Raw genomic sequence first — 115,010 nt, 5'->3', positions numbered from 1 at the left:
CTGGGGGGTGAGTGCTGCAGGTGGGGTTTAATCAAAGGAGTTTAACACATTTTCTGTTTTTCCAAAATTATATCAATTGGATTCCTATGTGTCCCCAATTATCTTATTTTGTTACAAAGAAAGAAAAAAGATGGCAAGACTTTGAAATATGCTTACAACTTAATAAAAGAGGATAACTTGAGCTATAAAGTCTATTTCCCCAGGAGAAGCGTAAAGAAGTAGAGCCAGCTTTCAGGAGCCCCCAGGGTCCAATGCTGACTCCTAGCTGTCCTCACCAAACTTTTCCCCAAGCTAAGGAATTCTACACTTAAAAAAGGCTAGTAATTTTTAAAGTGTGATGAGTTAAGGCAAAATGAACACAAATTTAGGGTGTGGTATTAGCATATAAAAAGAAAATATTTCATCACAACCATACATTGACAATGATCAGATGTTATTGTAAGATCTTGGCTACAGAACTGAAACTATGTGTCTATTGAGCAAGCCTGCCATGACTCACATAGGATGAGTCTCTCCTAGGAGAAAGTTGGTCATTCAATTAAGCACTTATAATAGTTTTTTGTAAAGAGAAGTCAGATGTTCCTATTCTCACAAGGCCAAAGAGAAATCGTTAAATCAATAAATGAAAATTTAAATATGTTGTTGTTGAAATGGTTACATATTTAGTTGTGAAACATAAATTTTTCTCCATAGAGTTAAAATGTTTATACTAATCATTTTGTTTAAGAAAACATCCCAGGGACATTGTCAATACAAAAAAAAGGACCATTACTCAGGCTCTTTGCTTTAAGGAAACAAAACAGAATTTTTCTTTAACTGTCCTAATAAAACAGCTACATGAAGTCTTTTAAGTCTCTGATGAATTCCTTATGTTCTTGCATATTTATTAGAAAGTGTTGTGCAAGATTTTAGTGGTCAAATAACTAGAACCCAAGACAGACTCTGCCCTCTAACAGCATGTTCCATTTTTCATATGTAATTTCAGAATGGGTTCTGTGACTGGCTGGTTACTGCACCAAATCAGGACTCGAAAGTACTCTGGGTTTACTTTACCACGGCCTAGCACATATAGTAGAGTTGCATCATACAATAGGAGAACAAATAAACTCTGGTACCATTTGGTACCATTCTCATAGCATTACCATAATCTCTATTCAGCAAAACTACAGTTTTTAAAAATTGACCCAATGTACCTATCATAACTATGCATAAGTTGCTTAAATGAAAGAGTTGTTATGATAAAGAATTCTGTTTGTCATTCACCACCTGGTTTTGGCAGATTAATATGGTAACTAACAGAACTGAGAGTTCCTAAAAGAAGCAGGTCTTTTGAATAATAAAAGAATCTGGAACTAAAAAGGTAAAGAGGTTTCAAGCATATTTGATTTTGAATATTTTTATACTATGTAGTAAAATTTCATCAATTTGTATTAATAAAATCAGCTATTACCTAGTTTGGGCTAAAGATTCATGTTCAAATATTTACGAGGCAAGGAAATCAATAATAAAAATTTAAAAGTTCTTTCCAGTTAGGATGTGTAAAATGAAGACAAACAAGCACAAGGAAATATTTTTAATTTGTGGGGCAATTCTGAGGTTCAGTTTGCTTTCCAGGGAAATACAAGCTTCCAAATAAATATTTTAGCAAAGAAGTATGTCTTTACATTTTCCTTCTCTTAAATATTCTAATAGAAGAATACATAAATAATTTCTTAGTATCTATAAACCATATATTTCCAAAGTAAATGTTGCCCATGTTTGGTCAATACCCAAATTTACAGTTAGTTTGCATAGCGTTCACTCACGTGATTGCGTTGCTGTATCATGTGTGCAGGCCTAGCTGCACACTCTAGTTATTGCCAGAGAGAAAGCAAAGTGTAAGAACCTTGGGGAAAGCACCCAAGCAGGTGTTTTTGCCTGTCTCAGGCCTGAGGGTCCATGCAGAGCTTTAAGGAGGCTTGCAAATATGCAGAGACTGCATGAAACCATTTTTGTGTGTTTATAGAAAAGTGTTTAGAAAGTCCATGGTTTTCATGACTCAAAGGGGCTTATCCCCCTGAAAGAATAATAGTTATTGATTCAAGGAGTCCTTGTTTGTGGACGATTCAGCATGCCAACAAACTGCAATACACTTTTGAATCAGAATCTAAAACGTTGCTCTCTCCCGGTTGACCACAGATCAAGTTTTTAGATTAGCGTCACAACCCTTTCTGTGGAAAACCTTTCAAATACCTAGCTGCCTTTCAAAGAAAAACTGTGCCAGAGACATGGAAATAAAGAACAAACTGACAGTGACCAGAGTCGGGGAGGGCAGGAGAGGGGGAAGGAAGGGGAAGGGTCAAGTCAAGGAGCATGCACAAAGGACCCACGGACAAGGGTTGGGGGGGGGGAGGGTTGGACGGGGCAGGGGAGAGCAGTGAGGTGGGGGGGGATGGGGACAACTGTAACTGAATGCCAATAAAAAGGAAGAAAAACTGTTTCAAATGTAATTTTATACATTTGGGTGACATTAAACATTCCTCTTGTTAGTCTCTTGTATCCTTTGTTCAGCTAACAATATTTTTGCAACCCTACTATGTGCAGTAGGTGTTGTGGATAAAATGATGAACAAAAACAGATTGTCCCCTATGTTTTCTCATTCTCTATATCCATGGGAGAAAAAATTATAAAACATAATCCAGTTCTCGTTTCAACCAGAAAGTGCTCACATTGAACTCAATGCATGTGGTGAAGTGACATCTAGTGTTGGTTCCGTGGCATTGACACGCGCATCAGGACACGGGGTGGCTTCAACTCTGGAAAAAACAGTTTGGCTTGACCAACTCTTAAAAGCATAGTTCTGCTTCGTTATTTAAAATATTTTAGAGTCATTTTGAAATAATCTGAATTTAAATGTTAATAGCATTGCTTTTACTTTCTTTAAAAAATGAAACACTCAAAACATAGAGAGAAGTACAGAGAGCAAGGTAACACTCAGGTACCTATTGCCCAGTTTTGGCAAATCTGGACACTTTGCTACATTTGCTTCAGGTTGTTTAAGAGTAACACTTTATAGGCACATTTGCTGCTGGGTCGGCTCTTCCCTGATTTCATTTCCATTTTCTCCTCAGAAATAACCACTATCTGGTTTTTTTATCTCCGTGACTGTTTTTATATTTTAATTACCTATTTGTGTGTCTATAAAATTCAAAACATTGTATTTTTTATTCTTGATGTAAATTTTGTACTGTAAATATCCCTTTGCAATTGCTTTTTCTAGTTCAATATTATGCTTTTCAGACGTATTCATAGAGGTCACTAGCCCTGTTATTTATTTTAACTGCTGTGGGGCAGTAATCCATTGACTGAATTATATACCACAGTTCATCTACAGCTGACGGACATTTGGGGTTTTCCATCTCATGCTCTTGTAAACCATAGAACAGTGAACTCACGTGACCCCTGTGCACACATTCGAGAATTTCTCTAGACCCATACACCTAGAGAGTAGTGCTCAGGTACATAGTTTTATTTTTATTGTTTAAGCCTGTGTTGTTTCATTTATTTATTTCTATTTTTCTTAAATTACATTCTAGTGGTTATGCTATTACAGTTGTCCCAATTTTTCCCCCTTTGCCCCCTCCACCCAGCACCCCCCACTCCCCCAGGCAACCCCCACACCACTGTTCATGTCCATGGGTCATGTGTATAAATTCTTTGTCTGCTCCATTTCCTATGCTGTACCGCACATCCCCATGGCTACTCTGTAACTGCCTGTTTGTATTCATTAATCCCCTCACCTCTTCATGTATTCTCCCCCTCCCTCTCTCATCTGACAGTCATTAAAACACCCTCCGTGTCCATGATTCTGTCTCTGTTCTTCTCGTTTGTTTAGTTCATTTTTAAAACATTTATAATATTGAGAATTTGCTCTCCAAAGTGATCGTACCAATTTACACCCTTGCTAGCAGTGTAAGAGCATCTCTGTTATTTCACATTCTCACCAACGTCTGGTGTTGCCAAGCTTTTGAATTTCCGACAGTCTGCTTGGTGTAAATATTCTCTCATTCCATTCAATTCACGTTTCTTTGATTAGCGGTGAAACTGAGCTTCTTAAAAAATGGTTTTTACCACTCAAATTTCTTCTGCAAATTGCCTGTTCTTCTCAAATGCCTGTTGGATTGCTGGCATTTCCCTTAGTGAACTGTTGAATTTTTTAAATATATTTTTAAAAATATTTTATTTATTTATTTTCAGAGAGAGGGGAAGGGAAGGAGAGAGGGGGAGAAATATCAATGTGTGGTTGCCTCTCATGTGTCCCCCACTGGGAACTGGCCTGCAACCCAGGCTTGTGCCCTGACTGGGAATTCTTTACTTCACAGGCCCGTGCTCAATCCACTGAGCCACACCAGCCAGGGTGAACTGCTGAATTTTTTAAAACGTATTCTTGACACAAGTGTTTTATCAGTTTGAGGCATCGCATTTATTGTTCCCCAGGTAATGGCTTGGCTCTTCACTGTGTTCCTGGGGTCTTGTCATTCTCACATGGTTGATTTTATCAACCTTCCCCTTTTTATAGCTTATTTAAGAAATGCTTCATTAAGCTTTTCTCCTTTACTTTCTTCTAAAATGTTTAAAGTTTTGATATCCATGTTTAGGCTTCTATGTTGCTAACTTTTGTGTGTTGTGTGAGGTAGGGACTGTTTTATCTTTTCCTACAGTAAATAATTGCCCTAGCATTATTCTTGAAGAGAGACTATCCCTTCCTTGTTGTTTACTTCAGTCTTATCATCATGGTTAGTCAAGAAATTAGTTGTAAAATTTCTCTTGCATTGCACCTTGAGATTACTTTGAGATTCCCTCAGTTGAGTGTGTTTATTGACCTCCATTTGTGGGCTTATCCCAACCCATATCCTGAGACTGGTTTGCCGTCTGCCTGAGAAATATCGATCTGTTTGTGTGTTCCCGGCCTCTGTGTCTGTGTTCTGACCACTAGCTTTTTCTTGGGATATCCTGGGTTCTGAGTTAGGGTGACCAACCATCCCAGTTTGTGCAGGATTGAGGAGTTTCCCTAATGTCGTAGGACTTTACCTGCTAAAATTGAGACAGTCCCTGGCAAATTGGGATGAGCTGGTTGGTCTCTTTAGTCCTTATTTCCAGTTTCAGCTTCCTCCCATGCTGACCCCATGACTCTTTACTCTGTGCTCAGCAATCACCTTTACGTTGAATTTCTGTTTGTCGAGCACCTACTATATGTCAGAGGCCGAGTGAAGCTTTTTCACACACAGTAGCTCTCTCTTCCTTTTACATATAAGAATTATATTTAATTGGCAAGAATCACAGAATTAATGACCTGAAATAATGACACAAAAGCCTCTTGACCAAAAATATTTATTTCTACTTAATGTGCTGCTTCCTAGCCTGAGGAAAACACGGCTGTAAATCACATAACAGTGGCCTACAGCTGCACTCACTGGCCTTCGGGGTGGAACACCATTATGCCTGGCCTCCTGGTATCTATACATTTTTGGTCTGATATGATTCCTGACACATTTGACAGTACATGAAATCAGCTTCATGTTAACAAGTACAGGTCACAATTCCATTTGTCATGCAACAGCACAAACATCTCAAATGTTTAATTAGGATAAAAAGTAAGAAGAAAGATAATGAATATTCTCGCAGGGCACATCACATTGCCACAGCCAATTATAAATCTCCAGTCAAAATGTCACTGCACAGACATGGGATCTTTTTGTTTTAATGCATCTACTTTATCAATGTTTCCCTTTTTTTAGCCTCCTTAAGAAATTTTTCATTAAAATTTTCTTCTTCCTCTCCTCCAAATCCAGAAATTATTTATATATTATTAATATAAAATGTTATTTGTATAATATTAGTCTCCCAAATACTATTAGCAGGATTTAGGTGGGAGAAAAAATGGTATAATTAGTTTGGAAACCAAATTTCTTTACTATAAAATTCCTTAGTCTTTATTTTGCTAATTTGCATTTGTGACTTCCTTACACAGAGAAAATGTAGCATTTTCCAAGTAATTTGACCATGAAACCTTTTTGTTTCATAACTTCTCGCGTGCTTTGGAATATACACAGACAAGGCTGTTTTCATCTGTGATAACACAGCGCCCTCCAGAGGGCAGCAGACCCCCTGACACGGAGCCAAACACGCGTTCATTGACCAGACTGACAAGGGCCTTGGAACACATTCTGTTATTATTCTGGTCTCGGATGTAAAATTTCTAGTTACTGCAGCGAAGACAGGCATTGGGATTTATTTAAGGTTGATAATAACATAGTTGTGTGGCATTGAGACTCAAAACTAAATCAGCTCAGTGTCTGGTCACAATTACATCATTAAATTGTAAACTTCAGATTACAGATCATGTCTTTTCCTTCTTATCTTCCTTTTTACCTTCTATCGAACAACAAATACAATGAAATGTTATATAAGGAATAAAGTGAATTATTGGAGTCCGTTTCCTTCCCAAGGAGGTTACTGAGAGATCGGGAAGACACTTAGATGAGGCGGCACATTAATTACCCCTGTGACTTTCACACCTGATTGCAAGTTAGAATCGCATGAGACCATTTTAAACAATAACAGTGCCCAGGTCCCAACTCAAAACAATGAAATTTGAATCTCTGTATTTGGTTTCAAGCATGGTATTTTAAAAAAATGTTCTCTGGATTGAGCGCAGGCCTGCGACCCAGACAATCGCGGTTCGATTCCCAGTCAGGGCACATGCCTGGGTTGCAGGCTGGTTCCCTGCAGGCCAGTTCCCAGCAGGGGATGCATGAAAGGCAACCATACATTGATGTTTCTCTCCCTCTCTCCTTCCCTTCACCTCTAAAGATAAATAAATAAAATCTTTAAAAAATGTTTTCTAAGGAGCAGCTGGGGTTGAGAACCACTGTGCTAACACGATAAAGTCATATTTTAGGCAAATTGTTTCTGACATTTTCAAAGAGGAGAAATTTGGGCTTCTTTTCCCAGGGGAAAATGTTTTAAATGTGGAAGAATACAGAAAGAAAATAATCATTCTTATACCTTCTGTCCAAAATTAGCATTTGTTAACATTTTAATTCTTCCTTAGCCATCAGGATTGAATACAACATAATCAAAATTCCCACATCTTAACCATTCATGAACTTAACTTCAAAACTCATTTCACAATCTTAGAGCAAAAAATTCCTCTTTTTTTATTTCTTCCAAAAATTCACCATAGCTCACCTGAGTTGACAAATAGCCTAGTACATTCCAAATAGATCCACTGGGCCCTTGGACCTCATTGGACAAAAATGAATTCTGTTCATTTGCTACCCGAATATAACTAGCAGGCTTATTTCTGCAAAGACTAACTGGTGAGGCAGAAGAGGAAAGAGTGAGAGATCAAGAAAATATTGATGAATGTATATATCTTCCAGTTGCAAAGAGGTATGGAAAAAACACTCGTCTTGATGGTTGGAATGAGAAGGAAAGGCTACAGTTACTAATTAGAGATTTTCTTTCTGTGAAGTTACCTGACGGTGGGAAGTCAATGCATGGGAAGGGGCCTCATTGAGATCACATTCTTCTTGCGAGCTTCTAGTGTCAATAACCTGATAGGACAGCTGTTTTTTAGGACTGGAGACCTCCTGAGATAAAAGTCTTTGAACTAAAAGATAGTCTTTGAAAATAAAATGCAGGTTCAGTACCTCTGAAAGCTGATAGACATTTTACACAAAGAATCAGATATATCTGGTAAAAGGCTTTTGAAATCAAACTAAAAATGCCTAGCTAGATGTACTGAAATGTATTTTGAGTGATCCAGGGGGAAATGTTATTATTATTCGCATTTTATAGATAAAGTATTGGCAATCAGAGAAATTAAGTAATTTTCCCAGGGCTACAAGCAAATAAAAGCAGACTGGGATTTGAAACCAGGCAGACCAACATTGAAGTCTGCATGTTTAACTACTACAACTGTATTGTCTCAGAACTTGTAGGGAAAAAAAACATCACAGTGAAATACAGAAAACACATGTATGGACACGGTATATATGAGGTCTGTCCAGAAAGTATCCAGCCATATATTGCTACAAGATACAAGAAACATTGTACCTAGGATAATGATGCCTCAGCCCCCTTCCAAACAGGTACCTTGGGACCTCACACAATTCTCCAATTGCCACCAGCTGCCCCATTGTATTTTCCTGAGTCTCATCGACAGTCTGAGATTTTTAAGGCAGCCCTTAAGTTCCTTTATTATCCCCAGGGAGCTCAGTGGATGAAGTGGAATTACTTGAATGAGCAGCCCTAAGAAACCAGAAAAACAACCTCCTGTCCGGGATGGGAGTAAGACTCTGAAAGAGGAGGTGGCCGGGCTGTGCCTGAAGGAGGGTAGGCGGGGTTAACACATTCTGTATTGGATCTCACATCCTTGATGGAAGCGAGTTGTTATTCAGAGCAGCTAACAGATTTTGAACAGAATTTCACTGATAACTAAATGACTCATAAATGAGAAGCAAATCCCAGTAAGATGGACCATACACCACATGCACACACACACAGGAGGCCTCCCAGTCAACTCAAAGGACCTCCCCCTAAATTGGTTCCTCTGCTGCTTTTTTGCATATGTAGGGAACACTTTTTTCTATCTTGTGGCTTGTTTATACAAAGCAAGTTTGAAGCAGCGCATGAAACTGCTTTTCTAAATGTAATCTAAGGAGTTTCCCTGGGAAGCACGTTGGATTTATGCACAGCTCACAGCTCCCCCCTCCTTTCATGATACATCACTAACTTCTTGAGAGCACTACTCTCTCAGTCTCTTCACCGCTGCAGGCAGCCAGGGTAATGTCTGTGACATAACTCACTTCCTGCTAAACACAAAGTTAACAGGATCCCTTATAAAACACAGTTAAACATATTATAAAGCACCATTAAACACATTATAAAAAAGTTAAACATAGCCCTTAAAAAGTTACATGACTAGTAAGCAAAAAAGAGCAAGACACAAAATTGTATACAGCTTCATTACAACTCAGGTGGCCACAGTCACTGCTGGCCTGCTCTGGCCCTGGGTAGTGTGGCACACCTGCCCCTCAGTGGTGGAGACCAGGCCAGGGTCTTCGTGGACCAGCTGCTGCTCCTCCAGCAGCCTTGGGAGATGGGCAGACAACAACAAGACATCCTGCGATGCAAATGTCTCTAGCCAAGTGAGCTTCATAGGGGCAGTATCAGGATGTTGATGATCAGTGAAGTGAGGTCCACTGATTATCAGGAAGTGAAGTCATTGCTTGTCTGAGGACATGCTTGGGGTAAGGCCCCCAACAGTGGCCTCACTTTTCGACAATAGAGACCAACGGAACTTGGAACCCTGATAAACAGTCAGGCACTTTCTAAAGCTGCCCCTACCCTGGTCACGTGGTTAGAGACGTTTCAACAGTAAGGATGTTCTGCTGCTATGTGGGGACATCCTGAGGCCATGGCCTTAAAAGAGGCAGTGAGGAGAAGAAAGGATGCCATTGGTCCAAGGCTCATCCCAGAGGCCTATGGTCCTTTTCACGGTGCAATAGAAAGGTAACTGAGGGAGGCCCAGGGTAGTTTTGTTTGGACCAGGCCACCACTCCGATCACACCTGAGCAGCCCTAAGACACCTACTTGTGTGAGTGTGTGTTTTAGGGGGTTCAGGTGGGTAGGCCTGCTCCAAGCAGGAGCCGATGAGAACACACCAGATCAAGCCCATGTGCTCACACCAGTGCTCATGCCCACACACCAGATCAAGCCAGGCAGGGGTGGATTTGGAGTATGGATGGGGTCCTCTGCATGAGGTTTATTCCAAGTCCTGGTGGAGAATCTCACTTTCCTGGTAGAGGTCTGCGCAAATACAGGGCCGGGCCTGAGCTGGAGCAGCAAGTACGGTGGGAAGAAGCACCAGTGACTAGGTCCAAGCAGGGCTTGAGGCCTCCAAACCAGCAACCTGACACTGTCCTTGCAGACTTCAACCGTGGTTATAGAGGACCAACAGGTGGTCGAGAAGAACCAGGGCACGTCTCTGCCAGTGAGGGCAAGGAGCTACCCAACAACAAGACCCACAGCAACCCTGAAATCCCTGTCGCCACCCAGGACTTTGCAGAACCAGGACCCTTTCATGGACAGAAGCTGCCCAGACTCCACAGAAAGAGGATTTCCAAAACCGACATGGAACAAGTTGTCAACATTAAACAAACAGGGCCAGATGACCTGGAAGCCAAAAAGATGGAGTCCAAGGGTGAGAAGGCATGGGAGTAGGGGGCAGGTTGGCCAAGCCACTGAGAACAGGAAGAAGTCTACAAATTAACAGTGTGGTTGGTGTCTGGGGAAGCAGGTCCCTTGCCTGCCCCCAAATGACACCACCCTCAAAGCCTCCAAGGCACCATAGGAAGAGGAAGATTGCTGTGGCTAAGTTAGAGCACAGTGCTGACCTTAATGGAACTGGACCTGATGACATACAGACCAAGGAGTCAGAGCCAAAGTGTTGGGAGCCAACCAATAGCCATCTCTTGACACAGTTTGGATGGATTAGATGCATCTGCACAGCAGAGGCAACTGTGGCTGGATTTCCTGTCTATCTCTCCTTGCATGTTTGTCTTTGAGATTAATAGGTGGTGGGATTTTTAGACACCTCCATTTCAGGTCCAATGATCCACAAAATTCCAATGAAGTTGAACAAAATAATTTCTTGGCCATAGAACAAAAGTCCCCCCTGATGGGTTAGCCCCTGAAGGTCTAAAAGTTGATGGAGTAACAGCCCCACCTCTACCTTGGATAGGAATATATATATTAATTAGAATTAGACAGGTAAAGAAGCAGGAGAAGCTAGTTAACTATTAAAAACTGAGCATGTAGAAATGATTACTGAGGAATTAGAGTCCAAAGTACATAAAGTAAGATTCTAGACAAGAAGATAGTTAAGTTAGACACCACAAAGGCCTTGTAATAAATTTCCTATAACCACTGTTCAGTCTAGCATATCCTTTTGACCCATGCCAAATTCTTTTTAATAAACAATAAGACATTTAAAACTCTGTACATACAGCTATTTGTCTGATTATACATACAGCTATTTGTTTAATTGTCTGATTAATGGCTCTACTGGTCCAAATAACCTTTGTTTAACATAACTTAATCTAGGGAATTTCCTGTACTTTTCCTAGTTACCTCTGTATTGATTTTTTCTGCTTAACTGATCATGCCATGCACTGTTCCTTTAATACTATGTAACAATTTCTATAAAAATAAAGCTTAAATCAAACTCTGTGAGTTCAGTCAGACCCACAGAGGCTGGCTGTCCTCTGGTATCCAATCGGATGTCTGACTCTTCATTCATCGCCTGCGCTGTCCATCTTTTGGGGACCCTGAGACCTGCCGAGCCTGGACCCCGGCACTGAAGGGTTAGAAGTTTGAGAAGGTGGTGGTGGAATGGTGGAGGACTGGCAGTGAAGCTGAAAGAAAGCTTGTGGCGAGGGGTCATGCCAAACACAGGGAGCAGCCACAGTGGCTGGTCAGGAGCACATGGAAAAGCAGGCATGAGGCATGTAAGAGATCTTTTCTCCTCTCACAACTCAAGCATAAGCCCAGGAGGAACAGTTGGTTGACAAAGAACCTTGCCCTATCTCCAGCAGCAATGTGAAGATGCTCCACACTGCCAAGGACCAGAACAGGCTTGAAGCAATTTTGGCCAACCAGGGGTCTAGGGAACAAGATCCACAGAAAAAATGGAGAAGACCACTTACCCAAAGATGCTCAAGCCCAACACAAACCCAGCGATTTTTGTCTCCAATCTGGAACATGGTGGCCATGTTAAGCAAACCAGGCCAGATGACCTAAAGTCTGAGGCAGACATGGAGGATGAAAAGGTGGGAGAGCGGGGGTGGGATGGGAGTGAACAGGAGGGGAGTTGTGGTGAAGTTGGTGTCAGACATACACTGAACACCAAGAAAGGCTACCAAAAAGCAAGACCTGCCTCAAACCAGCCATCTGCTAGACTCTCCACGGAAAGGAAATTCCTGGGGTGGGACATTAGCTGCAGCGTCCCTGGAAGGCTCTGGCTGTGTTCTGTCTGTGCTGGGCCATTGGAAATAGATGCATGCAGGTGATATTTTCTCCTCTCCCAACTCCAGCACCTGGCTGGATGGAACAGCTGATCAGTCAAGATCCCAACCTATCACCAGCAGTGAGGTGTAGGTCAGCCGAGCCGCTGAGAATAGGAAGAAGTCTACAAATTAGAGATGAGGTGTCAGGGGAAGCAGGTCCCTTGCCTGTCCCCCAAATGACACCACCCTCAAAGCCTCCAAGGCGCCATAGGAAGAGGAAGAGTCCTGTGGCTAAGGTAGAGCAGAGTGCCAACCTTAATGGAACTGGACCCGACAACATACAGACCAAAAAGTCAGGGCCAAAGGGTTAGAAGTCGGGGGAGGTTGTGTTGGGATGATGGAGGACTTGCTGGCGAACTTATCAGGAAAAGTAGGTGCCAGATACACAGGGAGCACCCACAGAAGCTGGGAAGAAGTGAAGACAGGCCTCAGACCACCAAATTTGCTGGACTCTCCATGGAAAGGGCATCCTGGGGTGGGACATTAGCTGCCGCGTCCCTGGAAGGCTCTGGCTGTGTTCTGTCTGTGCCAGGCCATTGGAGATACAGGCACACAGGTGGTATTTTCTCCTCTCCCAACTCCAGCACCTGGCTGGCTGGAACAGCTGGTCAGTGAAGATCCCAGCCCTGTCACCAGTGTTGTGGGGCGGGGGGGGGGGGGCAGGATGGCCAAGCCATCAGGAGCAACCACAAGCCAGCATCATTGTTGGCAGTGTGGTGTCTAGGGAAGCAGGTCCCTTGCCTTCCCAGAAAATGACACCACTCTCGAAGCCTCCAAGCACTATAGAAGAGGAAGATTCCTGTGGCTAAGGTAGAGCACAATGCTAACCTTAATGGAACTGGATCCAATGACATACAGACCAAGAAGTCAAGGCCAAAGGGTTAGAAGTTGTGGGAGATCATGGTGGGATGGGGTAGGAGTGGCACGTGATCTTATTGGGATGACTCCATGTCAGATACACGGGGAGAACCCTCAGATGATGGCCAGAAGCATAGACAGACCTCGTAGACAGATGGGTGATAACCCATCTGCTTGACTGTCCATCAGGAGGCCACCCTGAGTTGTGTCCTGAGCTGAGGCTTCTCTGGAAAAGGCTGGCTCTGTTTTGTCTGTTGGGGAACCACCGGAAATGCAGGCACTTGGTTTATAATTTTTCACTTCATAGCTTTAGCAGGAGTTCAGGAGGCTGCCAGCTCCTGCTTCAATGAATGTATGTTGCACATCTCAGCTGGATGCTCTTGCAGACCAGGAGGCCATTCCAATCCAGATGCCCACTTTCAGTGGTAATGCCACTTCTACCAGCCATTCCTGTCTCAGCTCAGGAGTAGGGTTCGGCTACATGGTAATGAAAAAAATACAGTAAAAAAATTTTTTTGAACAGTAACTAAAAAATAAATTTTGAATTAAATATATACAAGGTCTGTCCAGAAAGTATCCAGCCATGATACTCTGAAAAGTAGAGACATTTACTGAAGAAGATACAAAAAACATTGTACAAATGACAGCAATGCCTCAGTACCCTTCAAAGTAGGCACAGTTCTCTCAGCATCTCTTCCCTGTTCAAAACACTCTGCAAAATCCTTTGTTGGAATCTCCATCAGCTGCCTTGTTGTGTTTTCCTGAATCTCACTGATGGTCTGAAATCTCTTCCCTTTGATGGTGATGTTAGTTTGGGGAAAAGCCAGAAGTCTTAGGGCACCAAGTCTGGGCTGTAGGGGTACTGAGTTACCTGGGTGATTTGATGGTTTGCCAAAAAATTCTGATTAAGATGTGATGCATGAGTAGGCGCATTGTTGTGATAAAGCTGCCAATCACCAGTTGCCCGGAGCTGTAACTATGGGCAATTTTCATTGTATTGCATCTCTCAGCTGACAAAGAACATTGAAGTAGTATTCCTTATTAATTTTTTGGCCTGGAGGGGCATCCTCATGATGGACAACACCTTCCCAATCAAAAAACACAGTTAACACAGTCTTCATCTTGCTGCAATTTTGCCACTCCTTCTTTGGGCGTGGAGAACCAGGTGACTTCCATCGAAATGACTGGGCCTTCGTTTCAGGATCACAGCCATAGACCCACGATTCATCTCTGGTTATGAACTTCTTGAAGAAAGTGGTTTGAATTAAATCATTAGCATCTGCAAAACAATGTTCCTTCTGCTCTGGTAGCAGAAGCCACAGAATGAATTTTGCTATGACACGTTTCATGCCAAGATCCTGAGTCAAAATCTCGGACACAGGAGCTTTTGGAATCCCCAGATGAGCTTCTAGTTCTCATACTGTCAGTTGCCGATCTTTGTTGATTGCAGTCCATACACGGTCAACATTCTCAGGTGCTCTGCTTGTTGCAGGCCTTGCAGAAAACGGGTCACTTTCAATGGATTCTCGACCATCTTTGAAGTGTTTGTGCCACACTTTTATTTGCGCTGCATTCATCACATTGTCCCTGAAAGCCTTCTGAATCATCCGAATTGTTCCCACAGAGGAACATTCAAGCTTAACGCAAAATTTGGTGCAGATTCATTGCTTTACTTACTCAGTCATTTTGAATGTGAATGCCTCACAGTACACATGCTCACTCAATGGCGTCTACTGCCCCCACTGAGTAGTACAGTGAAGTCATCGTTGTTCACACATACACATTCCAGTCCACTCTGCTTGGCTGCCAGGTTAAACAGATGTCACACAAACCATTCTCATTATATTAACAATGGCTAGACTTTTTCTGGACAGACCTTGTATATTACCTATTCTAAATTTTAATCTCTCTAAAACTAGAAGAATCAATGGGGTCTACAATTATAATTGACATATAAAGTGATACATAAATGATATCTGTAATTATAATTGAAACGTAATTGGTACAAAAATCCCTCTTTGAAACATAGTAAAATAAATATTATAGGAACTTGTAAATATTCCTTCTTACAGGAAGGTGTTTATAAAATCATAAATCTTTTTCTTTTTTAAGAAAAGTGATGAAATAAATACTAATTTCTGCAATGAAACTCCAGTCATTTATTTAACCACCAAACATTTATTGAGTTTGGTGATCAACATAGTGAAGAGATCCACCTCTAGAACCAGATGGACTTAGGTCAAATTATGGCCAAAGCATGTTTAAGCTATGTGGCCTCGAATAAGATATACAATCTCTCCAAGCCTCAGCAAAATGGAGATATTAATAGTGTCTCACAGAGCTATTGTGAGGATCAGTGGAATGATTTAAGGGATAGCACAATGTTTGGCACATTGATAAATGTCATCTACTAGTATTGCTATTAATTTAAAAGTCTGTTAAACTCCTCTGCTGAGTCACAGTGTTCTGAGGTTTGGTAATGACAATCTTAGAACAATTAAATGGGGAAAATGTTTTGCTTTCATAAAGTGTATAACCTAGTAGAAAAGGACACGATTGTTCTTGCATTTACTAGGTGGTCAGCACCAAACAAGTCCTTAAGAGTTTAAAGATGAATTAAGATGCCTTGCCTGTCCTCGAGTGATTTATTGGGTAGTAAAGTAGTTATCTAATAGTTAAAATCTAATTATAGAAAGTCTATTTGAAGGTAGTGTATGTCCTTAACAAGATAATTTGCCCTGGCTGGTGGCAGTTTGGGGGGAAAGGAGATTTCTTTTCCCTCTAAAGATATATTAATATTAAAGCATCCCTAATCATGGTCTAGTAAAAGATTCCAAGTAAGTAATCCAAAAATGTTTGTTGAATCAAACTGGATTGCATGTCTTTCCTTTCTAACTTGTTGTGAGTTGGAAAACCACAAAGAACCTTAAAAAAAGTAGTTTCCTTTAAAAATCATACTATAGGATCATAAGAAATTTTAAAACATCAAATAGATAGTATCTACTTTCCAATTACATGTTCAAATGTTTCACTCATTGCCAAATATATTATCCTCACATGTTAACTAAGTTGTCCATCATCATTTTGCTATACAGTATCTTTCATCACCAACTGCTGAGTTACTAAAAAAATTCAATTTACCACACAAGGTGAGTTAGGCCCCAAAGATGAATTCTTAGTGATCTTTTACCCAGCTCTAACAATCTTCACCTTTATATGAGAGCAAGAGGAATTGAGAAGGCCTGGTGGCTAAGTTTCTTATTATCAGATGAGAACTAGAGAAATCATGGTGGTTTTCATGGTTCTTACCTTATTGCAAAAAGCAGCAGAGCCAGTACAGGGTTCCTGGTTCCAGTCTAAGGCCACGATCTACCTATGGAATGTTCCTGGCCTCAGTTTCCTTACTGGGAAATAAAGACATCTTTCTTTTAAGTATTTTTGTGAACATGTAAGTAATATATGCATTGATTTCTGCACATCTGGAATAAAACAAAAATTTTAAAGTAACCTACAATCATATCACCCAGAGAGAGCCACTATTAACATCATGAGGAAGAAGAGGGTATAAGCAGACTAAATGGTGATGGAAAAAATATAATCAAGATTATATTAAATTTTTTTAACGCATTTCTCCCTAGAAATGGGAAAAGAGAAAGACAGGAGAGTGTACATATATATATGCACACACACAAATTAGGGATGTGATATAACAGGATGTATAAAAAAATAAACAAATAGAATATTTATTGCTTTATGAAATTAAAACTAGATATGAATGATTCTTAGGAAAATATAAATTACATTAATTGACTCAAAAGTAAACAGCAGAAAACTTGAATAGATCTAGAATCATGAAAAAAAACTGAGAACATTTGCAGAAACTCATTTTCATGATATAGATATCATTACAACCCCATGTTACAGAATGGGGAAACTGGAAAGGCTGCGTGTGAAAGAATGAGCAGAGATGGCACTTCTCAATAGTTGCCATGATTTCAGTAACCATATGCATAGTAGGTCTGGACCACAACAAGAAAATTCTCATACTATGGCAGGGAAGTCATTTAATCATCAGTAACCAGCACCTACTCTGTGCTAGGTGCTGTTCTGGGTGCGGGGGATGCAAAGATGAATAAACACGCTATGGTCCCTGTGTTCAAGAATGTTCTAGTTGAGTCAAGATAGACACATAATTATATAGGCTATACTGCAACATGTTAATTGCTATGTCAGAGGCAGGAAAAAAGTATTGCTAGAGCCCAGAGGAAGGAATGATACCATGGGAGTCTGGGAAGGACTTATACTGAATGCATTGTTTGGGCTGGCTCTGGAAAGACAGGCAGAGAAGGAAGAGAAAGGCATTTCCATGCAAAGGGAACAGCACGTGCAAAGGCAAAATGCTATGCATAATCTCTATGTTGACTTCATTAAATCCTCTCTAAAAACAATGCAAATGGACAGTATGCTGCTTTTGGTAGAAGGCAATAGTCCTGAGTATCATCCTTTCCTTCTTCCATCCTGACAAAAACTTAAAAATGGTAGAGTATTTGGCAGAAATCTACCTTAATCGGTTGTCAGAGATTCTGCCATGCTATGAAGGCTGTCAGTAAAATGTAAAGATGAGGATAAACAATATGTTCGCCTGCCAGCAGGTGGCTGATAATCTGTTCATTCAGTATCAGCGGGGAGCCATGGAAATATGCCATTTATGCAAGCCTATGAGGCTACTGCTCAAAAGAGGAAGCAGGTTTGTAAGAAGCTAAAAAAGTCTTCCTCTAATTTAAACTCTCGAGAGCTATCTGTGTGGCCTCTGCTTATAGACAGAGAATGAAATAAAGCATGGCAGACATTCTGATATGAGTGATCTTAATTTTGACCACTCACCAAAACCTGATTCAGACAGAGACAGGCAGATGAATCTGATACTATACAGAAGGTCACGTGTATGGTAGTTAAGTTGACAGTTTCATATCTCAAAATAGTTGACACTCTGCAGTGTAGGAATTTCACCATCTCACTGAGGCTATGAACTATGTATGGAATTAAGAATTAAGATGCTTTGTTTGTTTTCCCTGAGGTTCTTTCAGTTTGGATTAGAAGAGCTAAAGGAGCAGTTTGGAGGAAGACAACCTGGCTTGAAGGCTTATTTCTTATGGGACTTTGAACAAGTTACTTAGCAACTCTAGCTAATAATACCTACTTCACAAAACTGCTGTAAGGATTAAATGAGATACTTTATGTAAAGTACTGCCACATAAGTGCTCAGTAAATGACAGCCATAATGCTGCTGCTGCTGGCCTTCTACTACTTCTTCTTATTACTATTATTGAGATCCAAGATCTGGACTTTTTCCCAAATAGAATATGAACCTGTAGGGAAAAGAAAAATTTTATTAAGTCTAAATAATTATAAATGGATGAATTATACTATGAATAAAAATATTTTCTGCCCTGGCTGGTATAGCTCAGTGGACTGAGTGCGGGCCTGCAAACCTAAGTATTGCGGTTCGATTCCCAGTCAGGGCACATGCCTGGGTTGCAGGCCAGTTCCTGGCAGGGGACGCATGAGAGGCAACCATACATTGATATTTCTCTCCCTCTCTCCTTCCCTTCCCCTCTAAAGATAAATAACTTAAATCTTTAAAAAATATTTTCTGCTGATAAATTTTATATTTTTCACTGTTATCAATAATCAGACAGAAGCGGATCCTGTTTTAGTTTCCCTTCTTAGTTTATTACATTTATAATGGCTCTATTGTACTCTGAGAATCAAGATACAAGTGTTAACATCTCTGCAAAAGTCTCATTTTACAGCATGCAGTTTTGAAATAATTATATTTTACTGCCTAGTATTCTCAACATACATGGAAAACTGAATGGTTTAAAATCGAGCATCGCTGTATTTTCCAAAGAACCCCACCTTCTCAGAATATGCCCAAAGTAGGACAGCTTTAGTTTTGTCATTTTTTCTTCCAGTGATTTTCAAGATTTAATTTACTTTAGGATCCACATAAAATTAATATTTGTCATGAGGAGAAAAACCAATTTTAAATGTAATCATCTTTATATAGATTACAGAAATATTTTGTTTCCCTTCACTGAGATAATAGCTAAAAATAAATCTTCTAAAGTATATATGAAACGTCTTCTACAAACATCATATGATTTCATTTATATGTAGAATCTAATGAACAAAACAAATGAACACAATGGAAAGAGACTCATAGAGACAGAGAACAGACTGACAGCTGTCAGGGGTGGGGGGTTGGCGCGGGTGAAAAAGGTGAAGGGATTAAGAATAAAAAAGGACGAGGAAGAGGAGAAAACAACCTCATAGATACAACAATATGGTGATTACCAGAGGGAAAGAGGGGTGGAGAGAGGTAGACTAGGGTGGAGGAGGAATGAATGGTGATGGAAGGAGAATTGGCTTTGGGTGTTGAACACACAGTACAACATACAGATGATTATAGAAATGTACACTTGAAAACTATATAATTTTATTAACCAATGCCACCCCAACAAATTCAATAAAGAAGAGTTCTAAAGTATACACTGAGCTTTTGAAAGTTAGTTTTATGAACTAGAAAAAGCAAAGAGTTTTCAGGTTGTAACCCATTTGTGTGGCCCTGCACGTTACCTGCTAAACCTGTTTCTCGTCTCAGAAATGGGGCCATAACTACTAAACCCGTCTGTGTGGTAAGATTTCCACTACAACAACTGTGAAGGAGCCTGGCACACAGTAGGAACGGTCGCAGTCTGCAGAAAAGCTAAATATCCATTAAAATTCCTGGAACCAAGGGAAAAAACCCACTGAATTTTGTGATAAATAATTCCAACTGTTTGGCATAAACTATACTAAAAATTACAGCATTTTATCGGCGTTCTCCACATTAATTATTTAATCCTCACAAGGCTGTGGAATACTTTTTAAAAGCCACCTACGGCTGAGGAAACAAAGGTCTCAGGAGGTTAAGAAACTTCCCAACACCATCCCACACGATGGACAGAAGTTCTGAATTCAGGCTGCCTCTAAAGTCTTACCCACTTCTCCATACCGCCATAATACACGAAATGTCAAACTAAATTCCAAACTCATCTCTTTAGGGCTGCAGTAACAAAACCGAAAACTGCACTACTCGGAGTGAGTATTCTCAAAGAGCTACGTTTAGCATTTCAGACCTAAGCGAGCTGAAAGCCTGTACTGGGGGAAAACAAGTGCAATTCTGACCAATATATTACTCTATCGAGGATTAGTCCGGGATAGTGTCAACGTCCCCCACCTCCTTAATTATAAATTAAGTCCCCCACGTAAGAAGACTGTACTGGGTCTCTGCTGGCAATGCAAAAGAAACAGATGGACAGGGGAGCCCCCCACACCACATTCTAGACTCAATTTAACCTGCTATGAAATGCATTCTGCACTTGACTTTATTTGGTGCGTTTCTCTTCCTGTAGTCTAGTCTTGCTTCTCCCGCATCCTTTAAAGTGCATCGAAATGAACATTACAGAAAACAACAGTCAGGCAGAAGGGGATGGTGGCAGAGGACCCCTAAATCTCAGAATCTGTGGGAAAGTCAAGAAGAAATTCCTGAGTCCTGAACTCGTTCTCCAGGTGTAAAAGAACAAAGGAAAACCCCATTAGCCTAGTTCGCGAGAAATCACGTACGCTCTACAGTGTCCTGGGTACACTCTCATCCGAAACCTCGAGGCAGGCGGCTGAGCACACCAGAAACCCGGCCGGCCTCATTATTTTAGCAGCCTCCCAAGGACCCTACCGACTCCAGCGGCAGAAGGCAGCAGTTAGCCCTTGGAGTCTCCGAAAAGAAACGGACAACCACAGCGTCTCTGGTTGCTAGGAGACCATGCACACCTCCTCCAATCAGCGCACATCTCTTTGCGTCCAATCACAGAAGCGCAAGAGCTGTAGTCGGAGGTGAAGGGTCACGCTGCTTTTAGGCGGCCATTTGTCTTAGAGCTCCGCGATTTGGGCTCGTCTAGGAGTACTCTAGACACGAGAGGCGGGCGAGAGCTGGGTCGCTGGCGAGTAATCTGTAGCCTTTGCTCGTTGTCACGATGGTAAGGAACCTCCGGGGAGCAAGGAAGATCGCTTGAACGGCGCTGCGGGGCCTGCGAGCTGGTTCGCGCGTTTCCCATTCATCAGCGCGAGGCGAAGCGCCGCGCAGGCGGTCCCAGCCCTTTCCTCCCTGCCCAGGGGTTTTGAGATTCCGCTCCTTCCGTTGCCCTGGGCTCCCCGGGAGTGTCCCTGCAGCTTTCCCCTTCTGCTTTGGTTTGAATCTGAGCCCGAGGTGTTCTTGCTGGCTGGGGCCATGGGGTAAAGACAAAGAGGTTTTTCACGTCCCACTTTGAAATGAAAGTGTGCTTTCCTTCCTCGATATTGTGACTGTAGCGCCCAGGCTTTGGAGCATTGGTTTGTTCGTTTAGCAAATATTTATTGAGCGCATGCTACCTGCCAGATACTCTGCTAGGTGGTAGGAATATGAGGTGAAAAGAATGGATGCGGACCCTGGCCTAGGTTAATTCCATCAGGCGTGGGAGACAGACATTAATCAAATAATAACAAATATATAATTGCAGATAATATTAAGTGCTAAGAAGGAAGCAAACAGGATGCTGTGAGGGGGCGAGAGGGTACATTAGAACAGCGATCAGGGGTGGCATCCTTGGAAGGGGAGGGGTGTAACCTGACCTAAATGCAAGGAAATATCGCCCCTTAAAGAACAGAAAGAAGAGAACGTGGGCATTGGCTCTAAGGCTGGAAATAAGGCTCGACCATTGGGAGGAATTAACGGAAAGCCACAGCCTTTTGCAAGAACTGTGGTTATGAGATAGGGTCCGGCAAGACCTCTCAGGCCACATTAGGAGGTCAGGATTCAACTCCACTTGCAGTTTGAAGCCACTGAAGCATTTTAAGCAGGGATGTGACATGATAAAAGTAACAGTAGCCATGTGGGCAATAAGTTGGAGAAATGCAAGAGTGAAAACTGGACACTTCATTAGGAGGTTATTGCCGTAATTTTCGTGCCCTTTGAGATGACTCTGAATAAGTTTATCTTAAAAGGGTTTATTAGCTAAGGTTCTTTGGGCTGATGGGTGAGCAGATGAAAAAAGGGAAAAATGTGAATTTACAGGTGATACTTCTGCTTTGCTGAATAAGTGATTAAGTGATTAGTAATTAAATGATAAGCTCATCTGTAAGGGCACTGCTAAGTCAAGTAAGTCCCAGTTCTAGCTCCTAGAATTCAAGCAAGACTGTCAAGTGTGATCTGCCCCCTCTTCACACAAGCCTGTGTGGGACTTGGACAGCCCTGAATTTGTATGTCCCTGAGATCACCGTGTTGCTCCCTTCTTCCCTCCTGTTACATGTGTAGTCTCTGCCTAGAAGAGCTGTTTTCCCTCCTAGAAATCTCTCTTCCTTAAAATGGAACCATTACTTCAGACAGCTTTTCCTTTTCTCTTAATGCTGGATTGGTTTGGTACCCTTACACCAAAAGAGGGCCATTCTTCGCGTTGCAATAGAATTGTCTATTCGTGTGTGTTCTGCACTTCCTCCTCCCACTGTGAGCTTCTTGAGGACTGGGACTGTCACCTGCATTTTTTTTCACTGCCCTTTCATCGTTTTCTTTATAACCTGGAACAGTGGGTGATGTTTAATAGCTATTTGGTGTTTCTTAAGGGAATAATGAATACTTTTTAAAGTTTTTGTGGTTTGAAGATGAAATTGGCTGACTGGGTATTTAAATTTCTCTGATGCTCTTCAATAAATAAAAGTGAAAATTATGTGAGAGCGAGTCAAGAGTTTGCTTCTTTTGGATACCATAAAATATTGGTGATTTGGTAGCAGAGAGTAGGTGGTGGGTGTGGAACTCTAGAAGTTACTTGAAATTTTTTTGTTTGTTTTTTTGTACAGAGTTTGCCCCTCAACCCCAAACCTTTCCTCAATGGATTAACAGGAAAGCCAGTAATGGTGAAACTTAAGTGGGGAATGGAGTACAAAGGCTATCTGGTATCTGTGGATGGCTATATGAACATGCAGGTAAGCTAAAGGCTTATAAAAATTATTAAATCGTGTTTACTTTTCTTCACCTTAGTCCTCTAAGGTTTAGTGTGACTTATGAGGGTGAAATTATTTAAATTGACAGTTAAAGCAAAAGTTAAGAAAAAATGTCAAGGTCAGGGAGGCAGGTATAGCCATAACAAACTACAAATGAGCTATGGTGTTAAACTAAAACACAGCCACAGATTTGACTCCCAGTCGCTACCAGTAAGAAGAGCTCAGACCTTTGGTTTATAATGCTAGAAGGGAAACATACTCGTTTGCTGAAAAAGAAAAACCTTTCAAGTAGCACATAGCTCTGAAAGAAATTTTTCGAGTGAAATTCTTGTCTTTTAATGAATGCTAAAGGCATGTCATCAGGGTAATTGCATAAAAGCATTTCTTGAGGGAAAAGACATATCAGCATAGTGGATTGATCAAATGACTACATGTTTGTTTTACTTCTGTGTACTTCTGTAGATGTTTCAGCCAAGTTTTTTTAATTGTGATACAGTTTCAAATAACATAAAATTGACCACTTTAACCACTTTCAAGTGTACGACTCCGTGGCATTAAGTACTTTCACACTGTTGTGCAGCCACACCCCTTATCAGTTTCTCGAGTTTTTATCATTCTCAACTGAAACTCTACCCCCTAAAAAGTAACTTCCCCCACTTGCAGCTACTGGAAAATACTAACCTCTCTATCTCTCTATTTTAGGTACCTTATCTAAATGGAATCCTACAGTTTATCCTTTTGGCTTATTTAAATTAACTTAATTTTCAAAGCTCATACCTGATGTAGCATGTATCAGAATTTAATTTCTTTTTAGGGTTGAAGTAATATCCTACTGTATGTTATTTTGATCCATTCTTCTGTTGGTAGACAGTTGAATTGTTTCCATCATTCGACTACTATGAATAATGCAGCAGACATGGCCGCACAAACACCTGCTAGGATCTCAGCTTCCAGCTGTTTTGGGTACATACCCAAAAATGGAATTGCTGGGTCACACAGTCATTGTTTATTACTTGAGGAACTGCCATACTGTTTTCCACCTGAACAGATGATGCGCAGGTCCCCCAAATTTTTGTAGACTGTGGTTTGCACCTGGAAAATTCCCCAAGTAGGAATCATTTGCCATGTCCATAGAAAAGTTGGAAAGAACACATCCCACATACTGAAAGTGTTCCAGATAGTGGTGATGGTTATACAATTTTTAAAGCACTGACTTGTATACTTTTATACACTTAAAAGTGAATTTTATGTTACAGAAATTGTATTAGTGGAAGAACTGAATAAAGACTGCTACTGAATATTTGGTTTTAAAAGTAATGTAACTTCCTAGTGAGCTTGCCAGGTTTGAAACGTACCCCAGGGACCACACAGATGATGCCTTTGAGTTTGTTCACTCATTGTGTGCCTGGCCCTGTCAATACCCACTGATCAAAACAAAGTCCCTGCCCTCAAGCAGTTGGCTGTAATGGTGGGAGATGGTAACAGAGTGTGATGTGGTATCAGGTAAAGATAGGTGCCCTGGAGAAAAAGAAGGGGAACAGAGCGACAGAGTGTGCAGTCTTAGCTAGATTAGCCCAGGAGAGCCTCTCTGAGGGAGTGAGTTGAGACAGAGACCAGAACAGCCAACAGCTGCACAGTTGCTGAAAAGTGAGAGCAGCTGGAGGGAGAACGTTCCACTTTGAGGGCAATAGCCAGAGCAAAGGATTTGTGGAAGGAACTTGGTTGGTATGTTCAAGGCACAGCAAGAAGGCCAAAGCAGAATGAATTAGGGAAATGATGGTAGAAAGGTTGCAGGTGTAGTCAAAGAAGGCCTTTTCAGTGATAGTGAGGACCGTTTGCCAAAAATTGCTTTTAAAGAAATCAGTTGATAGTAATACATTATTTCCGAGAGTTGTTACATACAAAACTAATTGTCTCAACAAACGTATTCAGATAAAACCTGTCCGGTATAGGAGGTTATTTTTGTTCTCTGTACGAGAGGGAATAATAACGAGTAGCAGTATCAATTCATTAACACTTTTTACATGCCTTACCGCACAGCCTCTATATGCCCTGTTTTTCCTCCACGTTGCCACTTGCCCAGCTAACAAAGGAAAACTTCCCTCACCTTTCTTTCCTGCTCATGTCTTTTGTGAGTCTCAGCACAGATTATGATCTTTAACAAATTAAAATTAGAGTTTGTTACCTGTATGTAGAAGGAAGGCTAAACATTTTTATGAAAATTAGAAGTAATATAGTTCCCTAACTGTAAATGTTACTTTTTAAAAACTTTTAAATGTCTCACACTTAGTTGAAACATGAAGGCTTTCATCAAACTTTAAGTCTCTAAAAGATCCCCTTTATAAACAAACGTTTATCACATAATAGTGTGTAACCCACCAACCACAATTCAGTAAGGAAAATGTTGAGTTTAAATATTTATGAATGAATTTCAAATCCCAATTCCTAAGGTGTTTTGGGTCAAAAATTTTTAATGAGTTCTGCTTTTAAAGTATAATTTGACACAGTTATTTGGTTTTAGGTGTACAGCATAGCGATGTTGTCTATGTATATTTTACAGGGTGAAATCACAGTGAGTTCAGGAAACAGCTGTCACTGTGCAGTTACTATGATATTGACTGTATTCTTTGTCCTATATATATTATATCGCTGTGATTTATTTATTTAGTAACTGAAGTGTGTAGGGTTACTCTTCATTGTTTAACCTTCTTTTAAGAACTTTATTTTCCTGTTTGTTAGCAGATAGATTTTTTAAAATTTTTCAAAGATTTTATTTATGTATTTATTTTTAGAGAGAGGTTAAGGGAGGGAGTAAGAAGCAGAGAAACATCGATCAGTTGCTTCTTAGACACCCCCAGCCAGGGACCTGGCCTGCAATCCAGGCATGTGCCCTGACTGAGAATCGAACCAGCCACCTCTCAGTTTGTGGGGCAATGCCTGACCCACTGAGCCACACCAGTCAGGGCTAAAAATTTCTTACTCAGTTCTTTGGTTTGGTTGGTGACTAATATAAAAGTATTTTAGTTATAACTTTGTGCACCCATTGGGTTCCTCAGTATGATACTACAATATAAAGTTATTCTAAGGAAAGTTCTGCTTCTAAAAAACTGAATTTTTGGAAAACTTCTTAATCAGCTTATTCATAAATTGGGAGGCTGCCTTCCTTGACACATTGTTTTAATGTCTATTAGAAAGAAATATTACACAAGTGAGATTATTAAAATTACGTTGAAACAAACTTTATTATATAGTAGCTCTACATCCATCAATGTTAACTTTACAAAATACTTATATGAAACCAAAAGTACTACAACAGTAATAGAAAACTAATCTTACATTAATTACAGAAAAATATGAATTATTGGTATAGAATAGTCTCAGTTAAGTTCTCTCACCAGTATTTAGTGTGTTTTACTGTTTTTCTTTTGTATTATTAATATATTTTCTTTTTATTTAAAGCTTGCAAACACAGAAGAATACATAGATGGAGCATTGTCTGGACACCTGGGTGAAGTTTTAATAAGGTAAAAAAACGGAGTTACTGGTTAGCATTAGAAAGACCCATATAAGTGAACAAGTTTAGTGCCTCACTGTTCACAATTACTTTAAAATCGCTATTAATTTAACTTAACATTCTAAAACTGTACTTCAGGAATCTTTGAAATTGCTAAATTTGTTACAGATTTAAATATTTTGGAGCTGTTCATCCTTAAGATTTTTTTTTTGTATTAGTATTAAACTTTTTAGATCTTAGCTTTAACTTTTTTTAGTGGTTTTAATTGTAGGAGCTTGGTTTTGAATTTTAGTTGGATCTGGCTGCTGTTAGGGACTTTGGTGAATGCTCATTTCCCAGAACTATATACCTCCAAATTTTAGCCATCATTTCCTTTGAAAGGTTATAGAGATACCATTTATAACTACCACATGGTGAAAAAAAATAATGCCGTGTACTTTTTAACAAATCAATGGTAAAAACATTTTTTTAAATAAGAGAAGAAAAAAATGCTATAATGAAAGTTTAGTATTTTATATTTTTGTAATGAATATAATCTAGTAATTGTGAATCATATATGGTATCCTGTTGGAACAACAAAATGGACTGTTTTTCTCTTTACAGATGTAATAATGTCCTTTATATCAGGGGTGTTGAAGAAGAGGAAGAAGATGGGGAGATGAGAGAATAGCATCTTTTGGGGGAATTTTTTTATATTTGTTTCTAGATAATAAAATATATGCTTGTTTTTCAACTTGACTTGTGAACTATTTGTATTCAGATATTTACATGCAAAACTCAAATGTTGAAACATTTGAAAGATTATCTACGAAAGTAATACCCTAAAAGCCACCCAGCTTTGCTCGAATTGGTTTTCTTTAGTAAACTCAATACTCTTATTTTTATCTATAAAGGAAAGTTATTTATATGCCTTATAAATGTTTACAAAGGTGAATCTCAGCCCTTTTCTTGTAATTATATATTAACAGACCTTTTAAAAGCAACTGTTTTTTTTTAGTTATTTTGAGCCATTTTTGACATGTATAAAGTTAAATGTTTTCCTAGACTTAACATATAATAATGTATTATTTTAGTAGACAAATTACATGTAAGCTTAATAGTATACACATATTATAGCTAAAACGAAACATCACCTGAAAGTTGCTTACAGATATAGAGCACAACAAATTGTGAACTGATATGTAGGCTGAAGACATGGTTGGTTCACTTAAGAGAATGAAGTTTCTGAATAGTATTGCTTAATGTGAATTACAAATCATTCCCATAGTTATGTTCTGAGAATATAACCTAGTGGTTTTCATTTGCATTTTAAACTCCTCAGAAACCCTTCACATGTTTTAGAGTTGTACATTATTAAAATGTATACTCCACATACTCCACAGTGATGAAATGTATACTATGAACTTTCCTGTAGATTGGTTGGGAAAAATAGATCATTTAAAGTCTCATGTTGTCAGAGAATGCCACTATTGCAATTTAGTGGCCATTCAGTGTATAGTTACATCAGTAAAGTAACTTTGGATGTGTATTCCCAACTGGGACAGCTCAAAGTATAGCTCTAAAATGTTTAGAATAATATCTAGGCCATGGGTAATAAAAGCCTTCAACAAAAGGAAATAACTTCCATTTCCAATCCTGTAACCTTCAGAACAACAGCATGTCTTTCTCAAATTGGTTAGGCCAGCACATGGCACAGAGTAGTGCCATTACTGTGAACCCAAATCTGTACAATGTGCTTAAACATTGTGCTGCTGTCTTACTGCTCCTATTCAAGTGAAAAAATACTCCTCCTCTATTGATCTTGTTGTTGTAGCCTGGACTAAAAGTAGTTCTTGTTTGTTACCAGATGGAGGTTTTGAACGATAGACAAGTCGTCTTCCCAGCTGAAACAAAAGAAAAAATACTTAGTATTCTTTAGCATAGTCTTTTTCTATTGAAGTATAAGGAAAATACTAATTAACTTCATTTTTTCCTGGGAATAATATGGTTTGAAATAGTAAATAGTCGGTTACAAGGGGATTGATCATTTGATGGATGTCCAACGTGGTGGACAAAACTAACAAGTGGAGGGCCGTAGTGTGCAGAAGTCAAAGCAGTTGGGTTTTACGGGAAGTGGGGGAGGTTTAAGGTAAAGTTGTTGTCTTAGACATGGTCAGAAAGAACCATGTTTGAAGCCACAATTCACTTCTCTGTGTCATAGATAGTTTTTCTTCCATTGGTTAGAAGAGATCCCTTTCTTCTGAGTACCAGTTGACCAGCATTTAAAAATCCTGTTCATTTTTGAATAAAAACTTGAGAAAACCATGTACTATCTTAAACACTAGTAATTCTGTGTGTTGCCACCAGAACAGGCTTAGGGAAATCCTTGGTTTCACACCTATTCATTCTCTCTGGAGCATATACTCAAGTATATCTTATCAATTATATTTGTCTTTTAGTCTTTTCCCTATAATCTTTTTTGTTTAGCTTTTACATCTGAGTTTGTGTCAATTAAATAGATGGAAAAAATCTATTGTTACATATTATACTGGAGGTGAGATTTGATGGGACATGTCCATTGTGTCCCAACAGGGGCATTATCTCGTTGTGAGACTGTCCCTTGCATTGCAGAATGTTTGACATTCCTAACCTCAGTGAACTGAATAACAGTGCCTATTCCCCCTGATTATACCAACAGAATGTCCTTGGGGGGGACCGTGACCCCTGAATTTCTTGTCTAAAATCAGAGTTTATTTTCACTGTCACTGATGTCCTTTGATAACTTTCATTATTACTGTCTGAAGTGTTGATGGGAGGAGACTACTTGGGGTGTTGAACACACAATTCAATATACAGGTAATGTATTGTGGAACTGTGCACCTGAAACCTATATAATTTTATTAACCAGTGTCACTCCAATAAATTCAATAAAAAGGAAAAAAAACTAAGAAATTTACAGTGAAGAAGTGTTCCAGCTGGGTAAGAACTATCACAGGTTTTCATATATTGTCAACTTATTGGATCACTGTTTTACTTTGAATTTTAGTTTTCATTGTCTTTTTCAGTCTATTCAATAAACATTTGTTGAGTGTCCACTGTGTGCCAGGCATTGGAGATGCAAAGGTCATAAAACTCATTCATGGTCTAGGAGAGAGATATTTAAGAATAACCACTTCAACGTTGTGGGTTTAGTGAAGAGTATATGCATGTGAGCACCGATGAGTGGTTAATTCTCCCTCGGGAAGAAGAGGGAAGTCACATGTTCATAGGAGGAGTCGAACTAGAGAAGTGTGGGCACTCTTTCAGATGAAATGCTTATTTAAACAAGAGAATGTAAAGTAATCATTGCTTTTTGACATACATATTTATAATTACCATATTTCGGAACTTTTTTCAAGTGCCTCAACAGGCTGGCAGTGAGGTGCACAAATAAGCATTCACTGTGGGTTAGCTTCTGGTCCTGACTCATCTTCCGAATCTGAAGTGACGCTGAGTTATGTATCATTGCAACTTAAGCTATAATCTCACTGTTTTTCTCTGGGTTCACTAGCTCCAATTGTCAAGTGAAAGGAGCAAGGTTCATAGCTATCACTTGTAAGATGAACATACACACATGCATAGGCTGTTTCTAGGACTGGGGTGAAACCGTTAGCAGTTGTGGCCTCCAGGGAGGGGAGCGGAGGAGAACTAAATTTTCACTGAATACTCTCTCATATCGTTTCAACTTTGAAACATATGCTTGTACTACCTATTCAAAAAATTAGTCTTTAAAATTCTCTGATTTCGTGAACCTGGAGTGAAAGAAAAAGGAGGGGACAAGTTTCTTTTACTAAAAAGAAGGCCTCATGGAGAACGGTTACCCAATAATTTGAATTATTCTAAAAATAACAAGGAACCAGAGAGAGACCAGTTGAAGCTGTGAGCCAGAAAGATTTCACTGACCTTTAGCCTGGATAAATTAGATGAATTAGACCACTTGTTTTAATACCATAGATGCACACACATGTGGCCGGACCTACTGATAACAAATCACAAACCTTTTTCTTTGGTTGTGCTACTGCTCTTTCCAGGGCAGCTCTCAGCCTTTCTTCTTGGTGTCTTTGTTTTTCTTTCATTTTCTCTTCACGCAACCTATGCAGAGGGAAAAGGTTCTAACTATAAATCACAAAAAAGACCTAAACAGTATTAATATTTGATAATGAACTATCAAAAATATTACAAGGTCTCCCTTAAGGTTCAGTGACATTACTAATTCATCTTCACACGTAGCTCTGGCTTGTGACTATTGGGGCCAAAGCCCGACAGCACATCCCAATTGTGTTGAAATGGGAAGAAGTTGCGTGTCACTGTTTTGGAAGAAGTAAAAATCCCTGTCTTGGTTTAAAGCAGCACCTCAGCCAAGCCTTCTCACCACTCACGTTTCAACACTTCACAGCTCCTCTGTGCCTCAGCCCCTTGAATTAGTTTCCAGTTATCCTCACCCCCCGTAAACCTTCATTACTGAAATATACAGAAGGGATCACGCATATAGTTCAACAAATTACCACAAATGTGTATTTCCCCATTAATCTTTTCAGATGGGACTCTCAACTTAAGACTGACCAATGCAGTTTGTCTTGTTTCCTTTAGGGCTGTTGTGAGGGTAAAATTAGATGAGATGGACCTAGGCAGTCTGTGTTCCAGGACCTGGTGGGGAATACGCATTCACTAGGTGATAGCTATTTTATGGGCCTTTAATTTTAAGTGTACATTTATCAGATATTTTTAATGCAGGATTAGTATTATGTTAGATGCTTCCGAACCATGGGAAAAATCAACTAAAATTCTCTTGATAAGAAAAATTAACAATTGGAATTAGATTCATGTGTCACTAACTGAAAATAAGTTGTTATTACCCTTGGATGACAATTTATTTTCTACTGTAAAAACATGTGTGTCATTATGTAATTAGTCACAGGTCATGTTATGGAAGGAGTCATCTTTCATGTATAATTTTTTAAAATTTGCTTTATGTTTGATATAATTCCATCAGGGTCACCTTAATATATTCTGGACTTCATTTTTATGTGGGGGAATCAATATCCCCCCTATACCAGTAATACAGTAAGCAATAACAAAATATCTAATATTAGTGGCTAATATTTGAGTACTTACAGTGTGCCAAATATGCTTTATTGCTTTTACATAGATCATTTAATTTAATCCTCACAACAGCACTACAAGTCATGATTGCCATTATTACTGCCATTTGAAAGATAAACTGAAATGTAAGAGATTATTTGGCTTGCCTAACGTCACAAAAGTTGTCAAGGTGGAGCCTGGATTGAACTCAGGTAGTTTAGCTCTCATGCACATACTCCTGGCCATAGTACTAGTCTGCCTCCCAACATTGCTATAATATGAACATTATTCCACTTACTAGTTAGCATTCTCTACATGCCACGTTATACTAGGGATATCATATATAATATTCATTGCCTCAAAGGTAGTGTATAACTTGGTATGGGAATTATTTGTAGATTGGTGCATTCTGAAAGTTCCCAAGCTAGGCAAGGATGTGGGTTTTGGGGGCGGGGCAAATTCCAGGGCTGTAATCCTCACGAGATTGTCTTGAGGATTGGAGGAATTGGTGTGTAAATGTGGTGCGTGGAAGTGCTGGGAGTTAGGCACAGAGGAAAACTTTCATTGCGTGGCTCTTCAAACAGTTCTTTCATAGATTGAGTCTCCCTGCAGTTTTCCAACGAAGGGCTTCTGATCTATATGCCTTGGGATTTTTCATCACAAGTACCATTCTTCCACATGATAGCTCCTCAAAAATGTTCATATAAATAGTGAATGTTCACCCTGAAAACTCACTTTTCCAGGCTAAAAGGACCCCTTAATCATCCCAAACTAGGTTAGTTGGTAAACTTTCTGGTCACCCAGTTCCCTTCCTTCACAGTGCTCACATTGGTAGTGGCACGTTCTTTATTTTATAAGAACGGGTGATGAGTGTCTCTGCACTAAATCATGGCTCTCCGGGGAGGGCAGGGCTGGCTTTGGTTCCCCCCACTGTGTCTGTGTGGTCATCCTTGCCATGTAAGAGAGAGCTTGCTAAATGTGGAATTCAGGAAAAAAAACAGCTACTCATAAAGTCATTCACTGCACTTATATAAGATATTGTACTTTTGCCGTCGTTCTTTCTGTTTTATCCTCTCAATTGCCTCCACATTCTCTTTGGGAATGGTTTCAATGAGATCACTCAGTTCCACCAGGCGAGACTCTATCTTTACTAGCTTTTGGACTGCGTTGAGGCTGCCAACCTCACCATCTCCGATGCAGACTTTGTACACTTGATTAATTTTTTTACTAAGAGAGTCTATCAGTTTTTCCTGAGGCGAGAAGAAAAGGAGAACAGGAAACAACCTCTCGTCACTATTTGCTTGGTCAATAAATGTCAAGTTCTGTTTTATTGTATTATAGTGAAAAGGGCTTTTTATATATGCTACCAAAAGTTTTTTTGTTTAAAAGAACTTCGATGCTACATAGAACAGTGAGAAAAATGCAGCAATGATATTTATAACAGTTTATAGTCAGATCGTTGCTATAGTAACAACTTGGCTTATTTTCTTTAAAGCCTGTTCAATCTAGGCCTAAAAAGTAATTATAATTGTAATCTTTTTGCTTGAATGTGTCTGTGCATCTGATTCCCTAAGCATTTAAGTAGAGGCAACATACACATTTTACATCCTATTTTGTTACTCCAGTACATCCTTGCAACACAGCTGTGAGCTCCTTTTTATTTTTATTTTTCGCACTTACTAGTCTAATAGCTAAAACTGTATAATCATCCTGTATGATAGTTTTTGCACGCATGCCTAATCTTCCTTTCTAGACTGTCAGCGCCTGAGGGGCAGGAGCTATTTCTTAGGTTGACATTTATATCTAAAAACCGCACCTTGCTCATAACTGTACACTTAATAAATGTTTGCTGAATAAATGAATGCATTCTGTTAGAATTAAAGAAAAGTTACAAGCAAACAGATTCCCAGGCTGACCTATAAAAGCCTGCAGAGAAGTTTAAGTTTCACTCGCTCCATTGGGAACCCACTGCAGTGTTCTAGTCTGTTAAAAACAGAGGCCTAGGCCAAACCTGCCGATCCCTGTACCTGGCTACTGCTCCATTTTAACTGGTGGTAGAACTGCTGGAGCTTGAAGATAACGTGTTTCGGGACCAAAATAAAACTGGCATCATTTTTCTTCAGTCTGTACTCGGCATTCGTAGTTAAGAGGATCTCAATAAAGTCCTGGGCCAATTTAATCGCTTTCCAGGGAGATTTCAGCCCCATTGCCTTCTGCTCGAGAAGATGAGAATCACCATGAAGCCAAGGACAAGTAACACTCAAGACAGATGTGACTCCTGGAGTCATGGGACTCCTTCCGGAGCCACCAGTAGTTACAAGATGTTACCCAGAGTTTACTTCCAGCAGCTCGTCTCCCACCTCCTACTTTCACCACCTTTTCCATGGGCCTGTTCACCATAAAGGGGCCTGTTCACCCTTTTTCTCTCTACAGTAATACTTACTGTATTTTCTGATTATATTAAAAGTAAGCTTTTTAAGAAAACTTGAAGTGTGAAATAATATAAAAGTAAAAAAAAAAAAAGCAAGTCCTACTTGCCGAAAAGCTCCTTTTTCCCTCACCATGTCTAAATAACATTTATTATATTTCCCATTTATATTAACCACACATTCCTTTAGAAATCTTTAGAAATACAGAAAAATATACAAGAAAAAAGTAACCCATCAAGGGGCTGAAATGTACTTAGGACATGAAAAACAATATTGCTGCAATGTGAGTCATTTTTTAAAACTGCAAGGAAGTCTGGTTCTGAGAAAAAGCAACTTTAATATGGGAATGGTTAGTTGATGGAAATTTCTGAAGGAGACCTGGAACACTTCAACATTTTGGAGATGGATGTGCAGTATCTTAAGTTCCTCCTGTCAAGCAAGAGAGGAAAAGACAAAGAGAAGAGTTTTCTTAAGGTACGAACAGCATGAGAAATAGGATTAGGGAATGAGGTGAAAGAAAATACCAAGAAAAAGAGATTGAGGGCCTGGATCAACCTAGAAGGGCAAAAAAAGATACAATACAGGCCTACTGATGACGGAAGCCAAGCGTCAGTCCAATCCCTAGGTCTGCCACCAGATGGCAGGCGGGGCCCAGAGCACCTCCAAGGAGTGGCTAGGAGGGGCGGGATTTAGTGCCTATTTCTGTCGTACAGTGGGGCAGGGTTTGGGAAGACTAAATAAATACCCAGATAAGAACTTCAGATACCTTCCAACAGAATGGTAAGTGATCTGACCAGAGCAATGTTTACAAGGAATAACTTATCAAAATTGGATAGGAATGAGGAGATGTCTGGATGTCATTTCAAGTTGCAACTCAAGGATTCTGTATTCTAATCCATGTCACATTCTATACTTTGTGTTTAATATAAACAACTCCCCCAACTGAACTGGATTGGCTCCCGGGAGGAAGGAAAATTAAACCAAAGAGGAATACATTCTGCAAACTGAGCAATAGAATAGCTTACATTCCATTTCATGTCCAATGAAAATGAAAAAACAGCTGCTACACAAGCATGGATGAATCTCAAACAGCGTTGAGACAAAGGAGCCAGGTGGGCCAGACATATTACACGATTCCATTTATATGAAGTTCAAAAGCATAAAATCCGACTGATGGTGGGAAAGGTGAGGGTAGTGGTCACCTTCAGGGGAGGATGCTAGTAATGGTCTCCTCCCTGAGGAAATTCTGTGAGAGATATATTTATGATTTGTGCACTTTTCAGTATTCCATTATACCTGAATTTAAAATTTTGTTATAAAAGTAATATTAAATCAATGAAAAATGTTTTAGAGGATCAGGTACAATTAGGAGTGTGGAAGTTTTGAAAGAATCAAATTTATAGTTATCATAGCTCCAAATAACTGATAATTTTGTGAATATCAAAATTAGGTACAACTATGTTTATTTACTCATAAAGGATTATGTTTTGCACATGTTGAGACCTAAAAGTATGGGAGTAGGCAAGCAAGAACGTTCTAAGAAAAGAATGCTTTTCTCCTGCCAATTTTTCTGCTCTCCTTCCCTTTCCACCCCGAATTGTACGTTAGAGTGTGATACTTGGAGGCCAAAACTACCTGCAACCAAAATCTCATGGATAGTCTTTTAGAAGTAAATTTCAGATAAACTGTACCTTCTTTGTTCAGGTTACCTTGAAGTTTCAGAGTATTGAAAATGCTGCTTGAAAAAAAAAAAGAAAATGCTGCTTTTTAAAATAGCTACCCTAACCTTGGACGAAAGGGGCTTGGTGTGAGGGAGGGGGGAAATATCACACTATCTTAATCTTTAATGTCAAGCGGCTTCAGAATTAAACAGAACTGAAGGATGGGAGCAACCCAGGGCTCCATCAACAGATGAATGGATAAATGTGGTAAATAGAGTATTTTTCAGCTATAAAAGGAATTCTGGCACATGTTACAACATGGATGAACCTTGAAAACATGCTAAGTGAAATAAGCCAGACACAAAAGCACAACTATTGTATGATGTAACTTATATACGGTACCTAAAATAGGCAAGTTTAGAGAGAAAGAAAGCAGAGATTTATCAGAGGCTGGAAAGAAAGAGGGATGGGGAAATACGGTTTTGTGGGTACAGAGTTTCTATTTGGGAATGATGAAAAATTCTGTCAATAGATAGTGGTGATAGTTACACAACATTGTGAATATACTTAATGCCACTGAATTGGACGCTTAAAATGGTTAAGTGGTAAATTTTATGTTATGCATATTTTACCACCATGAAAACAATGGTTAAAAAAAAACAGCATCGAAGAATCAAAAGATAGCTGTCATCACACTTCCTGCTCTAGCAGGGCACAGCTCTGTCCCCTCCTGACTGGGGGGGGGGGGGCTGTACCGCCCCAGGAAGTGTGTGTGTGGAAAGGGGAGCTTTTTGTGACCCTGCTCGCCTATGGATAGGGAAGCGCCGTCATCCGATAATACAGTTCCCCCAAATCTCCTGCTTGAAGATCAAGTTCATAACCATAAATGTGATGTTAACCTCACATATTAGCATGAATTTTCATTTTATTTGGGATTTTTACAAGAAAACCAATGTTTGCTGGAGTTGTGGGTCTAGAAACCTAATCATTCATTCAACAAACATTTATTGAGCACCTAGTTTAGGGACACTAAACTTAGCTAAGAAGGGTAAGAAGTCCCTGCCCTCAAGGGGTTTGCATCCAGCTGAGAGAAACTGATGTGCAAATCAATGAATACATTAGTGTGTGTTACAGGGGCTCCGATTATGAACCATCCATGCAGGACCAAGGAGGCCAAGACCTCTTATAAGCTCATTGTTGGTCAAATATTCCATTCAGTGTTGATTCAGAGTCTCTTAATTATTTGCTCCTTAATTACTATCCAAATGATCAGAGGCAGTGAGCTACTTCAATATGTATACACTCTCACTAGAAGAAAATGTATTTATAGAGGGAAAAATTCAACATCATACTTTGTAATAATTAGAGCAACATTTTAAGAGAACCTCGATGCCAATTTGAATGCTTTCTATCTACCATGTAAACTGACTTATGTACAGACAAGATCATTCCAAGCTGGTTTTCTGCCTTTGTCATCAGCTTGGGACTTGTGATTTCCTTTCATCCTCCTGCCCCAACACTTGGTATGCAGGGAGTGCACATCGTCATCGCGAGCCAAATAAAATTACCATGGGCAAAAAAGGCTTACCTGGGCTTCTGAATTAAATTCTCCAAAATTAAACAGCCTGGACCTTAATTCCAGTTCCGCTGCTTTTTCCTCTTCTCTCAGACAGTTGGCCTTAAGCATTTCCTTGTGCTCTAAAAGAAACTCTATGTTGCTATTTCTATGGCAAAAGAAGAAAGAAACGCTTCTCTGTAATGTGTGGTGTGGTGAGATAAACCATCAGTCAGGAGCTTCAACACTCCTTCCGGATCGTGCGTTAGCATCCTGTAACTAGCAAGCCAAATCTGAGGCTAAGACATAGCCAAAGTACATGCAACTTTTCAGGTTCAAGTGAGAAGGAAGCAGTCTGTTTATAACTGCCATGAGGAAGCAGTCTTCCTCTCTACTATTGTCATTTTGAGGTCCTCCATCCCTGCTGCCCCCCATGGAGGGGAACAAAGCTGAGGTGTTGAGAGCTCAGGGTGTGAGATCCGATTTGTTCGTGTTCTCAAACATCTGGGGAGCCAGGGCTACAAACAGACTCCTGGATCTATCTGAATCTATAAGATTCTATCTGAATCTCTAGGGGAGACTCCCTCCCCTAGAGATTCAGATAGAGATCTGGAGGTAGAATCTGACGCAGACCCCCTTTTCCTGCCCAGCCATTCCCAGCCCCAAATCATATCAATCATATCGTCAGGGGTAAGGGGCCAATAGCTGTGAGGACTGGGAAGGGGAGACATGGACTAAAGGGATACATTAGTGGTAACAGGGCTGTGAGATGGTTTTTAGGATCCTAACTTCTAAACAAGTTAGTTTGTTCCAAAGTGTAATGTAGTTTGACATACTATTTAAAAAGATTGCTGTCTTCTGGCCCAGCAACTGTTTGGAAAAAGGTTCTATACGTTTTTATGGTGGGTATATATAAAGATCTGTTCTCTGTGACTTGAAGCTGTTTTCCAAAACAGTAATAATACACAGTTTTACAACAGGACTTTTGTGAGTCATCAAAGCCAGCGTCCTTCCCCTGACAGAAATCCCTTCCCATCGAGGCGCTAACATATTGGCGTGTGTATTACAGAATGACAACACGGGTAAGCCGTTTTGCTGAGGACAGTCACAGCTGAGGAAGATGCACTTGCGAGCATTATCTTTGGAAATGTGATTTGATTGGCCAGATGATTGGGTACAACTTGTAGGGAACAAAAATTAAGGCGGTAGGGGACACATCGGTTCTTTTTAATCTTTTGTTATAGTTAGCTAGGAAAATATTTTGACAAATGAAGGGAAGTAGGGACTAAAACTAAAGCCAGTCTATTCTGTGTAAATATTCAACTCTGTACACTCCACAGTGGAAACTATGAATACAATTTTCACCCTAAATAGAGACCACGAGAAAGGACTGCACATGAATACGTAGGATTTTTGTCTCTGGTTAGAAATTGCTTAATAGAATAAACCTTGTTTTTAATGACTTACATTTTATCCTGTATGAGTTTCTCTCTTTTATTCACATCTTCAAGATTCTCATCTACATCCTGAGAATATTGGACCAAAGTAAGATTCTGCTCTTCCAACTCTTGGAGGACTTGAAGCAGCTCTTCTGGTTCTTTGAAATAAAGCTCTGGCTCCTAATCAATCAATAATGAAAAATATAGTTTAGAAATATGCTGTCTATATACATGGGAATTCTCTAGAAAAATATGTTCTGGAATATGATTCTGTTTACAAAGGAGAGATGGGTAGAGAATGGCAAAGGAGTCGATTTCCACATGAGAGCTGGCCCTCAGGGAGAGGATATTGAGGTGTTGCGGGGAGATGAAAGGTGTTGGGTGAAGAGAAGAGGGTGAGGAAAAGAGAAAAGCAAGAATGGCCAGAAGAGGCAAGGGAGAAGAAATAGTAGGAAGATAAAGATGGGGTGAAGTGAAAGTCATCTTTTTCCCACATTTAGTCATTTTATATTTCCAAAATTTTGGGAATAAGTATGTTTTATTTTAAGTAAATTTAATTTTTGAAAAGATAGATATTTATACACCCATATTAATCATATTTTCTATAGCCAAGGGGTGGAAACATGTCAATGTCTCTCCATGAATGAATGAATAAAGAAAATTGATGGGGGCGGTGGGAAGAAGGGGAAGGACCAAGAACACGTATAAAGAACTCATGGACAAAGACAACTGCGGGGGGGGGGGGGCAGGAGAGGATTGAATGTGGGAGGTGGGGGGAGGGGAGGGCAGGGGAGAGTAATGGGGGGAAAATGAGGACAACTGTAACCAAGCAACAATAAAAAAAAAAAGAAATGTGGTATATTCATACAATGGACTATTAACCTTAAAAAGAAGGAAATCTTACAACATGGATGAACCTGGAAGACATGCTAAGTGAACCCAGTCACAAAAAGTCTAATAGTGCACGATTCTACTTTTATGAGGTCTGTAAAGTAATCAAACAGAACAGCGGTTGCCAGGGTCTGGGGGGATCGGGGAGCTGCCCAGTGAGGGGGAGTCTCAGCCGCACAAGATGAGAAGGCACAGAGGCCTGTCGCCCCGCAGTCAGCGCCACTGGGCCGTACAATGAGAAACGGTTAAGGCGGTAAATCTTATGTTATGGTTTTTTACTATAATTTAAAGGGATGGGTAAGGTATATTTTATATACATATTTTATATAATAATGGATGGTGTTTTTAAGGGTTTTGGGGGTTTTTTTAGATCTTTTGAGTTTCTACAGTTGTATTTAGGGCAGGGTTAGCTCAAAGGCAGTCCTGTAGCTGTGAAGGGCTGTTTGCTCCAAGGTCAATCTACCTGACAGTTCAGCTGCTCAGTATGTCTGAAGCCTCGATAAAATGATGGGCAGTCAGGTCGGGAAGTGGCTGCTTCTTACAGGACGACTGTCATATACATCCCCTAAATTATCACCTATTTATAGACACTTTTCATAAAATATCTGATGACAAAGTTGAACTGCATGTATAATTGGGGAATAGTATCAAAATTGTATTTTCTCCTGGAAAGTTGTGGAATATTTGGAGTAGGGAATTTTAACTTCAAAAGAAAAAAATGCGTCAAGAAACATAACATGTTTACCAGATCGTAGTCCAACTCCTCATCTAAACTGTCTTCCGAACTTACACTTGCAGATCTGCTGTGAAAGAAAAGGAAAATACCTGATTTCTGAGCCATTTTCTGTCCACAGACTTGCTTTCACTCCTAAATCTTCCTTGGAAACCAACTATAACATAGTTTGTTTTCAATAGCCCGTTTAGCCTTTTAAGGACCTTATTTCAGGAATCCATGGATTCCATGACTTTGTTAAGGGGAAGCAGACTCACCCAGACAAGGCTGATGTACAAACCAGGAGACCATGACAAAGGGCTGCACCTCACAATGCCTGGGATTTGAGGTGCATCAACAGAGTAAGGTCATTTGTCTTAAAAAACACATGACAACCCACATTGCCACATCCATTCTATACATTTTCAATCTTCTTGAAAAACTGTATGTGCCCTAGTGCTCAAAACAAAGCTTGTACCCTGAGTAATAAAACATTTGTGGTTTTTTTAAAGAACATATTTTCATTAAAAATATCTTCCAAAGAGGAAATGTTGGCCAGGGTATGGGTGATAAGATGCATGCTTGAACAATTACATGGCTTGCAAAGGGGCTCTGCAAAAATTCTTTAAGAAGGATATATTGAAAATGATGGGAACGTAGAGAAGCTGGAACTTGGTATTTCTCAATCAGGTCGCATTCATAGATAACATGGGTCAAGAATTTAACATATCTTTTTAGCAGACATAATTCAACCTCTAACAAGATTTAACATAATTCCTATCATAATACCAGCAAGATTTTTTTGTTGATATAGATGAGACTATTCTAAAATTTATATGGAAAGACAAAGGAACTAGAGTAGTTAACGTAATTTTGAAAAGGGGGAATAATGTAAGAAGAATCGGTCTACCTAATGCCGAGAACACAGCTGTAGTAGTCGGGGCCGTGTGGTGCCAGCAGAGGCCAATGGACAGAACAGAAAACCCAGAAAGAGGCCCGAGTTAATGTGCCCAGCTGGGTTTTGACACAGGTGCCAAAGCGATTCGCGTGGAAAAGCCATTTCAATAAAGGCGATGAGACAAGTGACATCCACAGGCAACTAGAACCCCAACTCAATGTACACCTCATCCCTGTTGTACCAAGAACAACACAAATGGATTACAGACTTAAGGTCGATAAAAAACTTTTAGAAAGGAAACTTGAAAAACATCTTTGGGACCCAGGGCTAGGCAAAGAGTTTTAGGCTTGACATATAAAGCATGATTTATAAAAGAAAAACTGATACATTGGACTTCTTCCAAATAAAAGACCCTCTTAAGAGGATGAAAGGACAGTCTACAGACTGAGAGAAGATATTTGCAAATCACAAAGTCGCAAAGTACTGGTACCTAAATATATAAAGAATTCTCAAATGCCAACAGTTAACCCAGCCACTTAGGAAATAAGCAAAAGACAGGAACAGACATGTCACCTAAGAGGATCTAAGGGTGTGAGCAAGCACGTGACAGATGCGCAGCACCACTGGCTGCGATGGAAATGCAAATTAAGGCCCAATAAGATACACGCAGCTGTCAAAATAGCTGAAATGGGAAAGTCGTGAAGTACCAGGTACTGGCGAAGAAGGAAACAAACAATCCCTCGTCCATCGCTGGTGGGAGTGTAACGTGGCATTGCCACTCAGGGAAACAATTTGGCAGTTTCTTTCAAGACTGAATTTGCATCTACCACCCACTCAGCAGTTGCATTCTAGGTATTTAATCCCAGAGAAATGAAAACCATGCTATACAAAAAGTTGTATAAATTCAGTTACAGGAATTTAATTCACTATAGCCCCAAACGGGAAGCAATCCAGATGTGTTTCAGTGAGTGAACAGCTGAGCTGTCGTGTGTCTATGCCGTAGAACACTGCTCGGTGGTAAAAAGGAACCAACTGTGGATCGACCCAACATCTTGGACTGATGCTCAGAGAATTGTGTGCGGTAAAACGCCCAGTTCTAAAAGGTTACACACTGTGTAATTCCATTTATGTTACATTCTTGAAATGACAAAAATCAGAAATAGAAAACAGTTCAGTGGTTGCCAGTGGAGGGAGGGACGGCGATGTGACTACAGAGGGGTGACGTGAAGAATCCTGGGGGCACACTCTGTATCAGACTGTCTCCTGACTATGAACGCCAGTGTCCTGGCTGTGGTATTATAGGACCGTCTTGTAAGATGTTACCTTTGGGGGAATCTGGGTAAATGGTGCATGGGATCTCTCTGTATTATTTTTTACAAGTATATGTGACTCTACAATTACCTCAAAACAAACATTGAATTAAAAACAAAACCAAACCAGTGACTGCTAACTGCCACGGTGCCCCTGGAATTCAGAGCAGCATCTGTGTTGACATTTGTCATGTATGATATGACTGCTGTGGATTCCGTGGTGCTGGCCCAGAGCCTTCCCTCGGGACAGGTGTGCCCAACCTGGACATCAGTATATTTTCTTAAAGCTTCCTGGGTCAGGTAGGGTGGAAAGAAACAAAAATGCTTTATAGTCCTACGGGGCAGCAATTTTGAGTGATGTGAACTGCAAACACTCAGAGCAGCACAGTAACTTAACAAACAAATAAGTGAGCAGTAGATTCTGAGAGGCAAAGACCCAAGATGCAGGGGCAGGAAGTTTCTGCAGACACCAGCTGCAGACACTGCTCAGAGAATGCAGGGAGGCCTGTAAGAGCTCAGTCCGCTCAGGAGCACACAGAAATGGCAACCATTACCCCCAGCATCCCGCAGTGGGTGTGGCTGCCTGGTCTGCATGTTGAAGAAAGGCTAAAAGAGGTATTTGCTGAAAGACATTCAGCAAATGGGTTTATCAAGTATGCACTTTACTTTGATATGGACGTCTTGCTTTTCTCCACGGCGCGAGCGGACTCCTTGCGTGGTTTTCCTGTTTGCAAGTCCGTGTCGTTGGCAATGGTGGAGGTGAAAAGAAATAACATATAATTAGAAATTAATCTTTGTTATTTGGTGCAAGATATTCATTGTTCTGCGTAGATATGCCCATTACTTTAAAAAGGACCAGAATTATATTCATAGAAAATAGAGCTCTTTTAGTCTACTGAAACTGGATTACAAGTGTAAGAATAAAATTAAAGGCACACTGGTGTTGGGAGGGGCGTTTGTCAAAAACAATACGAGTCACAAAGTCAGGGACATAAATTGTGAAATAAAAGTCATGGTTCTATTTCTACCTAATCATATATATTCCTAATCACAGAATTTTTTTAATTGGGAGGAAAAAAGCGGTGAACACTTCAATCAGTACATCTTGTGGGGAGCCCTACCTTCGCCACACACAAGGCGGCCACGCTCTCGCTCGCCCCGCATCTCCACGCGCTTGGTCTCCACACATCAGTGTCTACGCCTCAATCTGATCTGACTCTGAGCAGCGGGCAGAAATGGTCTCGGGCCGTTTCACCCCCAGGCGCCCCGGGTCCTCTTCCTCACACCTGCACTGTCACGACTGCAGCCTGGCTTTCTGCTCCTCTGTGTCGGCAGCGCAGCAGGCCTCGCTCACCCCACCCGCTTTCCCCTGTCAGCTCACAGGTCCTGGATCTCCGCTCTGAGAAGAGCACCTGCTCTGGTTTTACTTTTGTGAGTGAAGTTCCGAATCTCTTGTGTTACCTTGGTTGCCTGTTCCCAAGGAGTAGTCATCCAAAGTCGATGTCTTTCTGACGTCCTCAGCACTGCCCTCTCCCATCCTTGCATTTAATTCTGGAAATAGAAGAGAAAGGGAGGGGAGAAACGTTCCTGAGGATAGCTTCGTCTGAGGGAAGACAGAGTTATTGTGAAAGCTTCCAGGGGCAGAAATGTAAGATGGGGACATCATGACCAGCCAATGAATGAGGTAGACGGCAAGGGCTAGTCTCTGGAGCGGGCAGAATGGATGGGACTGCCCTGCAGAATGGATGGAAAATAGGAAGTCTCTATTTCCCATGTCAGTCTGCCGCAACCTCCAAAATCCCAGTGCAGGCCATCCCTGCCCTGGACTGAGCAGCCCATGGCTTTCTGAGCGTCCTCCAGTCAGAAGGCCAGGCTGGGAGCACTGAATCGTAAGCTGTTGGGTGCAAATACTTCCCACTTTTCCTTTCCACTTGTCTTTTCTTTTGCCAGATGTCATCATTGTGCTCCCTCAGTATTTCATACGCATTGATCCAGTTTAATCCCACCCAGCAGTGAAAGCGCAGGGGGACTGGGCAGGGCAGCCATCGGTGGTGTGCAAGTAAACGTTTAATAACCTCTCTCTGGGAGAAAATTCTCCCCGATTTGTCATTGACTGATTCCTCTGATGTGAATGTTCTTACTCCAGAGTCTCAGGATCAGCTCTGAGCTGAGGAATTTGCAGGGCTCCAGAGCGCTCTGCATAGCTCTCCCCTCTCCAGGACTCTGCTCTTGAGCACGCCAGCCACTGTGCCCGCCCTGGGTCCGCTCTGTCGTTTCAATGCGTGGGCACTGCTGCACCCACCTGGGCGCCCCCTTCCTCAGCTGCACCCGGGGAACTCCCCAGGCAGTACCCTGAGGCCGTGGGAGGGCTCATCGCGCTTGTTCCCTCTCCCTCCCCCTCCGGGATTTACTGTGCAGCACTCCTGATGTCCGGTGTCTGGAACTGCTGCTTCACACGTTTTTCAGACTTTTCAGGCAGGGGGGTGTCTGGTTCTCGTTACCCCAAAGTTACTAGAAGTGGAAGTCTTCCCTGATGACCCCACTTTGATTGTTTATTAAATTCTTATATAGAATAGGATCTATTTCCCTTCATTGAGCTGACTTCCAAACACCACTACCATACTGTTTTAATTTCTGAGACTCTGTGATATGTTATATATTTGAAGGATTGTAGCAGGGAATCAATATGCTATACTTCTGTAAAGCCATCCAAGTGAATCTTAGTCGATGTTAAACCCAACTTGTTACTCTAACCTGATTGTTCTCTCAAAACTGGACCTTGCATGTTAAAAGCGGGGTTTTTTTAGGGTACTTTGCGGCTCAGCAGCTTCAGTTCCTGTGTGAACCAGAGGAGCAGCCTCCGGCCAACACCAACGGCTCAGACGCAGGGATGCAGCTGGGAAAACCCTGACGGCCAGCTCAGGGGCACTGAACACCCGTGAAAACCCCACGTTCAGACCAGAAAGGGCACTGCCTGCACATCCAGAGCTCCTGGCCCCCCCGGGGTCTCTTTATTCCACTTCCCAGGTGACTGGCACTGGAACACGCCTCTTTCCTTCTCCCCAGCACCTGTATCTCGAGTTTGGCTTTTGTTGTGCCAGGTAGCCGAACCTCGGTTCGGTTACTGGGTTGGTAACAGCTCCCCTCTCCATCACCTCCTTCCTTCAAAAGGACTTAGCTTCTAGATGGGCCTCAGAATCACTGGATAAAGTTCTCCCCAGCCCAACACCCAAGTCCCTGACAAATTTTTGGTCACATTTTTATTATAATTCCATAAAACTTACACATCAATTTCAGAAAAATAGGTAGCTTTACAATTCAATCTTTCTATCTAAAAACATGACATATTTCTCTGTTTGTCAAATCTCCAGGTCACACAATTAAGTTTATTGTTGCTTTCCTGGATTTGATTTCCTAGTATGTCTCTTAATTAATAAAGTTAGTTTGTTTAGGTTAATATGGTAGGCTAATAAATATAATTGACTTGGTGTTCATTTACTCAAATTGTTTTTCAGGTTTTTATGTGTGGGAGGTTCTAAGTATGCTACTGGATCATCTGTGAATAATATATTTTCTATGCCTCCATGTATATATTTGTATTGCTTTATATCTGTCATTAACCTGAGTTTCCAAATTAATAATATATAATATCAGAGACAGTAAGAATTCTTGTTCAGGTAGTGCTTGAAACATTAACTACTTAATAAATAGCAAACAAACATTGAAGTGGGACATTTAGAATGAGGGATACTTCCTGAAATTAAGGATGTGACTCACTTGTTGATATTTTGGGGAGACCACCATCCATATTTTCTTTACTCTTTGACACCTGTACCCTTTTCAGTGCTTGCTGGATCTGCCATTGCTTTGGAGACAATTTCAGCAGAAAAAGTCCGTATTTCATGTACTCTTTCAAAAGGAATTCTGCTTTTGATATTTCACTGCTCAAAGGAAATGAAGATATGATTAGACACATGTGTGTGAAAGCATATCCTTTTTTTACAAAAAAGTTTTACAAAATTTATTCTTTTGATTAGGTACTGACTTAACAAAAATTCTAAGTGTAGCCATAAAGATATAGGCAGCAGTAAGATATGAGATGAAAAGAAATAACCTCTAGGAAATCCATTGGAATAAACATGCCCCCGGATATGCACAGTTAAGACTGGTGCATAGTTTGACTTGACTTCTTTCTGAAGGAAATGTTGTATTAAGTGTGAGACACAGGAGAGATTTGAAGGCACTTGATACTTGTATGATAAGAAATTTGACATTCAATAGCACCCACTACATACTGGGAAATATGCAGGACACACTCTAGACACAAGTTCATCTTCAGTACAGCACTTTAAAATATGCATGACTGCCCTGGCTGGTGTGGCCCAGTGGGCTGAGTGCCGGCCTGAGAACTGAAAGGTCGCTAGTTTGGTTCCCAGTCAGGGCACATTTCCCGAGTTACAGACCAGGTCCCCAATTGACCTGAAAGAGGCAACAAATTGACATTTCTCTTCCTATCTTTTTCCCTCCCTTTCCCCCTCTCTATAAATGAATAAATAAAATCTTTTGCCTGGCTGCGCTCAGTGGATTGAGCACAGGCCTATGGACCAAACAACTGCAGTTCACTTCCCAGTCAGGGCACATGCCTGGGTTGCAGGCCAGTTCCCAGCAGGGACCGTGCGAGCGGCAACCATACATTGATATTTCTCTCCCTCTCTTCTTCCCTTCCCCTCTAAAGCTAAATAAATCAAATCTTTAAAAAATATGTTACATTTAAAAATTAAAAGTTAAAATAGGCATTATCACCCTATCTTTTGGAGGAAGACATGGATGACTGGCAAAGCCACCTGTCCGACAGACGGCGGAGGCAGCACTGCCCTGAAGCCTGGACTGAAAGCCTTTCCCCAGCCTCACCTGGCTCTCCCACAATCGTGTTCCGAAGTGGACCCAAAGGGATTGTTTACAGCAGCAGCGAAGGCCCTCAGGAGAGCAAGCCCCACCCTCCTCCTTCAGAGGCTTCTTTAAACACTCACTCTTCGGGGACTTCGGCCAAGATGGAGACATAGGTGGAGACGCCGTGCCTTCTCCCACAACCAAGTTTAGAGACAACTAAATATTAGCAACAGAAAACACAGCCAGAACACAGAAAATTGAACTTTTTGGAAGTCTGATAACAACAAATTCTTCAGCCTGACTGGTAAGGGGCGAAACCAGCAGCTGGCAGAGTGGGGTTGCACAGGAAAACTCGGTCAGACGGACTCAGGCGCAGGGTTGGACCTGGTGGGCAACTCAGCGAGCGGCCGTGGGGAAACAGCGAGGGAGCAGGCCTGCGGGTTGACTGTGGTGGCGCATTTGTGTGCGGATAGACAAGAGAGGGAGTGGGCGATTGGACTGGGACCCAGCGGGTCCCCGCGGCTAGTGGCAGCGGAGGGCTCCGCCGCCATTTCCCAGCTCTGACCCCACCTCCACATACAGCGTCATAACCCAGCGACTCTGAGTGGCCCGGCCCAGGTGAACCACCTAAGGTTCTGCTCCTCACCCAGCGACACAGAATAGCAGAGGGGGCCGCCATTTCCCTGCTCTGACCACGCCCCCACATACAGCGTCACAACCCAGCGACCTGGGAGTCGAACGCTCCGCTCCGCACACTTAAAGGGTGCGAACAGACCAAAAATGGCTCAAGAAGATCTCAAAGCCCCAGAGCCTATAAATCTAAGCAATGAAGAAATAGCAAAACTCTCAGACGCACAGTTTAAAACACTGGTCATCAGGATCCTCAGAGAACTGGTTGATTATAGCCACAAATTAGACAAACATATGAAGGCAAAACTAATTGAAATGAATGGAATTGTACAGGAAACCAATAGCGATGAAAAGGAAACTGGGACTCAAATCAATGGAGTGGACCAGAAGAAAGCAAATAATGGTCAAACAGAAAAGAGTGAAGAAGCAAGAATTCAAAAAAATGAGGAGAGTCTTAGGAACCTCCAGGACATCTTTAAACACTCCAACATCCGAACTATAGGGGTACCAGAAGGGGGAAAGGAACAGCCATCAGTGGAAAATTTATTTGAACAAATAATAAAGGAGAATTTCCCCAATCTGGCAAAGGAAATAGACTTCTAGGAAATTGAGGAAGCTCAGAGAGTCCCAAAGAAGTTGGACCCAAGAAGAAACACACCAAGGCACATCATCATTACATTAGCCAAGATTAAAATGAAGGAGAGAATCCTAGAAGCAGCAAGAGATAAGGAGACAGTCACCTACAAAGGAGTTCCCATCAGACTATCAGCAGATTTCTCAAAAGAGACCTTACAGGCAAGAAGGGGCTGGAAAGAGGTATTCCAAGTCATGAAATCTAAAGACCTACAACCAAGATTGCTCTATCCAGCAAAACTTTTATTTAGAATGGAAGGACAGATAAAGCGCTTCTCAGATAAGATCAAATTCAAGGAGTTCATCATCACCAAGCCCTTATTATATGAAATGTTAAAGGGACTTACCCAAGAAAAAGAAGTTAAAAAAACATGAACAGTGAAAGGACAGCAAACTCAGTTATTAACAACCATACCTAAAACAAAAGCAAACTAAAAGGACAGCTAGATCAGGAATGGAAACATAGAAATGAAGATCTCAAGGAGGGTTAGCAACAGGGGAGTGGGAGGAGGAGAAGGGGGGAGAAGGTACAGAAAATAAGTAGCATAGACAGTAGATAGAAAATAGATGGGGGGCAAGAATAGTATGGGAAATATAGAATCTAGAGAACTTGAGACACATGGTCATAAACTAAAGGGGGGGTAATGGTGGGGATGGGGAGGTAGGGTGGAGGGGAATGAAGGGGGGAATAGAACAACTGTAATGGCATAATCAATAAAAAATAATTTAAAAAAAACACTCACTCTTCGATACCCTTATCAATATTACTCCTATATCAGTGTCTTCACGTCAGTACTGCTTTCGGTCAGAGCCTTCCTGAAGCCCTGGTGTGTGAGTGATGTTTGAGAGTCAAACCTGGGTGTTTTAAGTATCTCAAGAATCTCACAGATCACCAATCGCAAATATGGATATATTTGCGGCTCCCAAGCAGGGGCTTTGGAACGAGCCCCCTCCCCCTTCGCGCACGGATTTCCAGGCCTCCCCGCGGTGGAGGACCAGGGTGGGCCCTAACGAGAACGGAGGGACACGGAGAGCGGGCGCCTGCCTGCCTTGCTCTGTTACCGGCTGGTTTTTTATTACCTTCTTCACCTTGCTGAGAATGTGAGATGCAAAAACAATCAGCAAGTTCTCTTCAGAAAGGCTGGGTGGAGTGTTTAACTGGGTGGCCGTTGTGCATGAATGCGGCACTTTGTTCAAACGTAAGGCTGCTACTCCAGTTCTGTAAGCAGACAGGATCTTCTTGTGACATTGTGGTGTGAAGGAGGGAAGGGAATTCTCCAGCTCGGAGTGCCTTCCACTGGGCTCCTGACATGGGCGAGGCTGCTGGAGCCAGAACGTGTTTGAAATATACATTTTGTTCATAACAATTGGTTTCAAAGGAACTGCCCTCCAGTTCATTTGCTGCATTTTAGACAACCTCCTCTCCTCCTCCCCAGAAAAGTCAAGATGTTAAAAAAAAAAATAAGTCTAAGTCTAGGACTTGGCTTTAGAGCAAAACTAAACATCAAGTCCTCAAAAAGAGAAAACAGCATTTAGCATGCTTCGAAACCAAGACTAGAGTCCCCTGCACCATAAAACTGCTGTCCAAGGATGATGACAAAAGAAGCTTCTTTAGATAATTAAAATGAGATCAAGTGAGGTACATCTGACTGTAGAAGAAAACGTCCAGGTTTGGGGAGTGGGGGAAGTGCCAGACGGTACAAAAATTTTATCTCCAACTCCTGCTCCTTTGTTTTCATCATTATAGATCCATTTTTAATATCAATGCTAATTCATCTAAGTATAAGGATAAATAAAAAAATACTGCCAGCTATAATGACAAGATAATTTTTTTAAATTAAAATTCCTAAAATTCCTTTTAGGAATCTCCACTGCAGAGATATTAAAATGTGGGAAGAAATATGCCATAGAATGAAAGAAAAAGGACACTTAGAAGATAATTTGTTTGTTCCTGACATTGGTTTTCTTCTTTGCAACTGAATTTCCTGGTTTCTATATTGACAAGTTGGAGAAACTCTTCAGCCAGAGATCACTGTGCCGTCCTAACACCCACTCAGAGACAGTCCTTGGTCAGTGGGGCGCTCACTTTAAAAATGTGGTCGTACCCTGGCTGGTGTGGCTCAGTGGACTGAGCGCCAGCCTGGGCACCGGGCCTCACCTTTTCACTGCCTGCACCTCCAGGCTCGCTTTTTTCAGCTCAGCCGTCATGTGGAGTTTGTTCACAGTCTCTTGGGCTGCCCTGGAAAGTAACAGAGATTTGTTAGTTTGTGCTGTGTTGTGCTGGGTTCTGAGGAACTGAAAAGAAGGCAGGGGGAGGTAGAAAGCGACTTGGTGAGAGGAAAAGAACGCACACTTTCAGGGCGTCCACAGATCGCCGGTCGTTTTCTCGCAGGAACTCTTCGAAGGCGAGCGCGTCGTCCTGGAGCTTCGTCTCTGCTTTCAGGATCTGCTGCTCCTCCGTTTCCATGCACTTCTCGAACTTGGTGATGGTGCTCCTTTTGGTGGACAGCGTGTACTAGGAATATTGGGAACCGAAGGCATCGAGCCCGTTACTCCAAGCGGCCTGCACATCTCAACAGTCCCTCAATAAAGGGGAAGATGGCCTGCCCTGGGAGTGGTCATTCGGATCAGAAAACTAGTATGCCCAAATCCTGGGGCCATGGCCTTTATTTCATGGAGGAATTTTATTTGGGAGATAATTAGAAGGGAGGCTAATTCCTCTCTCACTTTCATGAAGAGGTTCGATATTGTTCCAGAGTGGCTGGGCCCCACAAAAGTAGCTCCCTATTGCTCCAAGAGCAGGCCCACCTGTATTGCCCTCAGCGCCCCTCCAGTGTTTTCTGTGCATGGGAGAGCTGGGCTGCGGGCGGCTTCTCAGGCCCCTGCCCCGGGAAGCACTGAGGGAGAGGCAGGCTCCGGAGCCGCCAGGCCAGTGGTGGGTTCCTCCGGGCCGGCCCGGGGACGGGGCACTCGGCCTCAGAGAGCCCAAGTCCAACTGTGACGTCAGCTTCTACTTTTTAGTACAGGACACAAGAATCCACTAGGGTTTTTAATCCCATGCATGGAAAACAGACTACAAATAAACATTAACTATAGACTATAATGTAAACATTATAATATGCATTAACTAAAACTATGTAAATGAGATCATTAAAAAAACACAGCCAATAACTAGATACTCCAAGTTTATAACAAAAATCCTATTTCATTTATCACTTTATTCACCAAGAATTTGTTGAGTGATTACCGAGTGCCAGGGCTGTTTCAAGTGGTGTTACTGAAGCAATGAAAAAAATAAGCAAAATTGCTTTTATGGGGTACATTTGCTAATAGATGGAGAGTCTAATAAAGGAGGATGGGGAGTCCAGTGGGTAAGGGCCAGGATCGCCATTGTGTTCGGGGGAGGAAAGCCTCCGTGGGGTGCTGACAGTGAAACACACTGGCTGGAAGGAAGCGGGGAGCAAATAGGAGGCAGCAACGTTCCTCCGAGAAGGGAGGGCCTCTGTGCACAGGCTCCGGGGCAACAACCCGGTCGATGTGTCCCAGGAACAGCAGGGAGGCCAGTGAGTCCGGAGCAGGTGGAGCAAAGTGAAGAGTGGTAGGAACATCAGACAGAGAGAGAGACAGAGAGAGAGAGAAAGTGCTGGGCACCAGGTAGGTCACTAATGAATGGTCTTCAGCAGAAGAGGGGCGTGGGTGGGAACAGACTCCTGGTGCTGAGTGGAGAATTCATGCAGGAGATACTGGTGAATGGACTTAGAGTGGCAGCAGTGGCAGTCATGAAGAGTAGTGTGATTATGGATATATTTGCACAAAATATTTGAAAGTGTATTTGGATATGGGTTGTAACAAGGTGCATTGGAGGATAACTCTGATATTTTTGGCCTAAAGAACTGGAAAAATGGGCTTGCTGTTCACTGAGCTAGGGAGTACTACATGAGATGCAGGTTTTCAGGGGTCCAGAAGAGTACAGCAGGGGTCAAGTCTTAGAAATACCTTCTGAGCATCTGAGAGGAGATATGAAGAACTACAGTCGCATTGGTGAGTCTGGAGTTCAAGGAAGAGGGTCAGGCTACAGAAGGAAATCTGGAAGTTGTTAATAAGGAAGCAGAATTGAAAGCCATGGCCTGGAGGGGCGTAGTGGACCACAGGTGAGGAGCAAGCCCTGGGATGTTCCAACATCTAGAGAGCGAGGAGAAAAGGAACAGGAAGGGAAAACTGTGAAGGAGTGAGCAGCCCGTGATGTCGAAGAACCAAGAGAGAGTGGGTCCCGGAAACCAGCTGAAGAAAGTGTTTCTAGAAAGAGGAAGTGATCCAACAATGGATACACCGCTGCTAAAAGACCAGTGAGAGGAAGCCTGTGAAGTGACCATTCTAACTCGGCAAAAGCGGTTTTGGTGGAATGATGAGCGCCAAAGCCCGGCTGAAGTGCGTTTAGAAGAAGAGGATGGGGAAGGCGGCAGGTCTGGGCACGTAATGGAAAACCAGAGGGTCGCGGTGCAGACTGGGCAGTGCTACGCAAGAAGCACTATGTTTGGCTAATGGAAGAAAAATCACTTTTACTACCTCGAGCAGAAACCTGTTTCTCTGGTCGCTAATGAATTCATGGATATTCCTTTTTGTGTCTGCACCTTTAAAGCAAATTGAAATTGACTTAGGTTTAGTTCATTATCCCTCCAAGATGCATAAAATAAAAGCTATGTAATTACATGATTGCATTCAGTATGTACCTGGACTTGAAAACTAGTCCAGTCAATTTAACTAGAGTTACTACTATTTATCTGTGTCCCTAATATTCCAGGAATTTTATTAGACACTTTAAAACACCATTTTATTTAATCCTAATGGTAACCCCAAGGAGGTACTTGTTACTATTCCCGTCCTGTGTGTGAGGTCTTGAGGCTCAGAGATGTCAAGATGTTTGTCCAGGATTGCAGAGCTAATAGGTAGGAGGGGCATGGGACCCTGAAGACTGTCCTAAATATGACTCAGCTGTTTTAAATCTTAACCTTTTGGCCATTCTGGACATAAAAGTGGAGTGATTGGGTAAAGTGTGTTTGGTGATTACAAACCACTTTAAAGCAGGAAAGAAGATGACAACCAGCTTACCGCTCAGCAACAGAAAATACCAAAGTTTCCTGGCAAGGTTTCTTTGTTCTGGAAAAATTACACAATACGTAGGCTATGTTTCAATAATGTTTGCCTCGTGAACAACCAGCAGAATGTGTGATATTAAGTAAAATCTTTTACTAAAAATGTGCTTAGAATTAGAGAGAACATAGTGTTTCCCAAACAACCGGTGAGCCTGGGCTGCGGAGGAAGCCCGCCGTCTCCCCGGGATTGTGATCCGCCTCCACCTCTTACTCTCTGTGGGATGGTGAGTCAACGACTCTCCCTCTTCAAGCCTCAGCAGAATAGGATGCTAATTGTGATATCATGGCTCAAAAGTATTTGCTGCCCCTCTCTGTGCGATGGTCTCCATCACCCCACCCTGCCCCTACTCCATGGATGCCTGGCTTGCCCGTTAGCTTGACGTGGCCCATGGGCTGGGAGTGCACGTGACCCGTGTCGCTCCGAAGAAGACGTGTCTCCCTCTTGCCCTAACTACAGCCACATCCAGGCAGGGGCTGCTTCTTCAGTACAGGCCTCAGTGAAAAGCACCGAAGTTGAAGAGTGAGTGAGAAATAAAGCCCTGTTGTAAGCTGCCGGGATTTGCAACTGGTTTATTGCCACTGCACAATTTGTCGAGTGGATATGCTATCGTTACTGTCTACCTTATAGTGGTTGTGCGGAAATGAAGTGAGGCAACGTATTACAGAAACACGTAGTAATTCCTTAGTGATAGTTAGCTGTTGCTATTTCAAAAATGCAATTGGAATAATCACTTAATTTTTCAATAATAGTGATTATCATAATCATTGATGGATGGTTCCAAGGGTGGGTGACAAACAGGTGACCTGGGGGTCACATGGGCACTGGTTTACATTCTTCATCCACTGACGACTTTGGGTAAGACACTCAACTTTACTGAGCCATTTCCCTCAGATAAAGAGAGGAGGAGGCAAAATCAACTGACAGCATTTTGTGGAGGATTAAATAAAATAACATACATGGAAGTAACAAACACCGAGTTAGCACAGTTTCTTTTTAAACACTTTAAAAAGACTTTTTGTCATAAAAGTCATCAACACTAGTAAAAGCAGTCCTCCAATGAGCCACCACACAGGTAATCACCAACCTCCAAGTCATCAACATTTTACCAGTCTTGCTTCACCGGTTGCCAGCTTTCACTCTTCTCCGCATTGTAATATTTGAAAGCAAATCCAAGATATTATTTCATTCATAAATACTTCATTATGTAACTCTAACATGCAACAAAAAATATACATAACCATAGTACCACAATCATCCCAAACAAAATGAACAATTTCTTAGTATTGTATGCCAAGTCTGGGTTTAAATTTTCCCCGCTGTCTCAAAAAAAAAAAAGCTATTTAGAATTAAAAAACAATTAAATTTAAATAAAGATCACTTTGGCCGGTATGACTCCTGAAGTGTATTTTTTAAATCCACAAAAGCCACCCCTCTCTCTCCACACATTGCCCTTCCTTCCACGCCTTTTATTTGTTTGAGAAACCAGGTCAATGTTCCTGTGGAATTTCACACATGATAGATCTGGCAGATTGCATTCTCATGGGGTTGTTTTCCTAAATTTTTAGTTGACTTTAGAGAGAGGGGAAGGGAGGGAGAGAGAGGGAGAGAAACATCAACTAGAGCCCGTACCCTGTGCCTGGGCCCTCGCCATGGCTTTCATTTGGTCGATTATGATGGGTTAGATGTGTATTGAACATAAATCTCAATATATAAAAATAACCCTATTTTATGGGGTTATTTTTAAATATTATAGCTATGCTCACCATTCCAGGCTACTTTAACATGCTCCTGTCTGGCTGAATGGATGTGATTTTCCAGCTCTAAATAGACTGGCTACAGTGCGTGTCTAGCTCTCAATCAGCTCTGGCCGCTGCTTTGACCCAGAGACCATGTTTGACAAAGCCCCACACAAAGTACCCGTGTTCCTGGGCGCCCGAGACCCCACCACCCCCAGAGGTGTGACCCAGAGGTGTTGCCCTTTAAGTGAAGCTGCTGGTACAGGAAGGTGGAAGTGCACTTCTGTCACGTTCCCAAGGGATCCGTCTGTGGCAGTTGTCCCTGTAGTTTTTTGGAGGTGATGTAGTAGTTTGCCACTGATGCCTACATAGAAATAAAATAACCTAGGCTCCCAAAGTAGGGGTCGCTTGCTCATTGGACTATCACATAGGTTTGTCTGTCATCTGAATTCAGGCAGGAAGTACAAGGTCGGGGAATGAGGGTTTTGCCCAAATCAGTTCTCGGTTGGAAAGAGTCAGAGGGGGACTTTATTATTTTAAATGAAAATGTTCAAATATCTGTGTAATCAGCAGAAACTGATGACCTGATTGCCTTTGTGGACAGAGCCCAGGTTACCTTGGATAACACGACAATTTTACTGTTTCCTTTTCAAGAGTCTGCCCAACACCCTTTACCCGTCAACCATCAATGATGTGGAATAGGGTCAGCTGAGATGTGGTGCCTCCTCGCTATCTCAGAACTGCTGGAGTGGCAAGGATTGTAGAAGTTAGTCACTCTGTGCAGAACTCTTTGTGAAACATGCCATGTGTGATTCAAAATGCACTTGATGACTCAGGATTCACCGTGCGACAGACGTGAGCCTTCGACATGAGACATGAAACTGGACTATCAGTGGTCCAGTCTCTGACATCACTGTGCTGTCTATCACCTGCCGCTTTCTCCTACAAGAGTGTAGGCAATGCACTGCCCAGACCTAAATGAGTTGACAAGGCTTCCTTTTTCTATAGTCATTACCGAATCCCAAGTTCCTTCCTAGGTGGTTTTCTAAATCAGATAGGAAGCAGTTTGAAGCTAGCAGGGTTAAAGTGATTAATACCAGGATGATGGACTGATTAAGTCATTCTCCAAAATGAGTCTTATTCAAAAAATTTTTTAAATATTTATTTATTTATTTATCTTTAGAGGGGAAGGAGAGAGGGAGAGAAACATCAATGTATGGTTGCCTCTAGTGCGTCCCCTGCTGGGAACTGGCCTGCAGGGAACTGGCTTGCAACCCAGGCATGTGCCCTGACTGGGAATTGAGCTGTGATCCTCTGGTTCACAGACCTGTGCTCAATCCACTGAGCTACACCAGCCAGGGCAAATTTTTATATTAAAAATTAAAATAGAAGAAAGGGAGGGAGGGAGGGAGGGAGGGAGGGAGGGAGGGAGGAAGGAAGGAAGGAAGACTGAGTGTCTAGAATTTGCTGTGGTGCCTTAAAAACATTTCTCTGGCTCCGGAAGTCCAGACGCTTTCTCAAATATTGAAAACATTTTTTTCTTTGTAGGCATTTCTTGATCTGATAAGTAGGAAATGGCCATCCTTGATGTTTTTACTCCCAGGGCGCCCTCTTTCACAGAGCAGTAATTAATAGTTTGTCGTATTTTAGAATGTTGCCTCCCTAGGTTGCTAAAACAGATTATGTTTTTGCAACCGCAGGCAAGCTGTTTAATTTTATTAGCTTCCTGATTCTCGGTATATGAGTTGTATGGCCCAGACAAGCAAGACTTCTCTTTAGAAAGACTTCTTTTAAATTCAGTTCTAGATTCGGTTCTAGATGAAGAACTGAATTTAAACGGCCAGAGCCATTAACTTCGATGCTGTGGCATTTAGGCAGGGACGGCCTTCCTCAACGCCACAAAAATGAGGAACTCTCTGTTTCTTGGTAAAGTACGTTTTCTTATTTAAAATAGATTTTCTCCCGACTCTCAACCCCCATTTACAAAGACCGCCCCCAACCATATTATGAGACAGCACACTTTGTGTTTCTCATCTCCAGAAGAGCCACCAATATCAACAGTAAGTATTCAGACAATGTTTTTACACAAACAGCCATTTGGACTCACCATCCTGTAATCTGAGAATAAGAGCCGGGTCCAGCATGAACTTCTCAAACGAGCCAGCCCCCGTGTCAGTGCGGAACGCTATCTGGCTCAGGTGTGAACGGCTCTTCATTCGTGATGAAAACGTAGACTTTTGGTGGATTTTCTTGCTGTGGTTCAAGAATTTTTCCTGCCCAAGTGAGAAAGTTTAAAAGAATTTCTAATATACCAAAAAGAACATTATCATAAAACAAGATGTCATGTAATGTAAGATGTACTAATATTTTATGCATTTCCAGTTGTGCGTTCCACCCCATCTCTATGGCTGGATCTCAATTTCAGGAGTGAGGAAATGTGAAAAGACGTGGCTATTAAAATCAATGAAGTAAGGTTGTATGTGTACTTGTCATAGTGGATTGTAGTGTGTCTGTCTTCCTCCAGTAGGGGGTGATCATTAGGTCCCTACCACGGGCTGAGTACTGTTCTGGTGTGTGTGTGTGTGTGTGTGTGTGTGTGTGTGTACATACCACACCCCGGCACAGTGTGTAGCACATACATCGACATCTGACTTCATGTCTTACCCCAGCAAATTTTGTAAAAGTGACTGAGAAGAGGATATGTTTCTAACATTGATTGGGATTGGGATTGGGATTTGAATAAAACCGTACCTTTTTCCTTTCTGCCATTTCATTTTCTTTGAAAAGAAAGAGATCTTTGAAAAAGATCTTATATGGCCCTTGTTTTTTGGTGGACTCATTCTTTAGTTTTTCTGTTAAGAAAAAGAAAAAGAAAACTTCTGTCAACCCCTCTTTACTGACCAGATGGCGAGGCTCCCACCAGCCAGGGGACAGTGAGGGGGGTCAGTGGGTCTCTGAAGAGGAGGGTGCAGGGAGCCTTGCCCCCCCAGCAGGATGCGGGGCCCGCATTCAGGGGCAGGGGCCACAGCTAACCGGTCTGTTTCCCATGGCGCTGAGCACAGTGCTGGGTGACTCACAGGGAATGAGTCTGTATTTTTCGTGTGTGTGAGTATTTAGATAAAGGGGCTTATTACAGGTTAGTGGGATCATATTTTGAGATATTAACATGTTGATTCTTCCCACGCCTACAAATATACCCACCATTACCCTTACATCGACATTTCTGCCACAGTAGACCCATACAACACCCTCACAGAGATCCTCGGTCTAGAGAATCTTAAAAGAAGTTAAAGATAATAACAAGTAAGGGTGAGGAGGTGGAGGAACTGGACCCTCATACACTGCTGGTGGGAATGCAAAATCATGCAGCCACTTTGGAAAACAGTCTGGAGGTTCCTCCAAAAGTTGAACGTGAGCTGCTGTGCGATCTAGCCATTCCACACGTGGGTGTGTATCCAAGAGATACAAAAACATTTGTCCACATAAAACTTGTACATGAATGTTTACCACACCAACCTTAGATTTCTCACAGGTTTTGACAAAGACACCTAAATCCTTTAATAAAGTAGATTGTTCAATGCACACTGTTTTACTGTTCTGAATCTTGCTTTTGTTTAGTTAGTAATATATTTTGGAGTTCTTTTTACATCAGCATTTGCATATTTATTTCATAAAAAAAGAACAGCTATCAAGCGGCCCATTCCTTGGATGTATCATACTTTATATAACCAATCTCACACCAAAGGACATTATGGTTGAACCCAGTCTTCTGCTATTTTAAACAAGGCTGGATTGACTATTCTTATACACCTCTTTAACCCCGGTGCACACCTATCTGCAGAATAAATTGTCAGCATGGTCTTTTGTTAGGCAAAATGGGTTCTGGTGCTTGCCGTGACCAAGGCCATCTTAAGAAGCAAGTTGCTAAGTTGCTCTGAGCGATCAACAGTTTGCCCATGTCCCCTGAAAGGAATGTTCTCATACAGGGAAGTAGGCCCACTAAGTTGCTTAATGCTTTGGAATGCACAGCTCTTAACGAGCACACATCACTTGGCTACAAACCACCTGTGTGCCTGGAGACTGCCTGTATCAAGGCCTCAGCCCCTTTTGGGTGTGGAAATCTACTTCTTGTTGATGCCCAAGACTTTCTTCTGTCCATAAGTTCCCTTAATAAACTTTGATTCCAGAGTTGTTCGCCTCTTTTTTATCTCTTGGCCTGTTCTCCTTAGGAGATCAATTTCAATATACCGGTACTTCGGGAAATTTTCTCAACACCCTATTTAAATGCTTTTCAGATAATTCGGTGGTTCCTCAGTACCTGTTTTCCCTTCTTCTGTAGCAACAATTTTCAACCGGTATGCCACAAGAATTTTTAAAGCATGCAATACCTGACTTCTTTCCCTGTAGATTGTTAAATAAAAAATGACAACAGCCAATACAACAATAGCCATCTGGTGTCAATGAACCAAAATTATACTTTTTTTGTTAGATCAGCAAAAAGTGTTTTTAATGTGCCACAAAACTTTAGAAATTAGTTTATGCAAGCCATGATGTAAAAAGTTGACTAGCTGTTCTATAAGAACAGGGCCCTTAATTCTAGCTTGGCACATACCCAAAGTAAAGACTATATTTTACGACCTCCCTTGGAGCTGGATACAGCCATGTGACTGAATCCTGGGGCAAGGGGGTGTCAGGAGAAGTGGTGAGTGCAACTTTTACAAAATGTCCTACAAGGAAGGGGTGTGCTCCTCCCCTCGCCTTTTCTCCCTCTTGGTGGCAGGAATATGGATGGGTGTGATCGCTGGTACAGAGGCGGTCACCTAGGACTAAGAATATAGGCCAGCAAAAGTGAGAAGCCTCCCAGGCCCCTGATATGAGTGAGCCTCCATATGGAGGGACCCTGGAGTGCTTATGTGCAGACTTTGTTATCTAGGAGAAAAATAAACTTCTATCACGTTTAATCCCCTATTATTTATGTTCTGGCAGTTGCAGACAAATGTTTTAATTCTAAATACAGAGAGGACAATTTTTCTTTCAAAGAGAATTCCTATACGGTGCCTATTACCCAAAACACATTCTTGGTGTCCTCCAATTTTTAAATCTTTATCAAATTTCTGTTTTAAAAAGTTATTACTACATACTGATCAATACTAATTCCTTGAAAACTTGTAAAGAAGTGGGAGGATAAAAAGAGAGAGGGTGGTAAAGGAAAGGAGAGGACAGATTTTCATAAAATGTAGTTATTCATGTCATTTATTATAACAAATAATTGAGTTAATCATTTTACGTCATGAAAGACTGGTAAGTAATCTCACTAAATACAACAGTATTTAAAGCTTTTTGTTTTGACAATTAAGAACTAGAAAAGAACTGTCTGACAAAGTAGCTTATAAGTTCTTGACGTAGAGAGGCCATGTCTGGTGTTCTGTGCAGCGCTCTGCCCTTCTTACTCGCCCAACCCACTTTGGGGACTAACTGTGCGAGGCACAGGGCAGGAACTCAGGGACCGGTTTCTCCCTTACCTCCAGAAGCCAGTGGTTTTGACAAAAAACGTGATGACATTTTGTCTCCCGGTCCTGACCAAAGAAAATAAAACACATTTTAAAAATTCTATCAACCTGGCATAAAGTCACTAAATTCAACTACCAGTAACTCCCAAATAGGCTTTATTGCTTTTAAAAGTAGTGCAGGGACTTCCGGTCAAGATGGCAGCATAGGTAAGCATGGCTTTCCTCCTCACACAACTACATAAAATTACAACTAAACTACGCAATGACCATCATTCAGAACTGTCAGAAATAGAGCTGAGTGGAAGTCCTACAACTACAGAATTAGAGAAGAAATCATGTCGAGACTGGTAGGAAAGGCAATGGTGTACACATAAAATGGATTGCCGTGTGGCCCCTTTAAACTATTCCATGGCACTATTTACTCTATAATTATATATCTATGTGTGTATATAAATGTGTGTGTATATATATAGCAAAAGGACAGGAATACTGTGGATAAAAACACATGACAAGTAAGGGAGGTGTTTGAAATGTTCACCGCACATTAATAGTGGGCATCTCTGAATTGGAACAATCTCTCCTTTCAATTTTATCAGGTTTGGGATGTAGGTTAGTTGACTGAGGCACTCACCTTAGCTGAAAATTTAAGAAAATGCCCCCTGAAACTCAGTTACTGACACAAATAACATGCTAATGCAAGGCTTAAAAAATCAAAATTAATGCAGGAAATAACTAAAGACAAAATATTGCCTTTACATTTACATGTGGATGGGATCTGACCACACGTAGGTGACTCTGAGAATGAGTGTCCTGCTTGCCACACCCTGCCCCAGCCCACAGATCTCGTCTCAACATTTGGATATTTTGTTCATTATGGATTTTTGTACTAAACCTTATTTTTAATAGTAAATTAAAATGTTCAATTACAGAGTTTTTGCCTCTCCCTTAAATGTTGCACGGAAGGCAAGTGCCTCATTTGCCTCACCCTAATCCTTGTCTAGAATGTGTGTGCTTTTTCCTGTCATTCCAATTTCTCAATGAGCTTGTGTAATTTTTACCATGAATAATAATAAGAATGGTATTTTAATTTGGGGGGGAAGAAAGGATATTCAGGACTTTATATAAAAAGGTGTGCCCACAATAGGAAAAGTGGGACAAAATACCCTATTTCGGGTTTCTCCTTTAATTTGTGCCTCAGCACTCTCAAAGAGCCACACTTAAGAGCCAAGTGTCCCAGAGGCACGGTGGCAGGTGATTAAGAACACAAACTGTGGACAAGCCTGTTGGTTTAGCATTTACAGATGTGTGAGCAAGTTCATTTAATATTTTAAAATATTTCTTGAGTACCTCCTATGTGCCAGGCACCATTCCAGGTGCCGGAGATGTGGCTCTTACAAAATAAGACGTGCACACAAAAAGGACAAAAAGGATTGTCTGCATGGAGCCTGCAGTCTAATTGCTTAGCATCTCTGAGCCTCAGATTCCTAGGGCATAAAATGGGAATAATAGTTCCACTTCTAAGGCTTCCATGAGGATTCAGTGAGACCAAACTGAACAAACAACAAGGCAAGGTGCCTAGATACAGACGGAACTCAGTAAGCAGGGGTTATTAAGTGTTAACATTTACTAATTAATATGTGATTTTACTTCTAGTAATTATAAAAACAAAGGTGAAAAAATTACATTGAAGCTTATGAAAGAGAAAAGTTAATAAAAATCTACAGCACTGATATTATACTTCTTTAGATTACTGAGGATTTTTTCATAGGTATTAGGTTTATTTTGATGGGTGGAAAAGAAAGATTGGTGAAAAACTGATGATAATCTGTGGGGCTGATAATATAAAAACGTGTAGATTTTCTTAAATTTCTGATTTGCACTTATCTTCACTCCTAAGGTTCTGCTCACCTCTTTCTTGTCATGCTTTGTGTTTCTTCACTGCTTCTCTCTGAATTTCCTCTCCTCTCCATCCCACTCTCATTCCATTCATCCTAAAAAGTCTGTCTTCAATAAACACCTTATTCGTGAGTGCTGGTACTTTTTTACTTACAGGAAAGTGGAAGTTCCCCTTTCTCCAAGCCAACTGTGAGTAGCAGATATCTGCTCTTATTCTGCCTCTCTCGTAACTCACAGAACATATAGAGAATGAATAGTCTCTAGAAGTTGTTATACTTCTGTACTTCCATATGCACTAACCCCCCACTGATGAGCGAACTGGTTGGTGAAGAACATGTGAGAGAGGAAGCACACCAGCTATGCCTAGGAGGGGACTATGAAGTTCTCTGAACTAAACCAATACGATGCACCAACCAGGAAGAAAAAGTCAAAGCTGGTGAATGTCTTTGCTGAGCGAAACAAAAATAGTATAATGACTAACCAATATCTCAGTACCAAAAAAGAGGGGAAATGTTGTTGAATTGCAGAGCAAATGCCTGCAAATTTACGTCTAACATACATGTTCAGATGCAACATTCTATAGTCAAAGAAGATAAAGAGCTCGGAAAGATCAGGGATTTGAAATGGTTACAGTGGTTGTAAGCCATTATTTTTCCTTGTGGCCTAGAGGCTAACGACTAAGAGCACAGACTCTCATTATGCTCCTTAACCCTCACACTTCAGTTCCTCATCTTTCAGAAGGGAGGATGAGAACGGCACCCACCTGCTGGGTCTGTTACGTGAGTTAACCTCGGTCCTGCCCTTTGGACAGCATCAGGTATATAGTAAGTGCCTTGTAAATACAACCCAAGGAGGAAGAATTCTAAGGAGGGCAGGGACCTGGTGTGTTTGAGAAACAGCAAGGACACTGGTACCCACAGGGGACAAAGGGAGTAATGGATGGGGTCAAAGGGATAATGAAGGCCTGGAGGATTATTTTCAGTGACATGAGAATCCTGAAATGAATCAGTGTGACAGCTGAGCAAGAAGAAACTGTAGAAGGAGATGAGGGTCCCACAGGGAGACCTGTTGGGAGGGAGGAGATAATGGAGTCTCAGGACAGTGGTGGAAATGGCGAGAGGTGGTCAGATTCTAGGTGAAGTTGGAAAACAGATCTGCAGAAGTGGCTGAGGATTTGGACGTGGGGCATGAGACAGACAGAGAGCCCAGTCAAGAAAGGATGGAGCTGCCATCGACAGAGACAGAGAAGGCTGTGGGACAGGGGCAGTCGGGGAGAGCAAAGCTTCAGTGTGGAATGTGCAGAATTTGACATACTTATGAGTCAACTAAGGGACGTGGATGTAAAACATGCTGTTCTTCCAAGTGAGCACCGTGCTGGTTGACTTGTTTAATGTTTGCCTTCCTCTAACACTATGCAATTATATGTGGTCACCGAGTCAGCTTCTTCTGTACGTTTCATAACAGGGGCCGCATGAAGGCACTGTGGAAAGACCCTGGCCTCTGGGGGCGAGCAGGTTTGAATCCTGCCTCCGATTCTTATCCATTCTGTTTCTTTTTGGTTTTTTGGGTTTTTTTGGTTTTTGGCCTATCCAATTGAACTAAGCGTACCTTAAGTTCCTCTATCAAGTATGGATACTAACACCTTCCGTACAGGCTTGTTGCTATTTTCAAACACAGATAACGTAAGCAAAGTGCTCATGGGCAGTGGGCTGACGGAAACAATTGCCTGTACCATCTTCAGAGTAGGTACCAGGTGTGTCCTTCTTCTGTTTCTGTGAATAACGACCAGCTTTTGAAAAGAACAGGAGGGATGACTGGTAACTAGCTTTCATGAGAAATCCGGAATTAAAGTTAAAGTTTTTGAAACTGGGTCATTTGAGAGGAATCGACCAGCAATGTCAGCGCAAATTGGGGGACTCTGACCCTCCCCCCGTTAGTGCAGAGTCTTATCAGATTCTCCAGATTCTTAGTGCAGAAGCTTCGTGCAAATGGAGGTAGAGGAGTGGGTTTTCCACTGTCCAAACCTAAGCCCTACACCAACTCGAAATAAATGAACAATAACAATATCTACCAGATACCATCCAAGGAAGTTTCTGTTTAAGTTGTCCCACAACTCTACAAACGCCATGAAAGCGGATATCCAGATTCTCTCAATACCAGAAGAAGACCTTGATCTCCCAGGAGCAAATGAAGACGTAGACAGATTCTCTCAGACCCAACGACTCTCAGTGTTTTCCCACCTCCTTCCCACCCACTTGGACAAATAACGAGAGAAAGGGCTGTGAACTGTGTCCTCTCTCCAGACCAGAGCTAGCAGGTTTTTGTTTGCCCGAGAGCCAGCAGCCACGAGGTCCTTGGCCTGACCGAGCACTGCCTTTTTCGATGAGGTCAGAGGGAGAGCGCGATGATGAGAAATTGCCTTCAGCTTGACCTTTAAGGCCCCGCTGACGTCAGACTAGCTATTTGCTGTGGACTTTCCTGTTGACGTTTCTGACTGCCCCCTTTGCAAACTGAAAAAAATAACTGAAGGTCAAGTGGAAGGGATACTGAGGAAAAGAAATCAGCCAGTGTGGGTCAGATGACGTGACCCAACCCTGGACACTAAGAACTGCCACCACGGGGACATGGGTGGCCACAGAGGAGAAACATGATCATTCCTCTCTGTAATCACCCAGCGGCGACCAGGGAGGAGGCGAGCCCACTCTCGTCCTTCTTGTTTCTGCTGACCTCTCGTTCTCAGGGGCTTTTCAGGCAACGTTGTTTTTCTGGACTGTAATCAAGGGCACTCACTGAACCCACAGACATAAATTTCCATTTTAAAAAGTACAATTTCTTTTAAACTTGTCCAGAACTTGTAAATTTCAAGCACACAGTACATTCTGTGAAGTCAGGAGGGGAATTAGTACTGCTGAAATCTAATCTTTAACTTAATTGACCAGCAAGAGAAAGAGCAGGATTGAAATAAACTACTAGTAATAATAATAGCTGTTACTTATTTAGAGATGGGCAGTGGGCTAAGTGTTTCACACTTCATCACAGTTAAAGCTCAGATAAGTCCATAAAGTAGAAACAATCATCCTTACTATATGGACGAAAAAAAACTGAGGCTCAGGGAAGTTAATTTCCAAAAGCCAAACAGCTCCTAAGTCACTGTTTATGAGCCAAAATCCCACTTGGGATTAAGACAAGTTTACTGAATCCCAAAGCCGTCCTATAATTTCACTTTACCATCTATAATTGCATAAATCTGTGAATATAAATGCAAAGTGTGACATTCAAGTCTTTAGCATAAATTTTATATCATAAAATTTTAATATTTTCTATGAATTAGTGATTCTATGTTTCTATTTTCCACTATTTCTACTTTTTTCTCTATATATTATGCCTTTCTTTTAAAATCTCTGTACAGACACACACATCTGTTCAGGATTATATGTCTGTGCTGTGATGAATAATCTATGGATTTTCTTTCTCCCTTTTCGGTCTCTTTTACATACATTGTCGACTGAATTCTTTTCCAGTTTTTATTTTGTCTGGGCTCTTTCTTTTCTCCCTGACTGGGTTGTCTCTTTTACGGACACAATATGTAGCCAAAGCATATTCTCATTTACTGTGTCATCTAAAGGAGTCTTCGCTTTTCTGTTCTTTGTTTTGAGATGGCTTTAAAATGACACCAAATGGACCTACTGTTCTATTTTATGGGTCTACAGGCCTTGCACCTGCTTTAAGGGTGTGTTATTGTATCCATGAGTGTCTTCCTTCCGACTGCGGCCTGTGCTGGGCAGGGAAGGTGCCCTGCGTGTCTGTATTGTTCCACCGGCCTAACTACACAAAGCGCCTACTAAAAGAATACAAAACTGAATGAAGCAATCAAGAAATTCCTAATCAAACCCAGGCCCTGACGGTGTTTTCACAGCAACTGAGAGGCAGAGGAGCTGTAGGTGAGAATTACAGACTACCTTCCTTAAACAAACTTGATTCGGTCTCCAGCCTTCGGTGCAAATGGAGGGCAGGCCCGACCAGGTACAATTGGGGGCGTGGGGCACACGGAGCTGAACCCACCTTTACCTCAACGAGTTTGAACGCGGGAGCCTTCTCAACCAATCCCTCGGGGAAGGAGACAGGGGGGGATGGGCGGAGGCACCAATCGATTCTCCAGTCTCGGCTCTAGCCTCCCCCACCCCGGGTCCCCGTCATCTCGGAGGCCGCATGGTACAGCATCCCGGTGCGGAGCCGGCCAACCGAAGAACGCGCGGCACCCGCCACCCTGCTCCGCGGCCGCGCGGACGCAGGAGCAGCGCCCCCACCGCACCCGCCTCCTCTCTACCTGCTGGTTCTGCCGCAGGCGGCCCTCCCAGCCCCCTGGGCACAGGCTTCCAGCCTTCTGTCCCTTCCCGGGGCCCGGTCCCAGGTTCCCCCACCTGCTTCAATCTGGTTTCTCCCCACTTTACCGGCTCGGAAAGGCCTCGCCTACAGCGACCCCCTTCCACCTGGCCACGTGATCGTCGCAGCCCACCTTTATCTCTCCTGGTGACAGCACTTCAGTTTCTAATCTCTACCACATTCACCCAAGAACCTGACCAGACGAGCAAAACAGCGGAGACTCGTTATATAACACTGATTATCAGTCAGCGTTCTGGGATTGTCATTGCCAAGGTTGGAGGGGAGGCGCGCTTTCCTCGCGGCTTTGGAGAGTCCGCGGCTCCGAGCTCCCGCCCCTGCTCCACCCTCCCGGCCCCGGGCTGCACCGCCCGCGGACCAGCACTCCCAGCGGTCTCACCCGTGGCCCCAGGCCCGCGACTGCCCGGAGACCCGCGGCGCGCGGCGGCATGGCGGGCGACCACCGCCTCCTGCTGGAGAACGCGCGGCAGGTGGTGCTGGTGTGCGCCCGCGGGGAGCGCTTCCTGGCGCGGGACGCGCTGCGCAGCCTGGCGGTGCTGGAGGACGCCAGCCTGGTGGTGGGCACGTAAGTGGCGGCGGGTTGGAGGGACCCGTCGGACAAGTCCCTGCTTGGCGCTTTTTCTCTAACTTGTGTGCTCTGGCGGGAAACGGGATGAAAGCTCCCCCGAACCCAGGGAGACGTTGGCGGGGCAGCCTTTAGGAACCTGTTGCTGACGGGTTTGACTGCTTCAGGTTGTCCTTCCGTGGAAAAACGCACCGAAGCCGCACAGGGCACCGGGACGCATCAGGATCCCGCCTCTGCCGACAAAATTTCATTGTCCGACAAGCGGAAGGTGTCGGGGTTCGTGCAGTGCTTCCTGAAGTGTGGCCAAGAGACCACCTGCGTCCGATGGCCTGAGATTTTTTTTTACAGCAGATTTCAGACCACCGGCCCGCCCAGTCCCTCCCCCACCCTCCATCCCCAAATGTTTTGAAACAGCATCTCCGTGGGGGAAGTTCTGAGACCCGAATTTTACAAATACCTCTCCCACCCCCTTCTCCACTAAAGCTTGAGAACCATGGCAATCGGGGGTGTCCAACCTGCGGCCCGGGATGGCTACGAATGCGGCCCTACACAAAATCATAAATTTACTTAAAAACTTTTTTTTTTTGCTTATCAGTTTTCATTAGTGTTTGTGTATTTAATGTGTGGCCCAAGACTCTTCCAGTGTGGCCCAGAGATGCCAAAAGGTTGGACACCCTGGATGGTGATGGTTTGCAGATATAAGATATTAAGGTTCAGCCACCAGAGAACGAGGGCGTGTTCAATTGTTTTTATTAAACCTTCTGGGCTTCCTGGCAGAGCACAGAAAAGAACAGCCAGCTTGGGAGGGCGCCTGGGGCGCGGGTGGGGTCAGATGCCATGTGGAGAGCGACGTGGCAGGGCGGTTGTGCAAGAGCGGTCATTCTCACCCAAAGCCGAGGCTGCTTAGCGTTGGGCTCGAGTCCAGCTTTTAAGGACTGTGTGTGTTTTTAATGAACAAAAGGATAGAAACATTTCCAGTGTTACTGTCAAAAAGCTGTGAAAGTCAGTTAACAGAATTGCACAAAAATAAGACTTCTCGAGGATTCAGGTCCCCCACGGCCCTGCTCTGTCGGGCACACCCCTTCTTCTCCAGTCACTCCGTCACCCCACATGGCTGCTCCCTCTCTCCCGGGTCTGTGTTCCAGCCAGTAGGAAAGTGGAAAACAGTCCCACTGGCTTCAACTTAGCCGCATGGCCGCAGCAGGCCGATGGGAGACTGGGAAATGTATCTTTACTCCGGGCGGCCATGTATGTGTCCTGGCCAAGTTCAGGAATCCAGCGGTGTGGGGAAAGGAAACATCAGCACAGGAGAACAGTTAGCAGTCTCCTTAGACACGACGGGACTTTTTGCCTGACCTGTGGCTGGAGTCGCTTTTCCAAGACACAACTCCAAACAGGAAATGAAAGAAATGCTGAGGCATTGATAACGTATTTGAAATCATTGGTCAGATTTCTCACAATATTTCCCAAACTTCACTAATTACTTGTTGATTTTTCTTCAGGGATGGGTTTATAAAAGCCATCGGTCCTGCTGATGTTATCCAAAACCAGTTTTCTGAAGAAACATTTGAAGAAAGAATTGACTGTTCTGGGAAATGCATCTTGCCGGGTATTAACTTCTTTTCAGTCAAACCCTGAATGCAGTTTGAAGAAAGTAAAGAGGAAGAATAGTAGCTTGTGTAGATTAGAGCACTGCAGTTCAGGGGTGAAACATCTCACCCGAGACTGCTGACCAGGTGAACAGCAAGCTGAGACTCAAACCCACCCATCAATTCTAGTTCTTCCCACTCACACAGTGAAGACAGACCAGCTGTGTTGTATATCGGTTCAAAACTGTTGGAAGAATTTTATTAATGCATTGTGGCACGGGACAGCAGGACAGGGAAGCAAATAGGGAAAACTGCTCTCTTTACCAGAATATACTTTAAATTAGTAGAGAGTGTGAAACCAAGGACCCATCTCTAGATGGGAAAAAAAAAATCCTTAGATTTCACTGAAGTCCATTTGTATCTTTAGTGATTGACAACAGAATCAGTTCGTTGGCCACCATCTCCTACACAATTCATGTTTTATGGCTTCATGTAATGATCCGAAACAGGTTTCATAAATTTTGAGATCTATGCAAACCCAGAGGCTAAGATTTGTACCTTCAAAGCGTGTATTGGGTATATCTGACTCTTGGGAGTTAGAAGACAAAGTCAGGGTGAAACCTTGTGAAAAACCAGAATACACTGGAAAGCAATTCGAACAGGGACTTTGGATTTTACTCCACATCGGAACCCACTAATCAGCCATTTCATCTCTGAGGTATTTTGAATGTCTTGGAAAGACACACTTTTCTAGACTGTACCAGGGTAAACAAAAGTTCCAAGTGATTGCTAAAGTTTCTCTTTCTATATAAATATATAAAATATATTTTTTTCTTGAAGAAAGATTCATCTTCCTGATTTCATATTTTTCCAAGGTTGAGGGTCCCTTAGATTGAATAAATCTGTTTTCACACCCAAATTATTCCTTGGTGACATAGTCCTTGGTTTTGCTCCATTAGTAGATTTGACATCACCAGTTTTTGGTGAGCATGGGTTTAAGGGGGCAAAAAGAGCCACATTGTTTGAGGAATATTTTCATAATTTTGAGCCCCCCTCCTCTATTAGAGCTTTCTAGAACAACTATGCAGAGAGACCCCTTGTTTCCTCTATGGGGAAGGAAACAGAGACAAATTCTTCCTTCTCTGCCAATACCCCCCCCCCCACGATGGCTGGCCCCCATCGTGCTTGCCAAAGAGCAGGACAGTACAGTCACCTGCCACCTAGGGCTTTTTATTTCTTAACTTTAAAAATGATTTGATTTATTGATTACAGGTTTGGTGGATGCACACACACATCCAGTATGGGCTGGCGAAAGGGTTCACGAGTTCGCAATGAAGGTAACTGCAATGAATGATGGCAAATCTTTTTCTAGAGTCTGTGGGCTGTCAGGCTTTGCCCCCTACGCCTACATGTCTTCCTAATGAATATTTTTACCAGCCTGGACTATGGCAGATAAATCACAATAAAATTTAGCTAGTTTATAGATGCCTCAAATCTTTATACCATGCACAGGGCTAGCAATCACTTTAAATATAAAAGTTTTCAAAAATTGTAGCTGTAGAATCTTCATTTTAACAGAGCTCAGTTGCCTTGCTAACTAATTTCTCCTCTCTTTTCCTTCCTCCCATTCCATCCCATCAGTCCTAGTGGTCTCTGAAAAGACTCCAGGAAGCAGCTTGAAAATCATATCCCATGAAGGTCAAACTAGGAAAAATGTATTAATAATAACAAAAATAAAATGTCTTATATTGCTCTCACTTTTATCCAGAAAAAAAATGAGATTTGTTAAGAAATATGAAAAGAAGTCTATTGGTAATGAATTAGCTGTAGTCAATCCTCAAATCCTTGGTTGGAGCCATTTTACATTGTTTGTTTTTAGTAGATTTTATTTTTTTAGAGAATTTCTAGGTTCACAGCAAAACTGAGCTGAAGCTGCAAGGATTTCCCACACAGCATCCTCCGCCCCAGCCTCCCGCATTTTCAGCGCCCTCCAGCAGACTGGTGCATTTCTTACACTGGATGAACCTACACTGATGCACATTTACAAATGTATAGTGACATGAACCCACCCTTGTAAGATCATACAGAGTATTTCACTGCCCTAAAAATCCTCTGTGCTCTGCCTGTTCATCCCTCTCTTCCCCCAACCCCTAGCAACCACTGATCTTTTTACTGTCTTCACAGTTTTGCTTTTTCCAGGCCGCCCTAGAGTTGGAATCATCTGGTGTGTACCCCTTCCAGACCGGCTCCTTTCATTTAGTTATACGCACCGAGTTTTCTCCACACCTTTTCTTCACATTGTTCCTAAAAATACACCCATCTTAACAGCTAAATTGCATTATTTCAGAAAAAGGAAAAATTTCTTTAGATATTGTGTACTTTCCTCAGCAAACTAGAGCTGCTTGTAAGACTTCTTCATTAAATCACGGAATTTCGGAGTGAGGAGGCAACCTTACAGATCTGTAGTCCGGTTCCCTCACTGCGCAGAAGCGGAAAGGGAGGTCCATAGAGGGAGGGGTGTACACAGAGTTCACCAGCTCCCCATGGCAGAGCCCCGATAAAAACTCCTGGGGGGGAGACCACCCCACCCCCACAGGCATATTGTGTTTGCACCGCACTCCTTGCTGCCCAGTAACAGAACCCACTGGATTCCCACAAAGGGCCCCTTCATTTACTTGAGCCAGATGCCAGGTCCCAAACTCTTGTGGCCTAATACCAAGGAGAGGGGACACCGCTGGGTGGTGTCGGTGGCGATTTGAATGACTGCAGCGGGTTCTCTGGAAGTGCCTAAGTTTTGGGTTTTGTTTGTTTTTGTTTTGTAATAGGTGGAGACTTAACTGGTACACACTGGGGTGGACTGGGTTGTTGAAATACTGAACTCCTTCGGTAATGGGTGGTAAACGGCTGCTTCTGGAGACCAGAAGTCCCCACCACATCTCCCATCTCTGCCACCCCAGCACTTTCCTGAGACAACACAGTTAACCTCCCCCGCCCCTTTCTGATTGGCTGGTGCCAGGGCATATTGATTGTGATTCGTGTTGAATATCACCCCTGCAGGTAGGTTCTGTAGACCTGCCTGCAACTTCCCTGCATTTGTTTGGCCTAATGATGAGCTGTGTGTTCAGTTGGCAGGAGCCACATACATGGACATCCACCAAGCAGGAGGAGGGATCAACTTCACCGTGGAGCGCACGCGCCAAGCCTCGGAGGAGGAGCTGTTCAGCTCCTTCCAGCAGCGGCTGCACTGCATGATGCGGGCGGGGACCACGTTGGTGGAGTGCAAGAGCGGATACGGCCTCAACCTGGAGACCGAGCTCAAGATGCTCCGAGTGATTGAGCGCGCCCGGCAGCAGATGGACCTCGGCATCTCGGCCACTTACTGCGGGGCTCACTCAGTGCCAAAGTAACCTCAGCCGACGGGCACCGGGTTTAACTACGGCATGGAGGGGGCCGCTCTCTCTGCCCCGCACCCCACGCTGTGGTTCAGCACTTTAGCTCTTGCAGAGACACCAGTAGAAGCCTTTGGAAAGGTGTTCGGATTCTAACGGGCAGTCATCTCATAAGTGGCTTTGGGAAGGTGATCTCCACTGGGCCTGTCACTTTGCTAGTCCCTTCCTGCTGAAGGAAGAGAAGATGCTCAAAACTCTTTTGGTTAACAAAGAGAAACGTCCCTTGTAGATCCTTCAAAATGACAGCTGTCAATCTAAATAGCTTCCCATGACAGCACAAAAGCACTTCAGAGATTAAGAGTAACACCCTGTAGGAGGCACGTGCAATCTTGAAGTGACTCAGAACAGTTTTATTTTTGCTCACGTTTGCTTGTTTATCAGCAAACATTTTTATGTTATTGTCGTTGATAGTTTTACGCTCTCCCCTTTATCTATGCGGCTTTACTGCGGAGAATGGCTGCCTCTTTCTGCACCTGCCTCTCACCTGCCTACAAATTTCTAGACCTGAAGGCCCGGAGTTCCGGAACTAAGAGATCCGAAAGAAAACCAGGACTTCATAGTTCATAGGGACTCCCCACAGTCTTCGTGCAGTTTTAAGTTTTCACAGCTTAGACATAGAAATTTTATAGCCGTACACAAATTATTTTAAAAAGGATTTCTATATTTTACAAGTGTATTTCATTTTGTGAACTTTCAAAAGAAAATTTTAATGGCAATTTTGTGTTTACCATCCTCCGAGGAACCAAAAATTTAACATTAACTTTTATTATTAAAAATTCACAAAGTGAATTAAGTAGAAAAAAAACCAAACGCTTAATATTTCCAGTGGTGTTTGTTGTATTTTTTTTAGCATTTATACTTCTGAAATTATTAAAGTTTGAAACTGCCCTCAGATGTTCAGGAGACCTGGTCTATAGAAAACAGATTTTTTTCCCAAATGACATATAAGGGGTGTGGCCACCTGGTTTCTTCAGTAGGAAGGACAGTGTGACATGGTGGAAAAGTCTCAGGCTTTGGGGTGGTGGCAGACCAGGGTCTGACCCCAACTTAGCTACTTCCAGCTGGGTGATTTTGAGGACCTCTCAACTTTTCCGAACATAAATTATTAGTCTGTAAAAGAGCTACCTAACATCCTATTCTATACAGTTGTCTGAAGAATTACATGCAAATGCCTGTCTCCTGATGGTCCACGTCTGTCTACCCACCCAAATGGCTTTCACTGAATGAGAGTCTTCTGTGTGCCAAACACAGGGCTGAAGTTCTACAGAAAATTGCTCCATCTGCCCATGAGGCTGAGTCCTGCGTCTTGATCCCCAGTGATAAGGCCTGAGGCTCCGAGCATGGCAAAAAACACCTAAATAACATGTCTGAAAGTTACATAGCCAGCGAGTGGTTGAGCTCTGTGTATATTTGACTTCAGAAGCCCAGCCCTTCCTAGTATATAACTACCCCAGGATCTCAGTGAGAATTTCGGGGCCAGCTGATAGCTCAAGGCCAGGGAAGAGGCCTGAAGTTGTTGGGTTGTCAGGGAAACATCCACAGTGCCCTCCAAGTGCCCTTGACAAGTGGATTCGATTTTTCTGCCAGGTGGCCCTTGCTGGAATTCCCAAAGGCAGCACTGGTGTACCCAAATGGATGAGGGTTTGAGCCTCTGTGTACAAGCTTGGTGCACACAGAAGTCTTATCAATACCTCTGCTATGTGGGCTGGTCACATTGTTGAGTCCTCTGTTGTAGCTTTGATTCTTTCTGATCCTATCTGAGGCTTGAGGTTATTTACCTACAGTCTCTCAGGCTCTCCAAGGACCAGAAAAACCTATCTGCATTTTTAAAAAATTTCCCTCATAGAAATCTTCTTTTCTTTCCTCAGAGGAAAAACTGCTACTGAAGCTGCTGATGACATCATCAACAACCACCTTCCGAAGCTGAAGGAACTTAGCGGAAGTGGGCAAATTCACGTTGACAATATAGATGTGTTCTGTGAGAAGGGTGTCTTTGACCTTGATTCTACCAGAAGGATTCTTCAAGGTGGCAAAGATATAGGGTTACAGATTAACTTCCATGGGGATGAACTCCACCCGATGAAGGCTGCGGAGGTAGAGTTGCCTTTCTGCTTCTTTGTCAATGACACCCGTGTCATGGAAAACTCACCTAGTTTGTGCAGAGACAGGAGTGGCCTTTTAAAAAGATGGAGTGGGGATGTTTGCTTGAACAGTGTGCAGAACGCACTGGTTGAGACTTGGAATCCCTGACTTCTGTTAGAAATTTACTTTTTTTTTTTGCTGGTCATTTACTCTTCTTAACACCTGATGGAGGTGTTAGTGGAAAAATGTACCTTCAGGTTCTCTTTTACTAAGTTCACAGCCTATTTTGGTTGGTTCAGAAAGTCATACCAGCAGAGTCTACTAATTTCACATGCAGCCCTTGGGGGCTTTCTGTGGCACCATCTAGATGAATTTTAGTGAAGCCCACCATTGATAGCCAGGACATGATTTTCCAATCTGCATGTCTTGCCCAGATTCATGTATTCATGTTGTCAGCAAATACTTGAGTGTGCAGTGTGTGGCGGGCAGGTACTGAGAATCCGTCAGTGAACAAAGACAGCTCTTGTGTGGGGCTGAGGAGCTAACTGAACAACTGCCCTCGGGGCATTAATACAGATGTAGATACCCCACCTGTGCCTGACCCTCTACACAGCCCACTTGATCTCTTACTACCACTTCCCAATCATGCGCTGTGTTTCCTGCTCCAGTGAATGAAAATATTACCCATTGGTCTAAATCAGAACCCAGATGTCATTTGACTCCTCCCTCCCCTTCACCTAACCACATTTCAACCAACCAGCGAGTCCTGCCAGTTCCTCCTAAATATCTCTAGATTCCTCTCTCTTCAGCCCACTGCCTAGGTCCACCCACCATCAGCTCTCATGGGGATTCCTGTAACTGCTGCTCTTGCCTCCAGGCTTGCTTCCGATTTAATCTGTTTCTTTAATCCATCCCCTTAGTTCTTCTATCCCTCCTCTCCATTACTTAAAACCATCTAACCGCTTACCATTGCTCACAGGGGAGTTCCAAACTCCCTACTTGCCAGGATCCAGCCCTTGTTTACCTCTCTATCTTCCTCTGTCTCTCCTCCCCCCCCCCCCCCCCCCGCTTTTTTTTTTTTTACCTCCTTCACCCTCTCTACCGTGAACCAGCCACAATAAACTATTTTCAGTGCACTGAATAGCCCATGCCTCTGCTGACGCGGACACCGGCTCACGGTGCCTGCGGGGTCATGGATGAGATGAGACAAATTCACACAGACTACTGAGTTCTGTGGAGGAAAAGGGGTGGCATGGCTACTCCCTCACTGGGGGAGTGCCTTGACCCTTGCCTAGACAGGCTTTTATTGGGTGTAATTTGCACAGAAATACAGGTACAGCTCATTAATCATTGTCAGGCAGTAAGGATCAAACAGTAGATAGCATACAAAGAACTATTAGGGCTTCTTCTGAGTCAGGGTCTATCAGCTAAAAGGCTACAAAACTTTGGGGAACAAACTCATTTCCTACTCGGGCCTTTATCATTTAACTAAGCGCATTCTTAGCAAAGCAGGTTTCGTAGGATTTTAAGTATCCTTTCTCAGGCCTGATCTCCCGGGAGCACAGGGCTGCACCGCCCTCTGTTGTTGTTTCAGGCTTAAGTCAGGCAGAGGAGGCAAGATAGCCAAGGAATTTAGGAGGCTTCTCGCAGACAGAATGAGGAGTCAGGCTTCGTCAAAGCCAAGGGGCAAGGGTCCATCACCCCCTTCCTCCATAGCCCCCCAAGTCTTTCCCTGGGGACTCCACGTGATCATGCCTGTCTTAGGTTGTTACCCCCTTGGGGAATCTTACCTGTCATTGGCTAACTGATCATTGGCGCATTGGAGGCCAGTTATGTAAAAAGGAGCAGAAGCGGCACTCCTGTCAGGCAGATAAGCTTTGTCTCCTTAGTGGCTAATGGTCCGAAGGTCACTCACTCAGCCTTAGCTATGGGGGGAGTTACAGCCCCTAAAACCAGGCAGGGCAGTTCCCAACACTCTGCACATATTGTTTCTCTAATCTGAACTGCCCTCCCCCTGCCCCCCATCTTGCTAATTCTAACTCCCACATTTCATCTTAGCCACAGCTTCTCTGAGGTCCTCCGCAAACCTCTCCAACAGTGGAGCTCTCCCTGTACTTTTCCCACTGTGCTAAAATCGCCTCTGCCACACCACCGCTGTCTTACACAGCCCCGTGCCCGGTGCACAGATGGCCTTTACTAGGTAAATAGTTGTTGAACGTTTGTTAAATGAATGTGAGCTGGGTGGTCAAGAAGACACTTTCGGTTGTAGAATGATTGGTAAATGAAATCAGTAGAGGTCAATACCCAGGATGAGCAAATCAGTTTGGGAAAGTGAGGGTGACTGCAAAGTCAGAAAGGAGCCCCTCTGGGGGAGCGTAGTCTGTCTGTCCTGTGGTCCAAAATGCTGTCAGACCTGAGCTGGTTGCTGCGGGGACCAGGTCTTCCTGCCCTGGTGTGCGGGGACCGCAGCCTCCTGGGCCAGGGCCCCAGTGTAGTGTCAGATATTGTCCACTCTCCTTTCCTTGGAATGTGTTCAACACACCTTCCATCCTGGGGCAGAGTGGACAACATCAGTGTGTGCTCGTGTCTGTAAAACTGGCGAGAGAAGAAGGGCACTGGAATACACAGTTCTGTCTTCGCCCTTTCTCGGTGTTCTCCCAATAATCTAGCCTGAACTTTTCATCTGGAGAGAAATCAAGCTCAACTAGTATTCTCAAATTATACATTTGATCCCACATTTTAAAAGTTTATCTTCTTAACTTATCTGTTTTCACTGAGAGCAATGGCATTCCAAAATACCTTTTTATTGTGAATTTATGATGCTATAATAGATTTCATTACCAATATTACTCAATATTTTATTCTGATTCATAAGACTCATAATTTTTTAAATTGTATTTATTTACTTTCAGAGAGAGGGGAAGGGAGGGAGAATGAGAGAAAGAGAAACATCAATGTGTGGCTACCTCCCACACACCCCCAACTGGGTACCTGGCCCACAACCCAGGCACGTGTCGTGACTGGGAATCAAACTGGTGACCTTTGGGTTTGCAGGCCAGCACTCAATCCACTGAGCCACACAAGCCAGGGCAGATTTATATACATATATATGTCTGTATGTATGTATTTAGCAAATGTATGAATACTGTCAGTAAGCATTTGTGTCTAAGAATAGTTTTTGAAGGAGCACTCTGGAAAATCTTCAAATGAATGTCCATCACAAACCCTTCGTCTATTTTGGGGCTTGTGCTTACCAGAGGTAGTTGGCAAGAAATTATAATAATAGAGTGCTGTTTACTTTTGTAGGGAAAACAGTTTCATGGCACTTTATCCATTTGTTCTTGCTGTTGGTTAAATCTTTTTCTCATTGCTCATTCTTCTTAGCTCGGAGCTGAACTGGGAGCCAGGGCAATCAGTCACCTGGAAGAAGTGAGTGATGAAGGCATTGCTGCCATGGCCACGGCCAGGTGCTCTGCTGTCCTTCTGCCCACCACAGCCTACATGCTAAGGTGAGGTCCCCCTCACCCCCACACAAGAGCTGCAAGTACAAGTTGTGAAGACATAGCCTTGCAAGATGCCCAACTATTATTTCATTGCCCTTACATTCAAGTCCCTTAAAAATGCAGATCAAGAAGATGTAGCTCATGGAAAATGCCAGTTCTGGAACGATGTTCAGAAATGGATTATCCCGAGGACCAAGCTCAGAACTAAACTGACTGAGTGGTGGAATTCCTGGGGAGGGCAGCTCATTTTCTTTTTTTACTACTTTTTGGGTCCTCTAAATTAAAGAAAAAACAGTATGCAATACCTTTATAATTAGAAAAAGTGCAGTGGGTCTTATACCTTAAAAACCATGCATAAGATATCAGGGATATCAGCAGTACTCAGAACCTGCAAGAGCTGTGTTCCGAGAAGAGGAGCGTGGGTGTCATAATTATGTACCAGAATCCTGAGGGTGAGGGGAGATATGTATTTTGTAAAATCTCCCCAAGAATTTCGCTCTATGCTCTCCATGGATTTTATACATTTAGTCCATCTCGTATAGTCGTCCTTGCTCTAATTCCACCAAATCCGAGACCTGAGATCTGACTTTCCATTGTTCTGTTCGCATGACAGCCACCGAGTTCCTGGGCAGGGAGACTGTGTGGTTGGGACCCACGGTCTCCACGGGGGTGATTCTGCAGATGTGGCCTTAGGGCAGAGGTGATTTTGCCCTCAGGGGACATTCGTCAATGTCCGGAGACATTTTTGTTGGTCACAACTGAGTGGTGCTACTGACAACGAGTGGACAGAAGCCAGGGGATGCTGCTGAACATCGCACAGGGCACAGACCAACCCCCCAGAACCAAGAATCATCCAGCCCATGAAATGAATTGCACCAAAGTTGATAAACTCTGCCTTAGGCATTGAAAAACAAGACTTTGAGTAACTGTTACAAGGGAAAAGAAAGACTATTTCAGTGCTCTCCTGAAACTTATTTTATTACTCATACATTAATGTAGACTACAGCCAGGAAATATCAATCAATAGCTCATCACTTCACCTTGAGTTTCTGTTTGACAAAGGGGTCGGATATCTTAAGTCTTCTTCCATTCTGAACATCTGTTCCGCAAAAGCTCCGATTCTGGATACTGACAGCTTTTTCCCCCTCTCTTAGACTGAAGCAACCTCGAGCGAGGAAGATGTTAGATGAAGGAGTAATAGTTGCCTTGGGCAGTGACTTCAACCCTAATGCCTACTGCTTTTCAATGGTAATTATTTTTAGCTTTCTGAGCAGAGTATTGAACTCCCACCAAGCATATAAACAATTTTAAAATATTTCTGTTAAAATGTATCAAGCATCAAAAAATATTTTCCCATGAAACAAGAAACACAGATGCAGACAGCGGTGTCTGTGAATTTTTCTGCACATGTGAATGCCTCCAGGCATAGAGAAAGGAGAAAGGGTCCCATTCGAATTATTTCCTGATTTAGTCTCAGGCGCTGTGGTTTTACAATAACCCATTTCCCCTCTGGGAGACGGGGATAAGCTCAGGGAAGTCTTAGTAAGTAAGCATGAAGGGGAGTTTCGTTTTATACAGTAAGTGGTCTTGAAAAGCTATAAATAAATATTAAATACACATGGGGCAATCTCCATAATAAAGGAATCTTTTCTAAGGCGTAAGAAGCTTTGTGTGTAAGTTTAGGTTTTCCCATACCAATCCAGTCCTCTCCACTTACACATTTAATCACCATTATTTGCTGTGGCGTGTTGAGAGATGGCCCACGCAGCAGCTGCGTTTTGTTACTTCCCGCCAACACTCTGCTCTCCCCACCTCAGCCAATGGTCATGCACCTGGCCTGCGTAAACATGAGAATGTCCATGCCGGAGGCCTTGGCCGCTGCCACCATCAACGCCGCATATGCGCTGGGGAAATCTCACTCACATGGATCTTTGGAAGTTGGCAAACAGGGAGATCTCATTATCATCAATTCATCCAGGTGAGTGTTCCTCCAGCTAAGCTATTTTATGCCCGTTGTAGTGTATACACCTGTTTAAATCCGCTTTCCACTGATTAGTGGCGTCAGGTTCTGCACCGGTCCCCTCCATCTTCACCCTTCTATAACGAAGTCCCCTACAGGTCCTAACTTACAGGGTACACCAACTTTCTGGTCTCTTTGTCCATCTTCCATTTCCATAGATCTCCAGGCTTCTGTCCTGTCTACCTGGACTCTGGACTCGCTTTGCCCTCTGGCATGTGTTTTTATTTTTCTGCTTGGCTTCTGACATTGTGGCCATTCTGGGCCACATATATCTCAACTTCAGCTTGTCACCCTGGTTCTGACTCATTACTGGTCTAACTTCTTATTCCTAGGGGACCCCCAGATCCTTGCTTCAGTGTGACCTGTCCTGGTTTCTTATTGCCCAGAGCCTGCTGCCATCTGGGTCTCTCGTGTGGCAGTTTGAGTTGTATTCTTCTGAATCTTCAGTCCTTGACTCTAGAGAGTTTATTACACCTCATGTTCGACAGAAGTGAGCAGCTCTATACTTTTACTCTCCATGGCCATAAACCACTCTCTGTACTGAAAATAATACTGGCGTTACCATTTGTGCGTTACTTAGTTGAATCAAATATTAATAGGCTCCTGAGTAATGTGCTAATTTTTTTTAAAAGCCCAAATATCAATGACAAGGTATAAAGAAATTTTTAGAACATATGTTTTTAAACTAGCATTGAATGACAGTGATAATTTTGACTTGTTGTATTGAAACACTGTTTGATTTCTTCCCAGGTGGGAGCATTTGATTTACCAGTTTGGAGGCCATAATGAATTAATTGAATACGTTATAGCCAAAGGAAAAGTCATCTATAAAAAGTGACAGATCTTAAAGGAAAGAGAAGACTCTTCAATTGAATAAAATACATCAATATAGTTATATTAAGATACAAATGACCTTAGTAGTTTACCACAATGATGTCACTTAAAACTAAATGTATTTTGTTGTTTTGTTAACCCACTCGTGAAACCAAGGGATTCATTTATTACCACTTAATATGCATCTGGACATAGAAACAGGTAAACCAATCACGGTGATCGTCTCAAGACATTAAATTATTTCACAAAGAGTTGCCATCAATATTGTGAGGGTTAAGATGATGAATTATGAAAAGAACACATTTGTGGAAAAAAGTGGATTGACAATTAGGTAGACATGGCTTGAAATTCCCATTTTGTTTCCACTTTTCGAATTTCAGTTCAGCAATATCTAGCGAAAACTGGGGGTGGAGGGAAATCCAAGTGCCATGCCCCCGCGTAAGCTAAAATGTAGACTCTATAACAGGCAAAGGGCTTTTCCTCTCCCTGCCCAGTCTGTCTTTCTAGATGCTTTTTGGATGCTCCAGGGTCCTTCCATTTCTAATTTCTTTTCAACCCTAGCTCGAAATAGACTTCCCAACACAGTTCAAGACTTCCTGTAATGAGTGCATTCTGACCAAATCCAATAATGTCACTTTTAAAATTGTTTCTGAGGTTTTGATTGCTCACATTACAAACGCACGGCGAACATGTGTGACTCTCAGTAGGTGCTCGCTGTCATGGCTGCTGTCGTTTCCTTACTGCACGGGAGGCAGAACAGCGGCCTGGTCTGTGAGAGCTTTTCAGCAAATAAACAAATGACAGAGTTACTCGTAAAGGGTGGATGGTTATTTATATATATAAATAGTTGCTGAGGAAGCCATGTGAGTTTATTTGAAATATTTTAAAATGTTTTAACCATCTGTATGATCACAACTGTACTATCAAACTTTGTCCTATGTATGAAGGAACGATTTGGAGAGTAAATGATAACTACCCAAATCCTCACCCATTTCAGGTGAACAGAGGCTGAATCGATAAGGCTTTACTGTGTTCAGCATGAATCAAATCGAGATACGCCTCGTTAGAATGCTGAGGGTAACGGGGCACGTTGCTGTCACCACTGATTGAGCATGGGGCTCTGGCTGTCTTCCGCGCATGCTTGGTGGAGGAGTCTTGAGCGGGCGTGGGATCACCTAGTCAATGGTGAGAATTTGGGATGTTGGCAATAGATATAAAGGCCAACACTGTGGATGAGGACTGTCCTGGAACCCAAGCCACACAGATGTTTATCCTTATACTTATAGAATAAGGTGAAGCTCATCCTGTTTCCCTCCAGGAGACACTCACTCAAAACAAGGAGTACTGGCGTCTTTTTTGAAGGAAAGCAGTAGAGGATACCCACCAGGAACTACCTTAGTCCTCCCAGGCCAGTGTCTAATGGTAACTTGCAACCCAGGGGAGCTTGCTAGAAACTCCGAACATCAGCCTGACCCCAAACCTGCTGAATTAGAGTCTGCACCTTAAGAAACCCCCCGGCTGATCCGTGTTCCCATTGAAATCTGAGAAGCGCTGCAGCCTAAGACCCCGGCCAAACCAGCTTCCACCCTGTTCCTCAACAACACCGGCCTGCGTGTGCTGTTCAGGCCTGGCAGAACTGTCCCCTCTGTCTAGATTGCTCTTCCTCTCTTTTCCAGGTGGGAATCAGAGCTAGTCACTGCCCACCCCACATGCTCTTTTACCTGGAATACAGTTTTTATACCACTGTAATTTGCATTGCGAGTTAGTAGAGGGCAGGGACCTTGGCATGATCCCAAGTTCTAGTGTGGGGGACTGGTTCACAGCAGGTGATCAATCAATGAATTAATGAATGGCTGCACAGACACACAGATCGTCATAGTAAAAATTACTCATCAAAATCCTTGACGCAGGCTAACCTAGGGATGCAATTATTGTGTGGATTGGAAAGAGCCTATGGGTTCCCTAATATAATGTCAAAGGATGATGCTCATGGGGGAGTTACGTGTTAAAGTAAAACCAAAGAAAGAGTTTCAAGGTTGGGTGGGGTTGGGGTGGGGCTGCCATCCTCAGCTTTGGAGGTTGGGAGGAGAGTTATGAGAGGAAAGGCTCCAAGGTAGAATATCATGACATGTTCAGAAGACAGATGATGAGTCTTCCTGGAGTAGAGTATTCAGTGGGAGCTCGGACTACAAGATGAGGTCATTTTTCACAGGGCTTTCAATGTCAGTCTCGCTGGTTAGAACTTCATTTTAAAGTCAGGGCAAGTGCCTTGACTGGTGTGGCTCAACTGGTTGTGCGTCGTCCCACAAAGCAAAAGATCACAGTTTCGATTCCTGGTCCGGGCACATGCCCGGGTTGCAGCCTGGTCCCTGGCTGGGGCACATGCGAGAAGCAACCAATTCATGTTTCTCTTGCACACTGATGTTCCCCCCTCTCTTTCTTCCCTCCTTCCCTCTCTCTAAAAATAAATAAACAAAATCTTAACAAAAATAAAGACAGGGGAAGCCACTGGGTGTTTCTAAGTGGGTTAGAACCAGGACAAGAGTGTTGTTGTAAAAAAGATTAATCCGGTTTCAGTGTACACAGCAGACACTCAAATATTTGTTGTGCAGGCGGACTCTGGCATGATACCTTGAACAAGTCCTTCAGTGGAGACAGGAGGGGACCTCAGGGGCTAGATGTCCAGCTGGAAAGTGAGACGTGAACACTCTAATCTGTGCTCCCCACTGGCCTAGATTAACATTTCTTCTCTCAACCTTTTAAAATTACTGGGCCACCTTCCCAGGGGAAAAAAATGAATTTCTTTGTAAGGCATAAGATTTTGTCTGGTAGGGTTGAGCTTTGGAAGACCACAGACCACTGTGACGTGTAAGTTTCTTTTGCCTCTCCAGACCAATTTGCTCCCTCGGTGGCAACATCAGCCCCACTGAGCTGAGGTTGTGTGCACCAGACACTGCGGGAGACAGGGAGGCAACACGGTGTGCCAAAGGGCACACAAAGCTGGGACTTGATGTCCGGGCTTTGATTTTCTCTCTAACTCTTGATGTATCTGTGGAGGGTGGACTCCCTCCAGCTCCAAAACTCTGCTTTGAAGCTGGGCCATGCCTTCAGGGAACTTACAATCCATTTAGGGCAGTAAGACGGACATTAAAGAGTAGAACAAAGGCAGAAAGTGTTAAGAGCTGGTTGTCTTACAAAGAACTCTGGTTAAACACAGTGATACTTAAATTTAAATTAGTTTTGCCAGACTACCCCCTACTCCTCAAAGCATAAGCATCTTGGTCTTTATAACAGTAAGCAGAAGGATAAAAGCAATACCAGCCTCTTGGAGAGATATTTTTCTGATGGGAAGTTATTCCAAAATACAAAGACACATGTGTTCCAGTGGGTTCTACTGAAGCTACCCCAGGCTTCATGGGGCACCAGGCACCCAGAGGGTAGAGCCCACAAGGTGAGCCAGAGCAATCTGTCCTCGCTCACGCACCTGTGAGCGTTCAGAGGTGGCCTGTCTTGGTGGAGCTTTGCTTCCCCGACTGTCCCATTTGCGTGGATTCTCGTGCCCTTGATGACCTGGCCTCTACTTACTCCCCAAACTTCCCATCTTACTGCTATGTGTTGCTGCTGTCATTTCATCCTGCAGCCCACTGCCAAGGCTACATACACACTGTGAAGGCAAGGCCAGGACCCTGTTGGTCACATTTGTTTGGTGATAGAAACCGACCACACGTAGAATTGATTTCTTAGCATCAATGCCTGCTGACATTAAAGTTCAACTTTCATTTCTTCTTGTCCTCTCTCTGACTCCCATCACTCAAAGCCCGGCTTAATCGCCTCTTCCAGGAAGCCTCCCCGATAACCCGAAGGCACTGCAGTTATTGTGCTTTCCTCCAGGATGCATCCTTGGTTAGTAATTGTCTCTTCGTGCCCCCAACTAGATGGAAGGTCTTTGGTTACAGGACCACATCCTGTCTCGATGCTTCACGACCCTGGTGCAGCACCTCACAAACAGCAGCTGTGCCAGGTAGAGTGCTAACAGCTACAACGATCAGAACCTGACCTAACCTGGCCTAAGGAATTAGGAAGATTATTGGCTCGCCCATGCAATTCTCACAGGAAGAGTAGACTTCAGAGCTGGTTTGTCTGGAAGTTCAATAACGCTGATGACACAGATTCCTTCCTTCCCTCCGCTCCACCTTCTGCTGTTGGTATCAGCCTAAGGCCATGGGTCCGCCTTGGGCTGGGCTGGCTATCAGCAGGCACTGTTGCTCCTGATCTCCTCATTCAGGTCAAGCAGGAGGATGACAAAGGGTGGCTGCCGTGGTTCTCCTGAGAGAAAAGCGATTCTCAAAGCCTCCGGTTAAACTCTTCTCTGTCTCATTGGCCCAAATTGCAACCTCAGCCCTTTCCTAACTAATCACTAGACAAAGAGAACAGGAACACCTTGAGACTAACCAGGCCTTTACCCTGAGCTGAAATGCATGTCCACCAACTTTTTTCTCTTTTTTAAATCCTCACCCAAAGATATATGTATTGATTTTAGAGGGAGGGAAAGAGAGAGAGAGACAGATGTGAGACATTGATTGATTGCTTCCTGCAAGCACCCCAACTGGGGATTGAACCCACAACCTAGGCATGTGCCCTGACTGGGAATTAAATCTACAACACTGCGGTGTATGAACGACACTCCAACCAACCGAGCCACCCAGCCAGGCTCCTCTAACCCTCTCTCCTTTTTCTTTCAGTTTTGGTTTTTGGTATATTGTCAATGCTTAAATTTAGTAAATATCTTCAACAAAAGTCACCCCCAAATGCAAAGTGATCATGCTGTTCATGAGGTAATTAGGTATAACAAAAATATAGTAATCCAGCAACCAGATCCAGAAATGAGCCACAAGTTTAAAGCAGTATGAAAAGTATGTTTTTCTTAAAGTTTTTCGGGTACACATGAGATTTTATGTATGTGGTGGATTATTAGAGTAATTGCCCCCAAATCGCATGCCCATGCCCTGGAGTCCTGCTCTCCCCAATTGACCTTGACCTGCTTGGCCCAACAGGAACAGCAGAAGCTGAAAAAGTCCTGGCACTTTGGGGCCTCCCCTCTGGCTGACCCCAAACAGCAGGTGGGGAAGCCAGGCCAGCCTGCTGGGGAGGTAGGCACGGTGCCTCCAACTCTGTCGCTGCTACTCAGTGGGAAAGAGAGAGAGAGACTAAGTCAATCACATTTTCTAAAGGTACTTTTTCTCAGGTAAACATTCATTGACTACATCTCTGAGAAACCTGATTAAATGCAGTTAGAATAGCCTTTCCCTAAAGAGGTGTTAAACTTTGTTTTAGAAATCCGAGAATGCTCAAAATCCCTCCCCCTTTTTCCCCTTAAGTTCCCTTCCCTCTCCCCTCTGGTCGCTGCCCACTTGTTCTCTATTTCAGTGTCTTTGTTTTTATTCCGTTTGCTTGTTTGTTTTATTCTTTAGCTTCCTGTCAAAGGTGAGATCATATGGTATTTGTCCTTCAATGCCTGGCCTATTTCACTCAGCATAATGCTTTCCAGTTCCATCCATGTTGTTGCAAAAGGTAGTAGCTCCTTCTTTCTCTCTGCTGCATAGAATTCCATTGTGAAAGACACAGAGATGAGGACTTGGGGGGGGGGGAATGGGAGGGAGGGGGGACCGGGCGGGGGGGGGGTGGGGTGGGAAGGGAGAAATAGATAAAAAAAAAATGTACTTGAAAAGTAACTAAATAAAATTTAATTAAAAAAAAGAGTTGCTAAATGTGCTTAGGGCCCATTTATGTGATCTACCAAATATTAAAATTATTAAGTGGTAAACGACTGTGAATTCGGGAGTAAAGTATTCATCACAAAGCCAAAAAAAAAAGAAATCCGAGAATGCAGCGACAACATAAGACGATTGAGTTTATCCCATATTTACCTTGACATTCTCTTGAAGGCAAGTGATGTCAGTTACTATGAGAACGGTCTAAAACGACTCAACCACAAAAGGCCCCTAAGGACCATAGGGGCCTGTGGGACCCAGCACACCATAAATTGCTTTGAAAAACAGCCATCAGACTGTTTACTAGCTCAGGTTTACTAGCTCAGCTGCAGCTCACAGGTTAGAATAGATCAACTTCATCTGTGTGTGTGTGTGTTTGCGTTTCAGGAAAGAACAGCATGGAGAACGTCTGTTTTGCCAACAAGTTCCTCAGCACGTTTTTTGTTCACTGAATTGCTGTGGGCAGTGTTTTGCATCCCCACCTCCACCTTTCCTGCAGACAGGTTGCCATCTAGGGCGAAAAATCTCTTGTGCAACACACTATTGTTGCACGCAGTTTGGCTGTACTCGGGCAGGCAACCTGGCGAGTGTGTCTGTCCTTTCCTGAACCAACTGCGGGTTTTGGACACGTGGTTTCCGACTCCTGCACTGGGAAATCTCACACCCATTTGCACAGAAGGGCGCCAAGTCAGGGGTCTGGGAAGATAAGAGATCCTCTGACTCATCTTTCATCTGGTAAATTACACTGAAGCCTTCCCAGAAAGGCCCTTTAAAACTGAATTTGGAGGGGAAAAAACCCAGATTGGGGAATACATTCTAAGGCCCCATCTGGTCTTTGTCAATGGGGTCTCATTTTAATGGTTACCATGCCAGCAAGGGGTTGGACCTGGTCATCAGATTCCTTGTCTGTGAAAGAAGGAGGCTTAATGCAGTGTTATTACAAGAACGTGAATCGAGGAACCTTGATGTGGGGTGGTGAGGGCGCAATACCACATACACATGATGGATCATAGAACTGTACACCTGAAACCTGTATAACTTTATTAACCAATATCACCCCAATAATTCAATACAAAATAAACAATGTGAATCATGTCCTAACACACAGTAAGAAAGTAATAATACTAACCTCCAGCTCTAGTTTAAGCACCTAAGTCCTTGTTTGGATATTGTGTAGTGATAACTGATAAATATGAAATGCACCATTCAATAAGGGTCAGTCCAATAACAGCCATTCCCTAATTTCTTTACACAAACCTCTTGTTGACCTATTGACTATTCTCTACTATAATTCAATTTATTAGAAGAAAGAGAAACTTAAAGACAAATTATGATTTTTAAAAGGGTTATTTGCGAGGGCATATTAAGGAACATTTTTATAGTGTAATATCATAGTATACTCAAAGTTTACTAGTGGAGAGCTTGCCAAAGCAAAAAAAAATTTACCAAAGTCTAATTTTGGGGGGAAAAGAATGCCATCATTCTGTTTCAGGATCTGAGTTGATCTACTGTTAAGAGTAAAAGACCCACGCAATGTAGCTGCTCTTCTCACCCATAAGAGTGAGTGGCCTTTTGATAGCATGAAAGAAAGAAATCTCCTATCATCTGAAAACACCTGCTGCCCCTTGGACCAGATCAATAAGAACACAGCGCTAGATTTAGCAACTGTAATGCTGCCCAAGGCCAGCCAAGGGAGGTGTTAGAAGAACTGAATTATATAATGGATTGATCTACCTAAAAAACATTCTCAAGTCTCTGCTTCAGCATGACACTGCTTGCTGCTAAACCGAGTACCATCTGATCTGCAATTCCGAGACAAAGCCCTTTAAAGATCCCCAGACTCTGGGATGGTGCTGGATGTCCTGCGTAGGAATTCCAGTGAGAAGGCCGTCGGAGAAACAGGTCTTGATTCAGGAATATGCTCCATTCTGTACTTTTCGATGTACGGCGAAGCTACTTCCCAAACCTGAGAAACAAGGACAAAACCGAAATGTTGACAACACTGTTTTTGCCATTAAACATCAACTTCACTTTGTTGGGTGAAGCCTAAACATTGTCTACACCCAACTAGACACGTAACATCCATTTGCTTGCCTTTATGTAAGGCATCTAACACACAATCTGTGTCAACTAGTTTTTGAGTACATTCAAGGCTTTTAAAGTGCAAAGTCCAAAACTCTAAAGTTACCGTGAAGCTTTTTAGCAGCTTACTGTTCTGAAGCCAAACAAGCCAATAAATAAATAAACAAAACCCGGAGAAGTCGGTGTGGACAGGACGAAGAAAGTTGCTCAAGGATCTGACCGTGCATTTTCTAAAGCAAGTCTTAAATGATAAAAAGTGATGGGTTTCTTCATTTGTTTTATTTCTCTGCCACATGGGCTCTGTCCCTCGGACTTGTTACTCAAAGTGGCCTTTGGACCAGCAGTACCTGGGACAAGGCAGAATATCAGCCCCACCCCAGACCCACGAAACCCGAGTGTTCGTTTTAACAAAGATAAAAAGAACACTCGGGTCCCGAGTCTCCAGGGGATTCACATGCACATTTCAGCGTGGGAAGCACTGCCTCAGACCCTTGTGTAGTTTTTACCTCCACCCGCCAATCTGTTCTCAGTCACACACAACATCTCGAGTTAAGGCCCTGCTCTTGGTTTACAGCTGCTTTTTACCTGGTTGCCGCTGACAGCTGAGGAGCCTACTTTGCTTACCCTTTGGAATCACCTTACATGATGTATTCTTTCAAAAGCTAACCTCTTTGGAAAGATATCTGCCCTGCCCCCCATTCCTGGCCATTATTCCCAATAGCTGCAACTTGGAAGCAAGCTAAGAGTTCATTGATGAATGAATGGATAGAGAAACCAAGAAAATGTGATATATATACACATATATGAATATTATTCAGCTCTTTAAAAAAAGGAAATCTTGCTACTTGTGAAAATATAGATGGAATTGAAGGCATTATGCTAAGTGAAATAAGTCCAAGAAAAATACTGGCTCATCTCACTTATGTGTGAATCTAAAATAAAATATACCAAACTCACAGATACAGAGAACAGACTGATGGTTGCTAGAGGGGGGATGTAAGGGGAGGTGGAATGCCAAGTGGTGAAAAGGTACAAACTTCCAGTTATAATACAAATAAGCATGGGATGCAGTGCAGAGCATGCGGACTGCAGCTAACCATGCTGCGCTGTACATTTGAGAGTCACTAAGAGAGTAGATCTTAAAAGTTCTCATGGCAAAAAAAATAATTTGTAAGAATGTATGGTGATGGATGTTAACTATACTTGCCATGATCATTTTGCAACATATACAAATACCGAATAACTAGGTTGTCCACCTGAAACTAATATAGTGTTTTGTGCCAATCGCATTTCAATTTTTAAAAAAGGCTAACCTTGCACACACTTCTGTACTAGCACCGAAGTTGGCAGCAAGCAAGGGGGTGCAGGGCACACTTGAAAATGGCAGGGATGAAGGTCAGAGGAAAAAACTGTTCCCCAGGAGCAGAACAATGATTTTAGGGGAAATCAAGCAACTCTGGGGAGCATGATATCCACAAATTACTACAAAAGGCTTAAAGAACTTTAAAATATAGATTTAAAAATGAGTCAGCACGCTAGGCAACTGTTTCTCTGAGACAAACCCGTCGTCAGTGTAGCCGGAGGAAATCAGCTGTAGAGGGGACGTGTGGTACCCAAGGTGATGGGCAGGATGCACCAGAGCACTAGGCAGCCCCATGGCCCTTTAAGCAACAAAGTTGGGACTTTGCTTTCTCCTCCAATCTATGCAGGCATGGGACCAGGTGGTGGTGGTAGTGGACGCATTATAGAAAGAGAAATGAAAAATTACACTCTTGGTGAAGGGCATCCACAAAACTTTCATTTTCTCTCTATGCATACTTGTTCCAAAATTACATTAAAATTTTATTTCCACCTCCAACCCTCAGGTATTCAATTTTTGGGTGCAACATGGGACACCTAAGATAGCTTTTTGGTGGTGGCCTTGCAAATTGCCCACGTGCCTTTTTGTTCATTTCCAAGAAATAGCTAGAAAACACACAAAAATAAGACAATGCATCTCCAAGACGCACTCCACTTTACTTTCCCATACGACCCCACACTGAGAAACAAGCCAGGTAGGCCGCTTGCCTTTTGCTCTACAAGCAGCCTGTGCGCTGCCTCGATGTCCGGAGCCATGAAACGATCTTTTATCCAGGGCCTACGGAGAAAGCAAGTCAAAGTCAGCCACGCAGTAACACAGCCAGGGCTCCCAGTTCTGAAGTGGCATCACTTCCAGGGACCTGTTCGACTTCACCTTACAACCGAGCGCACCAGGTTGTAGACCTTCTCCAGGGGAGTGGTGGTTTTCAGGGGGCGCAGAAACTCGATGCCCTGGCAGGCTGCCAGAAGCTCAATGGCCAGCACTGAAATAAGACAGGGAGGGGAGGGGGCGCTGGTTAAGGTCTGACCTCGGCTGGAGGGCTACAAACCACACAAAGTGGGTGGTGAGAAGCAGGAACAATCCAAGGAAATTGCTTTTTTTCCTTCTCACCTCATTCAATTGAGATGGAAAAATCTATGCAAATTTCCACTTGTTTTTAGACTTGCTGTTCCCTTCAGCCTGAAATACCTGCACATAGAACCTCATCAAAGAATCGAAGAAGCCAGGGAAGGAGCAGACCAGTCTTTAGTTGCCCTGGGACTGAGTCTGCAGGGTGGGGCAAAGGTAGGTTTGCAGTGTTCGGATGGAAAATAGTACGATAATTCATAAATGATAATATGAGAATAAACTCTGCGTTTTGCATATTCACAACTGTAAACCAGCTTTCCCCCCCACCTTGTATAATGTCCCTTTCAAGCCTTCCAACTCAAAGGCTCCCAAGTCCACTAAAACTGAAATTCTAGAAATTGGTACTTGAATGTCTTGTATTATCACGTCAGTGCAGGTTAGAACAATTTGTTTTGTGCACACACCTCTTCCCTTACAAAACTAATCTTGTACCTCGCCTCCCAATTAGCTGGCTCTACTTGTTGTTCAGGTCTTGTTATGTTCTCCTAGAACTTTATTATTTACTCAGAATTTTGGTAAGTGCTACTCAGGTAGCACTAGGTGCGGTAGGTACGGTGATAAGCAAGTACTCATCTTGTCACTTTATATCCGACACTACTGGATTCCAAGATTTGTGGGTGGTTGTTTAATATCTGAATCAAAGCAAACTTAAGTAACAATGAACAAGCTTGAAATTCAAATTGCCAATTCTGTTTTTTTTTATTGTACTTGATATCAATGTATAGAACTACAACAGATGAGCTAGGCCTATACTTTGGACTTAGAGTGCCCACTTAAATGTCCTGTGAACATTTGAACAGCAAGTCTGTGCCGGACACTGTTCTAGGTATTTTAGGTCCACGCAGGGATGTGAGTGTGAGTGCCAAGATCCCTGCCTTCATGGAGCTTACAGTCTCCTGGGAGAGACAAACTAAGTGTATCAGGAGTACTAAGTGTTATTAGGAAAACAAGGGGAGTGCAGAATGGTGGGCGCTATGCTAGCCGGGGTGAACAGGGAAGGCATCTGGAGTGAGGAAGTGAACCACGGAAAGCCCTTGGGGAACAGTGTTGCAGGCAGAGGGACCAGAGAGGACTCAGGTGCTGAGGGAGGGTTCCAGGATAGAGAAGGGGATGGAGAGAGGCGGTGGTGCGAGCCAGAAACCAGATCATGCCCTGCATGATCTTTGTAGGCTAAGGAAAGGGGTTGGAACTTGTTTTGAACAGTAAGAAGTAATCGGCCAATTTTCAGCAGGGGCATGGTGGGGTCAAATTATGGTGTGAGGAGCTCACCCTAGTTATTGTACATGGTGACTATAGAAGAACAGTATCGAAAACAAGGAGACCAAGCAAGAGGAGGTGACAGGCTGGATTTAGTGTCTTCTGAAGGTAGGGTTGATTGGCTGGAATTTCGGATAAGAGATCTCAGAATTGATAAGGGTGACTTTGGGCCAGAGCAGCCGGTTCGATGGGAAGACCATCTTGAGAATGATCATTAAGAATACACTGTGGCTGACGGATAACAATAAGTGTTGGCAATGAGGTGGAGAAATCAGAGCTCGTAAACCCTGCTGGTAGGAATGCAGCCCCTTTTTGAAGGCAGCCGTCAAAAAGCTGAACATACAGTTACTGCATGACCTGGCAATTCTACTCTAGACAAACAAAAACATGGGTCCACACAAAAACTTTTAAATAAATGACCACAGCAGCATTACTCATTCTGGCCAAAAGGTGGACAGAACCCAAACGTCCCTCAGCCGACAAGTGGATAAACAGAATGTGATATGTCTGTACAATGGAGTATGATTTGGCCAGAAAAATGAATGAGGTTCTGACGCATGCTATGACTTATGTGAAGCTTGAACATATTATGCTAAGTGAAGTCCATTGCAAAAACCTCCCCACACATATGATACAATTCCGCCTACATGAAATGCCCAGGATAGTAAGTCAGTGCAGAGACAGAGCATAATAAAGCCTGGGAGGAAGGGGGGTGGGAGAAGGAAAATGGGGAAGTGCTAGCTAAAGCGTACATGGTTCCTTTTTGGGGTGACAAAAATGTCCTAAAATTGATTGTGGGGTAGTTGTGCACCTCCGTGAATATACTAAAGGCCGCTGAGTTGGGCTTTTCAAATGGGTAAATTGCATGGTCTGTAAATTAGATCTCAGTGCAGCTGTTACTAAATATATGTATAATAATAAAAACTTAACTCTGTCACATTTATCTTAAAAGAGTGATATTCTTTTGCAAGCCAACTGCCTTTTATATAGTTGCAAAAACTCAGGAACTTAGAAAATAAGTCCTAAAGGAAGGCAATTTCTCTTTGAAAAACCAAACAGGCAGCAATGAAGAAGGCGGGGAGACGCGGCCCTGACCCAGGCTCCACGGTGAAGCATCTTTGACAGAAAGGTTGGATCTAAAGCTCGTCAAGCCCCAAGAGCCAACTGCAGCCTACAGCAAACGCGTGGGGCAGAGAACAAGCTGGAAGTAACACCACAAGGAAGCAACAGGGAAGTCCAGGCTACCAGTTTCTATCAGAAAACTGACCTGGTTTTTAACTAGTTTATGGAATGAAGACAAAAGAAAAGGGGGGAGATGGGACTGCTCTACAGGAAACAAGCTTAAAATCTGGCCCTGATGGCCAGATGTAAACTGTGGGCCTTAAACCCTGATTTGAACAAACCCACCGTAAAGACACCGAGTTAATTGGGAGAATTTAAATATGTACTCAGTGGTGACACCAAGACTTACTGGCCGGGATGATGGCGTTCTGGTGGGTCAGCAAGCACTGATATTTAAGAGTTAAAGAGTTAAAGGCAGAAAACAATATAACGGGGATTTGTTAGAAAATAATTTGAGGAAAGTATAAGAAAAAATGAAGTGAATGTGCTCACTGTTGAGTCACAGTGTAAATGAGGCTCACGGCACTAATCTCCCCACTTTTAGATGTTTGGAAAGTCTTGTTTTTTAAAATAAAATCACCAGCAGATGCACCAGCTTAGCCAGCAAGGGTGGTTCTTAATCTTCAGCAAATGGGAGAGTCAGCTGGAGGGCTCGTTCGACCCAACCCCTTCTGCTCCCTCCCTGGAGTTTCTCATTTGCAGGTCTGGGGAGGGGCTTGGGAATCTGCCTCTCTACCAAGAGCCCCAGGGATGCTGATGCCGATGCTGCCCGTGGGGTTCCCACTTTGAGGACCACTGGTGACGCTGTTTACCGGGAGGCCCGCCATCCCGGACTGGCTGGGGTTACCTTGCTCCACGTGCTCGATGACCCTGAGGGCCTTCCTGGCTGCCCATCCTCCCATGGAGACGTGGTCCTCCGTGGCAGCGCTGGTGGAGAGGGAGTCCACAGACGAGGGGTGGCACAGAGCCTTGTTCTCGGAAACTGCAAGAGGCCGGTGTGCATTAAGTATGTTCCAACAGGAAAGACTGCCAGAGGGACACACGCTGTCCCAAAGTGACCCATGCTGTCCCGAAGTGCTCCACGGCATGAAGTACCCTCTCCAGGAGCTCTTGGCGGTTGTCCAAGCACCAAATGCTCCAAAGTTACTTTGGAAAGAGGAAGTAGGGTGTTCTTTTCCCCTCGGAGTGAGAAGACTCTAAAGCTATAGTGAGTTTTAAGAACCAATGGAAACCCTCACATTACAAAGCCAAGTTGGAAGCACTTAGCATGCCAGGGAGACTAAGAGAAAAGGGCATGTGGTCCTTTCCAGGTCCTCGAGAACAATTCAACTGGTTGCGTCACCAGCGGAGGTGACATTGGAATTTAAGCGTGGCATTTGAGGGTGAAGGCTGGGTCCACAGACCTTGGGCAAGAAGACTGATGGTTCAGACTGTTCAACAGTGATGAAGCAAATGGTCTAAGGTTAATCAAGGGCTTGAAGAGCTATCTGCCAGAGATATTTTAGGGTGGTGAGGGGATCCTACAGAGGACCGCTGAGTGATGTCTCTCACACTTTCTAGGACATGCGAATCACTAGCCCTTATTGAAATACCGGTGTGGGGTTTGGGCCTGAGAGTCCACTGTCCCAACAAGCTCCCCAGTGACGGCTGTGCCTCTGGTCTGAGGCCCACACTTGAAGCAGCAAGGGCCCAGGTTAGAGAGTTCCTTTTTTCCAGTGTTAGGAGTCAGGAAAGGTCAACCTCGGAGAGCCATTTCTCCGCTGTCTGTGGCATAGAGAGTGGCTCTCAGTGAAGCATCTGCTCTTTTCCATGTTATAAGGCTGCGATTTTCAACCAGTGCATCGCAACATGTTTTAAAACGTGCAACACCTGACTACTTAGTCAGGGGCACTGACCTCTTTTCCTCTACATTGTCAAATAAAAAAAAATGACAACGGCCAACACAACAATAGCTGACCAGTGTGAATGAACCAAAATCATACCCATTTTTTTTGGTCAGGCCAGCAAAAAAGAACATATAGTTTTGGTCGCAGCAGAATTTTAGTAATTAGTTCACAGTAATTAGTAACTAGATGAAAAAGGTTGAGAATCGCTGCTCTAAGGGATCCTGTCTGGAATAATCTAGCTTTAATGAGGGTGATCCACTCATCCTGGTTTGCCCAGGAACGTCAGCACTGCCACCCAGGTCCTGGGGCCCTGAACCCGCTCCCTGGGTCAGCAGGCCGTGGTGAGGCTTATTCAGAAACATAACATACAAAGGTCCCCCCAAAATGCCAGTTTTGTTATAATGAAAGCAAACGGGAAAACGTCAACAGGCAGCTTGGGAGGCTAACCACAGTCAAACGGGGCTTCCTGAAGTCCGTAATGTTCTCTAGAGCTCAGTGACTGCTCCCCACACCATGTTAATATAGAACTTGTTACCCTTTGAAGGGGTATTTTTAATCAGCAGGTAAGTGAACAAATAGAAGATACTGGACAGAGAAGAAGATGATTTCAGTGGCCCTTTGTTGGTTATTTTTGTTGAGTTTTAGTGTGAGGCTCAAGTGAGGAAGGGATTAGGAGTAATAGTAAGAGCAACTATATTTATTTAGCACCAGGCACAGTTCTAAGGCTTTTCCTGCATTAATTCGTTTCATACTCAACAGCCCCACTAGGGAAATTTATCAGGCCATTTTACAGAGGAGTAAACTGAGAGTCAACAGGACTGAGACTCATTCCATATCACACTGCAAATGGTGCAGCGGGATTCGGACACAGACTCTGTGCTTTAATGAACCACCATGCTATCCTGCCTCTGCATAGGTTTGCCAGATAGAAACACAGAATGCTCAGTTAAATTAGAATTTCAGATAAAAAAAATAAGTTTTAGTACAAGTCTGTCCCAAAGAATTCAAATTTAATTGGATACCCTGATTTCTAGTGTTCAATTTGGCTACCACATTTTAGGATTAAGTATTGATGAAAACGAGATCCTTAGTCACAGAAAGGAGAGCACAGATTTGGGCGCCAACGTGCCCAGGCTTGAATTCTCTGCCTCTCACCAGCTGTGTGACATTGAGCGCGACACTACTTCTCAGACCTTCAGGGACACTCATCTGTAAAGTGGAGGCAATAATAGCACGCGCCTCATGACACTGTTGTGATGACGGAGTGAGTGAATGCAGGTGAAGTCCTTAGCATGTCCTCTGTGCCAGGCCCCGTTCTGATGAGTTACTGATGTGTCCCTTTCCGTGCTGGCTCAGAAATCAGTGTGTTGGAGCTCAGTATTCATAGAGGGTCTCCTGCCTGTTGTAAGCGTTGTTGCATGTTGGGACCCCATTTTCAGGGGTCGGTTTATCTAATGAAATGTCTCCAGAGTCCAGTTATTCAGGTCAGTTCAAGTTTCAGATGATCTTTCTGATCCTTTTCAAATTGAGATCAGGGAAAAGCTACAAAGGTCAAGTTCATATACGATGTCAAATTGTTTCCTACAGAGAAACTGTGGAAGCTGCATCGTGTACCATCACACTAGTGCATTGTTATGTTTCAGTCCAACATTGTTTAGGTTTTAATTTTTTCGGTAAAATATTAGAGACAACCTGCTGCATGTGTATTAAGAGAGGCAGGATGCAAATGGAGGTGTTGAAACAGATCTCATTCAAAGACCCAATTTGATATTTTCAGGTGAAACAGAGAGGCCCTTCACCGGGCAGACTTGCGTTCTGGGGAGTGGGCAGCGTCCTTACCGAGGGCTGCGGCTGTGCAGTGAGCTATCATGAATCCGGAGTTGAGACCACCTTCAGCCACCAGGAAGGGGGGCAGCTCGCTGAGGGAGGGGTTACAGAGCCTTTCAATTCTTCTCTCGCTAATCGCGGCAAGTTCGTGGACACCAATGGCCAAGTAGTCCAGGACCTGAAAGAGTGTCTCAGTTCAGTTGGCCTATATTTGGAATATGCTTTCAGGGGCGGCAGCAATTCTAAAAAGCTTACTTTGGCTGGGTATTCACCGTGGAAGTTTCCTCCAGAAATAGTCTCTCCCCGGCTGGCAAAGACCATCTTTCAAAACAGGTTAAGGCTCGAATAAAACACTGGCCAATTACTTTGAGTATGATGCTTTCCCAAACTGCTGATTCCTAACATGGAGGTGGCAGCCCTTGCAACATGTGAGGTGGAGAGAAAGAGAAATTTTCCCACAAGCTGTTGTTGACATAAAGGGGCAAACACACAAAACAAACCAACATAACCTTGAAGAAGGATCACAGATGCCCAATTCGGGGCCAAAGAAGCACAAGGCATGAAAGGCTGTTTTCTCTTGAGATTTGAGATTCTCAAGCATGGTAACTGTACTAATCAGGTGGTTACTACTTGCCCTCAAAACATTTATAACCTGAAACTAAGAGGAGAGACCAAATTACATTTCTTCAGTGGGCACTGTTAGCTTGTGCTCCACAGAACCTGCTGAATGGAAGCTTTGCTGATGACCAGACACCAAATTGTGTGGAGTAATCAATTCTGGGAAAACCTGTCTACTCGGTGACCCTGTGCTAGCGTTTACGGCAAATGGTGGCCAATATGTCGCTGTAAACTCGTTTAGGTCAGAGGTGGCTTTGGACTCACAGAACATTGATATTCTCAGGGTTCATTTCACCCCATCGTGCACTTCACTTAAACCAACAGACAAAGGCAGTGTCAGATCCTTCTTCCAGGTTCCAAAGAGCTAGTTATTACCTACTGAACTAAAGAATATTCACTGCCACCCTGACTGGTGCGGCTCAGTTGGCTGGGTGACATCCTTCAAAGCAAAAGGTCAACAGTTGGATTCCTGGTCAGGGCACATGCCTGGGTTGTGAGTTCGGATCCCAGTCAGGGCAATTGGTTGAAGTTTCTCTCTCACATCACTATTTCTCTCCCTCTCTTTCTCTTTCCCTTCTCTATAAACAAACAAACAAATAAATAAATAAATAAATAAATAAATAAATAAATAAATAAATAAATAAAATTTAAAAATGAATAGAAAAGTTTTAAAGAGGATACTAGCTTGTCAGCCTTTTGGCTAAGATAAAGTGTAGTATCTGTTCTTATCGGTTTAAGGAATATTCACTACCTATTGACTAGAAACTCATTCTGTGTGAGAAAGTTTAAGAGCTGGAAATGCATGTACTGAATCATCTCTGTCAAGTTTGGAGTTACCTTTTTCTGTACATTATAACTGCGGGCATATTAGGCCCTGTTCTTGCTCTTCTCCATGAACCCACCCAACCATAGGTCTTGGTTCTCTGAATCCTTATTGCAAGTGATTTCTGCATTAGTTTAGAACTTGAGCATGTTCTGTTGTTCTCTAGCTCCAAATTTGTTGGCTATTACATTATAGCAATTAGAAGTTAACCCCCGTAATGCCCACCAAATAGGTAATAGATGCTCTTTATCTGCAATAGAAAAGTTAGAAAAATATCCTTTTGGGTAACACCAGTATTGCAGGAGAGCTCCCAAAGATTAGTTTATTGGAAATTTATCAGCAATTAGAAATCTTTAACTGAGGAAGTAAAGGACTTTTGGCTGAAATTTTTGTTGAAGCAAGTGTTGGATGGGGAAAGAATTTAATAGGAAATTATTTCCTCCCCCATTTCTAGTAATTTAGTATTTTAAAAAACTCTCTAAGATACCCTTTTAAGCCTAAATTAGGTAAGTGTAAAATGGATGCTTCCACTCTACAGGACAGATAGACTAGATAAGACTACATGGAGCTCAGGACACTACTCCACTTGGAAGGTGGGCTGGTGTAGAGGTGGGTTAGTGAGTTGAGGATTATTATTTAGTGTGGGTTTCACTGAACTGTGAAATAATCTGAGAGGATGTAAAGCGCACATCCTGAAGCAAGCTCATCAGAGAAGCCACACAGAGAAGGTCTCATGAGAGACCTCACACTGCAGCTGGGGACCTGTCTGCACACCCTTCAGCACTGTCTCCAGTGTTAAAAACATGGAGGAGAAATAGATTCCTCAGGCATTTGGTGGTCTTCATAGGCAGTATTCTCTCTGTGAAGACTTTGCCAGTGTGACCCCCAACTGATCACACCAACTTCTGGGGGAACAAAGCCATCGCAGAACGTTCCATAGTGGAGAGAAGATGGCCCCCACACCAGGAAAGAAAGTTGAGTCTCATCCTCGAGAAAGGGAAGGGTTCTTACTCTTCTTTGTGCAAACATGGAGAAACACTGATTTGCTTGATGTCCTCATTGTAAATTAAAATTCCGATGTGAAAAGCCATAACTTTTTGAACACTCTGGTCAGTGTTAAAAGGTGGCTTCCTATTTAATACTAGAACCAGGAAGGCTCGCATAAACACCACCTACCCTGTGTCTCCATCCTTCATCCTTCTACCAACAACCTCAACTGGGTGGTTGGGTTTTAGAACAAATGTTTTCACGAAATGTCTCAGCCGATGCTGAAATTTCTCCTTTAACCTTTAATGGGTCAGTTTTGAAGGCATGGCCTGTGAGGCTCTGAACCTGAGATGAGGTTCACAGACCTGCCTCTGTCACTTCCCAGCTCTGTCTAGAGACAGCCACCTACCTTCTGAGACTCAGGTACTCAGTGACAGAACAGAGAAGCTACACAAAACGGTCACTTCAGATCTCAAAATGACCAGCTGAAATTCCATAATTACAGTTTAGTAAACAGTCAAAAGATACAGGATTATCTGTTGCACTGTTTAGTTCTGTGGTGATCACATTCTTCACAAACGCTATTGTGTCATTTACCACACCGTGCACCTAAAATATAAGATTAAAGGAGTTAATACGTGGAAGGTGCTAACAGTGGTGCCTGTCGCCTAGAGTCTGATATTCTTATTAGAACAGAAAGAATGCTGGAAAGTGGGATTATTCATTCTTACACTAGAGTGAACGTGGCAGTTCTTCCCTGTAGAGGTTTATGATCCGGCTGGCTAGACTAGAAGGTGCCGGGCACAAGGAAGTGTGAGTATTTACACTAGGGAGAACTCTTCATTACATGGTAGACTTCATTACATGGTAATCTGGCACCAGCTGAAATATAGGATGGGCAAAAGTAGGTTTATAGTTGTGACTCGGCAAAACACGGTTTATTTTTGCATTATTATTTGTTAAGTATTGTCTTATTTTCCATAAGAACAACTATAAACCCACTTTTGCCCCACCCTGTATTGTTTCATTCCCGAAAAGCATGTTAATCTCTCAATCAACTAATTACCATGGTAGCCTGAGTCATCAGCATTTATTATTTAAAGTTAAGCATTAAAGATTCATTCGTGATGATTTATATCTGCCTCTTTAAGGCAGATAAGGTAGAGTAGGATGGGCACTTGAATTTTGATTAAGCCTTCCAGTGAACGGCCCTGGCCAGCTGGCTCTAGTTCTGTCTAAAAGTGAGACCAAGGGAAACTCCACTGACTGATTAAGATGATGTTATTACTCAGAGCTTCAAAAAGCGAGGGCATTAAGCCAACATAGCAAGTTGTCTGTTGGAATTCACTACAAGGTTGAGCACAGCAATTCCAAAGGAAAACACCAGCCTGTCACATGGAATAGAATCTTGACAATAATTGGACAAATAGAAGTGTGATCTACATGATTTTTAATAGAGGCAGTAAAGAAACTTGAATTCTGATAGACCATTACGTGGTTTTCTCATACCTTCCTCTTTTTCCATCCTGCTCACCACCCTCTCCCCGCCCACCCCCAGGAACTGGGGGAGAGAAAGGAAACTTTCTGTCTGATGGTTTACCTGTGGACAGCAGCGCAAGGTGTACGCATCCTGCACATGGTCACAGAACCTGTGGCTTTCTGTGGAAGAGGTGGAGGGGAGGGCAGGAAACATGTTATCAACTCTCCTCCACATAACACAAACCCAAATAAGGTCACTCACATAAAAATGCCCTGACCTGCTATTTCGGATGGATGGTGATCCGAGTCCAAGAGTGACCGAAACCGAAAAGCAACTTCAACTTGCCCAGGATGAGGGCGAACAGCATGAATGTCTAGAATTGATGAAGGGGCAAAAGTCTGAGCAACTCGTATTAGAAGACACTGCCATGGGCGGCTCAGGACCATTCGTGGTACTGACACCTGAGTCCCAGGGGTCCTTAATCACCACTCAGGATTAGAAACTTAACTCCAAAACAAGATATTCCTCATTGTCTCCATTCTTTCTACTTTAAATATGCCTGTACTTGGATATTTAAAGTAGAAAGAATGGAGACAATGAGGAATATCTTGTTGTTCTATTCCCCCCCTCATTCCCCTCCACCCTGCACTCCCCATCCCTACCATTCCCCCCCTTTAGTTTATGACCATGTGTCTCAAGTTCTTTGGATTCTATATTTCCCATACTTTTCTTGCCCTCCCCCATCTATTTTCTACCTACCGTCTATGCTACTTATTTTCTGTACCTTCTCCCTCCTTCTTCTCCCACTCCCCTGTTGCTAACCCTCCATGAGATCTTCATTTCCATGAGATCTTCATTTCTATGGTTATGCTCCTGATCTAGCTGTCCTTTTTAGCTTGCTTTTGTTTTAGATGTGATTGTTAATAACTGTGCGTTTGCTGTCCATAATCAATAAAATAAAAATTAAAAAAATATCCAAGTACAAATTATGTGTTGAGAATTCAGCTACTGGGAATTCAACTCAAGACACTGACACTGAGCTACCCTAAAAAGAGTTAGACTCATAATGGAAGGGAGTTCCATAGTAGCCTGATTTACTAAGTTATTTTTAGACAGTTTTCCTGTCCAATGTAATAGTAGAGAGCCTTTCAAACTCGCCACTTTCTAGGTAAGCCATCACTTCTAAAGCTCCCCACTCCCTTAATTTCCTAATGGTAACCAGCCTGAATCCTACTATAGTTCTAAAACCCTGCAAACGGATTTCTAAAACAACACATAGTTTGGAAAGAGTCAGACCTAGGTGATTGGAGGCAGATCACTTAACTCTCAGGGTCAGTGTCTGTCTGTAAAATGTGGTCATTTCAAGGGTCCAGTGTGGCAGAATTTAGATAAAGCTGGAGAAGTACTGGGTATGCAGCAGGCTCTTGAGTTTCTTCCTTCTTCCCTGCCACCCACCCCACTTCTCCAGGGTCTAAAGACCTCGACCAGCCCACCCCACCAGCTCTGGCTGAATGAACAGCGGCCAAACAGAGGAACCATACTGACCAGTATCGAAGGCTTTGGTGGTGCCCTTCAGCACCTCAAGGGTCAAGGCCGCCACTATGTCAGCCTGCCGCGCAATAGCACTGGCTCTCTCCACAGCTTCGCAGCCCAAGGAGGTGATCATCTGTGTCCCGTTGATGAGCGCCAGACCCTTTGAGGCAGGGGAAAGAAGGTTCCTACTGTTTTCTCTGTAACAAACCTGTGTACAAGTTGATTTAGTACCATTTGCTTCTGTAGGAGGGAAGTTGGCCAGTGAGCAAAACGATGCTTTTGTCACGTCTTCTGAAGTGTAGGGCAGTAATGCTTACTTAAGCACTTGAGAACTAAGTGCCATCCTATGTGAAATCATTACTATAACTCTATAAACTTACTATAAATAAGACAGCTGCTAAGTACCGCCATTCTCAAGGCAGCAGAATAGCTCCAACACAGAAGGCATATAAAATCTTTAGCTCTTAATTATGCCACATTTCTTCTTTAACTTCTCATCATTAGAAACAAGATACCCTAAAACATTTCTGGCCCCAGACTCTTGGCTTACAGAATCCTAATGGTCGCTGGCTTAGAGCACCTCTTGGGGATCCCTAGATCCCCAGAAACTCTGATTTAAAGTTTAAGTTCTTAGGTAAGAGAACCCCTAAACATTTATGGCATGAAGTATCTTTAAATACTTATGGAGGAGTTGTTTCTTCAGTGGCCAACTTTAACAAACATGTAAGCCCTGTTCATTTAAAAAAATCAGTGAGATTGATATTAAGAATGAAAATAGTGCATAAATAAAGACTTGCTGATATGAACAAATTTTCCTTGGATCTCCTTACCTCTTTTGGTTTCAAAACAATTGGTTTCAATCCATGGGCTTTCAGGACCTAAAGAATGGTTTTAAAAAATGAAAATGGGTAACAAGCAAAATACTAGCTTATTACTAATTTCATGAGGAAGCCAATGAAAGATCTTTAAGCCCGAAGGTCTGTCTTATAAAAGATTAGACCTACATGGATTAGCTCTACTTATCATCTCTGGTGTATTCTCTAGCTCTGTTCTTTAGTCTGAAAGGAGACGTAGCTTTCACATGATTTTTATACTTAAATCAGGGGCTCTGGTGTCTACAGAATCAGCCTTGAGTGTTGGTTTCTAGGCCCTTTGTGTTACGTGTCCACTCAGTGATTCACCTCTCTCCTGCAGCTTCCTGAGCACATATGCACACCTGTACTGCAGAAGGGCTGGGCTTCTGGCCGTCTGCACATTCCCCGCCTGCGGAGCTTAACCCCAAAAGTCTTCCTCCACATCTAAACACTGGCAGAACCTCAGAGTAGGGCTTCTCGCTTGTATGGCACATGTGTGAGCACCACTGAAAGGAAGATTGTTGGCCTAATAGATGGAAACAAAATCCTGAGGGGAGATGGGCCAAATAATCTCTCTCTGAGATAAAAGAAGTAAACACCATCAATAAGTGAAGGTCCCTCTGGGGAAGGAGGAAGACAGAGCCAGCACCACTTCCTGTGTCAATTTCTCAGGTTTCTTATAGTACCATTGACACATCTAACTCTGTTCGGAGTGCTGGGCTGGGGCTAGGGTAGGAAAAATAGATACAGACAAGCTCAAGGGTAACTACAGTGCAGAATGTTAAGTGTTCCAGGAGGTGAGAAGTGAGTACAAGATGCTAGGCGAACACAAAGAAGGAGCAAAGGTGATTTGGGGGTAGGGAAAGGAACCAGAGGAGCAGAGAGGGGAGTTTCCCAGGGGACGTGTGAGAAGGAGATGCAGGAGTGAGTGGGGAAGAGAAGGACCCACGCTGCTCTCTCTGCCCAGGATGTAGCACAGAGATGGCACTTTAAATTTCAGGCTGCTGTCATGGAATTTGGAGATGAATGAAGAAAATATTAAAGCTTTATCAAAAATAAGTCTGATTAGTCTCCAGGGTGGGAGCTTGGGGGGAAAACAGAACCTTCTTTCCAGAGGCTACAGAGTAAGTGCCATAATCCACAGCTCAGTACCTGTGAGACCAGCAACTAAGTCAACTTGTGACAATATGTGACCTCCTGAATAGGCACCGGAAGTGTTTTAAGTGCAGAAGAAATTCTTAGGATCAACACTGGCAACTGGACCTTTCCATCAAGGATATCGCCAAGTCCAGAGGCTGACAGTTGGGTATGGATGCCTAGTTTGACTTCTAAGCTCCAGTTTTCTCATCTATATTAGGGATACCTGTGGCCCCGTCACGGGGTTGCTGTAAGGACTAAGTGATATAGAGCATGCCATACACCCGGCGTCCAGCCCAGGAAAACTCCTACAGATGGACGTTATTGTTCAAGTCTTACATATTTAGCGTCAGCCCAGCCGCTCTTTGGAGACCACATCTTCCCTTCTCCAATTAGCCCAAGAGCAAGATGAGAGAGTGGAGCCAGGTCTCCACTGGCACCGACGGTTCCTTTCTCTGGAACATAGGACAGGCAGGAGGCTGGGAGGGGAACAGACGCCAGTTACTCCAGGAGAACTTCATTCCGGCCAACCTCACTTTGCTAATGAGACCCACCTCCCCCTTGTAGGGTTTACTACCCTCTTCTGATACAAATACCCAGGTAAAGACAATTCCTCAAGCACAACTAATAATACTTAAGGTACCTAGATGAGGTGCTATAGAAAGAGGTAAGGGGTAGGGAGAAAGAAAGGCAGAAAGGAAGAAAAAAGTGAGGGAAGGGAGTAAGAGAGAGCAGGAAGGAAAGAGAACCCTTCCTTCTCTTGCAGGCCGCTGTAAGGTAGACTTTCTCCTATGGAAGATAGGCGCCATTGCAGGTTTCGGCCGGGACCTGCCCAGATTCACTGTGGGAAGCTGGCGGGGTGGGGGCGGGGGGGGGGAATAGGGTGGGGCAGTAACTGTGTACAGAGAAGCAATCAGGGTCAGGCTGCAGGGGAGAGAGGCGGTTTGGAGCCTGAATCCCCGTAAAGATGATCTGTTGACGTCTTCTTCCCCTTCGGCTCCTTCACTTACTGTTCCTGTGCACGCTCTAATCTGACCTAGAAATTTCTAGAATACTAGCAATGTATGTGAAAGGTGTAATAAAAAAACTAGCTGGGTCATTATAGCCTTGTTTTTAAGAACAAAAAGTTAGAAAATGATCTAACTAAGGAATTAAGAGATCTCCCTACAACTGAAAGTTGCGTGTGGCCATTAAAACCTATCAGAGAATGTTTGGAAATGTGTAAATATTGGCTTTAGAAAAGGAATATAAAATGTGCCAGAAAGATAAGGTTCACCCAAGTGTGGATGGTGTCCTGGGGAGGTGAAGTCATAGGCAACTCAGTCTCTTCTTATTGCCACCTCACTGCTGCTTGTGAACGGACTGTACTGTTTTGTAGGAAATTCCCAATAAGTTACCAGAAAACGAGGCTTTGTCTTCCTAAGTAAACTCGGACTCCTAACAGCAGTGTTTTGCAAACTGCTAAATAATGTCAATGGGAAAAAGCCGCGCCGCCCCCCAGGCCAGCTTCCAGATCAGAGTTCACCCTGGGGCATTTTCAGCACTCCGGGTCCCCAGAAATACCTTAGACGCACCCATAAAGTGTGCAGAGGTGGGTTCACGGCTAAGTTTGTACTAGCTGGGATTGTAAGGCAGACCAGGAAGGGGGTAGAAATAGGTGTTGAAAGCACAGCCCTGTATACTATGGATTGTTTGTTCAAATTGCTATTCACTGATGGGCTCATCACGTGTGGGGTCCCTGTGTCCATAGCGTGGGAGCTCTGGCATGCGTTCCTGTCTGTGTGACTGCCCGGCCCTGCTTTTCCTCCCGTTCCTTCACACCAAAGAGACCCCGGATCTCTGCTGACCTGGAATGTTTATCTGTATCTGTGAAAATGGACAACGGCCTCTCAAGCATTTCAAAGTTTGTCTCCGTATTGGAATTTTCCTATCCCAGGAAGTAAGCTCCAAAAAGTTTGAACTGCAAGCAAGTCTTTAATCTCTTTTCAGTTCTTTTTTGGGGGGGGGGATTTCAGTTATTCAAGTCTGGCAATCTTACCACTTGGGGAGCATTAAGATTTCAGATTCCTGGGCACCAACCAGAACGACTGAATCAGTCTCTGGGACTGACACCCAGAAGCCATGGCATTTCCTGATGATGGGTTGCTACTTCTGTAAGCACCCTTGGGCACCACTGAATCAGAGTTCTCCCCACCCTTGAATGTAAGGTCAGACTTGCGGAGCTGGTTCCAGTCTTAAAGATGCCAAGTACAAGGTGAAGAATGATGGAGCGTGGGTTGAAGTACACAAGAGAAAGTGTCTGGGCCAGTCCCCCCGCCTCGCTATCGTCCTTCTTGCCAAGCCCATTTTCCATCCATCTCCATTGTCTTATGTCTTCCTGTCTCATCCAATTTCTCACCCTCCCATCAATCAAGTCTACCTTAAGGGATGTGCCCAGCCTCAATGGAGGGCCAGTCGGGGGCCCACTGCATTACCATTAAATGCTTCGATAACTTGTTTGAGGGTCTCCAGGGAAATGCCACTGTATCCTTTGGCTAAGACATTGATCCTTAATGCCAAGAGCATCCGACATCTCTCAGGGCTTAGTGGTTTTCCGACACCTACAAAACAATGGAAAAACAAAATCTTTTCCACCTCCTGGCTGCCTTCATCTCTCAGTTTGTTTTTCCTCCTAAGACAGCCATTAGAATAATCCTACTAATTACCAATGGGTATTACAAGACCACACAAAGCTTGTGCTATATTTATATTGGACAGGGCTGACCTAGGCAATGAAAATAAGTAAGGGTTAATAAAATATTCCCAATAGGCTGAACACAAGCAGTGTAGCAGAAAGAAAACCTTGTAAGAACATGTTCTGCGGTCATGTCCACGGCAAATGAGGCATTGCGTTCTAAAAGCCTTGGCAATGACCATTTCTTCACTCTTGACTCAGATGGTGGGACCGCTCTCCCTCCTGACTGACTTGCTTCTTCAAGTCTCGTCTTCCCGACAGAGGTGAAACTCCAGTGTTGCCTTCTCAGTTTCCCTTCTTGGAACACTTCAGTGAGCACCCCCACTCCCCACACCTGACCCCCTCCAAGTAGTGTGCAGACTCCGCAGCAAATGTTGCCTCGCCTTCTCATGGGAGCTGACTCTTGACAGACCGTCCGATCTCAACTCATCCGCGTCGACTCGTTCCCTGACTTTCAGCTTTAATTTTGCTCTCAATCCTGTCCCTCTACCGAGCCCATTCCTTTCTCTGAGCTTCAGCTGGAAGGTGGTCTTGTCTGATGCGTTCTGCTTTCCTCCTCCCCTGAAGCCTCCACCCTTGGAATACAGGACGCATCAGGCTTCATTCCACCAATCAAACAAGATCTCAGAGGCCCCCAACGTTTGCAAGGATTTACCTGAAGAATGCGAACGGACTAGGTTGAACTGGAGCTCCCTGAGAGAGAAAGGGAAACAACCCGCTTAGATACCTCATGGTGAAAACGCGCCCTCCTCTGGGGACGTGAAGGGGGCGACAGTTCGGTCTTTGGAGGAACAGAGGGAGGCAGTGTGAGGCAATGAAAGAAACTTGTATGCCTGTGTTTTCATTACCAACTCAAGGGCAAGTCAACCCAAGACTCATCCCACTCATCCGTAAACTGGGGCAAATGTTATTTCCTTTGCTGAATCTGAAAAATGGGCGTAGCCAGCATGTGAATGAGGGTGCACTTGGTGGGGAGAGCAGGAATCAAACTTACTCTAGCTTATCGATAGGAATTACGGTTCTGGCAAATTTCCCAAAGCCTGTAGTAATGCCGTAAACAACTGGAATAAAACAACAACAAAACAACCCAGACATTACCCAACTAGGTCCAGTTTTTTTAAGGCCATATTTTTAAGTCTATAAAAATAAATGTATGACACGAAGGGGAAAAGATACCAGTTCTTTCTTTTATGATGCTGTCTATGACTTCCCTGGACTTTTGCACCTTCTTTTCAGCGGTTGGAGTGAGCTAGGAAAACATCGGTCAGAGCTGAGCACATTGAAGATTTCCACACGTAGCAAAAGAGGCCAGAGGACACCCCTCCCTTCCTCTTACCTTTATTTTGTAGTGCCCCTTGCCCAGGCTGACCAGGTCCTCCGTGGTCAGGCTATCCCCATCCAGGGCAACGTACTGTACAAAGGAAGTGGATCTCCATGAAGTTGAACAGCTTAGTTGCTCGAACAAGAGAGTAGGGAAGCCTCAAGCAGAATGAAAGTCAGACACTTCAGAAATTTTATTATTGCTAATTAATATACTAATTTCGAAGACAGTTCACTGAAGAGGAGGCTGAGTAAGGAACGTTAGAAATGGAAAAGCAGAACACCTTTCCCTACTACCCAGAGTGGGACAAAGTCCTGTCCCAAGGCACAGCGTTTGCTCGTAAATTTTGCTCACTCTCCTTAAACGAGGGGGACTTCATTTTCTTAATGAAGCGAGAGTGGCTCGAAGCTTACCTTCTCAGGCTCTCGGTATTTGCTGTATCTGAAGCCAGATAAAGGAAAATACGGGGGAGTGTGGGAGAGCCCCAGCCCCACCACCGGCAAGAGCCTGCGGGAAAAGGATACAGGTAAACTCCTTCCGGCTGCGATGGAACGAAGTCGGGAGACATGGCATCGCCTTCAATGACTGAAACAAGAACGCGAGAATGACCCCTGACTGATCACGACGGAGAGGCTCTTTGGGCCTGGCTGCTAAACCGAGGAAGGTCTCTTCAATTGCCTTTGAAGTCTATCAAAATGGCTGCTTTAAAACGACTTCAGATACTTTCAAGTGCTGTTAGCATCTTTACGAGGAAGGACGGTGAACAACAGAGATGTGGGTGGACCCAGGCTTAAATGAAAGTTCAAGATCTAACCCCACCACTATTCCCATCCCAGCTTTATTTTGATTTACAAATCTGAACTCCTCCATGCCACTGGCCTCTTCATCTGGTGAGAGTGTTTTGAAGGGCAAGAAGATCTTCTTTAAGTCCATAAAAATAATTATATAAGCCCTGGATGGTGTGGCTCAGTGGACTGAATACTGCGAACCAAAGGGTTACCGGTTTGATTCCCAGTCAGGGCACATGCCTGGGTTGCAGGTCAGGTCCCCAGTAGGGATGCACTAGGGGCAAATACACACTGATGTTTCTCTCCCTCTCTTTCTCCCCCTCCTCCCCTCTCTCTAAAAAAAATAATAATAATCACATAAGACAAAGTAATTCAATAATTGCAAGGGATTCAGACCAGCAGATCTGATCTTTGCTTCTTACCAATGGCCTGACTGACTCCCTTTGGCAGTCCGTTGCCCTGTTTTAAAACGGGGACGGTGATTAGAAGCTACCTTTCTCCCAGGGGTGAGAATCTAAGGCACACGGAGGCCTAACAGAAACCGCACAGTTTCCGGGCACTGGGGATGAGGACGGGACCTCCCCGCCAGGGACGTGAGCACTAAGCCGTGTCGTGTGGCATCAGTTAGCACTGCTCCCCTCCTGCCACTCACCCACTTCCACGAAATCATTGTCCTCCAGGGCCACGTTGAGTGGGTCCTCATTGTCCAGCAGGCCCAGGCCCTTGCAGCGGCGCACAAGAAAGCGCACTTCGTCCACGGAGGGCAAGCCTCCGTTGTCTGGCTTGTTCTTCATGTACCTTCGCACGGCCTCGCGGCCCAGCCAGCCCACCGTGAGCTGCGCGTCCTGGCAGGGCACGGCTAGCCATTCCCCGCGCACGTGCACCGTGAACCTGGGCATGGCTCCCGCTGCTCCTGCAGGCTGATGAGGCCACTGCAACCAGGCTCCTCCTCGGGTGACAGTCACCAGGAGCGGAGAGTTTTATCTAGCAGTGACTAAAGAGGTGTGGTGGGTGAGGAGGGTGAGGATGGACTTTAAATATGCCACCACCCTTGCATTTACTCATTCAAACGTTGGATGAATATTTATTAAGGGCCTGAGGTACCCCTTTGGGATTTCGCAGCTGAGCGTGAGGCTGAAAAGGGGGATGCAGGCAGGCCGGCCGCCCGAGCCCCTGCCATGCAGCCCTGCTGGCCGAAAGGCCTGAGGGTCCTAGCACCTGCTGGCAGCAGCTGCTGGCCCTTTTCCTCAGGGCTCCTGATTTCTCTCCTCCGCATTCCTGTCTGCATTGTCTGCCGCTACGGGCAGCTTATAAACACCCCGTTCCTGTCTTTATCGGGAATTACTCAACCGTACAACACACCCTGCGGGCCAACTGTGACACCGGGGAGTGTGGCAACCCTCACTTATTTGTTGATTCCACAAACACCTGTTGAGCAACCACTCTGCCACTGCCCAGGTTTCCCGGGGCTGCCCCTCCGCAGAGGGAGACTGCAGAGGCCAGAGATCATGTTCACCACTGAAGGTCACCGTCTGGAGGAAAGAGCCACCGTGGCTTAAAGGTTAACAGCTCAGACAGCCGTGGGTGGGACTGCAGCTCCACTGCTTATTAGCCTGCAGCAAAGCAGTTCAACAGCCTCTGTTTCCTCCTGGGAAGGCAAAAGTCCTAAGTGCCTCCCTACAGTATTTGCCGTAACTACCTTGGATCAAATCCTGGCTCTGCCTTTAATTAGCTGTGTGACCTCTATCAAGTCGTTTGACCTCTCTGGGCCTCAAGTTCTTCATCTATAAAATGGAGATAATGATAGTACCTATTGCAAGGGGCTGTTGAGGAGATTTAGTTCAGATATGCAAAGTCCTTGAAGCGGCAACCGGTACACTAGAAATGCTACAGAAATGTTTGTGGTTATTATCTGAACTTTCATACTCTATATACCTGTATTGCTTTATATATGTTCTTTCATCTTTGGATGTGAATATCCCTAATCCCATGAAGTTTCTTCAACACAGATAACTGCTCCCTACACCCAGTTAATTACTGCAGACTTTTTAAAAAGTCTGAAGAGCATGAAAAAGAATCGGAGGTGGGCACTAGTGTCGTAGTGGGCACCCAGTTGAGCAGCAGTTTAGTAGTAAGTCAGTTTCCAGAGGTTTGATTAACACAATAGAAAGATCCTAAAAGGTCTGTCCCCATTAAAACAGATTCTTCTGGGACTAGAGACACAGTGGCTCACAGAAAACATGCATTTCCAGCATCTCTTTCTCTGACAGCTACTGGGGATGGGTACAAATACAGGGCTAACCACGCCTTAAGCCTTATGGAAACTTGCCCTTGGGTCCCCCCCAAATCCTGACCACACCCTGGAATTTGTCATCGCCTGTGTTTGATACACATCTATCTTAAATTTCAATACTCACCTTCTAACAGTGACCCGGTAGCCTTCAGTGTGCCCCGCCCCTCGGCCCCCACCATTACTTCGGTCATCTCTGCCCTGAGGACCTGACCTCTGGTCAATTCCTTTTCCTTCCATCTCCCACCTGCTTCCTCAGTGCTTTCCCAAGAAGCTGGTTCCCTAGTTGCTCCCCTGGACCACTTTCTTCAGCTCTTTGAAATGCCTTTGTAACACTAAACCTATGCCTAAGGTGAAACCCGACCCCTGGGTCACCACACAGACCACCATCTGTGTTCACCCAGGTGGAGGGCTCTGCTCCAGAAAGTCCTGTGAAGGTGTGGACCACTGCACTGAACTTCTCCTTGCTCCCTGATCCCCCCATTTTCCAAAACAGTCACCTACTCCTCAAGGACCTTTCAATGCCCCCTTCCCTCAGTCCTCAGCCTTACCCCCTCCTCCTCCTCCGAGAAAGCTGAGGCCCTTAGAGAGCAGAGCACCCTAACTCTGCTCTCTTCCATTCGCTCACTCCAGAAACATTTTTCCTTTTATTTCTTTTTAAAAAGATTTTATTTCTTTATCTTTAGAGAGGAGGGGAAGGAGAGAAATATCAATGTATGGTTGCTTCTCGTAAGTCCCCTGCTGGGAACTGGCCTGCAACCCAGGCATGTGCCCTGACTGGGAATCAAACTGCGGTTGTGTGGTCTGCAGGCCCTCATTCAATCCACTGAGCCACACCAGCCAGGGCAAGAAGCATTTTTGAATGCCTGTTATGTCCCAGAGTCACTATGCGAGGTGCTGGAAGTAAAATAAATAACACACTCTGAAGTCACTGCTAGATAAAACATTCTCTGCCTTTAGGGTGCTTTCTCTCTGGTGATGGATGCAGACATGTGAGGAAGACCAATCAGCCCAACTATCCCCTGTGCTGTGAGAAAACCCAAACTGAGCCCCGCTTTTGCGTAATCCCAGGCCAGACATGGGACATCTGAGGGTTGATACCAGCTCCCCGAAATTTGGATCACGCCCAGACACCTGAGGATCCCAGGCACAAGCCTTAGACCTGGTAGAACAGAGATTAACTACTTCCACTGGCTCTGCCCAAATTCTTGACCCAAGAACCCATAAACCTATACCTTCACTGCTGTTGTTCTTTCTCCACCTGGAACACACCTCCAGCTTTCTTTGCTTGGTTAGATCTTTCTTATTCCTTAAGACTCAATTTATGCCTCCTTTTCTCCAGAAAGCACTTTCTAAAATCCTTTCTCTGGGCTGTTTTAGCATACCTCTTCTTTAGCATTTTGTGCAAATTACTTATCTTTGTTCATCCAGAAATTACGTGTTCATTCAGCCCGGCACAAAGACACTCAACAGATGCCTGTCGGCCGAAGTGATTAAACGCAGGTTCCACTGAGCCAGCCCCAGGTCAGTCTGTTCAACACTTGTCTTTAGCGCCCTCTACCTTCTTCATAGCACCCTTCCACACCACCCTTCAAGGGGCTCTCGCCCCAATTCACTTTCAGTATCACTACTGAGTGATACTGAAAAATGACATTAGCTTAGAATATGGGGTGAGCTTAAAGGGCCAGAGACACCTGCAAAAGTATCATGTGGGCTTGGGGATTTGCTGAAGTCTAACCACTTAGAACACAATCATAGACCAGGGATCTGAACTGAACTCTGGCCCCTGATATTCCTGGCACTGAAGACAGGTGGGAACAGAGCCCTGAGAAGCAGAATCGCACTGCGGTGGATACATGTCCCAGGGAGAGAGAGCAGCGGCCTCAGGGTTATAGGGATAATAGACAGAGGAAGCTGCCTCTTTGATATCAGCCCCACCTTTCTGCTGTTTGCTCCTGTTTTGAGACTTGTCACTGCATCTGCACTTTGGGGGGGTATTTAATAATGATATAGCCCCCTCCCCCACACACATTTATACTCAAAAACACCATTCCTTTTGGCTGGAGGTTACTTGGCCAGGAGTGGACCTGAGCTGGGTCAGTCTCACCTCTGGAAATTTGGGATTAAGAGTCTGTTCACGAGGAAAGAACTGTTTGCCACAGTGGAGGCAACCGGGGCAGCCAGGCGACAGTGTGGACTAGAGAAACAGCGATGTGGCCAGGGCTCTCTGCAGTCCTGGGTGCCAGACCCCTCCTGTCTGCCCACAGGTCCCAATGGCCTCCCTCTGCCCTGTGTCCTTGAAGTAACAACCCTCCTGTTCCCTTTGACTCCTAGTCATCTGGGCTGCTGTCAGTTACAGTCAAAGGAGCCTAACCAAGTGAACAGCAGCTCCCCAACTGTGCACCAAGGCATCGGCTGGCCCTCCCAGGCGTACTTTTTTGCTCTTACTTGAATCAAGTTGTTGTATCTTTTCCAGTGTGTCTTTCAACACGCTTAATGCTCTCTGTGGGTGAAGCATGTCTGCTGACCACTAAAGAGGCAGGTGAATAGACCACCAGGAGACTGA

At 43.3% G+C, this 115,010-nt stretch overlaps 4 protein-coding genes, 1 non-coding gene and 1 pseudogene across 6 annotated transcripts; 3 read left to right on the top strand and 3 right to left on the bottom strand.

Moving 5' to 3' along the window:
• Window positions 1–20,913: 20,913 nt before the first annotated feature.
• SNRPF (small nuclear ribonucleoprotein polypeptide F) lies at window positions 20,914–27,292 on the top strand. Its single transcript, XM_037160708.2, has 4 exons — window positions 20,914–21,049; window positions 22,902–23,027; window positions 26,505–26,569; window positions 27,163–27,292. Exons 1-4 carry the CDS (start codon window positions 21,047–21,049, stop codon window positions 27,227–27,229), a joined length of 261 nt encoding a protein of 86 aa, XP_037016603.1. The 5' UTR covers window positions 20,914–21,046; the 3' UTR covers window positions 27,230–27,292.
• A 58-nt stretch (window positions 27,293–27,350) lies between these two features.
• CCDC38 (coiled-coil domain containing 38) lies at window positions 27,351–67,544 on the bottom strand. Its single transcript, XM_053661650.1, has 16 exons — window positions 67,455–67,544; window positions 61,120–61,173; window positions 58,349–58,449; window positions 57,705–57,870; window positions 53,274–53,338; window positions 51,059–51,222; window positions 50,866–50,946; window positions 46,332–46,495; window positions 44,016–44,105; window positions 43,221–43,278; window positions 40,380–40,437; window positions 38,772–38,923; window positions 37,338–37,473; window positions 32,704–32,909; window positions 30,576–30,669; window positions 27,351–28,442 (listed from the first exon to the last, which is right to left on the bottom strand). The coding sequence occupies exons 2-16, from the start codon at window positions 61,157–61,159 to the stop codon at window positions 28,329–28,331; spliced, it is 1,689 nt and encodes a 562-aa protein (XP_053517625.1). The 5' UTR covers window positions 61,160–61,173; window positions 67,455–67,544; the 3' UTR covers window positions 27,351–28,328.
• Window positions 67,545–67,827: 283 nt separating this feature from the next.
• AMDHD1 (amidohydrolase domain containing 1) lies at window positions 67,828–83,419 on the top strand. The gene is made up of 9 exons (XM_037160705.2): window positions 67,828–67,969; window positions 69,472–69,578; window positions 70,831–70,895; window positions 72,684–72,961; window positions 74,876–75,101; window positions 78,474–78,598; window positions 79,747–79,840; window positions 80,410–80,570; window positions 81,363–83,419. Exons 1-9 carry the CDS (start codon window positions 67,833–67,835, stop codon window positions 81,448–81,450), a joined length of 1,281 nt encoding a protein of 426 aa, XP_037016600.2. The 5' UTR covers window positions 67,828–67,832; the 3' UTR covers window positions 81,451–83,419.
• Window positions 83,420–88,209: 4,790 nt separating this feature from the next.
• Window positions 88,210–111,445, bottom strand: HAL (histidine ammonia-lyase). 2 transcript variants are annotated; one of them, XM_037160193.2, is made up of 20 exons: window positions 110,807–111,445; window positions 109,891–109,951; window positions 109,780–109,807; window positions 109,382–109,456; window positions 109,222–109,294; window positions 109,040–109,106; window positions 108,701–108,738; window positions 107,786–107,911; window positions 105,651–105,790; window positions 104,151–104,198; window positions 103,333–103,528; window positions 102,065–102,160; window positions 101,908–101,966; window positions 100,836–100,916; window positions 98,135–98,200; window positions 97,892–98,057; window positions 95,014–95,148; window positions 91,533–91,641; window positions 91,367–91,436; window positions 88,210–89,183 (listed from the first exon to the last, which is right to left on the bottom strand). In XM_037160193.2, the coding sequence occupies exons 1-20, from the start codon at window positions 111,051–111,053 to the stop codon at window positions 89,043–89,045; spliced, it is 2,022 nt and encodes a 673-aa protein (XP_037016088.2). In that variant the 5' UTR covers window positions 111,054–111,445; the 3' UTR covers window positions 88,210–89,042. The 2 variants fall into 2 exon arrangements, with proteins under 2 accessions (XP_037016088.2, XP_037016091.2); XM_037160196.2 differs by having other exon boundaries at window positions 103,333–103,480.
• LOC119060617 (uncharacterized) lies at window positions 99,178–99,339 on the top strand (annotated as a pseudogene).
• On the bottom strand, window positions 108,106–108,226 carry LOC119060631 (small nucleolar RNA SNORA32). The gene has a single exon (XR_005084628.2). It is a non-coding gene; the product is annotated as a small nucleolar RNA SNORA32 (small nucleolar RNA).
• Window positions 111,446–115,010: the final 3,565 nt, after the last annotated feature.

The sequence above is a fragment of the Artibeus jamaicensis genome, unplaced genomic scaffold (genome assembly GCF_021234435.1).
Source record: "Artibeus jamaicensis isolate MK-2021 breed Jamaican fruit bat unplaced genomic scaffold, CSHL_Jam_final contig_233, whole genome shotgun sequence".
Taxonomy (NCBI): Eukaryota; Metazoa; Chordata; class Mammalia; order Chiroptera; family Phyllostomidae; genus Artibeus; species Artibeus jamaicensis.
This window is presented reverse-complemented; position numbering and strand designations above follow the sequence as displayed.

What these genes read in the sequence shown, in the direction of transcription:
- HAL (XM_037160193.2), bottom strand. Translation starts at nt 111,053, where the DNA reads ATGCCCAGGTTCACGGTGCACGTGCGCGGGGAATGGCTAGCCGTGCCC. An exon ending in CAGCCGGAAGGAGTTTACCT is followed by an intron (nt 109,808 to 109,890) that starts GTATCCTTTTCC and finishes ATCTGGCTTCAG; the next exon opens with ATACAGCAAATACCGAGAGC. An exon ending in ATTCCTATCGATAAGCTAGA is followed by an intron (nt 108,739 to 109,039) that starts GTAAGTTTGATT and finishes TTTCTCTCTCAG; the next exon opens with GGAGCTCCAGTTCAACCTAG.
- AMDHD1 (XM_037160705.2), top strand. Translation starts at nt 67,833, where the DNA reads ATGGCGGGCGACCACCGCCTCCTGCTGGAGAACGCGCGGCAGGTGGTG. An exon ending in GCCAGCCTGGTGGTGGGCAC is followed by an intron (nt 67,970 to 69,471) that starts GTAAGTGGCGGC and finishes ATTTTTCTTCAG; the next exon opens with GGATGGGTTTATAAAAGCCA. An exon ending in ATTATCATCAATTCATCCAG is followed by an intron (nt 80,571 to 81,362) that starts GTGAGTGTTCCT and finishes ATTTCTTCCCAG; the next exon opens with GTGGGAGCATTTGATTTACC.
- CCDC38 (XM_053661650.1), bottom strand. Translation starts at nt 61,159, where the DNA reads ATGTCATCACGTTTTTTGTCAAAACCACTGGCTTCTGGAG. An exon ending in GAAACAGGTTTCTGCTCGAG is followed by an intron (nt 51,223 to 53,273) that starts GTAGTAAAAGTG and finishes CAATATTCCTAG; the next exon opens with TACACGCTGTCCACCAAAAG. An exon ending in AGGAGTTGGACTACGATCTG is followed by an intron (nt 38,924 to 40,379) that starts GTAAACATGTTA and finishes TTGATTGATTAG; the next exon opens with GAGCCAGAGCTTTATTTCAA.
- SNRPF (XM_037160708.2), top strand. An exon ending in ATGGCTATATGAACATGCAG is followed by an intron (nt 23,028 to 26,504) that starts GTAAGCTAAAGG and finishes TTTTATTTAAAG; the next exon opens with CTTGCAAACACAGAAGAATA. An exon ending in CTGGGTGAAGTTTTAATAAG is followed by an intron (nt 26,570 to 27,162) that starts GTAAAAAAACGG and finishes TTCTCTTTACAG; the next exon opens with ATGTAATAATGTCCTTTATA.